The 144179-nt window shown below is 42.3% G+C and overlaps 1 protein-coding gene across 3 annotated transcripts; it reads left to right on the forward strand.

Annotated features, from left to right (window-relative positions):
• The first annotated feature begins 13096 nt into the window (after nucleotides 1-13096).
• Nucleotides 13097-81997, forward strand: LOC120064993 (protein TMEPAI-like). 3 transcript variants are annotated; one of them, XM_039015616.1, is made up of 4 exons: nucleotides 13097-13452; nucleotides 77878-78032; nucleotides 79519-79572; nucleotides 80326-81997. In XM_039015616.1, the coding sequence occupies exons 1-4, from the start codon at nucleotides 13347-13349 to the stop codon at nucleotides 80926-80928; spliced, it is 918 nt and encodes a 305-aa protein (XP_038871544.1). In that variant the 5' UTR covers nucleotides 13097-13346; the 3' UTR covers nucleotides 80929-81997. The 3 variants fall into 3 exon arrangements, with proteins under 3 accessions (XP_038871544.1, XP_038871546.1, XP_038871547.1); XM_039015618.1 differs by having other exon boundaries at nucleotides 80329-81997; XM_039015619.1 differs by lacking the exon at nucleotides 13097-13452 and adding an exon at nucleotides 69327-69477.
• Nucleotides 81998-144179: the final 62182 nt, after the last annotated feature.

A 144179-nucleotide genomic window follows, 5' to 3' on the forward strand; every position in this document is an offset into this window, starting at 1 on the left:
CAAAGGTTGGCTATTCGAAACATATCAAATATAAAATAAATGTTGATTTGTTTAAAACTTTTTTGGTTACATGATTCCATATGTGTTATTTCATAGTTTTGATGTCGACACTATCATTCTACAGTGTCAAAAATAGTCAAAATAAAGTAGGTGTGTCCAAACTTTTGACTGGTACTGCATGTCACGGCAGCATCCCTTCCTCTGCATATACAGTGCCTTCAGAAAGGATTCATACCCCTTGACTTATTCTACATTTTGTTGTTTTACAACCTGAATTTAAAATGGATGAAATAGATATTTTTTCCCCCTCACCAATCTACACACAATACCCCATAATGACGAAGTGAAAACATGTTTTAAGAAATGTTTGCAAATGTATTGAAAATTAAATACAGATATACCTCATGTATTCACACCCCTGAGTCAATACATGTTACGATCACCTTTGGCAGCGATTACAGCTGTGATTCTTTCTGGGTAAGTCTATAATAAGTGCTCTGCACACCTGGATTGTACAATATTTGCACATATTTAAAAAAAAAAAAAATTCTTTAAGCCTTGTCAAATGGGTTGTTGATCAATGCTAGACAACCATTTTTAAGTCTTGTCATACATTTTCATGCAAATTTAAGTTAAAACTCAGGAACATTCACTGTCTTCTTGGTAAGCAACTCCAGTGTAGATTGGCCTTGTGTTTTAGGTTATTGTCCTGCTGAAAGGTGAATTCATCTCCCGGTGTCTGGTGAACAGCAGACTGAACCATGTTTTCCTCCAGGATTTCTCCTATGCTTAGCTCCATTCCGGAAATTATTTTTATTCTGAAAAGCTCCCCAGTCCTTAACGAATACAAACGTTCTCATAACATGATGCAGCCACCATTATGCTTGAAAATATGAAGAGTGGTATTCAGTGATGTGTTGTATTGGATTCATTTTCACTCTGTCAGTTTGGTTGGTATTGTGGAGTAGCTACAATATTGTTGATCCATCCTCAGTTTTCTCTTATCACAGCCATTAAACTCGAACTGTTTTAAAGTCACCATTGGCATCATAGTGAAAACCCTGAGCGGTGTCATTCCAGAATGTATTTAGGCTTGCCATAACAGAGGGGTTGAGTACTTATTGACTCAAGACATTTTAGCTTTTCATGTTTTATGAATTTGTTAAAATATTGAAAAACCTAATTCTACTTTATCATTATGGGGTATTGTGTGTAGGCCAGTGTCATTATGGGGTATTGTGTGTAGGCCAGTGTCATTATGGGGTATTGTGTGTAGGCCAGTGTCAATATGGGGTATTGTGTGTAGGCCAGTGTCATTATGGGGTATTGTGTGTAGGCCAGTGTCACTATGGGGTATTGTGTGTAGGCCAGTGTCATTATGGGGTATTGTGTGTAGGCCAGTGTCATTATAGGGTATTGTGTGTATGCCAGTGTCATTATGGGGTATTGTGTGTAGGCCAGTGACCCAAAAAATCTCAATTTAATCCAAGGCATGTGAATACTTTCTGAAGGCACAGTAAAGTCACTGGCCACTAGGAGTGCCGCCTCTTGATGTGCATTTTCCTGTTTGCTGATGGCCTTATACAGCTCATTGAGTGGGACCTTACATGCTGACCAGACTGCTCGCGCATGTGAGTCCTCCATTGCGCGCATGTTGATTTTGTCCACCCATACCAGGACACGCAGGTTGAAATATCAAAACGAACTCTGAACCAACAATATTCATTTGGGGACAGGTCGAAAAGCATTAAACATTTATGGCAATTTAGCTAGCTAGCTTGCTGTTGCTAGCTAATTTGTCCTGGGATATAAACATTGGGTTGTTATTTTACCTGAAATGGACAAGGTCCTCTACTCTAACAATTAATCCACAGATAAAAGGGTAAACTGAGTTCGTTTCTAGTAATCTCTCCTCCTTCAGGCTTCTTCTTCTTTGGACTTTATATGGCGGTTGGCAACCAACTTTAACGTCCATTACCACCACCAACTGGACTGGAGTGTGGATCTCAGTTCATCTTTCAATCACGCATGTGGGTATATGCTCCTAAAAACCAATGAGGAGACTTGCAGCGAGCCAAGCGTCACAAATAGAACCAAGTTATATTTTAGCGCCTGGCTATACAGACGCTAGTTGACGCGCGCGAGCAGTGTGGGTGCAATGATTGAATAACATGCATGTGTACATGTATTTTGCAACGCCCGCGCATGTGACACGAGCGGTGAGGTCAGCATGTTAGCGCCATCATCGGTTTGTGGTGGTAAATAGAAAAATATAGATAAACTCTCTTGGTAAATAGTATGGTCTGCAGGTTATCATGATGTATTCTAACTCAGGCGAACAAAACCTTGAGACTTCCTTAACATTAGAGATAGCATACCAGCTGTTGTTAACAAAGAGACACACACCTCACCCAAAGCTGCCGTCCGGTCTTGGCGATTTTTTATTTTATTTATATTTAACTAGGCAAGTCAGTTCAGAACAAATTCTTATTTACAATGACGGCCTACCCCGGGCCAATTGTCAGCAGCCCTATGGGACTCCCAATCACAGCCAGATGTGAACCAGCCTGGATTCGAACCAGGGACTGTAGTGACGCCTCTTGTGCTGAGATGCAGTGCCTGCGCCACTCGGGAGCCCGATGCCTAGATAAAACAGCCAGATGTTTATTATCCATGTCCTTGTTCAGCCACGACTCCAAGAAACATAGGATATAAAAAAACTCCTTGATTTACTGTGTACAAAGGCAAGAAAATGATCAGACATTCTGGAATGTATTTAAGCATTTTACCATTGTTGTTCTGCTATAGGTACATTTATCCACAGTTCCCAAAAAATGCTTGTACTTACTTGATTGAGAAAACTGTAACAATTATATATGTATGCATATCTTGAATCTCTGGCATGCATAGTGGATTTTAAATGAAGAAGACAACAGTTTGCCTTTAGGGGAACACTGGGGTGTGTTTGACCATTTCAGCCAAACCTACAAATTAAACATTGTACTTAATACCAGGGTTTGGAGGAAGCATTTAAATTGTCTAGACATGGTGTGTCATATGCCATATATAAACAAAGGCTGCGTCCCAAATGGCGCCCTAAATAGCTATTTTAATGCATTATGCAATGCTTTATTTGATGTTGGTTGAAGCAAGCTTTCCTTGCCTCAAAATATGAAGCAATGTTGACATGACTTGTGGCATTACTGGCCTAATATAAGAGGTAATGTCACGTTCTGACCTTAGTTCTTTTGTATTTTCTTTGTTTTAGTGTGGTCAGGGCGTGAGTTGGGTGGGTAATCTATGTTTTGTGTTTCTGTGTTGTATTTCTGTGCTTGGCCTGATATGGTTCTCAATCAGAGGCAGCTGTCAATCGTTGTCCCTGATTGGGAACCATATTTAGGTAGCCTGTTTTCTGTTGGGTTTTGTGGGTGTTTGTCTTCCGTGTCAGTGTTTGTCGCCACACGGTACTGTTTCGTTTGTTCACATCGTTTATTGTTTTGTTTAGTGTTCTGAGTTTAATTAAAAACATCATCATGAACACTTACCACGCTGCGCTTTGGTCCTCCTCTCTTTCTCCCGAAGACGATCGTTACAGGTAATGGTTGTTTATACTGCATGTGCAAATACTGTGTGCCTCTGTGTGAAAATAGGGCATGACAGAGATGGTTTGACATCCATTGCATTGCAATGCCGATACAGTACATCAATTAGAAAATACTAAACAACCAAGAGATGGCCATGCTACGTTCTGGATTAGTTTCATTGTGTCAGACCCTGTAGTGTATTCATTAGTGCAAACCATTGCAAACCGTAGCAAGACATTTTGAAACTGAAAACATTTTGCATCAAAAAGTTCAGATTAGTCCCTCCCTATTTCGGTCTGTTTGCTTCCATTCGGTTCCTACTGAATACACCCCAGGAGATACTCTGAGCCTACAGGTAAGAAACATTCATACTTTTTGTCAGCAGTCAAAATGTTACACATTTCACTTAAATCCACATAAAGGATCAAAATGCATCATATTACATTTCCCCCTTAGAAAATGGTGTATGTAAATACCTTGTATTTCCATATTCTCCATTGGAGGGCAGTTGTTCCTCTAGTCTGAAGTAACTCATGAGATTTAAGTTGAGCAAGTTTAAGGCCTACAACCTAACATGATCTGCAATGATAGTCTGTCTGTACATTACATACAGTGCCTTCGGAAAGTCCCCTTGACTTTTTCCACATTTTGTAAGGTTACAGCCTTATTCTAAAATGGACTAAATTGTTTTTTTTTACCCTTCATCAACCAACAGACAATACCCCATAATGACAAAGAAAAAACGTTTTTTAGAAATGTTTGCTCATTTATAAAAAATAAAAAATGGAGAACCTCTCCTAGTACACTGGAGGTCGAGGCTAGGCCCCCCTGTCCTTATACAGTGGCAAGAAAATGTATGTGAACCCTTTGGAATTACCTGGATTTTTGCATAAATTGGTCATCAAATTTGATCTGATCTTCATCTAAGTCACAACAATATACAAACATAGTGTACTTAAACTAATAACACAACACTTTTTGTATTTTTATTGTCTATATTGAATACATAATTTAAACATTCACAGTGTAGGTTGGAAAAAGTATGTGAACCCCTTGGCTAATGACTTCTCCAGAAGCTAATTGGAGTCAGGAGTCAGCTAACCTGAAGTCCAATCAATGAGAAGAGATTGGAGATGTTGGTTAGAGCTGCCTTTCCCTATAAAAAACACTGACAAAATTTGAGTTTGCTATTCACAAGAAGCATTGCCTGATGTGAACCATGCCTTGAACAAAAGAGATCTCAGAAGACATAAGACCTTGATGTTCATCAGTCTATGGTAAGACAAATTGTCTATAAATGGAGAAAGTTCAGCACTGTAGCTACTCTCCCTAGGAGTGGCCGTCCTGCAAAGATGACTACAAGAGCACAGCACAGAATGCTCAATGAAGTTAAGAAGAATCCTAGAGTGTCAGCTAAAGACTTACAGAAATCTCTGGAACATGCTAACATCTGTTGACGAGTCTACAATACGTAAAACACTAAACCAAAATGGTGTTCATGGGAGGACACCACGGAAGACTGCTGTCCAAAAAAAACATTGCTGCAAGTCTGAAATTTGCAAAAGTGCACCTGGATGTTCCACAGCGCTACTGGCAAAAATATTCTGTGGACAGATGAAACTACAGTTGAGTTGTTTGGAAGGAACACACGACACTATGTGTGGAGAAAAAAGCACAGCACAAAATGAATTCCCAAGTTTATCAAGACATTTTGCAGGATGATGTTAGGCTATCTGTCCGCCAATTGAAGCTCAACAGAAGTTGGGTGATGAAACAGGACAACGACCCAAAACACAGAAGTAAATCAACAACCGAATGGCTTCAACAGAAGAAAATATTCCTTCTGGAGTGGCCCAGTCAGAGTCCTGATCTCAAGCTGATTGAGATGCTGTGGCATGACCTCAAGAGAGCAGTTCACACCAGACATCCCAAGAATATTTCTGAACTGAAACCGTTTTGTAAAGAGGAATGGTCCAAAATTCCTCCGCACCGTTGTGCAGGTCTGATCTGCAACTACAGAAAACGTTTGGTTGAGGTTATTCCTGCCAAACGAGTCAACCAGTTATTAAATCCAAGGGTTCACATACTTTTTCTTACCACAGTAAGAATTCAGACCCTTTACTCAGTACTTTGTTGAAGCACCTTTTGCAGTGATTACAGCCTCGAGTCTTACGAGTACGACGCTACAAGCTAGGCACACCTGTATTTGGGGAGTTACTGTCACGTCTGCTCGAGCCCCCCCCCGGTGCTTGAGGGCGCCAGGCTGCCCTGCATCATGCACTCCTATCATCCATTACGCACACCTGCCTTCCCTCGTCAGCGATATTGGACTCATTGGACTCACCCGGACTCACTCATCACCTGTTATTACCTCCCCTATATTTGTCAGTTCCCCAGCTTTGTTCCCCACTTCGGCATTGATTGTCTTTTGTTAGTGTTACTTGTTTGTTGACGCTGTTCCTGTCTCGTTCCATGTCCGTTCTTTATTAAATGTTTAACTCCCCGTACCTGCTTCGTCTCTCCAGTGTCATTCCATGTGACAGAATGCAGAAGCCACCACACGAAGCATCGGGGAGTACTGGCATTCCGGTTGGTATGGTGGCATCGGCTCTGGGTCGACACCGATGGAACCAGGGGTGCCTAGCTAGCTTGTTGGGCTTCCACACCCTAGCTTGCTCGAGAGGTTTCCTTGTCCTGGTTGGTTCGGATGGCGCCCATCCCATGTCGGGCCTCAGCCGGCTCGTCAGTTCTTGTTCGCCCAACCAGTCCAGGAGTTTTTTTGGTTTTGTTGGTGACGTCGGGGTGGATTCCGCCACCGATGGAACCGGGGGTGCCTAAGCCAGCCCGTCGGGCTTTCACGCCCTGGCTGGCTCGAGAGGTTTCCTTGCCTTGGTTGGCTCGGCAGCTTCCCATCCCACGTCACACTCCACCGGATCTTCGGGCCCCCTCTCTGCAGCGGGATCGACAGGCATCTTGCCTCAGCCAGATCGTTGGGCTTCCATGCCTAAGCCGGCTCGCCAGGCTGTCACGCTCCTGCCAGTTCGCTGGGCACCCATGCCCCAACCGGCTTGCCCAGCGCCCATGTCTCTGCCGGTTCGCCCAGGTGGGATGCCAGGTGGCGCCCAAAGAGGGGGGGGGGGGTCCTGTCACGTCTGCTCCCGCCCCCCCCTCGGCGCTTGAGGGCACCAGGCTGCCCTGCATCATGCCCTCCTATCATCCATTACGCACACCTGCCTTCCCTCGTCACGCGTATCAGCGATATTGGACTCACCTAGATTCACTCATCACCTGTTATTACCTCCCCTATATTTGTCAGTTCCCCAGCTCTGTTCCCCGATTCTGCATTGATTGTCTTTTGTTTGTGTTACTTGTTTGCTGACGCTGTTCCTGTCTTGTTCCATGTCCGTTCTTTATTAAATGTTTTACTCCCCGTACCTGCTTCGTCTCTCCAGCGTCATTCCATGTTTCTACCATTCTTCTCTGCAGATCCTCTCAAGCTTTGTCAGGTTGGATGGGGAGTGTTGCTGCATAGCTATTTTCAGGTCTCTCCAGAGATGTTTGATCGGTTTTAAGTCCAGCCTCTGGATGGACCACTCAAGGACATTCAGAGACTTGTCCCAAAGCCACTCCCGCGTTTTCTTGGCTGTGTGCTTAGGGTTGTTGTCCTGTTGGAAGGTGAACATTCTCCCCAGTCTGAGGTCCTGAGCACTGGAGCAGGTTTTCATCAAGGATCTCTCTGTACTTTTCTCCATTCAACTTTGCCTCGATCCTGACTAGTCTCACATTCCCTGCCTCTGAAAACATCCCCACAGCATGATGCTGCCAGGTTTCCTCCAGATGTGATGTTTGGCATTCAGGCCAACGAGTTAAATCTTGGTTTCATCAAACCAGAGAATCTTGTTTCTCATGGTCTGAGAGTCTTTAGGTGCCTTTTGGCAAACTCCAAGCGGGCGGTCATGTGCATTTTACTGTTGAGTGGCTTCCATCTGGCCACTCTACCATAAAGGCCTAATTGGTGGGGTGCTGCAGAGATGGTTGTCCTTCTGGAAGGTTCTCCCATTTCCACAGAGGAACTCTAGAGAGCTGTCAGAGTGACCATCTGGTTCTTGGTCACCTCCCTGACCAAGACCCTTCTCCCCCGATTGCTCAGTTTGACTGGGCAACCAGCTCTAGGAAGAGTGTCGGTGGTTCCAAGCTTCTTCCATTTAATAATAATAATAATAATTAATACTGCAGACCTTTTTTTGGTACCATTCCCAAGATCTGTGCCTCTACACAATCCTGTCTCGGAGCTCTACGGACAATTCCTTCGACCTCATGGCTTGGTTTTTGCTCTGACATGCATTGTCAACGGTGGGCCTTATATAGACCGTTGTGTCCCTTTCCATATCATGTCCAATCAATTGAATTTACCACAGGTGGACTCCAATCAAGTTGTTGAAACATCTCAAGGATGATCACTGGCAAACAGGATGCACCTGAGCTCAATTAGAGTCTCATTGCAAAGGTTCTGAATACTTGTAAATAAGGTATTTCTGTTTTAGTTTTTTATAAATTAGAAAAATATTCTAAAAACCTGTTTTTGTTTTGTCATTATTGGGTATTGTGTGTAGATTGCTGAGGATTGTTTTTCTTTCATCCATTTTAGAATAAGGCTAACTTAACAAAATTTAGGAAAATGCAAGGGGTCTGAATACTTTCCGAAGGCACCGTATAGCAACTAAAATAAGCTAATATCTTCAGAAATAAATTAAGCTATTATTTCTCTGGGTCACTGAACTGTTATGCAGCTTTTGATATGTTGCCAAGTCATTGTTAAAACCACAGAACGGTGACAATCTATTGGCTTTAGAGTAGACAAGAAGCAAATGAGGCTGTGGGAAAGTTAGATTTAAAAAAAGATACTTATAGCCTACCCATATGCGGTATACACTGAGTGTAAAAACATTAGAAACACCTACTCTTTCCATGACATAGACAGACCAGGGGAATTCAGGTGAAAGATATCTCTTATGTAGATGAAGGGGAGGAGACAGGTTAAAGAAGGATTTTTAAGCCTTGAGACATTTGAGACATAGATTATGTATGTGTGCCATTCAGAGGGTGAATTGGCAAGACAACATATTTAAGTGCCTTTGAACAGGGTATGGTAGTAGGTGCCAGGTGCACCGGTTTGAGTGTATCAAGAACTGCAACGCTGCTGGGTTTTTCACACTTCACAGTTTCCCGTGTGTATCAAGAATGGTCCACCACACAAATGACATCCAGCCAACTTGACACAACTGTGGGAAGCATTGGAGTCAACATGGTCCGGCATCTCTGTGGAACACTTTCGACACCTTGTAGAGTCCATGCTCCGACAAATTGAGGCTGTTCTGAGGGCAAAAGAGGGCGCGACTCAATATTAGGAAGATGTTCCTACACTCATGTTTTGTACACTCAGTGTATATTCTTGATTAAATAGCAGTGACGTGCAGACAGGGTAGGCCGTTCCTGAGTCCAGTCACTATTAATGGACAGGGTCAGCATGGACATCGCTGCTTTGTCTAGCCTTCTTTAGTTGCATTGAGCCAATTTTAATATTTTGCACATGTATTGGGAAAGGGGATACCTAGTCAGTTGCACAACTGAATGTATTCAACCTAAATGTGTCTTCTGCATTTAACCCAACCCCTCTGAATCAGAGAGGTGCGGGGGCTGCCTTAATCAACATCTATATACAGAATACTTTTTCAAATGTCACTGGACAGCTGCAGATTCCCCCAAATCTGGAAAAGAGCAACTATTGTGAATAATACCAAATACCTGAATGACTATCGTCCCCTATGCTTGACCTCGGAATAATCAAATGCTTGGAGCGCATTGTCCTTGGACACCTTCTCTGACACACGGAGAGCCTACTGGACCCGTTCCAGTTTGCATATAAACCAAGCCGTGGAGTTTAAGATGCACTGCTCTTCCTTCTTCATAAAATCTACATGGACCTGGATAAACCACATTCATATGCCAGAAAACGTTTTGATGATTTTTCATCTGTCTTCAACAAATTATATCCTGATATTCTGGTGAACAAACTTGCAACCATGGGCGTCAATGAGCATCTCATCAATTGGATCCGGTGTTTTCTCACCAGTCGGGTCAGAAGAGTGGTTCAATGTGAATACATCGGACCCACTAACCAACAATATAGGGGTACCCCAGGGCAGTGTTTTTTTCGACAGTTCTGTTCACCCTTTGCACTAACGGTGGCACCCAAATAACATCAGAATGTGCAACAGTAAAGTATGCAGATGATACAGCAATTGTTGGTCTAATAGAGGGGTCAGAGGATGACTACAGGACAGAAATAACACACTTCACTGAATGGTACAAGGAAAATAGACTCATTCTTAATGTAAAAAAACAAAACAAGGAAATGACAATAAACTTCAGAACTATAAAAGACGACACCAGGCCCATCCACATTGACTCATTGAACTATAATTGACTCAAAACTCTCCTGGACTGCAAACACAACAGATATACAAAAAGGGACAACAACGACTGTGTTTCATGAGATGAAATAAATATCAGGTCAATAAAAGAATAACAACCATAGTCTACACGTCCTTTTTTCAGTGTTCTCACTTTCTGTTTCCAAGCCTGGTACAATCAGCTATCCATCGCAAATAAATATCAACTACACAAATAGTAAAGCTGTCAAGCAAAATCAGTGGCGTTAATCTCAAGAACATGGAAGCGCTGTTCTTGGAGAGAGTGGTGAGGGCAGAAGCGAGAATTGCCACCGACCTGACAGTGCCAACTCCTACCATCAGGCCGTCGAAATAGAGTCCATCTTTACAAAACCGCCAGAGACCCATAAATCATTCATTCTCACCAGTATAAGTCAATTGAATAAATAACTGCTCAACCCCCCCCCCCCCCTCCCTCCCTCCCAGAATTTACGAACTGAATTACAAACTGTATCCACATGTGTATTTTTCTGTAGTTATTGCTTGTGATTGATGTATTTATGCACCTATTGGGGATGCTGTCCAGTTGTTTGTTGAGATGCAAGACAAATTTCCCAAAAGGAACACACAATAAAGAAATGGAGCAGTTGTTGGGGGTTAACTGCCTTGCTCAAGGACAGAACGGCAGATTTTTCCACCTTGCAACATTTCAGTTACTGGCCCAACACTTTTAATAGCTAGGCTACCTGCCACCCTTATTGCCTAAAGATGTTGTGTGGGTAGAGTAAGCTGTGCACATTTGGGTGTCTCTACTTAACTTGTCGCTCGCATCCTTTTAACTGAACAAAGCTAGCTATCTGCAAAAAGACCAACCTGACAAATGGACACTATTGGACCACAAAAAATATCCAAGAATAATTTAGTGCGCCGTTTTGAAGGTTTGAAGAGTGGAATGTCAACTATAATGAAAGTTTAGACCCGACAGAGGCAGAGGCAGCAAAAAATATGTTTTATTGTCACATAGACCGGATAGGTGCAGTGAAATGTGTTGTTTTACCAGCTATAGTAATATTAGGGTTAAGTGCCTTGCCCAAGGGCATATCGACAGATTTTTCACCTTGTCAGCTCGGGCTATGGCTTTAACCGTTAGGTTACCTGCCGCCCATACAGAGGCTCTACATACAACACGTGACATGACAGGAAACCACCATCTCCCTAGCTGTCAGGCAGGCGAACAGTGAGTACTGGACCATTTGTCTGAAACGTCATTACTAATTAATACTTTTCAACTGGACTTTTACACATCTTGGACATTTATTTTTGCTTTGTGGATGGAATGGGAATTACTTTTTGTGTCCGAGTGAAAATGGGACCAAAAGTGGCCTTGTGAATGTGTCTCCCTGCTGTGTGCATGCACAATAAATAATGGACATGGGGTTCTGCTGTGACTTCTACAATGCTCTCACCGAGAGATTCACCAGACGAATGGACTTAAGTAAAGGCCTAAATGCATTTTCCTGAGCAATTTGAGGGTTATTCTACGGTTGAATAATGAGAATAGACAGCATCCCTTCGAATGCATTTGATTCATCAAGCTAGAATTTAGTTTTGATGAGACACTTTAATGTTTTGAACTGTGTTTTTCAATTATTTAGATTGTTGATATGGACATTTCGTTAGAACCTTAGTTATTAAATATGTGTTTAATAATATTTCACATAACAATATTATGTGCGTGTTTGTGTATTTGCAGGTGCTGCACGTTGGAAGAATTGTAAATCCATTGTGAAAGGGTATGGAGTTTGCAATGCGAATTATTCGCATTATTATTAAATGTGTCCATAAATTGGTATTTTAGTGCCGCCTTGTAACTCTGGATGCTACATCGGTCTATGGTTGACCTGAGCTCAGTTGAGTAGTGTCATTTTTTCAGATTATGTGAAATATGCCAAAATCGAAAGCTAGTGTATCTTGGCTACATTGGTATTTACATTTGTGTTTTTTTTCTTCCATTTCGTATATTAGCCCATGTCACTGGTTGTTGGAGCTATCTGTTGTATGGTGAATTTGGGCTTCATCAAGGTTTATTTGTGAGTAAATCTGGCTTTGATAATAGCCAGTGCTTACCCAGCCACCGACCTCACCGCACGTCATTGTTAAATAGAGCAAGTCACTACTGTATTTGAGCACTGAAAATATATTAAATAAATCAGTGTATGACTGACTGACTGGTGCAGTTTCCCGTTCAGATTGAGGGGATTCGATTAATGCCCCGGGCGGACCGGGCTAGCGTTGGTCGCATTCGCTTTGGAACAGAGCTGCCTCCCGGGCGTGAGCCAGGTGCCCCGTTTTGGCTAACAGCGAACTCAGCTCAAAGGAAAAGTGACGTAGAGTAATGAGTAAGATTCTGTGTTTTCACAGGCAAAGGTAATTGCTTTTGATTTAAAAAAAAGGCTTTACGTGCCATCCCAATGAAAACTAGTTTGAAAATTCTAAAAAATATTTTATGGAAAACGATGCAACGTGCAGCTTTGTTGACGCCATGACCGAGCGGGCAGATTACCGTTCGATTTGAGGAGGTCGCTCCTCCCTCACCACTTTTGCTAGTACGTCACAGGCCATAGCCCGGTGCACTTAATCGAAATCCCTCAATTGCTACGATAATAAACTGCGTCAACTTCAGATTTTGCGATCCGATTGGCCAGACATCCTGTCACTGTTGCCTGTTCAAGTCTGATGTTGACGTAATCCTGTCTGCATTCAAGCCCCGCCCCAATAGACAAAATGCTATTTGGATCCTCGGGACGTCCCTACCCTAAATCCTAACCCTAACTCCTACCCTTACCTGACCCCAACCTTAACCATAACCATATCAATATCCATAACCCTTACCTAACCCTAACCTTAATCCTTGCATTAACCTATTTAAATGTAAACTTCAATGGGGGGGTAGGGACGTCCCAAGGATCCCAGATAGCATGGACCCCCCCCCAATAGGAGCTCAGCCGACTTGGACTTGAATGAGGTGGTGAGCTCAGAAGCCCAGCAGACAGACTGATACAAAGTAGCACAAGCTGTCTGTTCACTAACATCAGGGATACTGGAGTACCGACGGCAGGCTGCGGTCCGGGTAGGGGGAGGGGGAGGACGAAGGCAACTGAGACCCTAGACCACTGACTTCCACCCGCAGAAGACTTTACCGAGAAATAAAATATCGTATGTTTTTTTGGTGATTCCTGCCCCGCCGCGCGCATGAAAAGTGAACTGGATAGATACTCGAGCCGTTTTTCGTTTAGATTTCCAGATGTAAATGTTCAACTTCATGGGTCTAATAAACGGTACAGCGGCCATACAGACCAATGTATCCTGTACATGTAACTGCAAACGCTCGACTTCATTCCAAAGCATGGAGATCAGTAAGTACTTTTTTTGTAATGTTCAAGCGAACTATTGCTACTTTTCTGCACGTTTCTTTCCCACTTGGACTGACCAAGCTTGATTGGGTCTATTAGCTCGCACAGGCTTCCATTGCGTGGCAGGTAGGCAAACTATTAGATATCCCACCTCTTTATACTTTCAATTCAGCACAATTTCTGGCTGACTGCCCAGTTTTTTGTGTGTGCAACGTTTGTCAGCCATATCATGAGTTAACTCCCAGCAAGCAACTTTTAGTTCTTATTAACATTGGGATTTTCTGAACTGAACGTCTAAACTGTCTGCCATTGTTTGACATGATGAAACGAACGCTTGTCTGGTCGTCACAACAAAGTTTATTTTTGTGCAAGCCAGACGTCTGGCTATCTCTGATATACACTAATTGCCCCTAAATAAGGTCAATTACACTTCCATAAAAGGTGTCTCAGTGAATATGTTTTATACTACGAACCTTGTAAATTAATTGTGTATGTCTATAGGCAATAAAAGCAAATTCAGGTTATTGAAGTGAGCTCTATTCACAAGTGAAATCTTGTTCATACCATGTGATCCAAAATCTTCAATGGTGGAGTGACAGCGAACAGTAGTATTTTGGATATTTAAATCAATAGATTGATTTTTCAGACAGGGACGAATAATTTAATTAATAAACCCAATAAAATTGGGTAACAAATATAAATATTTTTTTATTAAATAGTGTAATTAGAGTTGAGGGGACATTTATTAAACATTAACAATAAAAGTACAATTATTTTCCCATCTAAATCCACTTGGACATGTCTACCTACGTATGATGTGTGGTCTATTGATTGACACATATTTTGGCAGGGGCAAGTGGAATTAATGTATCATCTTTGATGAATATTACTCTGACAGACCCTCTAGTCCCAAAAAGTAATTTAGGAGAAAAGAGGAATTTCCTCTAAAGACAGTTAAACTAAGCTCTGCCTGCAAGAGCTGTGTGATGTTTTGTCTAGAGATGGAGGGGATAAAAACGAGAGATTGAGATGCTCTTTCGTTTGATAAGAGTTTCCCAAAGGAGACAACCGGTCTATATATCTTAGAGAAAAATCTGGACATTTTGAATACCTCTAAGGAATGGACTGTGAGCTCCTGTCTCCTGCGTACAGTCTCCTCTTTTCCAGAGAAATATTTTCTGCAAGGAACGAGCCAAAATGTCTGTATTTTTAGTGCTTGTGCAGCGATTATGGAATTTCGAATGTGATCTGCTCTTGGCTTCCCCATAATTAGGGTGCCCTCTTGTATCCTGTCTGAAGTGCTTTGTTTTTCTGTGGTAGGGCAATTCTCAATTGAAGATGAAGTGTAAAGTGCACGTCTAAATACACTGTGAAGTCACTTCCTTTCGTCTAGACAGCCTGCCAAAACAACGAGATGTGGTGGATGCCCAAGCGAGCTTCAAAATCAGAAAATCTAAATACCACTGCCAGAATGAGGATATTACCTCTGTTTGCCTCTGTTAACCAACAACTCAGTCTATTTGGGAATGCTCTCTGTCTCTCTCTCTCTCTCTCTCTGCGCATTTAAAATAATATGTTAACATATATTTCAACGCTTATTATCTGACTGTGTGGGTGGGGTTGGCGGGGAGCTCATCTCAAGCTTTGATTTGGCGCTGTCTGGCGTTCTAAAGAGCACACATTTGGCAAGCCAGTCGAATGTACAGTTCTACATGGGATGACAGAAGTGAAAGCTATTGCGAAACCCACACTTTTCTCAGGATGGTATTTGGTCACATTAGGCCTATACAATGCACTTATTCAGTACACAATCTTCTCTTTCCCCCCTAACTTATTCAGTAACGCTTTAGCCTATACACTGAGAATAGCCCCCCACCCATTTTCCCCTCAGAACAGCCTCAATTTGTCGGAGGATGGACTCTACAAGGTGTTTTTAGTGTTCCACAGAGATGCTGGCCCATGTTGACTCCCAATGCTTCCCAGAGTTGTCTTTTGGCTGGATGTACTTTGGTTGGTGGACCATTCTCGATACACACGGGAAACTGTGGAGCGTGAAAAACTCAGCAGCGTTGCAGTTCTTGACACAGACCGTTGCGCTTGGAAGCTACTACCATACCCCTTTCAAAGGCACTTCAATATTTTGTCTTGCCCATTCACCCTCTGAATGGCCCACATACGTAATCCACGTCTCAACTGTCTCAAGGCTTAAAAATCATTTTTTAAACCTGTCCCCTTCCCTTCATCTACACTGATTGAAGTGGATTTAACAAATGACATCAATAAGGGATCATAGCTTTCAGAGCAGGGGTTCTTAATGTGTTGTACACTCAGTGTATGTCTATGCTTCCAATACTGCTCAACACTTAGCCTATTCATTAGATGCAATGATGATAAACACTGGTGGAAAATAGCTTTTGATGCACTATACCAAATTGTCTATGTCTATCATAAATAAAAAGCTATTACCTTTTATGGCTATTTTGCTACATCTTGTGTTTCTTGATGTGACAAATTCCTGTTGATGATCATTTGATTCTGTCGAGGCTCTGATTCCTTCCCAGCAAGACAGACTCGGAGAGGAATCAAAAAGAACTTCCCTCAGTTCGAGATATCGACATCGTGATACTGTAATTAATCGTAATACGATACTTTATCGTATTATACAAACATGAAGGGCAGAGGTTCAGGTTTTCTTTTAATCTGTTTCTCTCTCTCTCCCCCCAAAAATATAAATATGAGTTTGCCTTTAATAGGCATGGCAATGCTATCAGGGGTATAAACTAGGGGTCGACAGATTATGATTTTTCAACGCCGATACCGATTGTTGGAGGACCAAAAAAATCCGATACCGATTAATCGGACGATTTTTTTTATTATATATATCTTTTTTTAATGACAATTACAACAATACTGAATGAACACTTATTTTAACTTAATATAATACATCAATACAATCAATTTAGTCTCAAATAAATAATGAAACATGTTCAATTTGGTTTAAATAATGCAAAAACAAAGTGTTGGAGAAGAAAGTAAAAGTGCAATATGTGCCATGTAAGATAGCTAACGTTTAAGTTCCTTGCTCAGAACAAATGAAAGCTGGTGGTTCCTTTTAACATGAGTCTTCAATATTCCCAGATAAGAAGTTTTAGGTTGTAGTTATTATAGGACTATTTCTCTCTATATCATTTGTCTTTCATATACCTTTGACTATTGGATGTTCTAATAGGTACTTTAGTATTGCCAGCATAATCTTGGGAGTTGATAGGCTTGAAGTCATAAGCAGCGCAATGCTTGAAGCATTGCGAAGAGCTGCGGGCAAATGCAGGAAAGTGCTGTTTGAATGAATGCTTACGAGCCTGCTGCTGCCTACCGCCGCTCAGTCAGACTGCTCTATCAAATCATAGACTTAATTATAATATAATAACACACAGAAATACGAGCCTTTGGTCATTAATATGGTCGAATCCGGAAACTATAATTTCGGAAACTAAACGTTTATTCTTTCAGTGAAATACGGAACCGTTCCGTATTTTATCTAACGGGTGGCATCCCTAAGTCTAAATATTGCAGTTACATTGCACAACCTTCAATGTTATGTCATAATTATGTACAATTCTGGCAAATTAATTACCGTCTTTGTTAGGAAGAAATGGTCTTCACACAGTTCGCAACGAGGCAGGCAGCCCAAACTGCTGCATAGACCCTGACTGCTTGCACGGAACGCAAGAGAAGTGACAATTTTCCTAGTTAAAATAAATTCATGTTAGCAGGCAATTAACTAAATATGCAGGTTTAAAAATATATACTTGTGTATTGATTTTAAGAAAGGCGCTGATGTTTATGGTTAGGTACACATTGGTGCAACGACAGTGCTTTTTTCGCGAATGCGCTTGTTAGGCTGTGATTCAATGATAAATTAACAGGCACCGCATCGGTTATATGCAATGCAGGACAAGCTAGATAAACTAGTAATATCATCAACCATGTGTAGTTAACTAGTGATAATGTTAAGATTGATTGTTTTTTATAAGATACGTTTAATGCTAGCTAGCACCATACCTTGGCTCCTTGCTGCACTCGCAGCATTGTAACTAGAGATGCACCGATATTACATTTTTGGCCGATACCGATAACTGATATTTTCCTTGCCAAAAAAAACCCGGATACCGATATTTAACATTTTAGCAGCCTTTTAAGCATTCCAGTACAGTTAAATAGTTGAAACAAAGTGCCATATGTTCATTTGTTCAGTTAGGAACAGATTGTTTAATAACTGGTAAATTAGAAAAATTACACATCCATGAATGTATTTTATTGCACAACAGACACATATTTCAGCTGCCCCGCATTACAAAGATGGTTAAGTGGTTGGTGGCTCGTCTTACTATCCAATCTTGACCGTATGGAGAAACTTAAAAGCTTTGAAATAAATATTGGTTTAAACTAAAATGCAGTTAATCATTTTAGCTTTAACTGCTTGAAAAAATGACTGTCTCTCGGCTGTCATAAACTGCTATAAATGGCACAACTTCAACTTTTCAAATGTGCTCAACTGATTTGACTAGTAAAATGAGAGCAAATGTACAACACATCTCATCTTTCATTTAGGAACAAAACAAAAACAAACACAACTGCTTTGTTTTAAATGAAATGAAAATCGTGACCTATACCAGCCATGAATGAACAACAGAAAAGCCATTGTGCTCAGTAAACATTTTTTCCAGTGACTCTAGATGGCTGGGTTACAATATGACTTTTACAATTTACAATTTTAACATTTGGGGGAGGTTTTTCTCCACAAAGAGGACCTGCTCGGCTTTGTCACAAGAGAGTCTGTTTTTTTCCCCGTCTACAATGTGTGAAGCTGCACTGAAAAGGAGCTCACTGTCCACACTAGTACAGGGAGAACCAAGATACTTGCGCGCAGCTTTAGCTAGGATGGGGAAATGGTGCTTGTTACTTCTTCAGTATCCAAGTGCATCTTCATTCCTAGGAATAGTAGGTTCTGTCAGGTATCCTAGTATCTGCAAATAATGGGAAAGGGGGGGGGGGTTAGTACATTTAATACAACATATTGCATTATTCTTGCATTCCAAAGGATCATTAGGCATAGATCAACATTGGAAATGTTGGCCGATGTAGTAACAGAAAATGAAAATACAATGAGTCTTTCTCTCACAGAGACACACACACATGGACTAAAAAGTTATTTTGTTGGCATTTACGTATGTCCCCATTACCAGTAAAACATCATCAAAACCAATTTCTTTCAATTTCTCCTCTCCTCGGGAAATAATAGCGTCACAAACATTGCAAATGGCCTTTTTGTTATCTTCCTTGGAAACTTCAAAATAGATCCACACCGCAGACGTTGTGGGCTAGGTTAGGAATGCTGTGTTGCACGTGTAAGCGCTGTATTTTTTGTGACGTCATTACGTCACCTATCTACGTTATATAGGTATGCACTTCAGCTTTGACACCGGTTTTGCACATCGGCTGATGGCGATGTTGGCATTTTTGGCTAATATTGGCCGATTCCGATATTCTCACCGATATATCCCGAGACCAACGCGTGGCCGTGGTTATGGGAGAAGGAAAAAATGTCAAATAATTCAGAATAGCCTACTACACCATGATAAGGCCCATAATGTAGCCACAGAGGATCAATAGTTTCTTTTAAAAAATAGCCTAGCTGTGGATTGTGTGTAGCCCAATAACAAGGCATAGCCTAGTGTCGGGAATGTGTGGCAAGTCTGTCAGTGAACAAACAACATGCAGTCAAAACAGGCCTTTGGCAATATTTCACATACAATTGCGGGAAAACACAAACTCCCGCAGAAAAGAGAAGACTAATCTTTCTGCCGTAGACTACCAAAATATTTGATCAACTTCCAAATATTGTTTTGCAAAGTGAAACGCGTCAGTGAAACTGGAAAGTATTTTTAGGACAAATATGTCCTCCTCATATATGTAGCCGACAACATGTCTCCACACACCTAGGCCTAGGCTATCGATGGATTCAAGACAAGGTATTTTTTTATTGATATCAGATTCTCAGTTTGTCAGTGTCAAAGTAGCCTGTCATTTCGATCATTACTGCTGAATTAAAAAAGGTTCTGCCAAAGTAGCCAGTCATGAAAAACGACATAGTATTGCATGAAATGCATTTATAAAAGGTCACATTCTTCTCGGACCCTAGGCTACTAAAAATGTTCCCCATGTGTGCAACTTCTGTAAGTGCCTCTGCTCTATGCCACTATGCAAATGCAATGCTTTATAATAAAAGGGATTTTTTTCTATTTTTTCTCATGTGTTCTGGTACCTCAGAGCTCCCCAGGTCACCTCCCTCTCACGCTCACTCTTTGTTCCGGCACCTCCCGATTTACAAATTTAAGCACTGGGCAAGAAGCCGGTCTGTCTGACTAGCTCTCATAGGTCTGAACTTCAGGTGACTGTCTGCGCAGAACTGAGAACAGCAAAGTACAGAGAACAGCTGCAGGTTGGCAGGAGAAATAATAACCCATTCCCCCGTCTATGGAATCAAAGTGTGGCCGCTGAGAGGTTCAGATGATTTAGATTCAAATCTGTTCTGCTCTTTCTCATTGTGAACTAGTGTCTTGATTGTGATCAAATTAGACTTGGGAGAGGAACAAAGACTGTTATTTCTCTCTGTTTTTGGCGACCACTAGGCCTATTTTAGTGTGTTTCTTGCCATGTTGTAAATCTCTTAAATTATGTGGAAATACTTTTCAGTGTATCCTGGGAACGTCACCACAATGGCTGGGAATTCTCATAAGAATATTTACCCTGTACTACATATAGCCTACTATTTAGAACATACTGTTAGTAAAAATGTATGCAGTAAGCTACTGCATGCTACTGTTATGTACTAGGTCTACATGCTACATGTTGTCAAGCACCATTTTTCTCACTTTTCTTTTTACAGCCTGTCCCCTTTTCTGGTTGCATTCAATTGTGGGTCTAAAAAGGGTCATTCCCTTCACAGAGAATTCCTGTGCAGTGAATTCCTACTTTATGAAAATACTAAATTAACTAGGACATCCTGGCATTCAACGCATATTCCATGTTGACAGAAAAACCGACTAAATAGGACATAGTATGACACATTGGATACACCCATTGTGTGTGAGGCATAATACTGAAGCTGTGGTCATCCTAAGCGTTGCCTCAGAACTATCAGGCGCTTTCTTTTCAGTGAGGCTAACTAACACGCCATCTTGTGTTTGTTTATTGGAGTGGCACTTCCTATTTACTTTTGGAGAATCAAACGATTATGAAGTGTACCCGTCTGGACGGCATAGAACTGGCCCAGGCAGTGACAAAAAAAAACGAATCTGCTCCTAATTAAAAGGAAACGACATGGGGAATATTCCTCCGGACAGGATACAGGTTTTGTCCAGTAACCCTTCCCTCCTGAAATGAAACGAAAATAAAGTGGTTGGATTGAAATGTTTTGAAGTGGCCAATCACAAGTGAATGGTTAAATTAGGCTACCATTAGATATTATGACTTCTCCTACACTTGTTCTTTTTAAAAATGGAAGAATATATTTTTTCCTTCAGAAGCCAGTCAAAAGTAACATATAGTTACAAAAGGCATCAAACAGGGTTTAATGATCATCAGGGTCATGTTCAGTGGGCATGAAACGTACGGAAACGCTCTGAAACGGAGAGGTACTATCTGAACATGTAGGACAGGGAGAAAGTAAGGGTGTTGCACGATCTCATTTTTAGAGCGTTTGTGACTGCTTATTGGAAACCATTTTTAATCAAACCCTAATTTCCATATCAGATTCCAGGAGGCTAGATCGTTGACTCAAGTTGAAGGACTGTAACTTTGTGGAGTTTACTATTTGCTTATACCTTCAAATGTACTCCCTCCCCGGATCTTGTATGTACAGTAATTGCAGGGTAAGATTATTTTAGTCACTCTCCATAACCCAGAGTGCACACCCTTCCCAGCCACCTACCCACATATCCGTGGGTTAGCAAGCTAGTGGTATTGATGATCTCATCAATACCGTTCACTCCCCAGTCATAGAGAAAACACAGGCCTCTGCCCTTTGAAGTCTTCACTCATCTGCTCTGACACACTAGCTAGCCAAGCAGCTTCCATTTGCATTGGAAATGAGGTGAAGTCACAAGACCTGGCAAAACCTCGCAGCAACACAAGGGGGGGGGGGGGACTTCACAAAGGGAGTCCTGACCGCGTACCTTGCTCATTCACTTACTCCCTCGCCCTACTTATCAAGCCAATCCGGCTTCTTCTTCAACTCCCTTCAGCTCTCCCCTTACGGCTCTCTCCTTGGGTCCCATCGGGTACATGTGAGGACTTGCCTGTGAGGGATAAGGGTGCATTTTAAGGCTTTGCGAGCAAGCAGTTTGAGCTCCGAGATGTATGATGCTTTATATACCCCCCCCCCCCCCCCCCCCTCCATCTCGTCTGTTGTTATCAGTCTAGTCCCGGTAGGGCTCCAGAATGCGACCATTTAGTCGCATTTTGTGACCCTTTAACTTGGCTGTGCGAGTATCGCATGGTGCGAGCTGCACATTCTACCTGGTCACCTCGATCAAAATGTCTATTTTTAGGGGGGATAAAACCGTGAACTTATTAAACAGTAAAGTGCATTATCCTCATGATTCCTGTAATAAAAGTGTCTGGCCTGCCTGTTTCGCTGGGGCCCGCGGCTGTAATGTGCGAGCCTCTCACATGCTCTTTCCACCCTCATGTGCCCCTCGTGATTTTATAACATTTCAAAAAATGCAATTGCGGGAAAAAACACAACTTTGGAACCAACTAGTTGTCCATATTAAAGCGTCTCAGCTTTATGGATAATAGTTATTTCTCTAGGGGATAGGCACTAACATGCATGCCCTTTGTTGTCTGATGCTGGCCAGAGTGCCAGACTGGAGACTCTTTTGGGGGGAGTTAGCATTTATTTGGGTTATTCAGTTCTGGGAAAAGAGGGACAGGTAGAAGAGAGAGAGGGTATCCGTGTGTGTATAATGTTTGCGTGTGCATGTGTTCGTGTCACTTTACGTGTTTGTTTGTTTTGATTGTGTGTTTGTGAGAGTGCACGCACACACGTCATGTATACGGTACACATGCTAGTAAGTGAGTGTGTGTGTGTGAGTGTGAACAAGTGTTTGTGTGTGTGTGCGACAGTAAGTGCGCATCAAGCCCGCACAGTCAAACCCTTCTAGCTCACACACATCACCTCTCTCCCTATGACGTACTGTGGAATACCTCGTGTATTTTGAGAATCATGCCACTGTGTACCCCTTATCAACTCTCCCAACGGTCAATATCCACAGTGTGAAACTTTGTGCTAAAGCTCTTCACTGGAGATCTGCCTGGCAGCTTGCATGTCCAGTGTATAGCGGAGGTGTTGAGTGAGTGGGCACATGCCTAGATTCATATCTGTTCCATCTTGTTTAAGGAGCTTTATTAAATGGCCCGTAAGTGGTTGCATGAAGCCAAGGCTAACGCAATTTGTGCAGTTGAGATGTATTTGTATTTATTAAGGATCCCCATTAGCTGATGCCAAGGCAGTCTTCCTGGGGTCCAGCAACATTAAGACAGTTATATACAATCACAAATATTCCATGACGTTACATTTCATAAAACTTTTCACAACACATTAAGTGTGTTCCCTCAGACCTCTACTACCACATATCTACAATACATTAAGTGTGTTCCCTCAGACCACTACTCTACTACCACATATCTACAATACATTACGTTTGTTACCTCAGACCACTACTACCACATATCTACAATACATTAAGTGTGTTACCTCAGACCACTACTCTACTACCACATATCTACAATACATTACGTTTGTTACCTCAGACCACTACTACCACATATCTACAATACATTAAGTGTGTTCCCTCAGACCACTACTCTACTACCACATATCTACAATACATTAAGTGTGTTCCCTCAGACCACTACTACCACATATCTACAATACATTAAGTGTGTTCCCTCAGACCACTACTACCACATATCTACAATACATTAAGTGTGTTCCCTCAGACCACTACTCTACTACCACATATCTACAATACATTAAGTGTGTTACCTCAGACCACTACTACCACATATCTACAATACATTAAGTGTGTTCCCTCAGACCACTACTCTACTACCACATATCTACAATACATTAAGTGTGTTACCTCAGACCACTACTACCACATATCTACAATACATTAAGTGTGTTACCTCAGACCACTACTACCACATATCTACAATACATTAAGTGTGTTCCCTCAGACCACTACTCTACTACCACATATCTACAATACATTACGTTTGTTACCTCAGACCACTACTACCACATATCTACAATACATTAAGTGTGTTCCCTCAGACCACTACTCTACTACCACATATCTACAATACATTACGTTTGTTACCTCAGACCACTACTACCACATATCTACAATACATTAAGTGTGTTACCTCAGACCACTACTACCACATATCTACAATACATTAAGTGTGTTACCTCAGACCTCTACTCTACTAACACATATCTACAATACATTAAGTGTGTTACCTCAGACCACTACTCTACTACCACATATCTACAATACATTAAGTGTGTTACCTCAGACCACTACTACCACATATCTACAATACATTAAGTGTGTTCCCTCAGACCACTACTCTACTACCACATATCTACAATACATTAAGTGTGTTACCTCAGACCACTACTACCACATATCTACAATACATTACGTTTGTTACCTCAGACCACTACTCTACTACCACATATCTACAATACATTAAGTGTGTTACCTCAGACCACTACTACCACATATCTACAATACATTACGTTTGTTACCTCAGACCACTACTCTACTACCACATATCTACAATACATTAAGTGTGTTACCTCAGACCACTACTCTACTACCACATATCTACAATACATTAAGTGTGTTCCCTCAGACCACTACTACCACATATCTACAATACATTAAGTGTGTTCCCTCAGACCACTACTCTACTACCACATATCTACAATACATTAAGTGTGTTCCCTCAGACCACTACTACCACATATCTACAATACATTAAGTGTGTTCCCTCAGACCACTACTACCACATATCTACAATACATTAAGTGTGTTCCCTCAGACCACTACTCTACTACCACATATCTACAATACATTAAGTGAGTTACCTCAGACCACTACTACCACATATCTACAATACATTAAGTGTGTTACCTCAGACCACTACTCTACTACCACATATCTACAATACATTACGTTTGTTACCTCAGACCACTACTACCACATATCTACAATACATTAAGTGTGTTACCTCAGACCACTACTCTACTACCACATATCTACAATACATTAAGTGTGTTACCTCAGACCACTACTACCACATATCTACAATACATTAAGTGTGTTACCTCAGACCACTACTCTACTACCACATATCTACAATACATTAAGTGTGTTACCTCAGACCACTACTCTACTACCACATATCTACAATACATTAAGTGTGTTACCTCAGACCACTACTACCACATATCTACAATACATTACGTGTGTTACCTCAGACCACTACTACCACATATCTACAATACATTAAGTGTGTTACCTCAGACCACTACTACCACATATCTACAATACATTAAGTGTGTTCCCTCAGACCACTACTCTACTACCACATATCTACAATACATTAAGTGTGTTACCTCAGACCACTACTACCACATATCTACAATACATTAAGTGTGTTCCCTCAGACCACTACTCTACTACCACATATCTACAATACATTAAGTGTGTTACCTCAGACCACTACTACCTCATATCTACAATACATTAAGTGTGTTCCCTCAGACCACTACTACCACATATCTACAATACATTAAGTGTGTTCCCTCAGACCACTACTACCACATATCTACAATACATTAAGTGTGTTCCCTCAGACCACTACTACCACATATCTACAATACATTAAGTGTGTTCCCTCAGACCACTACTACCACATATCTACAATACATTAAGTGTGTTCCCTCAGACCACTACTACCACATATCTACAATACATTAAGTGTGTTCCCTCAGACCACTACTACCACATATCTACAATACATTAAGTGTGTTACCTCAGACCACTACTACCACATATCTACAATACATTAAGTGAGTTCCCTCAGACCACTACTCTACTACCACATATCTACAATACATTAAGTGTGTTCCCTCAGACCACTACTACCACATATCTACAATACATTAAGTGTGTTCCCTCAGACCACTACTACCACATATCTACAATACATTAAGTGTGTTCCCTCAGACCACTACTACCACATATCTACAATACATTAAGTGTGTTCCCTCAGACCACTACTACCACATATCTACAATACATTAAGTGTGTTCCCTCAGACCACTACTACCACATATCTACAATACATTAAGTGTGTTCCCTCAGACCACTACTACCACATATCTACAATACATTAAGTGTGTTCCCTCAGACCACTACTCTACTACCACATATCTACAATACATTAAGTGTGTTCCCTCAGACCACTACTCTACTACCACATATCTACAATACATTAAGTGTGTTCCCTCAGACCACTACTACCACATATCTACAATACATTAAGTGTGTTCCCTCAGACCACTACTCTACTACCACATATCTACAATACATTACGTTTGTTACCTCAGACCACTACTACCACATATCTACAATACATTAAGTGTGTTCCCTCAGACCACTACTACCACATATCTACAATACATTAAGTGTGTTCCCTCAGACCACTACTCTACTACCACATATCTACAATACATTACGTTTGTTACCTCAGACCACTACTACCACATATCTACAATACATTAAGTGTGTTCCCTCAGACCACTACTACCACATATCTACAATACATTAAGTGTGTTACCTCAGACCACTACTCTACTACCACATATCTACAATACATTAAGTGTGTTACCTCAGACCACTACTACCACATATCTACAATACATTAAGTGTGTTCCCTCAGACCACTACTCTACTACCACATATCTACAATTCAAAATCCATGTGTACGTGTGTGTTTTATCGTGTGTGTTTAGGCGTGTGTGTGTGTGTCTCTTCACAGTCCCCGCTGTTCCATAAGGTGTATTTATTTATTAGATTTTTAAAATGTGATTCTACTGCTTGCATCAGTTACCTGATGTGGAATACAGTTACATGTAGCCATTGCTCTATGTAGTAATGTGCGCCTCCCATAGTCTGTTCTTAACTTTGGGATTGTGAAGAGACCTCTGGTGGCATGTGTTGTGGAGTATGCATGGGTGTCCGAGCTGTATGCTAGTAGTTTAAACGGACAACTCGGTGCATTCCGCATGTCAACACTTCTTACAAAAACAAGTAGTGATGAAGTCAATCTCTCCTCGATTTTGAGCCATGAGAGATTTACTTGCATATTATTAACGTAAACTCTCCGTGTTCATTTCAGGGCCAGCCGTGCTGCCCTGTTCTGGGCCAGTTGTAATTCTCTGAGGTGCCTCTTTGTGGCACCTGACCACCTACGACTGAACAGCAGTCCAGGTGCGACAAAACTAGGGCCTGTAGGACCTGCGTTGTTGATAGTGTTGTTAAAAAGGCAGAGCAGAGCATTATTATGGACAGCCTTGGCTGGAATTGGGTCAGAGACCTTGTTTAATTGTGTGTGCGTGTGTGGGTGCGTGCGCGAGGATTGAGCTCAGCTGAGGGCAGCTGCAGCAAGCCCAGACGCTTGCTGCAGGGGTTGTCTGTCTGTCGAGCCCGCAGGATTTGTGTGTGCCTGTGCGTGCGTTTGTGCGCGCTGGAACTGGGTGTGTTGGAACAGGGGGGGGGGGGGGGGGGGGGCTGTTTGACCACATCATGTAGGGTTATTGTGTCTGGTTCTAAAAACACACTTTTGCACACACACACACACACACACACACACACACACACACACACACACACCTTTCAAGCTCATCTTACTCTCATCTGGGAATTTTTATGACAAAAGCATTTTGGTACAGCACTGTATCAACCACGAAACACAGGTATTTCACCGTCCTGCAAAAGACCCTAAACAAAAACACAATTTCTTCTTTCCCCTCCAGTCTCTCACTCACCATCCTCCGTTTTGTTTCTCTCTTTCCTTGCCACTCTGAACATTTTGTGCCTCTTTATGTGGCTGCGGGATCCAGAACTGTTCCATCAACACTGTAACCACAACACCGAGAAGCAGTGATCTGTGTGCTTCACCAGTTGCCTTTCTCTCTCCATTTTACACAGCCCACTCCACACCATAACAGCCCTACTTTCTCTATGAAATAGTTCTCTCTCTCTTCAAAACAACCAAACGGAAGAAGAGTGAGAAAGCGAGGACGAAAGAGAAAGAAAGATCTCAGCCTGCCCGGAGCAGAGGCGGCACATTATTGTTCTGCGAGGGCCTCCATTTTACCATCTTCTTTTTTGGATTACTATATTTATATAGCAATACGCAAACCACATCACAGGCTTTTGAAATCTCACCCCGGCCAAGGAATCTAGGCTCTCTGCTTGCTGCACACAGCTGTTTTACAGGCCGCTCTGCTCTGTAATTCTGGCTTTATTTAGCCTGCCTGCACACACACAAACACTACGGAGAAGCTCCCCAACCTGTTTGGAAGAGATCCATAATATTAACAGAATGTTGCTCCTCTCTCTATATCCCCTGACCCCAGTGAGAGATAATGTAGCAGGCGTAAAATAAGTAGAGAAGGGGCAAGTAGAGATGCCGCTGACAGTGGGCTTGTGAGATGCCGGACATAAGGCACTTTTTTGGAACGTCCCTCGACTCCTGCCCTGTCAACAGACATCCCCCCCAAACAAAAAAACCTGACTCTCAGAGAATGAGTGTACAACTGGTAAATAGTCGCTGATATTCAGTCAGGTGTTTATAGATAACGTTAAACAGAGCCTGACCTCAACAGGAGCATTGTCTGAAATTAAGCTAGCTGTAGTCTTAACAAAAGAGGGTCATATACACTACCGTTCAAAAGTTTGGGGTCACTTAGAAATTCCCTTGTTTTTTTAAAGAAAAGCACCCTTTTTTTGCCCATTAAAACATCAAATTATTAAATTAACTAATTAAAAATGGATCAGAAATACAATGTAGACATTGTTAATGTTGTAAATGACTATTGTAGCTGGAAACGGCTGACTTTTTAATGGAATATCCACATAGGCGTACAGAGGCCCATTATCAGCAACCATCGCTCCTGTGTTCCAATGGCACGCCGTGTTAGCTAATCCAAGTTTATCATGTTAAAAGGCTAATTGATCATTAGAAAACCCTTTTGCAATTATGTTAGAACTGGCCTTCTTTAGAACCAGAATAGAACCCGCAAAACACCAGGCTCAACGTCAACTCCGGGATGCTGGCCATGGCAGAGTTACAAAGAAAAAGCCCATATCACAGACTGGCCAATAAAAAGAAAATTTTAAGATCGGTTAAAGAACACAGACTCTGGACAGAGCAACTCTGCCTAGAAGGCCAGCATCCCGGAGTCGCCTCTTCACTGTTGACGTTGAGACTGGTGTTTTGTGGGTACTATTTAATGAAGCTGCTAGTTGAGGACTTGTGAGGCGTCTGTTTCTCAGTCTAGACACTAATGTACATGTCCTCTTGCTCAGTTGTGCGCCGGGGCCTCCCACTCCTCTTTCTATTCTGGTTAGAGCCAGTTTGGCCTGTTCTGTGAATGAGCATTGTACCAGATCTTCAGTTTCTTGGCAATTTCTCGCATGGAATCGCCTTAATTTCTCAGAACAAGAATAGACTGACGAGTTTCAGAAGAAAGTGCTTTGTTTCTGGCCATTTTGAGACTGTAATCGAACCCACAAATGCTGATGCTCCAGATACTCAACTAGTCTAAAGAAGGCCCATTTTATTGCTTCTTTAATGAGAACAACAGTTTTCAGCTGTGCTAACATAATTGCAAAATGGTTTTGTATTGATCAATTAGCCTTTTAAAATAATAAACTTGGATTAGCTAACACAACGTGCCATTGGAACACAGGAGTGATGTAGATATTCCATAAAAATAATTTCCAGCTACAATAGTCATTTACAACATTAACAATGTCTACACTGTTTTTCTCACCAATTTGATGTTATTTTAATGTACAAAAAAAGTGATTTTCTTTCAAAAACAAGGACATTTCTAAGTCACCCCAAACTTTTGAACGGTAGTGTAAGTTCTCAACAAAATAACTTTGCTTTACAGAAAGTATTGAGACAGACAGTGGTGTGGCAGACTGCAATGCAGGAGGCAAAGGATACACATAGAGAGGAATCAAGCAGAGAGAGAGGTTAGTAATGCAGTGGTTCCCAATCTTGGGATCAGGGACCCATGTGGGGTCCCCTGCAATTGAATGGGGTCACCTGAGAGAATCTGTTATCTTAGCAAAAATATGAATAAGTAGTTTCTCTTTTAAATTGGTATGGAATATAACATTTTCCAGTCAACTAAGGGCCTTTGCACTGTAAGAATGAATGTCTTTATGTGTTGGAACAGCCTGCTGGACCTAATCTCATGTATATACAGCTCTCATGTATTAAACTGCTTAAAAGAGAGTAGTGACACAGTGGTGAGGCAAGCTGCAATGCAGGAGGAGGCAGATGAGACAGAGAGAGGAAGCAGGGTAATATTGAAAGTTCGAAAGTGCTAGACCACCCAGGGGGTGAGATCTCGAGAAGTACTTACATTTCTATGTACTCACTCTGAAGGGCACATGACAAAAATTTGTTTGCACGGCTGAAGGATTAATAGACATCAATTAACTTTTTTGTATTCCCTTTATACCGGGATATTTTACCACATTTCTTTAGTAGATCCTGGATCTCTGGAAGACGAGATAAGGGGTCAAGTATCATGTCATCCGCATAAAGTGACACTTTATGCTCTAAGACCCTTATTGCTATAGCTAACGGCTCAATTGGGAAATAGCAGAGGGGACAGAAGACAACCCTGTCTTGTCTCACGTTAAAGTTGGAAATGTCTTCATATGAGAACTGCGCATTTTAAAGGGTTGTAGAAAAATATATAAAGTAAAAAAGTTCTACCTGATGACATCATCATATTTTTACCACAGATGATAGAAACGCGCCGTCTTCACATGCAGACACTGGTATTGTGCTGGAGATAATGAATATGAGATTGAAAAGTGGCGGAATTGCCCTTTAAACTTTCGCAGGTTATGTGCCATTTTACACATCAAAACACAAATGGCTATAGTGGCTAACGCCCCTGCCCCGAAGCCAGCATCAGTTAGCCAGGCGCATCTCCCGGCGAGCAAACAAAATTACTACAACTACAATTACCTCTTTCGCAATCTGGTATGGACCCTTTGTCGACACGGCCCCCCGCCGTACTACCACGACTGGTCCGGCGACTTAACTCCATCCGCTGCGCCCTCAACCGGCCTTCGCCGCACGTCGGAGCAGACGCTTCTACATACCCCAGCCTGCTAACTTTAAATGGCGTGTCTCCCGCATGCTAGCGTATTAACGACTACCCCGCAGCTTCCCTGTTCCATCTATTGCTGTTCACTGGACCCTATGATCACTTGGCTACATAGCTGATGCCTGCTGGACTGTTCATTAATCACGGTACTCCATTTTGTTTATTTTTTGTTTATCTGTCGGCCCCAACTCAGGCCCTGTGTGTACTGTAGTTAACCGACCCTCTCTGCCCATTCATTGACATTTTACCTGTTGTTGTTGTCTTAGCTGATTAGCTGTTGTTGTCTTACCCGTTGTTGCCTTAGCTAGCTCTCCCAATCAACACCTGGGATTGCTTTATGCCTCGCTTTATGTCTCTCTCAAATGTCAATATGCCTTGCACACTGTTGTTTAGGATAGTTGTCATTGTCTTAGTTTACTGCGGAGCCCCGAGTCCCACTCAACATGCCTCAGATACCTCCTTTGTCCCACCTCCCACACATGTGATGACCTCACCCAGCATAACTAGCCCGTCCAGAGATGCAACCTCTTCTCATCACCCGGTGCCTGGGCTTACCTCCACTGTACCCGCACCCCACCATACCCCTGTCTGCACATTATGCCCTGAATCTATTCTACCACGCCCAGAAATCTGCTTCTTTTATTCTTTGTCTCCAACGCTCTAGGCAACCAGTTTTGATAGCCTTTAGCCGCACCCTCATCCTACTCCTCCTCTGTTCCTCGGGTGATGTGGAGGTAAACCCAGGCCCTGCATGTTCCCAGGCACCCTCATTTGTTGACTTCTGTGATCGAAAAAGCCTTGGTTTCATGCATGTCAACATCAGAAGCCTCCTCCCTAAGTTTGTTTTACTCACTGCTTTAGCACACTCTGCCAACCCTGATGTCCTTGTCGTGTCAGAATCCTGGCTTAGGAAGGCCACCAAAAATTCTGAGATTTCCATACCCAACTATAACATTTTCCGTCAAGATAGAACTGCCAAAGGGGGAGGAGTTGCAATCTACTGCAGAGATAGCCTGCAAAGTAATGTCATACTTTCCAGGTCCATACCCAAACAGTTCGAACTTCTAATTAAAAAAATTAATCTCTCCAGAAATAAGTCTCTCACTGTTGCCGCCTGCTACCGACCCTCCTCAGCTCCCAGCTGTGCCCTGGACACCATTTGTGAACTGATCGCCCCCCATCTAGGTTCAGAGTTTGTTCTGTTAGGTGACCTAAACTGGGATATGCTTAACACCCCGGCAGTCCTACAATCTAAGCTAGATGCCCTCAATCTCACACAAATCATCAAGGAACCCACCAGGTACAACCCTAAATCCGTAAACTTGGGCACCCTCTTAGACATTATCCTGACCAACTTGCCCTCCAAATACACCTCTGCTGTCTTCAATCAGGATCTCAGCGATCACTGCCTCATTACCTGTATCCGCTACGGGTCCGCGGTCAAACGACCACCCCTCATCACTGTCAAACGCTCCCTAAAACACTTCTGCGAGCAGGCCTTTCTAATTGACCTGGCCCGGGTATCCTGGAAGGATATTGACCTCATCCCGTCAGTTGAGGATGCCTGGTCATTCTTTAAAAGTAACTTCCTCACTATCTTAGATAAGCATGCCCCGTTCAAAAAATGCAGAACTAAGAACAGATATAGCCCTTGGTTCACTCCAGACCTGACTGCCTTCGACCAGCACAAAAACATCCTGTGGCGGACTGCAATAGCATCGAATAGTCCCCGTGATATGCAACTGTTCAGGGAAGTCAGGAACCAATACACGCAGTCAGTCAGGAAAGCAAAAGCTAGCTTTTTCAAGCAGAAATTTGCATCCTGTAGCTCTAACTCCAAAAAGTTATGGGACACTGTAAAGTCCATGGAGAACAAGAGCACCTCCTCCCAGCTGCCCACTACACTGAGGCTAGGTAACACGGTCATCACGATAAATCCATGATAATCGAAAACTTCAACAAGCATTTCTCAACGGCTGGCCATGCCTTCCTCCTGGCTACTCCAACCTCGGGCCAACAGCTCCGGCAGCTACTCGCCCAAGCGTCCCCAGCTTCTCCTTTACCCAAATCCAGATAGCAGATGTTCTGAAAGAGCTGCAAAACCTGGACCCATACAAATCAGCTGGGCTTGACAATCTGGATCCTCTATTTCTGAAACTATCCGCCGCCATTGTCGCAACCCCTATTACCAGCCTGTTCAACCTCTCTTTCATATCGTCTGAGATCCCCAAGGATTGGAAAGCTGCCGCGGTCCTCCCCCTCTTCAAAGGGGGAGACACCCTGGACCCAAACTGTTACAGACCTATATCCATCCTGCCCTGCCTATCTATGGTCTTCGAAAGCCAAGTTAATAAACAGATCACTAACCATCTCGAATCCCACCGTACCTTCTCCGCTGTGCAATCCGGTTTCCGAGCCGGTCACGGGTGCACCTCAGCCACGCTCAAGGTACTAAACGATATCATAACCGCCATCGATAAAAGACAGTACTGTGCAGCCGTCTTCATCGACCTGGCCAAGGCTTTCGACTCTGTCAATCACCGTATCCTTATCGGCAGACTCACAACAGCCTTCGTTTCTCAAATGACTGCCTCGCCTGGTTCACCAACTACTTCTCAGACAGAGTTCAGTGTGTCAAATCGGAGGGCCTGTTGTCCGGACCTCTAGCAGTCTCTATGGGGGTTCCACAGGGCTCAATTCTCGGGCCGACTCTTTTCTCTCTATATTTCAACGATGTCGCTCTTGCTGCTGGTGATTCCCTGATCCACCTCTACGCAGATGACACCATTCTGTATACATCTGGCCCTTCCTTGGACACTGTGCTATCTAACCTCCAAACGAGCTTCAATGCCATACAACACTCCTTCCGTGGCCTCCAACTGCTCTTAAACGCTATTAAAACCAAATGCATGCTTTTCAACCGTTCGCTGCCCCGCTCTGTACGCTTGTTTATTCCATGTGTAACTCTGTGTTGTTGTTTGTGTCGCACTGCTTTGCTTTATCTTGGCCGGGTCGCAGTTGTAAATGAGAACTTGTTCTCAACTAGCCTACCTGGTTAAATAAAGGTGAAATAAAAAATAAAATAATAATAATAATAAAGTTGTGCAAAGTAAAGCACGCCCTTCTTTTGGGGTAAAGGTGCAAAGAAATTATTAAATAAATGCAATTTCAGCAGGAGCTCGCTAGCACCCCCAAAATGTCATATTTTGGGTCATATCGGTGGTTTTTCGTCTTATCTCGATCGCCCACTGGAGTTTATAGTTTACCCACTTTTTGGCCACTACATCACTGCTGGCACTAATAACAGTGGTGAGTGCTTGTGTGAGTGTGTGCGAGCGATCTGGGTGAGTAGAGTCAAAATTCCTGCTCGCATTAGCGAATGCCACCAGCACATCTTGCCAACTTGGAAAAGATCAACGTTAACTGACGGGCTTTTCTTTCCTTTAACGAACAAACTTTCACAGAGATACGTCTTTCTTTGATCTCCCATCACTCGGTTGCAATTATTCCCAAACAATACCTTCAAAGATGCCAGATGGTCACAGACACTGTTGTTGCAACACATTTTGTAATCAAAACGTAATCACCCGGGGCCTCATTTTTAACCGATGTGTACATTTCAAACTAAATATCGGCGCATGCCATGCATACACGTTTCCCATTATCAATCACACACGTTTCCCATTATAAATCAGACCTGTCATAAAAATGTACGCCTATGAACAAGCATTAAAAAAAAGCCCTCCCGTTCACCTTTTATGGTGACAATAATGCCCTTTATAATTTGGTGCTATTGGATTTAGGCCACGCCAGTTTGTAAAATAAAGAACAATGGCATATTTGATCACATTCCTGTAGAGGTGTGAGCACAATGTTTTTATATTTTGCAGTGACTTTTTCAAACTAAACATGCATGCTGCCTATAGTAAGTGCCTGTCCGGGCATTCTGCAAGATTGATTGTATATTGGAAACTTTTTAAAAGTAGGCTACTATATCCCCCTACGCGAAGGATAGACTTTATTGTTGTTCAATATTTTGTTCGTCAATAGATTATTTTATTTCTATGTCTTCCCTTGGTATAGGCTGTGAGATTAAATAGGTTTATGGTGTTGTGCACCTATCGCACAGCAATACTTTAACCTACCCATACTACATAAGCTACCGGTCTATTTACTGTGTTGGCAGAATCTTGTATTTTTGTTGTTGTCAGCAGCACGTTTGAATTCAACAACGTTTTGCATCGACTTTTCCCTGAACCTAAATATGTTGGACTGCCCGTGAATTCTGAAACATTGTCTAAGCTACTCAAAACAAAAATTGAAATTACAGTAGGCTACATACAGTAGTAGCATAAATACTTCACAGTAAAAGATCACCTCTCGTGTTCACCAGTCAAATTCGTCTGTAGCCTATAAATGGTGCTGCCTATGGGATCACATACAGCAAAACTTTAAACACGTAGCCTATATGTTTACATACAGTGGTTATTCCTTTAAAAGTTGCGTCATACCATTGCACGCTTGATGAGTGCTGCGGAATGGTATGGCATGTTGGAGTGCATGACGTCATAGTATTTTACTGTCAACCATTGTTGCCATTAATACTAGTTGGACGACCAGAGGGCATCTTTGAGAAGCTAAGTTATTGAAATGACATGGAGCTGTAGGCCTAAGAGTCTTGTTTTCTGTAGCTGTTTTAGTGTAACTTACTTATTGGCATAAAGGCCGACTACAATGTACAGTACATCAATCAATCATTCATTCATTTGTGTATGTCATCACACAGCATACGAGTCATCCATGTCTTTTAAATACAGTCAAGCATTATAGTTATACAACAAATAACAAAGGGAGCCTTGAATAATGAAACAATGAATAAACCGCAACGTGTCGGCTTAAGGGATTGAATTCACGAATGCCTTTGACTGTTTTTAATATTGGCTGTACTAGAGACTTTCAAACCTTTTTTTGTTAGAACAGACTATATGCGATTGATTATTGTATTTGTTGTGCTGTTTATACTGTTATAAATGTAGCTGAATTACATGTATTAATATTATGGTGTTTCTATTCCAAGAAAAGTGAAAATGCATTTTACAGTAGCCTAGGCTTAAAATATGGCTCTGTACAACGTGACAGGTCGGGAGTAGGCCTAGGCTACTAATCGATTGCGAGTGAAGAGCAAAATAATAACAACGCTAATTGTAGTCTAACCAATACCCAAACGGAGATTCCGTGAAAAGAAAAATCTGTTTATCAAGACCATTCCCCATGCTGGTCTCAGAGCAGCGCAAAACGGTGCTGAAATAGTTGACCACACTATTGCTATTGCTTCAAATCCTATTATAACAAATGGATGACTTTGGGTGTTCCAGTAAGCAACAATTTGTTACCTTCACTAGCCTACTTTGTTCCATATTTCTGTCATTCAGTCATATTTATTCCCGTAGTAATTTGTTATGGATCCATCGATATGTGGTTAGAAAACAATGCATGTGGTGGGCTGTGCAAAGAGATGGATGAAGTTACATGCCTCGCAAACATCCATTAATACACTTAAAGTCCCTAAACTCAGCAAGTCCATGGTCCCGCTGATAGCGCATCAAGGGTGGATGGCTTATTTTGTATTCCAATTTATTGGAAAGGCTGCTAAACCATTTACACCTGGCCCATCCGCCTGACTCTCTACCAATGCCATCAGATTATTACTTTTATTGTTATCTATTCGGTAACATTCCACAAGTAAATGCAATAAATAAAACACCTACAATAAATAGCTCAAGTCTTGAAAATCTGGGAAACCTTTTAGATTTTTTTTGTATCTGTTTAGTTGCGGAGGCTGTATGGCTTCGCCATCAACTTGTTCATTTAGCAGATATCACTTGCCTATATTCAGTCAACACATATATTTGAAGAATATAATGGACTATAACAGACAATTTTCGTTTCTCTTAAGAAAAAACCTTACAGTGTAACAACAGTTTTAGTAAGTAATAAGCAATGGTCCAGTTACAGCTTCTAATGACAAAGTACAAACAAAAACTTTTTTTTCTTGTTGAGTGGACAGAGGAAGAGCAATTGTTACACTCTTGTTCTAAATTCAATTACTCTCTTCTTCTACATCCTCGCCATTCAGTACATTCAAATTCAATTGTAATACATTTTGTCCCGTTCAACAACTCCAAATCGCTTTTGCATGTGCTCCAAAGGGATAACTTGAAATTACATGATTTAGGTAAATTAAATAATTGAAAGGAACATTTTGATTATTTATTAGCCTCATGTAAAAATCATTGTCAAAAGTGCAAGAGATATTTTTGCATGACAAACTGGTGCTGTTAGATTACAACATAATTTATCTGCCAGTTTGGAACAATGTAAACAATACTAAATCAAGTATTAGTAAAACCAGAGGGTCTGGTCTAATGAAACAAAATGGTAAAGCCTTGTACAGCACAGCAACGTTTGAAAACAGGCGGATTTGTGAAATTGCTTTATCTGACATTTTGCGGTTGCATGAGGCTCGGTGATCACAGAATCAGTAGGATATTAAACTAACTCTCAAACAGGCAACAGAAGCAGGAACAGCATAGAGCTGAGTGACTCACTCATTCCTGGCTTTCGTTCAAAATAAGTTGTATTATAATGCAGGGTTAAAGACACATTCTTTCTGATTGTCCGTAGCATGCAGTATCTCATCTCGCTACAGCTCATTTTGTTTGAATTATTATGTGGATTATAATAAATGTATATATTTGTAGGGGTTGATGCATTTTCTGTTAGGGTAAATCTGGTCTGTGATACTGAATTAGAAGTAAAACTTTAGAGTACTTAAGCATTGAATACATTGCAAGTTTGCCCTTTTTTGGCCATGAGGCTACACTTTACAATAGGACTCAACTCTGACTGAGCACATCATCTATTGGTAGTCTAAACTGTGTCACAAATTGGGGGATTTTTCACACTTAGCCGAGCTATTAGACTACCTTTTGTAAATTAATGGAGGTGTGAATGTTTCAGTCACTCTCTCCTATCGCACTAGAGTCCTGCGTCCCGGAGTTGAGAGAGAACTTGGGTAAATACAATGGCGCAATTACACTTGACATGTGGACAGACGATTTTCGAAAAATAGGATACTTCTGCCTTACAGACCATTACATAAACGAAGAGTGGATTTTATCCACCACGAAGTGGGACAGTGCAGCTCCAAACTATAGATAACATAAGGCCGGCTATTGTGAAATAATACGTGTGGATCTTGTTGTTTTCCTCGATCGTTTCAAGAGGCCTACTGTCCACCTGGTAATTGTGTGGTCCCAAAGGATATAGTGTCACCTTCAGATGGATGTGTGGTTTCAGAAAGAAGCTAGCTGCACATTCTTTTCTTGTGAGCCTTCTTCTGCGAGCCTATGACCAGGCACAGTGGATGACATCCTTTTACTGCACAGCAATTTGAAGAGATCCAGTCATGAATGGACTGTTTTTGAAGTTATTGTTTTAGTATATTTATTTGCTGTCTAATATTAGAAGGCTCTTTAAAGCGATTTGAGTTGTCAATGTGCCGCATTGCATTGTGAAAAAATAATATTCATCTGTTCTTAATTCATGGCATGGTTTCTTTTTAGCCAAATGTTGAATAGACATGCAGGAAAATAGGAATAATATCCTGCTGTCTGTAGTCATAAAAACAATTAGGCAAAATAAATTGATATTATTTTGTTGGGTAACGAATCGGCTCTCTGAACTTTTATCTTCAATATAATCATTAATTCGGAAGGTTAAACCGATAGGTCTTAGCCCTGCAGTAAATTGAAATTAGATCACCAGGTTCATTTTTCATTGGGTTATAATAATCCTTGCCCTCTGGGAATGTTATAAACGTTATGGGTGGAGTTCGAAATGTTGCTGTCAGAAGTATTACAATGGAAATGAACTTTTAATCCAGCTGTCTGCGTTTTTCAAGACATGACATAATAGGGTACAGCGAGATGGGTTGGTCGATACTTTCCTCGTCAATCACCTTGAAAAAAAAAAAAAATTAAAAACTGAAAATCAACCAATGTCAGCCTTTAAATGCTTTATTATCCAAATGTTGAAAGTGCGTGTGGGCGACAGAAAGCAACAAAATGGTGCAGTTTGAGACCATGTGGTGGAGAGTGATGCTGGACGTGGGTCTGGGCAGGTGTGATGTAGTTGTTATTTGTATGTGTATGTTTTGTATTGTCTGAAAAGATCAAATAAAATCTTACCAAAAAAATGTAATAAGGAAAAATTACAAGCTTGCAACACGCATCTGATTATTCTTTTTTAATAGAATTTATTCAATTTATTTAGGTGACATTTTTCATTGTAACCACAATGTCACAAATAATTGAACGCACACAACTTGTGCAGATTAACTTGGTCAAAACATTTATTTTTTAAAGACCATCAGAAAAAATGTTGGTACTTATTTATTTTTGATCCAAAGCCACGAATTAGTTTGTCACTCAGCTTTTATGCTGACAAATATAGCTTTATGCTGCGAAATAGCATACTAAATTGACCAAGCCTAAGCAAATATATTAAATTGCCTAAATAAACTAGTACACTTCATAAATAAATGAAGTAGCTCAGGTCTTGAAAATATGTGCAACCCTTTTCCCCTCCCTATCCTCTCTGGACTCTCTTTCATTCAGTTTCAGAAACTCACTTTATATAGAGGGCCTGTCATTCTTTCACACTGTGGTAAATAAAGCCAGTTTGTTATTTAGAATTTATTTTCGGTCTGGTTTTAGAGGGATAGAAACTGAAAGTCCACAGTGCCTATATTTTGAAAATCGTCAGTCCACATTTGTATTTACAAGTTCTCTCTCAACTCCGGGACCACCCGGCAGCTGATTTTTTTTGTTACTGCTTGATGCAGGACTCTAGTGCCAGAGAAGAGAGACTCTTGGACTGAAATATTCACTCACATTTGCGAAAAGATATTTCAGACTACCCATTCCAAAAATCATCTAATGGCAAATGCCTGAATTTTGTTATTATGTTTCTATTAATAAGCGTGTCATCATATCCCCCATTTGCACAAAATACTTAGGTCTACTTGCCTGCTTTCAAGACAGTTCTTCAACCACCAGAAGACGTGTGAATGCATGGCTTGCTTGGAGGAAATTATATTATCACGTCAAGCTCAGTTTTTATATATTTTTTTATACATGAGGCCCCTGAAGAATTTAACTATCGTCAGGATCATTTTTTTGTGTCTGTCTGTTGGCAGTGCTTCGGCTCAGTCGAGTCCTTTCAGTACACTATCCGCAGGATTAGCTTAGAAGCTAGTCTGCAAACCCAGAGTCCTTTGGCCTTGTTATATTCTGTGTAGCTAGGGCTCTTGGTTTAAAGGATTCTAGGTCGGTAGGACACACAAAAAGCACCCCCATGCGGAAAGAGTGGCAGCTGAACCAATGAGGACACAGGGGCACCTATATTCAATACGGTGCCCCTTTTTAAAGCGACAAGGCCCACCCCTTTCTCTGTACATTTAAAACCCAAAGGATCCTTCACTGCCCATCTGGCACGAGTTCTCACACTCGTTAAGCAGAGGTTCTCCCTCTCTATAAATACAAACCCCCCCCTGTCACTCCAACCCCCCTCCCTACCACCCCTCCCTCCTCTACAGTGTACACTCATAGTCACACTAACCTTCTCTTGCCGCCCAGTGTAAAAGTCACGGAGATCACATGGGGGCCCTCACTATTTTTATACCCATTTACAGGTGGTGTCTCTTTTTGTCATTTAGTTATTATCCACAGTGGCTGGCTGGCAGCCCCGTAGTCCTGTCTGAAACTGGCCAGAATGAATCAGACAAATGTCTACTAATTTAGGGTGGTGGTAAGGGTTAGGATTGAATATAGGTAAACTGAGTGTAGGCTACTGCAGATCTCTATTTAGGGATTCTTTCTACTTTATGTGCACAATGTAGGACCTTGTAGTATAGTAGATTAGGGCAGAAGATGGCTGCCGTTTTACGGGCTCCAAACCAAAGGTACTATGTTGTGTTTTTTTGCCTTGTTTTGTACATAATGTTTCTGCTACTATTTCTTATGACCGAAAAGAGCTTCTGGGTTTCAGAACAGCGATTACTGACCTCGAACTGGACAAATATTTTTTCTTGAACGAGTCGGACGCGAATGATTTACACCAGATACCCGACAAGGCCTAGATCCCTGTCATTCGCGTGAAGAGAATACGCAGATAGAGGGGACGCAAGTCCGGGTGCCTTGTGAGAATTTGTCGGCGATTGGGTAACCCGCCTCTACCATCCGTCCTATTGGCCAACGTGCAATCATTGGATAATAAACTGGATGAGCTCTGTTAAAGACTATCCCACCAATGAGACATTAAAAACTGTAATATCTTATGTTTCACCGAGTTGTGGCTGAACGACGACATGGATAATATACAGTTGGCTGTTTTTTGCAAGACAGAACAGCTGCCTCCAGTAAGACGAGGGGTGGTGGTCTGTGTCTATTTGTCAATAACAGCTGGTGCGCGAAATCAAATATTAAGGAATTCTCCAGGTTTTGCTCACCTGAGGTAGAGTATCATGATAAGTCCCAAGAGCGTTTTCATCTATATTTTTCGTACCTGTCTATTTACCACCACAAACCGATGCTGGCACTAACACCACTCCCAATGAGCTGTACAAAGCCATAAGCAAACAAGAAAATGTTCATCTAGAAGCGGCGCTCCTAGTGGCCGGGGACTTTATTGCAGGGAAACTTATATCCGTTTTACCTAATTTCTGCATGCATTGTACATGTGCAACAAGAGGGGAAAAAAACTCTAGACCACTATTTTCTATACTCCCGATTCCTGCTTACAAGCAAAAACTAAAGCAAGAAGTACCAGTGACTTGCTCAATACGGAATTGGTCAGATGATGCAGATACGAAGCTAGAGGACTGTTTTGCTAACACAGGCTAGAATATGTTCCGGGACTCATCCGATGGTATTGTTGAGTACACCACATCAGTCACTGGCTTTATCAATAAGTGCATCGATGACATTGTCCCCACGTTGACCGTACGTGCATACCCGAACCAGAAGCCATGGATTACAGACAACATCTGCACTGAGCTAAAGGGTGGAGCTGCCACTTTCAAGGAACCCGGACACATAAGAAATCCCAATATGCCCTCAGACGAACCATCAAACAAGCAAAGCGTAAATACAGGACTAAGATGGAATTCTATTCGACTGGCTCCAACGCTCGTCGGATGTGGCAGGACTTGCAAACTATTATAGACTACAAAGGGAAGCCCAGCCGCGAGCTGCCCAGTGACACAAGCCTACCAGACGAGCTAAATTACTTCTATGCGCGCGTCGAGGAAAGCAACACTGAAGCATGCATGAGGGCACACGCTGTTACGGACAACTATGTGATCACACTCTCCGTAGCATTCTATAACATTCACAAGGCTGCAGGGCCAGACGGATTACCAGGATGTGTACTCCGAGCATGTGCTGACCAACTGGCAAGTGTCTTCACTGACATTTTCAACCTGTCCCTGGACGAGTCTGTAATACCTACATATTTCAAGCAGACCACCATAGTTCCTGTGCCCAAGAACACCAAGGTAACTTGCCTAAATGACTTCCGACCCATAGCACTCACGTCTGAAAGGCTGGTCATGGCTCACATCAACACCATCATCCCAGAAACCCTAGACCCACTCCAATTTGCATACTGCCCCAACAGATCCACAGATGACGCAATCTATATTGCACTCAACACTGCCCTTTCCCACCTGGACAAAAGGAGCACCTATGTGAGCTAAGCATTCAACACCATAGTGCCCTCAAAGCTCATCACTAAGCTAAGGACCCTGGGACTAAACACCTCCCTCTGCAACTGGATCCTGGACTTCCTGACGGGCCGCCCCCCAGGTGGTAAGGGTAGGCAACAACCCATCTCCCTGTTCCCCCATGACTGCGTGGCAAAGCACGACTCCAACACCATCATTCAGTTTGCCGACGACACAACGGTGGTAGGCCTGATCACCGACAACGATGAGACAGCCTATAGTGAGGAAGTCAGACACCTGGAAGTGTGGTGTCAGGACAACAACCTCTTCCTCAACGTGATCAAGACAAAGGAGATGATTGTGGACTACAGGAAAAGGAGGGCCGAGCACGCCCCCATTCTCATCGACGGCGCTGTAGTGGAGCAGGTTCAGAGCTGTCCACAACACCAACAAACTATCATGGTCCAAACACACCAAGACAGTCGTGAAGAGGGCATGACAAAACCTTTTCCCCACTCAGGAGACTGAAAAGATTTGGCATGGGTCTTCAGATCCTCTAAAAGTTATACAGCTGCACCATTGAGAGCATCCTGACTGGTTGCATCACCGCCTGGTATGGCAACTGCTCGGTTTCCGACCGCAAGGCGCTACAGAGGGTAGTGCATACGGCCCAGTACATCACTTGGGCAAAGCTTCCTGTCATCCAGGACCTCTATACCAGGCGGTGTCAGAGGAAGGCCTTAAAAACTGCCAAAGACTCCAGCCACCCTAGTCATAGACTGTTCTCTCTGCTACCGCATGGCAAGTGGTACCGGAGTGCCAAGTCTAGGTCCAAAAGGCTTTTGAACAGCTTCTACCCCCAAGCCGTAAACCTGCTCAACAGCTAATCAATGGCTACCCGGACTATTTACATTGACCCCCCCCCCCCCCCCCCCCCCCTTTTTGTTATGCTGCTGCTACTCTCTGTTTATTATCTATGCATAGTCACTTTACCCCTACCTACATGTACGTATTACCTCAATTACCTCGACTAACCGTAACCCCCGCACATTGACTCGGTGCCGGTACCCCCTGTATATAGCCTCTTTATTGTTATTTTGTTGTTGCTCTTTTATTTTTTACTTTAGTTTATTTAGTCAAATAAAAGTTTTTCCTAACTCTTATTTTTCTTAAAACGGCATTGTTGGTTAAGGGCTTGTAAGTAAGCATGTCACGGTAAGGTCTACACACGTTGTTTTCGGCGCACGTGGCAAGTAACACATAGTTAGAATGGCTAGGCTAAGTGTCGCTACACTCTCCAGCTCCCCTCTTTGAATGTTAGCCGGCCACAAAGACTTTGGCCTCTTAATCAGTGGTTTGCAGGTCCCCTGAGTCAAGCCAGCCCCACTATAAACAGAACACCATGTGTTACAAATAGAGCCCAGTGGTGCTATTCATCACACCACCTCCCCTATTCTTTCTCTCTCGTTTTCTCCCTCTCTCTGTTAGTGTTCGTCCCGTCCTCTCCCTGCCCTGTTGTAGTAGATCCTCCTTGAGCCATATGTTGTTCTCCCAGTGACTTTGGTTTTTGGCAGCCCGTGTTGAAGCTCCACGGAGATCAGCTTTGTTTCTGTGCTATTCAGCACTTTGAGCTGGCTGCTGGCATTTGCCTATGGATTTACAGTCCATAAGTCAACTTGAAGGCAAACCTAGTAGGTTTTTAGTTGGGAGTTGGGGGGTATTTTTTGGCACAGGCTTTTGACAAAGAAGACGTAACATATTATTTGATATTCCCATCATCTTTGATAAGGCACGAATAACTTAAGTTGTAGTTTTGGTATGGTGTCTTTGTAAGTTGTACCCTTAAGCGAATCTAAGTTGTGTTAGCGTTAGCAAGGATTTTGGCAAAGGTGTACTGTATATTTTTCCTGAAGGGTCATAATTTATCTTGGTCAGTCACGCCATTCATTGAAAACATGATTTTAAAAGGTCTCATGTCTCACCTGTATAAATATTATCCTAAACCTTAGATGTTTCTCCTCACAAAGGGGTTATTCACTGCGGTGCCTGGACAGTGGAGTGGGTCATGGGAAGAAGTGGAGATGGGAGGGACGTATGTTGGCACAGAAGAGGGCACCTTCCCATCAGAACAAACCAACCCAACCCCCCTACCATTAGACCATTCTGGTAGTCACTCCCCATGACTGGTTGCCACCACTGTTTCAGGAGGGTCGGGGGTTGGGCTGTGGGGTCTGGGGTGGGGTAGCTGTCTGTCCCTCAGTCTCTGCCTCCCCCTCTCTCGCTCTCTGTGTCGTATTGAGCCATATTGGCCCTGGATAGTGCATATGTTCACTTCTGGGAAAGCCCGGAGAACAATGTCTAGCACTCCGGCATAAAATGTCTCTGGCATCCTGGGAGGCTCCTTCAGTTCTGAGTCATGGAATTGAAAGTATGATGTATCTTAGCAAAGTGCGGGCAATCCTCCTCGACTGTGTGTTATGTCAACTTTTGTCATCTGCATTGGGTTGTGTGTGTGTGTCATATTGCCCTGGTTTGCAGTTGAACATGTCCTGAGAAAGGATGTGGGGGACATTTTTCTCCCAATGAAAATATGTTGCACAACTTGCACTGGAGCTCGAAGTATCTGAGCTTTGTAGCAACAAAAAAAAGCGCACGTGTTATTTTTTTGGGACCGCATTGTATCTGTTGTGGGGGAAAAAATTGGACCACCCATGCGGAAAAATTATATAGTTACATTCAGTTTAACAACATGTATGTGCATGTATTTATGTACACGTAAATCACAGATACAGTGCATTCGGAAAGTATTCAGACACCTTGACCTTTTGCATATTTTGTTAAGTTATAGCCTTATTTCTAAAATGGATTTCTTATATTAAATCAATCTACACACAATACCCCATAATGACAAAGCACAAACAGGTTAAGAATGTTTTTCAAATGTATATAAAAAAAAACTTCAATATCACATTTACATAAGTATTCAGACCCTTTACTCAGTACTTTGTTGAAGCAACTTTGGCAGCGATTACAGCCTTGAATCTTCTTGGGTATAATGCTACAAGCTTGGCAGACCTGTATTTGGGGAGTTTCTCCCATTATTTTCTGCAGATCCTCTCAAGCTCTGTCAGGTTGGATGGGGAGTGTCGCTGCACAGCTATTTTCAGATCTCTCCAGAGATGTTCGATCAGGTTCAAGTCCGGGCTCTGGCTGGGCCACTCAAGGACATTCAGAGACCTGTTCCGAAGCTACTCCTGTGTTGTCTCGGCTGTGTACTTGGTGTCGTTGTCCTGATGGAAGGTGAACCTTCGCCTTAGTTTGAGGTCCTGAGCGCTCTGGAGCAGGCTTTCATCAAGGATCTTTCTGTACTTTGCTCCGTTCATCTTTCCCTTGATCCTGACTTGCCTCCCAGTCCCAACTGCTGAAAAACATCCCCACAGCATGATTCTGCACCACCATGCTTTACCGTAGGGATGGTGCCAGGTTTCTTTCAGACATGACGCTAGGCATTCAGGCCAAAGAGTTCAATCTTAGCTTCATCAGACCAGAGAATCTTGTTTCTCATGTTCTGAGAGTCCTTTAGGTGCCTTTTGGCAAACTCCAAGCGGGCTGTCACGTGACTTTTACTGAGGAGTGGCTTCCGTCTGGCCACTCTACCATAAAGGCCTGATTGGTGGAGTGCTCCAGAGATAGTTGTCCTTCTGGAAGGTTCTCCCATCTCCACAGAGGAACTCTGGAGCTCTGTCAGAGTGACCATCGGGTTCTTGGTCACCTCCCTGACCAAGGCCCTTCTCGGCCTGGGTAGCCAGCTCTAGGAAGAGTCTTGGTGGTTCCAAACGTCTTCCATTTAAGAGTGACGGAGGCCACTGTGTTCTTGGGGACCTTCAATGCTACCCTTCCCCAGACCTGGACACAATCCTGTCACGAAGCTCTACGGACAATTCCTTCCACCTCATGGCTTGTTTTTTGCTCTGACGTGCACTGTCAACTGTGGGACCTTATATAGACCGTTGTGTGCCTTTCGAAATCATGTCCAATCAATTGAATTTACCACAGGTGGGCTCCAATCAAGTTGTAGAACCATCTCAAGGATGATCAATGGAAACAAGATGCATCTGAGCTTAATTTTGTGTGTCATAGCAAAGACTCTGAAAAAGGTATTTCAGTTTTTCTTTATTTTATATACATTGACAAACATTTCTAAATAACTGTTTCTGCTTTGTCATCATTGGGTATTGTGTGTAGATTGAGGATTTAATTAAAATATATATTTTAGAATAAGGCTATAATGTAACAAAATGTGGAAAAAGTCAAGGGGTGTGAATACTTTCCTAATACAATGTACAAAACATTAGGACAGACTGACCAGGTGAATCCGGGTGAAAGCTATGATCCCTTATTGATGTCATCTGTTAAATCCACTTCAATCAGTGTAGCTCTGTAATGAACATGATGGGAGACAGAGAGCTGCTTTCAAGCGCAGGGCGCAGCAGGTGTGTATTTGTGAAGGACCACAGGAGGAAGCAGGTAGCTGGGTCCAGGGGCAGGCAGAAGGTCATACACAGGGGGTCCAAAAAGGCAACAGTACATGCAGGGAAAAGCCTAGTAACGTCGTCCGGGAGATCAGGCAATAGGTTAATAACAGGAAATCCGATAGGCTAAAGTACAGGTAGGGAATAGACAAAAGGCATCGTTAGTGAGGCAGGCAAAAACTATCAGACACAGGAGGATTAAATTACGGGAAACACAGCGCTCCGAATAGAAGTGTGTCACAAAACAAACAATACCTCACAATGATGGGGTGCAAAGAACTGAACTAAATAGTGTGTGATGATGACATACAGGTGTGTGAACAGGTGATCAGAATTCAGGTGATTGGGATCTGGAGAGTGAGCTGCGTTCAGGGGATCTATGTGTTTGAGAGTGTGAGCTGGAAAGTGGGCTGGAAAGTGAGCTGCGTTCAGGGGAACTACGTGTTTGAGAGTATGAGTCGGAAGCAGGCGTTACAAGATGAAGAGAGGGAAACAGGTTAAATAAGGATTTTTAAGCCTTGAGACAATTGAGACATGGATTGTGTGTGTGTGCCATTCATAGGGTTAATGGGCAAGACAAAAGATTTAAGTGACTTTGAACAGGGTATGATAGTAGGTGCCCAACGCTGCTGGGTTTTTTCACGCTCAACCGTTTGCTTTGTGTCCACCACCCAAATTACATCCAGCCAACTTGACACAACATGGGCCAGCACATCTTGTAGAGTTCATGCCCACACAAATTGAGGCTGTTCTGAGGGCAAAAAGGGGTGCAACTCAATAAAGCCTTATGTACATATATTTAAATATATGTACAAACATACATGAGCATAGTTGAAATTGGCCTTTTCATGTATCTCTGGGAAATATTTTAAATATTTAAATACAGTGAGGTCGAACAGTATTTGGACAGTGACCATTTTTGTTCTTGCTTTGGCACTGTACTCTAGGACTTTGGATTTGAAATGATACATAACCTGAAAACTACTTATTGTTGGCAGAGAGGTTTGAAACCCTCTTTAATGTTCTATTAATTTCAGCGCCTGATGTCGCTAGGCAGGCCAAAATTCCACCCACGCAAAACAAGCAGAAATTTCAGTAGTAGCAGTGCGTGCGTGGGTAAAATCACTGGGGAAGCCAAGTCAGGGGGGAAAAAAACATATTACAACCCATGTGTGGTGATAATTGCGTTGTTTGCTCTAAAACCGGTTAGTTCATATGCCTTGCTACCGTGATACAGTATATAGGCCTAAGGCCGAGACAATAAGAAGACACTGGAGAATAAATTCAACCACACCTTTGTTTCATCACAAAACCGGAGAACAACCTCTGTCAGGTGAAGTCCACAAAGCATGTTGCATGTAACAAACAGTTTCATGACCAAGCAAGTTAATGTTTCTGACATTTTCAGACTACTAAACAACTATTGATTTAGAACTTCATCGAGTTACCGCAAGTCTCAATTCCAGCACCATTTCAAGATCATCAAATCACCTCTGCTTAGTCTAATACAGTGACAACTAAAAGATACCAAAAACGATTTAGTCAATGTAAGCTAAATATGATGTGACTGTCCATGTTTCTGATGTGTGTGTGTGTGTGTGTGCATGCAAGTAGAAAAACATGTTGACTCACCCTACTTGTCGATAAACGCCAATGCCATCCTTCTCTCTTTCATGTTGACCACACTTGTATTTTTTGTTGGCTGTATCATGTTATGGGTATATTTGTTATTGGCATGGACTAGGGAGTGTTTTGGGATTAAAAGAAATGGAATAGAGCTAAGCACAGGCAAAATCCTAGAGAAAAACCTGGTTCAGTCTGCTTTCCAACAGACACTGGGAGACAAATTGACCTTTCAGTAGGACAATAACCTAACACACAAGGCCAAATATACACTGGAGTTGCTTAACAAGACGAAATGGAATGTTCCTGAGTGGCCTAGTGACAGTTTTGACTTAAATCGGCTTGAATATCTATGGCAAGACTTGAAAATTGCTGTCTAGCAATGATCAACCACCAACTTGACCGATCTTAAAGAATTTTAAAAAGAATGTTGCAAATATTTTGTTGCAAAGCTCTTAGAGACTTTCCCAGAAAGATTCACAGCTGGTATCGCTGCCAAAGGTGATTTCTAAAATGTGTGAATACTTGTGTAAACGAGATATTTCTGTATTTAATTTTCAATACATTTGCAAACATTTAAAAACAAATCTGAGTGCAACACAACAAAATGTGGAATAAGCAGTGACGTGTAGTCATGGATGTCAAGGGAAACCAGGCTTTCCCAAATCATTAACTAAGTAAAACAACATACAAAATAATTTATTTTTCATCTCTCTGTGTTTCATACATTCAGCCTCTTGCAAATTGAAGGAAATGTATCTCACCGGGGAAAGCATCTGAATGAAACTGCGCCCCTCTGTCTCAGTATGTGTAGCCCAACTATCTGATGCTGTCTGGTCAAAAAGAGTATGACATTGTTGCCGCCCGTAGCATTGAATGCAAAGGAAGCCAGCGAGCATTTGGCCTCCCTTGATCATTTTTTCAATAAAATTATAGCCACTCAGTGTTGAGCTAAACTGAGTGAGCTCAGCTGTGATTGTTCCCGGCTCACCCCAAAAGAGTGTCAAGTGAAGCCAGTTTGGCTTTAGCTTTCACATCTATCATATCACCAGAATCCAAACATCATTGACACAAAAAAAAAAATCGTTAAATTTCGTAAAATCGTCACATTCCTAAATTAGCCATGGATGGAGATAGGTATTTGGGCTTGTGGTTTTACTTAATTTGGCCAGTGATTATAACGCCGATTCTGATGCAACCATAAATGTATACATTGTGCCCCTGGCCTGAGAGGATAGTTAAACATGTAGCTAGATGTAGTAGGCCTGGCGTGTCGTTGCCCATGAAAGGAAGTTAGGCTAGCATTTTAGCCAGGTAGCCCAGGACAACAAAAATGAATAGCGTGTACTGTATGACAGAGTCATAGACCGTTTAGGCAACCGGATAGAGGAGAAAAGCATTGCTGGCATTTCTCTACAAATAGGGTGAGTCAACATGTTTCTTTCTACTTGCAGGCATGCACGCACACACAGACAGAAATCCATAGCATGCACAACCACATCATATTTAGCTTACGTTGATTGGACAAAAAAAAAATTGGTATCTTTTGTTGTAACTGTATTAGCTGAGTTAGTGGAGGCAGCGCCTGTTTTCTTTGCGACTTGCTGTAACTCTCCATGGTTCTAAATCAATAGTTTAGTCGTCTGAAAATGTTGGAAACATTACCTTGCTTGACCATGCTGTAGGTCATGTTTGTTACACGAGGACATCACTGGACAGATGCTGCTCTCCGGTTTTGTGATGAAACAATAGCTTGGTTGAATTTATTCTGATACTGTGTCTTCTTATTGTCTCGGCCTTAGGCCTATATATCACGGTGTCGAGGCATATGAACAGGTTATAGGTGATTTTACCCTTGCACCGCTACTGGGAATAAGTCAAGGGGTACGAATACTTTCTGAAGGCACTGTGTGCCACCACCCCAAAAGGGCACTTGGTGAATGGGAGGGCAAAGCGGCAGCTGCTCGGGCACAGGAGGACTCCTATCTGTGCACGTGCCTGCTAAAGTGCAACCATTTTGGCTGCATATGCTCCTAGATATTTTTGTATTTTTAAAAATAAAAAATCACCCAGATAATAATTGTTGTAATGATAGGCTTCACAGTGCAGTTGTTTCAGAGTGCCCTAAAAAAAAATGTGGAGTGCAGATCTGTTTAATCCAAAGCCTACATGTAAAGAATATTAAAGATTGCATCAGTGATTTGTATTTCTTTCTGAAGACGTAACGGCATGGGAATGCCTGTGTCTACCACTTTTGCGTAGCCAGTTAGCGATGCCGAAACAGTCATTTTTAAAGGCTTTCCAAATGAAATGTTAACTGCAAAGTAGGTTTACCTGGCAGAGTGATATGATCTTATGAAGATTTGTATCAATCAGGTGGTCTTTTGTTTTGCAAACTACTGTTGAGCAGCCAAACACCAGTCTCTTGAGGTTCACAATTTAAAAAAAAGAATTGTTTTCTTCCCCTGACCTCAAAAAGTGTCTCCTGAGCTGGGTTAAGCATTGTTGTGGACTTACATAATCCAATTTAGTTGTTTTTCAATTTAAGAAAAATTGATTTTGAGAGTGAAAAGCTGTAAAAAAAGACTCGGGGAAATCCGAAACCTGGGAGAGAAAAAAATCCAGTGTTTTCTGGTGTTATTATGGCGAATAAAATGTTTGGTTGGTAGATTTTATCTGGCTGGTGGACCAAAACATTTGTTTCTAGGCCCTGTTCAGCCATGTCACAGGAAGCCTAATATTCCACAAATGACTTTGTATTTTCAGTTACAGGTTTTTGTATCAACATTTTAGCTTTTTATAATAAACTAATGTCTTTACAGGGTTACATATTTGTTTCTAGAGCACAGCATGTCCTTCAAAAGTGACTACAGTTCAATATGCTATATCTCAATCAATACAATTTTTTTTTTTGTCCTGGTGCTCCTAGATTTGATGTTGTGCTCCTGAACATGTTCATTTAGATCCCTGATTAGAGCAACTAATGAGGTCGAAAACATGTCATGACTCTCATTTTAACTGGCTACACACACAGAACTACTGTAATTCTGTTTTTCTTTTGTGTTATAACTTTGTATGAATGTATGTATATAAGATGTACACAGTCCATAGGACATATCCATTTTACAATGGTGTGCCCGTACATGCCACATTATTCTGTACTTGTAACTCAAAATGGTAGCAATAACACATATAGATGAGCGTTATAAGGCCTATCCAGTTTTACAGCCCTCTGATATAGTGTACTAGGCTGTGAACATTCTTCTCCTATGTGTGGCTTTGGGCTGTCACCTAATAAAACCCAGCTGGACACAAAGACCAGCTTGGAGACCCCCAGGTTACACCTCCCAGTCCCATCCACCATCCCCACTATAATGATTGGAATTCAGATTTATGTAAATGCGGTTTTGCATATGAAACCAGGCTTGGCGTGCATCTGCAGGGAGATGGGAAGGGCCGGTGGGAGTCTCCCGGCAACCTGGCGATGTCTGAGTGGTGAAGGTCAGAGGGGAAAGGTCATTGGTTATTAAGGGGTGGCACCCCTGCACACAAAGCAAAGGGTTCATTGTCACAAAGACTGGGGGTGGGGGCAAGCAGTGCTGGTGTGGTGGGGGTAGTTATTGTTGCCCCAAGACAACAGAGCTAGCCTGAAATCAACCCTACCACCCCCACACACCATCCGTTTTTTTACCCCTGTTATTAATATTGCACTCACAATTGCGGCTGTCATTTCAGACACACTCTAATTTTAAAGGCATTCTGCCCCCCCCCCACACACACACACACTAAATGTCCCTTTCGGTTTGGTCCTCCCAATGGCTGCCAGTTATACATGACATGGGACCAAGTGTTCCTCGATACTAGTCTGCGAGAGATATGAGGATTATGGTAGTCAGTCGCTCAAGTTTTGCCCCAACTTCCCCCCCCATCCAAACTAAAGTCATCTGAACCTGAGTCTCAGGCGCTGACAGAGTTGAAAGTAAAGCCCACTTTTCTCCTCCGCTCAAACGACGCTATAAAAGTAGAAACCCAGGAAGCAGTCCTCTGGGTCTGATGTGCTCTTCCTGAAAACTGCTTGATGTGCCTCCGTCTGGAGCAGAGCAGCAGAGCTGGGCTGCTGGCTGAGGTGTGTGTGTGAGTGTGTGTGGGGGTGTGTGTCTGTGTGTCTGTGTGTGTGGGAGTGTGTATGTCCCAGCTCCCTAACCTCCCAACTGGGACATTGTGCAGAGTGCAACTGAACAGACTCACCCAGCCCATCCTGTCATTGTACTGTACAGCATGTTTAGCTGGCTGTGTCCAGTGTGACAGATCAATCTCATGAGCAATAGTCATACGCATCCGCTTCCTGTGTTCTCTGCCCTATGGGATTCACTTGGGTAGTTGACTTGGACCATTTGTGAAGGTTTGCTCTCTTTCCAGTGATGCAACAAAACCATGATCCTTTATATATTTTTTTATTATAGCTTGAAACTATCGGAGGAAGCGACTGTGTGAACCTTTAACCCGGGCACTATTTATTAAGTGCAACATGGTTGTTGAAACGTAATGAAGTTTAGTTCAGCCGACCAAGGATAACGTCCTCTGAAATCTTAAATGGCAAATGAAATAATTTTTGCACGGCACCAGCTCCCCGATGTCCTAGCTTGACAACTGTACATTTATTATCAATGTTTTTTTTAGCACCGCCGGCTTTGCCACTGTCTAAATGAATTTCCTTGTCAATTACCATTTAGGCTGTCTGCAGTTAGCATCAGCAGCTAATGTGCCACCTAAATAGGTTGGCGTACGTAAGGTAAAGTTCCCCATCCTGATTTTTCCTCTCAAACGTATTAAAATGCTTACAACGTTATACAGTATGTTTATTTAGGAAGCAATCTCTCTAAATGTATTTTTCCTGGTTTTATTATGTCTTTTGACTTTCATGTCTAAAGAACTGTGCAGACGGAGGCCTGACGCTTGTTGTATCGAGTACTTATTCCCCCCCCCACTTTTAAGCCGCTTAGTCTGTGTTGTGGCCAACTATAATAGACTTTCCAGACAGTCACAAAGGGAGGGAACTTTAGATCTGGGTTTTTGTTGCTTTCTGGGTGATTGTTATTGAGTAGGATTTTGAATTTTAAGTCGATTGAATCAAGTCAATGCATGTATCACTCCTGCTCCCTCTGTGGAGTGAAACACGTAACTTCATACTTTGATCAAACGTTGTTGAATTCTGCATTGTTTTTTAAGAGTTTGGCTGCTGTCGTCTAGCTGGTAAGCACAGTAGCACATACACACGTCTTAAAGCCTGTTAATAGTTGGCTGTGAGGGGGAGGGAAGATGTTGAATGTTTATGTCGGTGATGGTGTGTGCTGGGGCTACCCTCCGGTCTGAAGTGGTCATTGTTAGCGGCCTTGTCTAGACTGGCTGCCGGCTGGGTGTTCTTGCTGATGCATGCAGTAAACAATGCAGCATACTGGTGCTGAATGTTAATGTGTGTGTGTGTGTGTGTGTGTGTGTGTGTGTGTGTGTGTGTGTGCGCGTGTGTGTGTGTGGCCCCATAAAGAGGGGTGTGTCTCCTTTACCTAACCTCGAAATAGGAAACAGCTGGGTCTGTTCCGATTTAACAGTGCATTCGGGAAGTATTCAGACCCCTTCCCTTTATACACATTTTGTTATGTTACAGCCTTATTCTAAAATGGATTGAATACACATTTTTCCTTATCAATCTACACACAATACCCCGTAATGACAAAGCAAAAACAGGTTTTTAGATATTTTTGCAAAGGTATAAAAACAAAAAAACAGAAATACTTGATTTACATAAGTATTCAGACCCTTTGCTATGAGACTCTAAATTGAGCTCAGGTGCATCCTGTTTCCATTGATCATCTTTTAGATGTTTCTATAAATTGATTTGAGTCCACCTGTGGTAAATTCAATTGATTAGACATGATTTCGAAAGACACAGACCTGTCTATATAAGGTCCCGCAGTTGACAGTGCATGTCAGAGCAAAAACCAAGCCATGAGGTCGAAGGAATTGGAAAAAAATTATCCTACATCTGAAGAACTTACAATGTGCAATATATTTTTTTACAAGAGACACACCTGCCAGATAGTGGGCACCTCAAGCTCAATAAAACCTGGGCTAATCATGTGTTTTTTTCATCACATAGTTCTGAGAGGAGACGGGAGTAGCTATTCTGATACACAGATCTACCCCATTTTGTTTTGCATGATGAAGTAAAAGCTAAGGAAGGGAGATGCATATTATGGAACTGGTCCATTGCATGAGTGAATGTCTCAATGTGTAATGTAGATGCACCTAATGAGGATAAACCTGAGTTAATAAGGCTGTTTGATTTATGATCATGTAAAGGGGTTGTTTTTGATGGGAGGAGACTAACTGCATTCTATCCGGTCCTGAAGATAAGGCTCCCCCCTCGAGAGCACCCATATACAGAATGAGCCACGCTTTAAGAAATGTCTCGATGGAGCTGGGCCTAGTGGATGTGTTGAGACATTTGAACCCCAATAGAAGAGATTTGACATTTTACTCCCACCTCCATACATGTTATTTTCATATTGATTACTTCTTTACACCAAAAATAAAGCATAAGGGCATGGATAAAAGTAAAGCATGGAAGATGACATTGAGAGATTGGAAACCGTGTATAAACATCCACAATCCCCCACAATCCCCCTCAATCCTCATCCAATTAAAAGAGGCTCGTAATGCACTTGATTCTCTGCTTACCGAAAAGATTGAGGGACATTTGTGATTTATAAAGCAGCTGTAATTCAGAAGGTTAAAACAAATTATGTTAATGCACTCCCTGCAACAAGACCCCAGGATATATCTGAAACCTTTTGCAGAGTTTAAAAAAATAATGTATATTCGGATTTAGATGTCCTGAGCCTGATAAACTACAAGGATTCCTCCGAGGCATTGAAGTCCCTCAGTTGATGAGCTCACCATGGACGGAACTGGATATACCAATATCAGAATGGCTATAAAAAAGATATATATAAAAATTATAATAAGTCCAAGTTCTGATGGGTACATTAATGAATTCTATAAAACCTTCCCATGCCATGTCACTCCAATAATAGTGGAAGTGTTTTCAAATGTACTAGAAACTGGAGAGCTGCCTTACACTCAGTGTTATACATAAAGAAGGCAAAGATGCTACTGACTGTAATTCATATAGACCTATCGCTTTGCTCCAAAACTATTACAAACTGCTTACTTCCATCTTGGCAAAGCGACTAGGAAAGTTCATAACAGATATTATACATCCTGATCAAACAGGGTTCATTGCTGGTCGTCAACTCTCGGATAATATAAGAAGATGCCTAAATGTTATATCATCTGCCCAGACTCAGGGTGGGGAAAATATGGCACTGGCCCTGGATGCACAGAAGGCCTTTTGATTGGGTTTCAAGTGCTGCATGAATTTAGATTTGGCCCCAAGTTCATTAGATGGGTCCAAATCCTTTATTCGACCCCTCACGCTAGAGTCAGAGTAAATTGACATTTATCTGCACTTTTTATCAGTAAAATAGGGGTCTGGCAAGGTTGCCCACCGAGCACGCTCCTTTTTGACTTTAGTACTGAACTTCTTGAATGGGGTCACCCCCCATCAGGTACCCTGCCTGTCAGTTTTCAGGTGGCCTGACAAGGAAATAAAATACCTAGGTGTTGCTATCACTACCTCTCGAGGACCAGTCTAAAACAAACTATACCTAATTCATGAATGTGATAACCATAGATCTTAGATGATGGAAGATTTTACCTCTTTATTTACAGGAAAGGTGGAAACAATTAAGATGAATATTCTCCCCAGGCTGCTATTCCCATTTCAGACTCTTCCTGTTCTGGTCCCAGAATCCATTTTTTAACAATTAGACTGTCTAAGGTTCCTATGGCTAGGTAAAAAACCAAGGGTGGGGTACAAAACACTCCAACTGCCAAAGGAATCAGGTGTCCTAGGATTACCAAACTTTATGTGGTACTACTGGGACACCCAATTGCATCCAATGATCACTTAATCCAGATGGCGTAGTTGGCTAAATTGAACAACTCACTCAGAAAAACGGAGCATGACTCTCGAGTTAGTATAAAGTTGTAAAAAAAAAAAAATTGAATTGTTTGTGAACCGCACATCACTAGTTTAAATGCCAAATTATTGAATACAATAAACAATGTTAAACATTGTGTTTTTACTAAATATTTGTGTTACATCAACATATTTAATCATATTATCAGTAAATCCAACATGGCTATTATTATTTCTCTGGACTTTATGTTTTTAAATATATATATATTTTTTTAAATACAAAAAAACATAGGAAATGAAATATACTCAGTAATATTAAATGTTATTGTGTTACCCACATTTTTGTAGATTCATTTTTACAGTGTACTTTCATGTAGTGGAGTTTGTTTAGCTGGGGTTTGTTTGGTTCTTGTTTAGGTTTGTTTTGTCTAGTTCCCGCCCCAGACGAAAACTAACCGGATTCCTGCCAGAGCTCTTGTAGTTAGACGGGTTTGGCTGTGGTGGTGGAGGTGGTGTTCTCACTCTAGACACAGTGTTATGTCTGGACGAGTGTTGAGTCTGTCTGCAGCTGTGGCTGACAGGCATGGCACGTTTTCAGTGCTGGAGAAACTTGGCAGCCAACTGTTTATAGATGAGGCTGCCATGCTAGCGAACGTCTGTGTTCCCTCCAAGAGACCGTTTACACAGCGCAGACCTGGAACATTAAACCTAGCACCTGTAGCAGCACCTGGAAATGGCCTCTCTCTATCAGCATTTTAGGCCCATGCAGTCATTAGTTGTTCTGTTCCCACAAGCTTTTAAAGTCAACAGTAGAGCAGACTGTTGGGTTTTTATTATCAGAGTGAAAGTGAAACATTTTCACTTGAAGTCTTGAACTTTCTATTCCCATAAGAATCCCTTCCTTTATATGGCCCGGTTATATAAATAGTAGTATTATGTTTTCCCTGCAATTGGCCTGTCATGTCTTATGTCTGGACACCCGTTGGAAAGATTTATTGTAGGGAGGCACTCACAGTGGACAGGTTTTAGGTTTGGATGTCTATGTTTATGGATGTTGTTAGGGGAGACAAAGCAGATCCACCCTATTCAGACTGTAGCCTATATAATAATTATATCTAGCACCACCCCAGCCCAAAACGGGAGTGACTGTCAGACAGAGCGAGGGGTGCTGGAGCTAGCCAAGCGCTGGATGACTTGCTCTTTGCTCCCCAGTCTGGCTCCTCTTTTATCTTATTCAAATGAAGGGGGGTGTGGATGAGTGCCCTTGGTGACAACAGATAAATTAGGTGGTGAGCCTGGGACCGGGGAAGGCGAACCGAGGGCTAGCTCCCTTTGGCTAGAATAACAATGAGCGTCCCCCCCGCTCGGCCCGCAGACAGGCCAGCTGATAACAAGGTTAGATTTTCATACGCTTCAGACATCCAGGTCTGTGCGTACCTGCCGGAAGGTGAGGCAGACTCGTGCCTGTGGTGGGCAGAGGTGCCTGTGCACTAGTCGTCCGCTGAGCTGTGAAGGATGGCACAGAGGAGGAAGCTCCACTTGCGATTCCGCCATGATGCTTTGAAAACATAGGGCGCAGACGTGGCAGATGGCTCTTAAGCTTCCCTTTTCAATCTTTAGGAAGAGATGGTTATTTTTGTCTGTTTAGTACCACTATTGTCAGCTCCATATTGTGACGTTGCTGTCTATTCGTCCATGTTTCAAGGGTGGTGAATCACAGGGAGGGTATGTACTGTACCTTAGGACACAAACATACAGTACACACACAACCCCAGACTATAAAGGCGCTAACCGGCAACCTCCCCTCCAACCCACGGTCTGTCTCGCCAGAACTGGACCTTTTGAAACTCCCCTTTCTGTCCTGTAGCTACAGACTCAAGCAGCCCTATTCTTCCCATTTCCAGGGCTCCTTCACCCATCCAACTCCTATTTGCTTTAGGACACTCTTGTAGCAATGTGGAAGTAGTCAAGTTAATCCAGTGGCCCGGCTCATCCTTTGTTCTTCCCCTCACTTGTTTGTTTCAGTAATTTGCAAGCCAGGCCTCCACTGTGTCTTATGATAGATGGGGTGGGGAGTTAGGGGCGAAATTAGGTGGGGCGGTAGATGGGGGATGTAGTCTAGGATTCCCTGAAGCTGCCAGCTCTGTCTAGTCTGAGAGAGGATAGGGAGGGGGTGACATCTCCCTTGGGACGCATCCGAGATGAGAGAGAAAATGTGCGTTTATTTTGTTTATCCTGCCAGCGAGTGGTGAGTACCAGACATTCAACATATTTCACGAGTTTAAAGTGGCACAGACACGTGAATATGGTAAAGATTGTTTTGCCCCTGGCACCTTGACCTGGTTATGACGAGACTCGAGCCCCCCCCCCCAAAAAATTAAATTCACTCTTCAAAGCCTGACCGATTCAGACAAGCGTCGGCCTCAGTCACAGACCGAAAGTGGGTTAGCACAAGCTGTGCGCTGGAACAAACATTGGCCGTGCTTCTTCGGGTTTGCTTTTCTTCCTTATGGGTCATTCCACCTCGAAAAGCAGAAGAGGGTCTCAGATTGTGCTTTTACCATTGAAGAGGCCAACATTGAAACTATTAGAACTGCCTAATGGTTTGCTTGTTCACCAGGAAGGTTTAACTAATCCAAACCTTTTTTGAAGGAAATAAACCACACACACAGGGGCCGTTTCCTGGACACAGGTTAAGCCTAAGAGAACGACAAACTGAATTGCTTTCATGGAGAAATGCCTTGATTTGTGAGGATGCCCATATAATTGAATTTCATTACGTGCAAAAGCTGTTGGTTTACTACCCAAAGTTGCAAAGAAAACGTTGTGTTCCGTCTAATATACACAAGAGACTAACAATATTGATAAAAAAGGTGTGGCAGACATCTACAGTCGTGGCCCAAAGTTTTGTGAATGACACAAATATTAATTTTCACAAAGTCTGCTGCCTCAGTTTGATGGCAATTTGCATATACTCTAGAATGTTATGGAGAGTGATCAGATGAATTGCAATTAATTGCAAAGTCCCCCTTTGCCATGCAAATGAACTGAATCCCCAAAAAACATTTCCACTGCATTTCAGCCCTGCCACAAAAGGACCAGCTGACATCATGTTAGGGATTCTCTCGTTAACACAGGTGTGAGTGTTGACGAAGACAAAGCTGGAGATCACTCTGTCATGCTGATTAAGTTCGAATAACAGACTGGAAGCTTCAAAACGAGAGTGGTGCTTGGAATCATTGTTCTTCCTCTGTCAATCATGGTTACCTGCAAGGAAACACGTGCCGTCATCATTGCTTTGCACAAAAAGGGCGTCACAGGCAAGGATATTGCTGCCAGTAAGATTGCACCTAAATCAACCATTTATCGGATATCAAGAACTTCAAGGAGAGCGGTTCAATTGTTGTGAAGAAGGCTTCAGGGCGCCCAAGAAAGTCCAGCAAGCGCCAGGACCATCTTCTAAAGTTGATTCAGCTTCTGGATCGAAAGAGCTTGCTCAGGAATGGCCGCAGGCAGGTGTGAGTGCATCTGCACGCAGAGTGAGGCGAAGACTTTTGGAGGATGGCCTGGTGTCAAGAAGGGCAGCAAAGAAGCCACTTCTCTCCAGGAAAAACATCAGGGACAGACTGATATTCTGCAAAAGGTACTGGGATTGGACTGCTGAGGACTGGGGTAAAGTCATTTTCTCTGATGAATCCCCTTTCCGATTGTTTGGGGCATCCGAAAAAAAGCTTGTCCGGAGAAGACAAGGTGAGCGCTACCATCAGTCCTGTGTCATGCCAACAGTTAAGCATCCTGAGACCATTCATGTGTGGGGTTGCTTCTCAGCCAAGGGAGTGGGCTCACTCACAATTTTGCCTAAGAACACAGCGATGAATAAAGAATGGTACCAACACATCCACCGAGAGCAACTTCTCCCAACCATCCAGGAACAGTTTGGTGACGAACAATGCCTTTTCCAGCATGATGGAGCACCTTGCCATAAGGCAAAAGTGATAACTAAGTGGCTCGGGGAACAAAACATCAATATTTTGGGTCCATGGCCAGGAAACTCCCCAGACCTTAATCCCATTGAAAACTTGTGGTCAATCCTTAAGAGGCGGGTGGACAAACAGAAACCCACAAATTCTGATGACAAACTCCAAGCATTGATTATGCAAGAATGGGCTGCCATCAGTCAGGATGTGGCCCAGAAGTTAATTGACAGCATGCCAGGGCGGATTGCAGAGGTCTTGAAAAAGAAGGGTCAACACTGCAAATATTGACTCTTTGCATCAACTTCATGTAATTGTCAATAAAAGCCTTTGACACTTATGAAATGCTTGTAATTATACTTCAGTATTCCATAGTAACATCTGACAAAAATATCTAAAGACACTGAAGCAGCAAACTTTGTGAAAATTAATATTTGTGTCATTCTCAAAACTTTGGGCCAAGACTGTAGTGGGCAAAACCTACTTTCACAATAATTTGTATTAAATATTGCAAGCGACTACAATGGTTAATTTCTCTGAACAGGGTGGTAAAAACCACCAGATCCACAGGGAATACCTTACATAGGATGACGACACAATACTCCAAGCGGCAACTCGATACTACTTGTCAGACATGTAGAACTAATACTGTAGTAATACTCGTTCTAAGTATCTCCCTTATGGTTTTGACAATTTAACGTCTTATCCAATGGTAAGAAGAATTTTGGTCCAAATCGCAGGTTCAGTAGTATATCCAATTCAGTTGTTCAGTATTATATCCAAATTGGATATTCAGTACTACATTTAGTGAATAGTAAATGGATCCTATAAATCAAAAGAGCCAATTTGAGTGCAATCAATTTCTCAGAGATCAAATAAAATATAAAGTAAATAATGTTGCAGGAATGCTAGTCTTATCTGTTTCTAACTACAGAATGGATTTCAGAACAATCTGTGATGGTGGGTGTCATGGCTTGCTGAAAGGACATGGAAAGACTCTAATACAAGTCTGTGTGGGTTTTTTCTAAGCTGTACCTTGAAATCAAGAATCTATATTTATCTAGTTGCAAAGTCTGTAGGCATTCAGATTATACATTTCCTTCATTCCTGGTTTAGGACCAGTTCTTAATTAAGCCACAGCGTTGTGTTCCTTCGGTGGACAGACTACGTTGCACTTTGGAGAGTTCTTGAGGTAGTTTGTTGCCCTTCGTTGGACTGGGATTGTGTGCTGCCTGGCGTAACTTGGCATAGTGCATGAGGGTTCGTGTAGACTAATGGATGGGCCCACAACCCCTGCATCTCGATGGCTCAGTGTCTTCCACACATACGAATGGAGTGATGGTTCGAGTCCCTTCCCGGTGCTTCGTTGCAGTGGCTTTAGTTTCTCTCTCTCTGTTTTGCAATTCCGCTCTTGTGAAAATATATTGGCACCAAAATACATTATAAATCCATTCATGGGACAAGCGTGGTGAAATAAAGGTCAACTGAAAAAAGCACTGCACTGTGTGCTCTCCATATCATTGTGTCAAGTCTGCCTGCTTATCTCCCTTATAGTGTTTGTGTGCGTTATGTCCACTTAGTGTGTGTGTATATTCCCATGCTGTGTGTCCCGTTCGCCTCAGTTGGTAGAGCATGGCACTTGCAATGCCGGGGTTGTGTGTTCGATTCCCATGAGGGACCAGTATGAAAAATGTATACACTCACCTACTACTGTACGTGGCTCTGAATAAGAGCGTCTGCTAAATGACAAAAACATTTGTGTAAACATGTGTTTGTGAATGTCTCTTAACTAGGCCTATGAGTCTCATATTCAGCATCTCAGTAAAACTGGGTTTGAACGGGGTGTGGGTTGCTTCTGAGTCCGGAAATGCTTAACAGACACGCCGGGCAGCAATTGAAAGTCGCTCTGAGGCGTTAAGCTAAGTCTGAAAACATAAAATACAGAGGCAGAAATTTTAAAGAGCAACAATTCTGGTTTTGTTTGTCTTAATGGCCCCCTTTCCTCCTGACTAGTTGACAACCATAGTTCCACGAGACCTGTTTTCCGACAGCTCTTGTCTGGACTCACCGCTCGTTCTATCAAATCCATTTAGACTCCTTCATGCATGCCCCTGTTGTTTGGGTTGAAATAATTACTATAACTTGAGTTTGATTAAAGCACAGTCAGCTTTGTTTATTGAACATTTCCCCCCCCCCCCAAGACTTGTCCAAACAAAGACTCCAGGAAGGTTTCCCATTACTTTGGGCCTTTTCACCCTCTCTCTCTCCCTCTCCCCCACCACCTAACCCACTAGACATGTGTGAACATACACTTAAACGCTCACAAACACCTATGAAGTTCACCAAAGCTCCAGCCATAAGCTGGGTGTTGGGTGGTGCCTGCTTTGCTTGCAGTTCAATTGGCTCTTCTAAGAAAGCGTAATCTCAGAATTTCACTGAAAGCTCCACACACTGGTATTGATTTTTACAATATAGCCTTTAACAATGTTTAGATACAATGCCAGCCAAAATGTAAAGTTGTAGAAGTCAGACGACTTCACTGTATGTTTTCTCCTAGTTTGGTTGAGTATAAATCGACAAAAATATTGTTATATTATATTTGGGACATATCGCCCAGCCCTACTGACTAACCTCTATCTAAGTTCGCAACTTTTTGACTGAGCAGATCGGTGTTAGCATCTACGCTATAATTTCCCTATTTAAGGCAAAAGGTGATTCCTCACAAAACTAAAACAAAACAAAAAATACCATGCTTTTATTGACTTTCACAAAACGTAATCCATAGAAGGGTCCTTTTGGAGGAAGGACAGTTGATTTACTTGACATTTGTAATTTAAGAGAAATTGAGAAATAATGAATTGAAGTTGCAATATTTGTGACATTTTGGCCTTACCCAGGCCTCCTTTAAAACTCCAAAATGTTTGAAGGTGCTAGAAAGATTGGTGTTTACTGCTTTCTCTGTAACATGAGTATTTTTATTTCAATAACAATTTTCTTACATTTAATATTTGAATATTGAAAAATATATTTTCAATATTAATGTTTTTATTTTCCGTTATTCATAAATAAATGCAATTAAATAAAATTGTTATTGAAATCAAAATACTACTCCTATTACAGTGCAGGCGGCAAAGGTTCATATGACACAAATGTTTGCTTTGTAGCACCTACAGAAGAAGCATTATGTAGTCTTAAAGGAGGCCTGGGTAAGGCCAAAATGTCACAAATATGTCAACAATCCTTCCTCCAAAGGACTGTTCTGTGGATAACATTTTGTGAAAATCCCTTACATCATGACTTTTTTTCCCTTTTAGTTTTGTGAGAAATCACCCGAAAGCTAAATAATTCACTCAGCCCAACTTCCCCCTTGCCACTCCTTTTTTCCTCACCCGTATCAATAGTGTGAGTATCCCAGTCTAAAGTTCCCACACTTGTTGGTTGTGTGACTGTGGCTCCAAAGTCAATGAAAAGTGATGTGCTTTGTCCCCCCTCGTGTCTCTCTATCACTCATCTCTGTCTAGGTCTCTCGCTGCTCTGCCCTTCTCAGTGACTCTGCACAGTGCAAACCTGCCCTGTCTGCTCTGAGCACTGCAGCCCCTTTCAACGCAGTCTTTTCTCATCTACAACCCCCTCTGTCACAGACACACACAGGCATGCGCACACACACACACCCCTCCTTCCTGCCCATGTGAACAGACAGTTTTACAGACTGATAACCCCCACCCTTCCTTGTACACACACACACACAAACTGCTATCTGGCCACTCCCAACTTCCCACGACTAAAGGCCTCCACATGCTTCTGTTTGGCAGGCACCTAACACCGAAACGAGTGCGCTCGCTTACTCCCTTAAAATACCTTTGTTTGAAAAATGAGAAAAGGTACTGTTTGTCCATCTGTTTCTTACTGAGGAGATCTTAGTCGTACAATTTTTCATCAAACTAAAATGTAAAACGAGTCATCTATCGTTGAATGACAACAAACACTTAAAGACTGTTGACCAATGACCAACAAAGGGGCGTAGACTTTTTGCACGAACAGCTGAAAAAAAACTTGCCAAAGACCAAAACGGAACTAAACTTCACAAGATGTCTCAATAATATATGTACGAACTGTTCCAAACGGTTTTGGATGGGAAGTGCACAGACCTTTTGGGGGGTCGTGTGCTCCAAAACAACAAAAATCACGCGACTGCGGTCAGAGACTCGTTGAGCAATTGTTACAAGAGGGGAACGCAGCACAATCTGATGGACGTGTTTTGCCAAACTATTTTGACCTGGAATAAATGCTGCCCTTAACAATGACCAACACAATTTCAGTCAAAATAGAAGATTGCAAGAAATAATGGGCTACCATGACTATATCCAACCCAACTCCATTTTTTTGCCACTTTCATGTATCCCGGTGGTTTTCTAACTTTTTGACCCGTGGCCCCCAAAAAGGAATGGTTAAGAACGTGGGAACATGCACGCACAATCACTGTACAAATGTAGCCTGTTATTACAGCCATAAACAGGGATGCATTTTCAAAACGCAAGATAGGCTACAGAAATAAACTGCATTTTACACCTGCATTTGGAGCTGAAAGTCATTCATGTTAGCGGCCAATATGAACTAGGGATATAGGCCTATTACGTCACTTCTCTGGAGTCCAGAAGAGAAAAATCAAGAAAAATCAAATGCGGTTGGAGGATCGGATGGAAAAGCATGTTCTCTCTGCACTGTGCCATCACTTTGGAGGGCAGCCTGCCTGCAGTGTGCTCGTTGCCAGCCGGGTAGCCCTGTTCTTCCTCACAAATATCGTGATAAATTTGCCAGAATGTTAAATCTTCATCCCGTAAGATTGAAGGCAGTGTGATGTTACAGCTGCTTATTTTATAGCCAGTATCTACCCAAACTTGGCCTATCAGTGGCATAACGCAGAGAGAAAAGTGTGCAGTTTTATAGCTAATTTTAACAAAGTACACCAGTTAATTGAAATGCATTCCAAGTGACTACCTCATGAAGCTGGTTGAGAGAATGCCAACAGTGTGCAAAGCTGTCATCAATGCAAAGGGCGGCTACTTTGAAGAATCTCAAATATAACATATATTTATATTTGTTTAACACTTTTGTGGTTACTACATGATTCCATATGTGTTATTTCATAGTTTTGATGTCTTCACTATTTTTCTACAATGTAGAAAATAGTAAAAGCAAAGAAAAACCCTTGAATGAGTGTCCAAACTTTTGACTGGTACTGTATGTAAATAAAGTATTTCTGTTTTTTATTTTTAATAAATTTGCTTTTCTAATTTTTTTTTTGCAAAATGTGGAAATAGTCAAGGTGTTTGAATACTTTCCAAAGGCACTGTATATGTAATATTATTTATTTATTTTTCTTTAAAACAACAATAAAATACTATACAATACACAGACAATAAAAATGTCCGCTCCCATCCGTAGGTGCTCTGGTCAGTGTGTGCGCTCGCTCCCACCTTCCCAGAGACGCCGGCAAGGCAAGGCCCTGCTCCCGGCCCAAAGGGATTTTCTAAGGTAGGGGAAAAACCAAGCTCCACCCGTCGCCCGGGCCGGCATGGAAGCGAGCGCACCCATAACTGCCATGACCAGAACACACACCGCTCACAGCATGAAACCAAACCATAAAACATAAATAGCAAAATGCAAAACCTACAATAATCACATCCCCACCCTCACTCCTGATTTTAGAGGAACTCAAACATTTAGATTGTACATTCATGTATATAATTATTCCAACACTCTTCAATTACACCCTTCAGACAGCCACAGATCAAACAATCTTTCCCAATAAATCGTCATTCTACCATTTCCTCTCGCAATACATCCCTCCATTCTCCCATGGTGTCTTAATAGAGACTTGCACCTCCCCAGCTGCAACATTTCTTCCGAAAAAATAAACCCTAAAAATATTTTTTTTACCCAAGAGCACAATGATATTTCCCATTGACTGACTGTGGTCCTTCAAATCCCCCAGCAATACAGTTTGCAGGTCCAACCGCACGCACCCTGATATCATGGGATAACAACCATTCCTGGACCAGACTCCAAAAACATTACCATTTGCATTCCTCAAGGTAAGCCAATCAGGAGCATGAAGGGGAGCGCGGCTGAATCAACGATAAGATGAATCACTTCCATTTCGCTTGCCTTTCTCATAACAATATTACTTCTCTCATGCAATGGTTCGTCTGTTAAAATGACCCAGAAACGATAGATAGAAAATGGACTACTGGAATAAAGTGCATTATTGTACGTCAATTGTAAAGTCTTTTGTCTGTAATGTCTTTTTCATTATGTGTTGGACCCCACTAAGACAGACTAGCTGTCTCCATTGGCATCGACTAATGGGGTTCGTAATAAATCAAATCAAAATATCAATTAATACCAACACAAAAAGACTTCTCACAAGACACAATGTTGGTTGTAGACGATGTAGCTGGCTTCATTGTTGCTTTGATATATAGCCTCTGATATGATGTAAGCCTAGCCTATGACATAGGGTACCCAATAACACCATGTCCCTGGATTCTACATGATATAATATCCCAAATAGACATGTCAGTGGAACCAGACATTTGGCTCTGTCTATGGAACCCCCAAGGGGGGGAGAGTGAGTGTTTGGGCTGGAGAGCTGAAGCCCAGCTGGATAGGGAGAGAGGGGGCCTAGGGAGGGGGGTGAAGAAAGGGAGAAAGCAAGCCAGTGGGCACTGCGATGCGGTCCTATAACTAGGCCACTCCGGAACATTCAATATCGTCTTGGTAAGCATCTCCAGTATATATTTGGCCTTGTGTTGTATGTTATTGTCCTGCTGAAAGGTGAATTTCTCTCGCAGTGTCTGGTGGAAAGCAGACCGAGCCATTCCGTTTATTTTTATCCTAAAAAACTCCCTAGTCCTTACCAATGACAAGCATACCCATAACATGATGCAGCCACCACCATGCTTGAAAATATGAAGAGTGGTACTCAGTGTTGTGTTGGATTTGCCCCAAACATAAAGCTTTGTACTGAGGACATAAAGTTCATTTCTTTGCCATTTTTTCCCACGCAGTTTTACTGTAGTGTCTTATTGCAAACATGATGCATGTTTTGTAATATTTGTATTCTGGACAGGCTTCCTTCTTTTCACTCTGTCATTTAGGTTAGTATTGTGGAGTAACTACAATCTTGTTGATCCAGCCTCAGTGTTTCTCCTATCCCTGTTTTAAAGTCACCATTGGCCTCATGGTTTCCTTCCTCTCTGGCAACTGAGTTAGGAAGGACGCCTGTTTCTTTGAAGTGACTGGGTGTATTGATACACCATCCAAAGTGTAATTGATATTGCTAAATTGATTTTCACCATGCTAAAAGGGATATTCAATGTCTGCTTTTTTCATTTTTTCCCCCCATCTACCAATTGGTGCCTTTTATTGGAAAACCTCCCTGGTCTTTGTGGTTGAATCTGTGTTTGAAATTCACTGCTCGACTGAGGGACCTTTACAATTATCTGTATGTGTGGGGTACAGAGATGAGGTAGTCATTCAGAAATGTTAAACACTATTATTGCACACAGAGTGAGTCCATGCAACTTATTATGTGACTTGTTAAGCAAATGTTCAGGCTTTGCCATAAAAGTGTTGAATACTTATTGACTCGAGACATTTCAGCGTTTCATCTTTTATTTAATTGTAAAAAACATAATTCCACTTTGACCTTATGGGGTATTGTGTGTAGGCCAGTGACACAACATTTCAATTGAATCCATTTTAAATTCAGGCTGTAACACAACAGAATGTGGAAAAAGTCAACATAAAAAAAGAATACTTCATGAAGGCACTGTATTTGTGTTTCTTTACCATAACAGTTGACTTTAATGACTTGAGGAATTCTAGTAACATCTGTATTATCTGCAGTTTTGTGTATTTAAGGTTGTAAATAAATGTGTTATGAAGAAGTGTAATTTACAGGAAATTAATAAATATATAGGAATGTGCTTTGCAGTGGTAATGCTGGTAATTTCCTTTCTCTAATTTCAAGTCAAATTAACTCGATCAAAAAAATCAGTCTAGACTCAATGGCTTGGGCCACATCTGATCTCTCTTTTTTTTCACCCTCCTCATCCCTCTCCCTCTTTCTGTCTTTCTCATATCATTATTCCCTTCATCTTTGACCCATCTGTCTTTCTGTGGTCTGTCCTACCACTCCCCCTATCCCGCTCTCTCCCTCTGGAAAACGAGGTCTGTTTGTTCTCTTTCGTTGACTCCTCCCTCTACTTGCCCCCCATATTTCTGAGCGAGGGGGGAGGGGGGTTGCAGGAAGTCAGCTGTTGTGTCTGTCGAGGAATGTGTGTGAGAAAAAGTGGGGACAAGGCTGCAGACCTTTTGTGAGTCGCAGTGTGTGTGTCGTCTCGCTCTCGCTCACCAAAGTTCAGGTTCAGGGGGTAACACGATGCAGCCGGTTTCAGGAGGTCCCCACCACCACTATAACTGCGTTCAAACTCCATGTAGAGGTGAGTTGTGCATTCTTGGATTTGGGATTTGAATATTTGTGTATCTTGTATTTTAATGATTGTGTAAAGTTCATAATGCATTTGGAGTTTTTATTCCCAAGTCAAAAGTGTAACGCGATGAGTCATTGTGCTCTTTTTCTAGACTTTCTCGAATTTCAGTACCTTTTCCAATTGTGTGGTTGTCTGTGTTTAACTACTGCGATAAAAGCCTTTGTTGATGTGTGAGGATGGCAAACTCTCCTTGAATGCAGCTGCAACTCAGACAACGTTGTGTAATAGTTGCTGGTAAGAGTTTTATGGAATTTTGGAACAAACTATTATCAAGTCTGTCCAGCCTGCGAGAGCATTTCAGTATCTGGGTTATGTGCACACTCTTTGCATAGCTTGGTCTCTTTGTCATCTTGAATAGAATAGGTTAGACTGTTTCATAGAGGAAGCTACTGTGTTATCTTATGCTTTGCTTATCTGTTTAGTTAGGCTGTCTGTGTTTGATGGAAGTAGTTGCTTGGGGCAAAAGTCCCTGCTGGTTTTTTGTATGTAGGGCTGTCCATGAACTTTCTCTCTCTTTCTCTCTGACTGCTGAAGTGTCACCAAGTGTGTCTGAGTTAGAAAGAGTGGATGTTTGTGTGTGTGTGTGTGTGTGTGTGTGTGTGTGTGTGTGTGTGTGTGTGTGTGTGTGTGTGTGTGTGTGTGTGTGTGTGTGTGTGTGTGTGTGTGTGTGTGTGTGCATGCTCTGTCTGTCTGGGGTCACATGGGGGAGGGGAAGGTCAGGCTGTCCTGCCCTGTCTCCAAACAAAGATTGCTCTGTCTGTCTGCATCGACACTGTTGTGAACTCTGCTGGGGAAAAGAGCTCCCATGGCCTCAGGATCAATAGAGCCTCTAAGCTGACCAATAACTTCACTCTTTTCACTTCACATGCACAGACAGACAGACAAACAGAGACGCACAGGCACAAACATACTGTACACACACACCTTTTGGAGTGTATCACTATGGTGATAATCACTGGTGATATTCAAACATAAGAATGTCTTAAGAATGTCATAAGCATTTCACACCTGTTGTATTCGGCGCATGTGACAAATACATTTGATTTGATTTATTTTTTTATTTTTTATATAAATTTTCTCCCCTTTTCTCCCCAATTTTCGTGGTATCCAATCGCTAGTAATTACTATCTTGTCTCATTGCTACAACTCCCGTACGGGCTCGGGAGAGACGAAGGTCGAAAGCCATGCGTCCTCCGAAGCACAACCCAACCAAGCCGCACTGCTTCTTAACACAGCGCGCCTCCAACCCGGAAGCCAGCCGCACCAATGTGTCGGAGGAAACACCGTGCACCCGCCCCCCTCGGTTAGCGCGCACTGCGCCCGGCCTGCCACAGGAGTCGCTGGAGCGCGATGAGACAAGGATATCCCTACCGGCCAAACCCTCCCTAACCCGGACGATGCTAAGCCAATTGTGCGTCGCCCCACGGACCTCCCGGTCGCGGCCGGCTGCGACAGAGCCTGGGCGCGAACCCAGAGACTCTGGTGGCGCAGACCACTGCGCCACCTGGGAGGCCCTACTTTTGATTTGATTTTAAAGGATTCTGTTGGTATTGGGCAAGATGTCACCCAAGTTGGGATTTTCCAGGAAGTAAATAACACACTTTTCACTGGAAGCAGCCAATCAATTTAAATAACATTTTATTTGTCACGTGTGCCGAATACAACAGGTGTAGTAGACCTTACCGTGAAATGCTTATGACATTCTTAAGACATTATTTTGTTTGAATATCACCTTACCATGTAATGCTTACTCACAAGCCCTTAACCAACAATGCAGTTGAAGAAATAGAGTAAAGAAAACATTTACAAAATAAACAACATTTAAAAAAAAATGTAATAAAATCAAAAAGTAACACAAGATTTACATAACAGTAACAAGGCTATATACAGGGGGTAGTCCGGGTGGCCATTTGATTAATTGTTCAGCAGTCTTATGGCTATGCGGTAGAAGCTGTTAAGGAGCCTTTTGGTCCTAGACTTAGCCCTCCGGTACCGCTTGCCATGCGGTAGCAAAGAGAAAAGTCTATGACTTGGGTGACTGGAGTCTTTGACAATTCTGTGGGCCTTCCTCTGACACCGCCAAGTATATAGGTCCTGGATGTCAGGAAGCTTGGCCCCAGTGATGTACTGGCCCATACGCACTACCCTCTGTAGCGCCTTATGGTCTGTAGCGACTTAAGCCCTCTTCACGACTGTCTTGGTGTGTTTGGACCATGATAGATCATTGGTGATGTGGACACCAAGGAACTTGAAACTCTCGACCCGCTCCACTACAGCCCCGTTGATGTTAATAGGGGGCCTGTTTGGCCCGCCTTTTCCTGTCGTCCACGATCAGCTCCTTGGTCTTGCTCACATTGAGGGAGAGGTTGTTGTCTTGGCACCACACTGCCAGTTCTCTGACCTCCTCCCTATAGGCTGTCTCATCGTTGTCAGTGATCAGGCCTACCACTGTTGTGTCGTCAGCAAACTTAATGATGGTGTTGGAGTCATGCTTGGCCACGCAGTCGTGGGTGAGCAGGGAGTACAGGAGGGGACTAATGTTTTTATATATTTTTTTATTTCAACTTTATTTAACCAGGTAGGCCATTTGAGAACAAGTTCTCATTTACAACTGCGACCTGGCCAAGATAGAGCAAAGCAGTGCGACATAAACAACACAGAGTTACACATGGAATAAACAAACGTACGGTCAATAACACAATAGAAAAGTCTATATACAGTGAGTGCAAATGAAGTAAGATTAGGGAGGTAAGGCAATAAATAGGCCATAGTGGCGAAATAATGACAATTTAGCAGTTAAACACTGGAGTGATAGATGTGCAGACGATGAATGTGCAAGTAGAGATACTGGGGTGCAAAGGAGCAAAAAAATAAATAACAACATGGGGATGAGGTAGTTGGGTGGGCTATTTACAGATGGGCTATGTACAGGTGCAATGATCTGTAAGCTGCTCTGACAGCTGATGCTTAAAGTTAGTTAGGGAAATATGAGTCTCCAGCTTCAGTGATTTTTGCAATTCGTTACAATTCGTTACAGTCATTGGCAGCAGAGAACTGGAAGGAAAGGCGGCCAAAGGATGAATTGGCTTTGGGGGTGACCAGTGAAATATACCTGCTGGAGCGTGTGCTACGGGTTGGTGCTGCTGTGGTGACCAGTGAGCTGAGATAAGGCGGGGCTTTACCTAGCAAAGACTTATAGATGACCTGGAGCCAGTGGGTTTGGCGACGAGTATGAAGCGAGGGCCTACCAACGAGAGCATACAGGTCGCAGTGGTGGGTAGTATATGGGGCTTTGGTGACAAAACGGATGGCAATGTGATAGACTGCATCCAATTTGTTGAGTAGAGTGTTGGAGGCTATTTTATAGATGACATCGCCAAAGTCGAGGATCGGTAGGATGGTCTGTTTTACGAGGGTAGCATGAGTGAAGGATGCTTTGTTGCGATATAGGAAGCCGATTCTAGATTTAATTTAGGATTGGAGATGCTTAATGTGAGTCTGGAAGGAGAGTTTACAGTCTAACCAGACACCTAGGTATTTGTAGTTGCCCACGTATTCTAAGTCAGAGCCGTCCAGAGTAGGGATGCTGGACGGGCGGGCGGGCAGGTGCGAGCAGTGATCGATTGAATAGCATGCATTTAGTTTTACTTGCATTTAAGAGCAGTTGGAGGCCACGTAAGGAGAGTTGTATTGCATTGAAGCTCGTCTGGAGGTTTGTTAACAGCGTCCAAAGAAGGGCCAGAAGTATACAGACTAAGCACAGGAGGGGCCCCAGTGTTGAGGATCAGCGTGGCACACGTGTTGTTGCCTACCCTTACCACCAGGGGACGGCCCGACAGGAAGTCCAGGATCCAGCTGCAGAGGGAGGTGTTTAGTCCCAGGTCCTTAGCTTAGTGATGAGCTTTGTGGGTACTATGGTGTTGAACGCTGAGCTGTAGTCAATGAACAGCATTCTCACATAGGTGTTCCTTTTGTCCAGGTGGGAAAGGGCAGAATGGAGTGCGATTTGAGATTGCGTCATCCGTGGATCTGTTGGGGCGGTATGCGAATTGGAGTGGGTCTAGGGTTTCCGGGATGATGGTGTTGATGTGAGCCATGACCAGCCTTTCAAAGCACTTCATGGCTACTGACGTGAGTACTATGGGGCGGTAATCATTTAGGCAGGTTTCCTTCGCTTTCTTGGGCACAAGAACTATGGTGGTCTGTTTGAAACATGTAGTTATTACAGACTTGGTCAGGGAGAGGTTGAACATGTCAGTGAAGACACTTGCCAGTTGTTCCGCGCATGCTTTGAGTCCACGTTCTTGTAATCTGTCTGGCCCCGCAGATTTGTGAATGTTGACCTGTTTTAAAGGTCTAGCTCACATCGGCTATGGCGGGCATGATCACAGTCGTCCAGAACAACTGGTGCTCTTATGCAGTGTTGCTTGCCTTGAAGCGAGTTTAAAAGGCATTTAGCTCATCTGGTAGGCTCGCGTCACTGGGCAGCTCACAGCTGAGTTTCCCTTTGTAGTCCGTAATAGTTTTCAAGCCCTGCCACATCCGACGAGCGTCAAGAGCCGGTGTAGTAGGATTCAATCTTAGCCCTGTATTGATGCTTTGCCTGTTTGTTGGTTCGCCTGACGGCATAGCGGGATTTCTTATCAGCGTCCGGATTAGTGTCCCACTCCTTGAAAGCGGCAGCTCTGGCCTTTAGCTCGGTGCGGGTTTTGCATGTAATCCATGGCTTCTGGTTGGGAAATGTACATATGGTCACTGTGGGCACGACGCCGTCGATGCACTTATTGATGAAGCCGGTGACTGAGGTGGTATACTCCTCAATGCCATTGGATGAATCCCGGAACATATTCTAGTCTGTGCTAGCAAAACAGTCCTGTAGCGTAGCATCCATGTCATCTGACCACTTTCGTATTGCGCAAGTCACAGGTACTTCCTGCTTTAGTTTTAGCTTTTAAGCAGAATCAGGATGATAGAATTATGGTCAGATTTGCCAAATGGAGGGCGAGGGAGAGCTTTGTATGCGTCTCTGTGTGTGGAGTAAGGGTGGTCTAGAGTTTTTTTCCTCTGGTTGCACATATGACATGCTGGTAGAAATTAGGTAAAGCGGTTTTAAGTTTGCCTGCATTAATGTCCCCGGGCCACTAGGAGTGCCGCTTCTGGATGAGCAATTTCTTGTTTGCTTATGGTCTTATACAGCTCGTTGAGTGCAGTCTTAGTGCCGGCATCGGTTTGTGGTGGTTAATAGAGGGCTACGAATAATATAGATGAGAACTCTCTTTGTAGATAGTGTGGTCTACAGCTTATCATGAGGTATTCTACCTCAGGCGAGTAATACCTCGAGACTTCTTTAATATTAAACATTGCACACCAGCAGTTGTTGACAAATAGACACACACCCCCGCCCCTCGTCTTAACAGACGTAACTGCTCTGTCCTGCCGATGCACGGAGAAGCCAGCCAGCTCTATATTATCCATGTCGTCTTTCAGCCACATCTCGGTGAAACATAAGAAATTACAGTTTTTAATGTCCTGTTGGTAGGATAGTCTTAATCGTAGATTCTCCAGTTTGTTTTCCAATGATTTCACATTGGCCAATAATACGGAGGGTAGTGGTGGTTTACCTACTGGTCTGTGAATTCTTACAATACACCCCGCCATTCTCCCCTTTTTTCTCCGTATTTTCTTGACACTGACGACGGGGATTTCGGCCTTGTCTTGACAAAGCAGTATATCCTTCGTGTCGGACTCATTAAAGAAGAAATCTTTGTCCAGTTTGAGGTGAGTAATTGCTGTTCTAAAGTCCAGAAGTTATTTTTGGTCATAAGAGACGGTACCAGCAACATTATGTAAAAAATGCGTTACAAGCAATGCAAAATAAACAAACAGAATAGTACAGTTGGTTAGGAGCCTGTAAAACGGCAGCCATCCCCTCCGGCGCCATTACTATTGATAATCATGATGACAGTATAGGTTGTCAGATCAATAACATCATACCTGTCATAAATTATACTTGAAATGTGTTTCATGTCATTGTGATGATGTTGTACCCCCTAGAGCAGGGGTGGGCAACTTTGATAGGGGTCTGAACTCTGAACTTTGATAGGGGTCTGAATAGGGGTCTGAAAAATCTGAACTCAAATCATGGGGGGGCTGCAGTGGCTCACGGGTCTGCGTATCCACATCCATACCCACACGTAGTCAGAGCCGGTCCTAAGCAAAAAATAATACTTTTTTCACGTTTCATTTTGCCATGGGGTATAGAGAAAATGTTGCAGTTTTAAAGCAAATTTGCAGCAAATCTAAACATTTTGCCTGTAGGTATGGATAAATGTTTGCAGTTTTTAATATGATATCTGTGTGAGAGTGACTAACAAAATCAATGGGGGCCCCCGGTCAGTAATTCAACCATGATTACTACAAGTTTAGATAGCTGGCCGCTAGACTAACTTATCAGTCAGTCTTTTTTGTTGTTGCTGACATAGGCTCATTGAGTGACTGTCAGTGACTGACATAAGAAAACAACTGCTGATGCACTACTATTCTAATGTTCCACATTAAGTTGAGACCCTGACTGAGTCCCCCCCCCCCCCCCCCTTTGGAAATTGATCTGCGGGCCAGTTGCCCATCCCTGCCCTAGAGTCTGCAAAGCTAACTTAAGGAATTGTTTTAAGATGGTCATACCAAGTGTACAAAACATTAAGGACACCTGCTCTTTCCATGACATAGACTTACCAGGTAAATGCAGGTGAAAGCTATGATCCCTTATTGATGTCACCTGTTAAATCCACTTCAATCAGTGTAGATGGAGGGAAGGAGACAGGTTTAAAGAAGGATTTTTAAGATTTGAGACAATTGAGACATAGATTGTGTATATGTGCCATTCAGAGGGTGAACGGGGTATGGTTTGTGTCAAGAACTGCAACTCTGCTGGGTTATTCACGCTCAACAGTTTCCTGTGTGTATCAAGAATGGTCCACCATCCACAGGACATCCAGCCAACCTGACAAACTTGTGGGAAGCATTGAAATCAACACGAGCCAGCATCACTGCGAAACGTTTGCGACACCTCGTAACCTTGTAGAGTCCATGCCCCCGACGAATTGAGGATGTTCTGAGGGCAAAGGGGCGGGAGGGGGTGCGCAACTCAATATTAGGAAGGTGTTCTTAATGTTTTGTACACTCAGTGTATGTACAGTATATATATTTAATGAAACATTGAATTTGGCCTTACTGCTATTATTAGCCCATATAAATGCATTGAATAACATATTCATATATGGCATAACAGATAGTCAGTCCAATTTTTTTTCAAAAGGAAGTATATTTTGAAGTATCTGATAAATAAATATAAGAAAGCTCAGGAAATAGTTTTTATAAATGATTTACCCATATGCCTTACTTCCATACATTTTTGAAACCGATACTGGGTTGTCTTCAGACGAGTCTTCTGAAGCTTTTTGGGGGTCATAGAGCAAAACAACCGACATGTACGTGCTTGTGAGTCTCAGCTTTCCATGGTGGGGTCATTCTAGTCTGTAGCCCAAACCGTGCGGATTCTACAGACAGAAGTTGGCACATCGGCTGTACCAACTTCTGACGAGTCCCGTGACACTTGTAGGGGTCGTAGATCACGGAAAACAGCACCGTGTTTGTGAGAGTCTCAACTTTCCATAGTGGGGTGATATTAGTTTGTAGCCTAAACCGTTCGACTGATTTTCGGGATGTCTCATGGTCTGAAAAACACCACTCTAGCTCTGCCACCTTCCAACACAGATGCGGAAGGCTGACATAGGTGGATGTGGTGGATTGAGAAGCAGCCCATGCAAAAAAATCTGCTTAAAACAGAGAGATTTGGATGGGACATGTTTCATTTTGCAAATTTTTTCCCCACCTGGTTGCGGACATTGACTCTAGTTCATGTTTTATGCTTTATTACATAGTTATAACCTCATAAGTAGCGTAATTGATGTAGCTAAACTTACAGCAAGTTATAACATACAATGAACTGAGACAGATTAGGAATGAGTTGGCCATGCGTGCTTACATTTCAGTTGAGTTGTGAAAACTCATGGCCGCAACAAAATCATTTCTACAATATTGGTTTCTAGGCCATCAGTAAAAACGAGCTAGTTGCTTTTCGTAACACCGGATTAAGTCGTCATGACCTTCAATTACCATGGTCCCAAACACCCTTTCCCAATAAACTGTGCAATGTGCATATCCTTATATCTGTCCACTTGGGTTCTCTGCTCCAAAATGTGATATTTTGATGAAGCTTAGGTGATGCAATCAGAACGTCTTCCACTAGTTCTAACCTGTCCCCCCTCTCTCTCTCTCGTCTCTCTCCAGCCCAGTTGGAGTTTGTGCAGATCCTGGTGATCGTTGTGGTGATGATGGTGATGGTGGTAGTGATCACCTGCCTGCTCAACCACTACCGCCTGTCGGAACGCTCCTTCATGTCCAGGGACAGCCAGGCCCGCAGGCGCCACCTACCACTGCCCTCTGTAAGTACTCTACCCTGACCAGGGCTGTGAACTAACTTTGCAGTCTTCATACAGACTAAGGGGTAGACTTACAGCCTCCACACAGACCAGGACATAGACTTTACTTTACAGCATTTACTCCACACAGACCAGGGTGTAGACTACTTTACAGCCTCCACACAAACCAGGGCATAGACTTAATATGAAACTAAAACCACCATGTTTCTACTTGGAAATAGGCAAGCCATAGTACAGGGTCCTATTTGGACATCATGGCAGGCCCGAACTAGCCATGTCAGAAAAGCAGATCATTTTTTACTAATGCAAACACACGTGATAAACAGACAATGGAATTCAGTTGGACCTGTATACTATATACAGTATATGTGTTGATGTCGGTGTTTCTTTCTTTGTGTCTCTTTGTGAGACAGAGGCTCACTGGAGACGGGTTGTCTGCCACATGTCTGCCACATCGCTCAGTGCAGTGATCTGGAGATTCCAGGACCATATGACTGCACTGCTGCTTTCTGAGTCACACACAAACACATACTGTTGCTTTCTGAATCACCTAGCCCGGGATTCATCTGTTAGGAAATATGGGGCAGGATGCTGTGTGTGTGTTATCAGGTTTGTGTTTGATTCAGAATTGTGGAATTGACTCCCATTCAACTCAGGAGTTGGAATTAGAATTGCATTGGCCACACCCCACAGGACATAGAATTTGAGTTTAAGTGACAGGACATAGAATTGAATTCAGTGCAATTCAATGAAATTCCACTCAGTTATCCAACATGAGAGTTTCATTGAATCTGACAGGTTACACTTCAAGATACCAAATAATATATCACTTTACTCCAGAAACAATGTTCAAATATTATTTTAACCTCAGTGCTTAGAATAGCTAATTCTATTTCCACCATTCATTTCATTGGTTTGGCTTCTTTTTGAAGGCTTTAGGGTCAACTTGAGGGCTGACCTAATGCATTCTGGGAAATGTAGTCTTTCCCCCATATTGAACAAAATTTAAGTGATTCATGAAATATAATAACTTAGAATATTCACATATTTCAATACAATAGGCTTACACCTAATGTAGAATAGACGAAGGCATTTGAATTTCACTGAGTTCAATTATATTTCCTTTAATTCAAATTGCAATTTTGTATCCTGTTTACGGCTTCGATTCAAATTCAAGAATGTAATTGGAATTTATGAGGCATTCTCAATCCAATTCTGAATTGAGCACAACCCTTTGAGCTATGCAGACTTCTGCGTACTCTGCAGGAGGGGGTATGAGTCATAGATGACAGAGCGTCTCCCCCCCCTCTCTCTCTCTCTCTCTGTGTGTGTTGGGATTGCTTCTGTGAAGACAACAGGGATTAATCTCATCCACCCACCCTATGCTCTGTGGTTGGCTCTTTGGCTGGAAAGGGAAGACCTCCACCTAGTGGCACAACATGGTATCCATTGACATGATACATGCTCTCTGTCTCTTTCTTTCTCACAGGATGGGAGTCTGTGGTCCTCAGATGGCCCAGGGCACGCCAGTGGAATGAGCGAGGTAAAGTGGATTATGGGTGGGAGTGGGCAAACTACTGCCCGTTCAATTTGTCCCACAGGAGTTTTACTTTTGGGGGGGCAATGATTATAATGGGCAATAAAAACATTCCAAGCCACTCCTGAACGTCTAAAACTAGATAGTAAGAATGTAGAAATGGTAATGGGCCTATATATTTATAAATAACTGCACATTTTCTGACAGCAAATTGATTTTGACTAACAAATCGTGACCAAAGAAATCTTTGCCACCCTCCGTTCAACTACAAAATCCCGATGTGGCCCTCGAGCCAAAACATTTGCCCACCCCTGCTTTAGGTCTATAGGGGTCATCCCTAAACACAGGGACCTTGTCTGGGCCTTATTCCCTTTAAAGTGCACTACTTTTGACCAGGGCCCCAAAAGTAGTGCACTGTATAGGGAATAGGGTGCCATTTGGCCCGTAACCCTAGACTTGAAGAACCTACCCAGGAACCTGGGAACACTACTTGTGTTTGTCCGGAAATTAATTATGGATTTGTCCTTGGATATTAGAGCAGATGGGCTATGAGAGTTTATTGATGTTCATAGCATAGCAATGACAACAATGGTGCTGTATCAATATACCCTCACACTAAGTCACTGTGGATAAAAGAGGGTTCTGAACAAGGAGATGACATTGGAAATACCTTGTTAAACTTTTTTTGTGTTGTCCTCACGAAGATGAATGACCAAATATAAATGTGTGTGCTACTTTTCCTGTCCTCCTCCCTTACAGCAGCAGGTGTACACCACGCGTCCCCCGGACCGCGTCCCCTCCTATCTGCAGAGGGAGCGTCTGGCCCGCTTCCAGCCCACCTACCCCTACCTGCCCCACCCCATCATTGACCTGCCGCCCACCATCTCGCTGTCGGACGGCGAAGAGCCTCCGCCCTACCAGGGCCCCTGCACTCTGCAGCTCCGCGACCCTGAGCAGCAGATGGAGCTTAACAGGGAGTCGGTGCGCGCGCCCCCCAACCGCACAGTCTATGACAGCCACCTCCTCGACACCTCCCTGTGCCCACCGCCCAGCCTCAACCCCGGGGTCAGCACTACCACGGTAGCCACGGCTGCCCAGGCCTACTCCAGCCGAGTGGAAGGGGCACCACCAACTTATAGCGAGGTGATAGGGCACTACTACCACCCCTCTTCACTACCCAGGCACCACCACCAGACTTCCAGTGGCGGCAGGGGCACGGGGCGTGGAGTCGGGTTAGGAGGCCCGGGTACCTCGTCGCCGTCCTTGCTACTCCACGGGATTCTCAAGCAGGCCCACCTGGGCAGCCTGGAGAGCAGGAATGTGAGCAACAAAAAGGAGAAGCAGACGCCTGAACAGGTGTGACGACAGTGTTGGTCTCGGGCGTTGTTTCCGAGGCTGCTTTCTCCTTCTCGGCGCACTTTAGCTGAACTGTTGGTGGCAAGCAGGGTTGGAGAGGGCGACATGCAGTGGCAGGGGGGGGCAGGCGCACAAAGACAAAGGACTGCACTCCCCTCTTAACTTTACCCACGGTCACCGTCTTACTGAAACCCGTCACCCCTAAACTTACGTTGTATAAATATTTACTTGTTTTTTTCCCCTTGCTTTCAGCTTTTTTTCTGTACTGGCAAATGCAAAAACAACAAAACAAAACAATATTCTCTCCAAGTATTTAGGTTTATTTTGTTTTTGTGTCCCTTTGCATTGGGCTTCACAACAAACTGCATCATTTTCTAGTTACTTATCTCCTCGTAGTTTATCCTTAGTTCCTCCGGGAGTCTTTCAGAATGACCAGGACTTCCTTTTTTTGAGATGCAGATGGTTATTTTAGTGAGCCTCCCCCTAACCCCTTTCTGGCTTTGAATACTGTCTGTGTACCTGGCTTGTACAGGGAGGGCCTTGATAGCACTCTTGTAACAGGTTGACAGGTTCAGGCTCTCACGGGTTCCAAGATTTAGATTCATACGTTAGCCCGAGTTAGCCTCTCAGCTCATGACCCAGTTAGCCTCACTGCCAGACAGATCCCCGTCGCTCCTCATCAATCCGCATCAGAGGGTGCGGTGGTCAACGTTGGCATCTATGGAAACACATGATTGACAGCTGACTGGGTTTGTGATGTCAGGCCATGTGTGTCAACATGAGTACTGGATTAGAGTCCTGAGTCTGGGTCAATTGAGTTCAGCACTGTGCCCACTGAAGTGATATATATCCATCGTACTATCTGGACCCATCTGAGGTTAGTTCTGTACTTTAGTTCTTTGTCTATTTGAGTTTAGTACTGTCTGTGTGTCTTTGGCCAGAGAAGTTCAGGAGTTCCTCTGTGCAAATACTCTTCTTGTTTTTTTATTATGATCTTTTTTAAAGAGATGTTTGCACAAGATTCAAGACTGTTTATCTGGAGAAAAATAAAATCAATCTGCAATATGTATCATAAGAGAGGAGAGCGGCGGTATTTTTGTAAACAAATGGATTCTAAAGATAAAAATACGTTTTTTTTAAAAATGTTTTGTCTCCTCTAGAAGAAAAGGTAAAAACGGTAATCTGTTGGTGTGCCAACTCAAACGTGTTTAACATTGTGCTATCTATACATATACAAATTATTGGCACCCTGATAAAGATAAGCAAAAAAAGACTGTATAAAATAAATAATACAATAATTATTTATTGTATGCAACAACAAAAAAAGATTATTAAGTTATTTTATACTAATACAATTGCTCAGAGAAAGAGATTTTGTTTAACAAGTACTTTTTGGCACCCTACAGATTCTTAGAAGTAAAAACAAACAACATTTTATCTGTAATATCATTCTACTTTTTAAAATTAATCTCAGTTTAAGGAACTTTATTATGGCCTTCCAAGAATTCCTGATTCACCGGGGTATAAAAATGAGGTAACATGCATGTAAAATCCCTTTGTCATCTATCACCATGGGGAAAGGCAAAGAACTCACAAATGAAAAGAGACAAATGGTTGTTGACCTTCATAAATCAGGCAATGGGTACAAAAGAATAAGCACACAAAAAACAAATATACCACTTACCACTATTAGGGAAACAATTAAGGAGTTTAAAACCACTGGAGCAATGGTCAACTTGCCTGGTATTGGATGCATGTGTATCTTGTCCCCATGCACAGTGAGGAAGATGGCTTAGGAGGCAGTGAACAATCTAAAGGCCAAAATTGGAGAATTACAAAACTTGGTCGCATCTACGATTATACGCCACTTCCATGCCAATATGTCTTTGGGAAGGGTTGCTAGAAAAAAAGCCTTTATTGAAAGCAATCGACAAATGTAAACGCCTGGAATTTTCTAAATGGCATTGGCACAGATTGGTACCTGTGCTATGGTCAGATGACATGAAAATAGAACTCTTTGGCCATGCACACCAGTGGTGGTTTGGCGTTGAGAGAAGGATGCATATACAGGAAATAACCTCATTCCTACTGTAATATATGGTGGCGGGCCTTTGACGTTAACTTGGCCGCAAGTGGACATTCAAGCAAGACAATAACCCCAAGCACACATCAAAATCCACAGAGAAGTAGTTAATTGACCAGAAAATCAACATTTTACAATGGAAATTAAAAGTCTCCGGACTTGAACCCCATTGAAAACCTATGGTTTGAATAAGAGGGCAGTCCATAAGCGCAGGCAAGATATATCAAGGATCTGTAAAGATTCTGTATGGAGGAATGGTCTAAGATCCCTCCCAATGTGTTCTCCAATCTCATAAAACAGGGTGCCGGAGTATTGAAAACAGGGGTGAAAATAATTTTGCCACCTATCTTGCATCTCTGAGCTATTGTATTAGTATAAAATAATGTAATTTCCCAACTTTTTGGTAGCATACAATATAGCGCAGTATTTGCAGTATTTATTTTAGTAAGGTTTTTGCTCATCTTTATCAAATGTGCCAATTATTTTAGACATGACTATATATGTATCAATGTATGTGTGTGTGTGTGTGTTCTATAAACAGTACCAGTCAAAAGTTTGGACACACCTACTCATTCAAAGGTTTTTCTTTATTTTTTACATCGTAGAATAATAGTGAAGACATCAAAACTATGAAATAACAGATATGGAATCATGTAGTAACCCAAAAAGTGTTAAAAAAAACGACATATGTTTTATATTTGAGATTCTTCAAAGTAGCCGACCTTTGCCTTGATGACAGCTTTGCACACTCTTGGCATTCTCTCAACCAGCTTCATGAGGTAGTCTCCTGGAATGCATTTTAATTAACAGGTGTGCCTTGTTAAAAGTTAATTTGTGGAATTTCTTTCCTTAATGCGTTTGAGCCTATCAGTTGTGTTGTGCCAAGGTAGGGGTGGTGTGCAGTCGCAGAAACCATCAAGCGCTATGATGAAACTGCCTCTCATTAGGACCGCCACAGGAAAGAAGACCCAGAGTTAGCTCTGCTGCAGAGGATAAGTTCATTAGAGTTACCAGCCTCAGAAATTGCAGCCCAAATAAATGCTTCACAGAGTTCAAGTAACAGACACATCTCAACATCAACTGTTCAGAGGAGACTGTGTGAATCAGGCCTTCATGGTCGATTGCTGCAATTAAACCACTACTAAAAGACACCAATAATAAGAAGAGACTTGCTTGGACCAAGAAACACGAGCAATGGGCATTAGGTGGAAATCTGTCCTTTGGTCTGATGAGTCGAAATTTGAGATTTTTGGTTCCAACAGCCGTGTCTTTGTAAGACGCAGAGTAGGTGAACAGATGATCTCCGTGTGTGTGGTTCCCACTGTGAAGCATGGAGGAGGAGGTGTGATGGTGTAGGGGTTCTTTGCTGGTGACACTGTCAGTAGTGTATTTAGAATTCAAGGCACACTTAACCAGCATGGCTACCACAGCATTCTGCAGTGATACGCCACCCCATCTGGTTTGCACTTAGTGGGACTATCATTTGTTTTTCAACAGGACAATGACCCACCACACCTCCAGGCTGTGTAAGGGCTATTTGACCAAGAAGGAGAGTGATGGAGTGCTGTATCAGATGACCACAATCACCCACCATCAACCCAATTGAGATGGTTTGGGATGAGTTGGACCGCAGAGTGAAGGAAAAGCAGCCAACTAGTGCTCACCATATGTGGGAACTCCTTCAAGACTGTTGGAAAAGCATTCCAGGTGAAGCTGATTGACAGAATGCAAAGCGTGTGCAAAGCTGTCATCAAGGTGTAACTACTTTGAAGAATCTAAAATATATTTAGATTTCTTGTAACACTTTTTTGCTTTCTAAATGACTCCATATGTGTTATTTCATAGTTTTGAAGTCTTCACTAGTATTCCACAATGTAGAAAATATTAAAAATAAAGAAAAACCCTTGAATGAGTAGGTGTGTCCAAACTTTTGACTGGTACTGTGTGTATACAGTTGAAGTCGGAAGTTTACATACACTTAGGTTGGAGTCATTAAAACTTGTTTTTCAACCACTCCACAAGTTTCTTGTTAAAATGTTAACAAACTATAGTTTTGGCAAGTTGGTTAGGACATCTACTTTGTGCATGACACAAGTAATTTGACCAACAATTGTTTACAGACAGATTATTTCACTTATAATTCAAGTCTGGTTCATCCTTGGGAGCAATTTCCAAATGCCTGAAGGTACCACGTTCATCTGTACAAACAATAGTACGCAAGTATAAACACCATGGGAACACGCAGCCGTCATACTGCTCAGAAAGGAGACGCGTTCTGTCTCTTAGAGATGAACGTACTTTGGTGTGAAAAGTGCAAATCAATCCCAGAACAACAGCAAAGGACCTTGTGAAGATGCTGGAGGAAACAGGTACAAAAGTATCTATATCCACAGTAAAACGAGCACTATATCGACATAACCTGAAAGGCCGCTCAGCAAGGAAGAAGCCACTGCTCCAAAACCGTCATAAACAAGCCAGACTACGGTTTGCAACTGCACATGGGGACAAAGATCGTACTTTTTGGAGAAATGTCCTCTGGTCTGATGAAACAAAAATAGAACTGTTTGGCCATAATGACCATTGTTATGTTCGGAGGAAAAAGGGGGAGACTTGCAAGCCGAAGAACACCAAGCTGTTTAAAGGCACAGTCAATTTAGTGAATGTAAGCTTCTGACCCACTGGAATTGTGATACAGTGAATTTTAAGTGAAATAATCTGTCTGTAAACAATTGTTGGAAAAATGACTTGTGTCATGCATGAAGTAGATGTCCTAACCGACTTGCCAAAACTATAGTTTGTTAACAAGAAATTTGTGGAGTGGTTGAAAAACAAGTTTTAATGACTCCAACCAAAGTGTATGCAAACTTCCGACTTCAACTATATATATATATATGTATTTGTATGTGTATATATATATATATATCTATGTGTGTATATATATGCGTGTATATATGTGTGTGTATATATATATATATATATATATGTGTATATATATATTTACACATATGGAAACAAATAAACTAACTTAAAAATGGCGATTTTAGAGTTATTTATATCGCCTAATTGTTCAAAGGAATTGCACTATTTTTTATTATAATGAAATGGAACGAGAAATAAAAATTCACCTCTATTGTCAAGGAAACGTGGGGCCTCATTTATAACCGTTGCGTATATTTTACTCTCAATAGCTGCGTGCTCTATTTCTGAAAAAAGAAATGAAAATGATACACTTGGAGCACGCCATACATGTGCATGTTTCCCATTAAAAATCTGACCTGTCGAAAAAAACTGTGCACATGTGAATTGAGCATTATAACTGCGCCTGAATAACACTCATCATTCACCTTTTATCGTGACAATAATAGCCTTATTTGCTGTATAATTTGGTAGTATTGAAATTAGGCCAATACATTATATCTAAAGGAAATATACATTTGTGAACTTGATCAAATGTCTTTGGAGGTGTTGTCAAAATGTCTTTTTTTTTCAGTGACATTTGCTGTTTGACCATTTCTGAACCACAAAAACAATTGCAAATTGTTGTGGACTTGTAAACAGATCGTTTTTATTCAATAATGTTTTGCATTTACTTTCGCACGAACCTACATGTGATGCACTGTCCACGAATTCGGAAAAACATTTAAATTACAGTAGGTCTACTTACAGTGGTAGCCTACACACTTCAATGCAAAAGATCAACTGTCTGTTCACCTGTTAAATTCTACTGTATGTTATAAACTGCGCTCCATTTCGGCTGCATTGAGCAAAAACGTATACAAAAATGAAATTATAATAGCCTTTCTAATAGGCCCAATTAAATGAGAGATGTGCATGGTCATTTGTTGTATTGCTACTTCGGGAATATGAACTATCATGGCCAGAAAAGGTGCAGTCGTTATGATATTATGCATCATTTTTACAAATAAAATATTGTTTAGGCTGGTCGAGAAATTTGACATTACAGTATTCAGATGTAGTATTCAAACGTCAATGGAAATGGTGAGCCTTCTTCTACTGTTAAACTGCACATCCGATCGAATAGAGCAAAATACTTCAAATACCGGTAGCTTATCTTTTTACTATTATGAAGTGGTCCAATTAAATGAGAGATGGGACGAATGGTAGCCCATCCTATCTTGTTGTAGACTTATAGGCTATTTCGCTAGTATGAAACCATCACAGTCAGAAAAGGTGAGGAATTTATTCTGCGATTATCATGGAAACTAAATGAATAATCGGAAATAGATTTCAAATTATTTTAGAATGCAAAGATGAAGAAAAATTGAATTTTGCTCTTCTCACTAACAGCAAATGATTGCATCTTATTATTATATTTAGCTACCTGTTTTTTTGTTATGAATAAGTCATTATATATTCCCAATTTGCACAAGGCTACTAGGGTACATTTGCCTTCTTGCAATGCAATACTTCAACCACTAAAAACTGTGCTTACCCATGGTCTAGAGTTTGTGGGAGAATAAGCACATTCAATTGTTAAGGTCAGTTTTTATGAATGCCAACTTTTGCGTGAAAACTGGCGCATGCACATTTTGTACACGCACAATGTTTATAAATGAGGTTCCTGGAGGTTTGTGTACATGTGTGATCATGAATGACAGAGCCATCATACCTTTAAACTCCAGTTCGAGTCCTTTATCTGCAGAGAGCCCAGATGGTCTGACCAGAAGTAGGGTGAAATTGCCCCAAGACGCCGAGGGAGAGAGGTAGTGAGGATAGGAAAAGAAAGGGAGAGGGAGAGAGATTAGCAGGCAACTGTACGCTGGACACATCCGCCTACTGTCTGGGCTTCTCTCCAACAGGCATCTCTTAGCACTTTAATTAAGAAGGAGAGAGACACAATCTCCCTCTGTCAGCACTTCTCTATTGACATGATTCAACTTCTTCGTCCGAGGCAAGACTCAAACTGCAAGGTGTCCCAACTGAAGCTGGTATCACAGCACAGAAGAGAGAGGGAGGGAAGAGAGGACAGAGGTCGACGGGAAAAAAACACCAGACAAGGCTGTCCGCTCGCCCCTCTCGCTTTCTTCCCATCTGCCCTGCTTAATTTATTTTGTACTGTATCTTTACATTCAATTTGAGGACAAATACCTAAATCAAAAGAAAAATGTCTGACCCCTCATAAGCAAGCAGCTAAAGGATTGATCTAAGAGGCGTGGCTCTTTGACTTCTCACCCCTGGTGACATCTCATGATGCAGTTTGATGACCTCAGAGGGGAGCTTGTGTAGGTTTCCTGGTTGGATTCCAGTCTTTTCTTCAGGGAAACCAGTGCTGACTGATAACTATGCAGGCAGGGTGGGAATTGACCCATTAGAAACGAAGAAGGAGGACCCACTATTGGCATACCAAACCATACTGCTTTGTAATCTTGACATAACACTTGGCATTATGCCCGTCGTAACATTGCATGACTGTTCATTACAACAACCTTTTTTCGGCACTTGAAATGAAATGTCATGGATAATGACGACAGACGTTAAGGGATGTTAATGAAAACAACATAATGTGGGTATCATGTCAAGTTGCATCAAGTAAAGAGCAACTTTTTCCTCAGAACTTAACTTTTCAACATATCTGCTAATACAATGTACTTCATAGAGAAATTTAAGTCATTGCGAGATCCAATGTTTTTCATTCTCCCATAACATGTTTGTTTGTGTTGGTAATGTACGCTGCCTTGCCCCGCTAATGAACTGTACCCTCTAGACCGGGTGCTCAGATGAAAGCAAACCAGAACCACTCAGACAAAACAGATAATCCCAAAGATTTCAAATGGTGTGCCTTTAGGGTTGACTCGATCACCCCCGTTCCCTGTCTGTAATGAGCTCTTCCTGTTCCATAGAGATGCCTGTGTTCAATGAGGGAGTCCCACACAGACCCGCTTGTGCTGCCATAGGCTGGCTGTCGGTCCCATTGAAAATGTTCGGTGTTTGTGTGCCTGCCTGTGCTGACAGATTGGGCTCCATCTGTACTATCAATCTGCCTAGACTGGCCCTAGACTGACTCACATATTGACAGAGACTTATAGTTGATGATAACAATCATGATAATGTTGATAGAGGTGTCAAGGAGAGCGTTGCAATATACCTAATCTTTGCCTTTTGATAATGTAGTCGTTGTTTAACTTGGAGAAATGTAATGATTGTTTTCTATGTTGTTGTAAAAAAAAAAATATGTTTATACATTTTGCTCCAATTCATTGTACATGTGTATGAGGGTTTTGCTGTATAACTCACAAATGAATAACAGAACATGTATTCCATGGTGTGACCACCAGGTGTCTTCACAAGCAATACTGTCTACCATAGTGAGTCAGGCTTTGGAGACAATTGCCCAAACTAGGTTGGGCATCACTTTGTTTCAATGTATCCAGGACCACAAGTTTCTGCACTTAAGTCAAACTGGTAGAGTTGATGGGAAGTACTATTAGGTGATCGATCAGGTGCCAGAATGATGCCTTTGCTACTATTCACCCTTAAGTTGTCGTCAACATGCTCTGTAGTTTTTAATGTGGAAAATGTTCCTCTAGCTTTTGGGGGTGCCATTTTGAAAATGAGTACGAGGAGAAACCAGATGGGGTCAGGTGTAGAGGCATCACCCTGGGTAAGAACTTTATTTACCTTCCTCCACCCTTCCAACTACAGTCTCCTTGGCCAGTGTGAGTAGTACGGTGTCCATATTAGGACAGCAGCGATTGAGGCTGTCCTAATATTGACACTGTAGAGTGGACCTGACTGGGTTCAAATCTGCCATATTACCCAATGGTCTACATACCCAAATCACGATAGATTCCCTTCTCCACCACATGCTCAGTTCTAGATGTGTGCCTTCTGTGGTTGAGACATTTTATGTCATGCGTTATAGTGCCATTTTTTTGGCTCTGGATTCTTTTGCTTTTTCACATGAAACAAATCGCCCTTCTTATTTGCAATACCAAAAAAAATACAATAAAGAATTGACTCCCTGTTCTATCATAAGATGATAATTTCCAACTCCACTGCATACATACCGATAAGAGTAAATGTCAAACTTGAAGCACTAAAGTAAACCAAAAGGGAGAAGCGTGGGATGGACAGGTTCCTAAGGACACAGCTCTATGAATATACAGTAGAACATAGCAAACAGAACTTGTACTAGTATACAATACATGTCCCTCTACTGCATTATTAAAAAAAAAAAATGTACTTAATCATCTGTTTTAGATTGTTATTTGCATTATTTCTTTCAATAAGTTACTGTTGAGGGTTTCAGTGTGAAAAAAAAGGCATTTTCAAAGAAGGAATAAACCTAACCAGAATCTTTTGGACTGGGCTCTTTTCCTTTGTTTTGACAGTTAACTGTTCTGTTGCTTTGTTTGTTTCGCCCTTCAAATCAGTGTTGCTTTGCGACTTTTAAAAATATAAATACATTTTTTTTTTACACGAGTGATGATTGTTTTGTTTTTTTAAACATAAGGTTGCAGTTTAAGCATATTTATAAAACTCTTAAGCAACTTATTAACTGTACAGAAAAATGGACGATCCTGGTGCTTGTTTTGTTATGACGCTTTGTGTACTGATGAAGAGGTAATACTGTCAATATAAAATCAGTTCTATTCTATAACAAGCTCCATGCCGAGATGTATTGCAGTAAATATATAGGTCCTACAATTGTCGACAATAATTGCTTACGTGTATCAACATTGTTTATTTTAATATACAGTACCAGTCAAAAGTTTGAACACACCTTCTTATTCCAGGGTTTTCCTTTATTTTTTACTATTTTCTACATTGTAGAATAATAGTGAAGACATCAAAACTATGAAATAACACATATGGAATCATGTAGGAACCAAAAAAGTGTTAAACAAATCAAAATATATTTTATATTTGAGATTCTTCAAAGTAGCCACCCTTTGCCTTGATGAGAACTTTGCACACTCTTGGCATTCTCTCAACCAGCTTCATAAGGTTGTCATTTCAATTAACAGGTGTGCGTTAAGTGAATTTGTGGAATTTATTTCCTTCGTTGAGCTAATCAATTGCGTTGTGACAAGGGAGGGGTGGTATCCAGAAGATAGGCCTATTTGGTAAAAGACTAAGTCCATCATTACTTTAAGACATGAAGGTCAGTCAATCTGGAAAATTTCAATAACTTTTTGCTGCTAAGAAACCACTACTAAAGGACACCAATAATAAGAAGAGACTTGCTTGGGCCAAGAAACATGAGCAATGAACATTAGACCGGTCTTTGGTCTGATGAGTCCAAATTTGAGATTTTTGGTTCCAACCGCTGTGTCTTTGTGAGATGCACAGTAGGTGAACGGATGATCTCTGCATGTGTGATTCCCAGGTGAAGCATGGAGGAGGAGGTGTGATGGTGTAGGGGTTCTTTGCTGGTGACACTGTAAATGATTTATTTAGAATTCAAGGCACACGTAACCAGCATGGCTACCACAGCATTATGCAGCGATATGCCATCCCATCTGGGTTGTGCTTAGTGGGACTATCATTTGTTTTTCAACAGGACAATGAACCACCACACCTCCAGGCTGTGTAAGGGCTATTTGACCAAGAAGGAGAGTGATGGAGTGCTGTATCAGATGACCACAATCACCCACCCTAAACCCAATTGAGATGGTTTGGGATGAGTTGGACCAAGGAGAGTGATGGAGTGCTGTATCAGATGACCTGGCCTTCCCAATCACCCAACCTCAATCCAATTGAGATGGTTTGGGATGAGTTGGACTGCAGAGTGAAGGAAAAGCAGCCAACTAGTGCTCAGTATATGTGGGAACTCCTTCAAGACTGTTGGAAAAGCATCCCAGGTGAAGCTGGTTGAGAGAATGCCAAGAGTGTGCAAAGCTGTCATCAAGGCAAAGGCTGGCTACTTTGAAGACGCTAAAATATATTGGTTACTACATGATTCCATATGTGTTATTTCATAGTTCTGATGTCTTCACTATTATTCCACAATGTAGAAAATAGTTTTAAAAAATTAAGAAAAACCCTTGAATGAGTAGGTGTGTCCAAACTTTTGATTGGTACTGTATATTGGATCCTTAAAGTGTTGGTGGGTTTGTATCTATATTTGATAAGAACAAGAGACAATGTATATTACAGAACATGCTATGAATCTGACACATTTCAATTATACCCCAATTAAACTAATAAAAACATTTTATAAAAACTGTCTGCTTGTCTTTTTACTCTCTCACTTTCACATCACTGACCATGAAGAGTAAAATACAGACATTAGTCCACAACTACACAATTTCTTATGAGGCATAATGTCAATGTACCACCTCCCTTATGGAAAGAATTTACATACATTTTTATAAAGTAAATCTTATGAGTATGGCTTTCTATAAGAAAACACAACATATATGATTATTACGCAATTCCTATGTTTGTCAAATACAGTGAGCTCAAAAAGTATTAGGAGAGTGACACATTTAACCTCATAGTCATTGTATCATTTCAAATCCAAAGTGCTGGAGTAGAGAGACAAAACAACAACAAAATTGTCACTGTCCCAATACTTTTGGAGCTCACTGTACATGTGACAACATCATAAGGAAAACATTTGGTTCTTATATTATGGCTGTGTATGAATGTGCCCTACTTAATTTAAGACATATAGCAGTTATGGTTCTTGCTACATGTTGCAGGAGTACCCATATAAGAATTCTTAAATTATTCTTATGGGATGACAATTTCTCAGGTTGCATTTCACTGTTTAGAGGCTATAGAATATGAGTAAAGTCCTTTACTCAACCTGTTTAATTAAAGTCTTGCTCATTTAATAGTGATAGTAAATACTACAAAAAAATACTTGCACACTTGTCTTTTCTGTGGTATGTGGTTGTCTCACCTACTGTAGCTATCTTCACAGGTGACTCTAACTCTGGATAAGAGTGTCTGCTAAATGACTAAAATGAGAACATTTACTACCACAAGATGGCAGTCATACACATTTGTTGGAGCATTACTCCACTGCAGCTTTCCCACCATGCTTGTGTAGATACAGATGGTCCATTATGTGGACCAGATACACCATTGGCCGCTCCAACAATGAAAAGCCAGTCGGGAGGAAGCAAGATCAGGTGGGACCATTCTAGCCAATGAGAGGGTAGATACGTGTGATAAGTTTCCGGGATGTCACGTGTCCTACTTATATCAGTACACTCGTAACAATTTAAGCATAACGAAACATATATTTGATTAAATAAGCCACACTTGGCAAATAAGCAATTACATTTATTGTTTACAAAATTTGACTCTCATTGACCATACAAAAACTGGTTGATTGGTGAGCGAAACATTTGTTTTAATCGCCACCTGCTGGAGAAGACAGATTTTGGGCACAGTTATCCCTCTCGTTGTGCCTCTTCCTCTCTGGTGTAGGCATTGACACTCAGTATCCAACAGGAGGTAGGTAGGCTTTTATAATGTATTATTATAAATAGACCACACACAGTAGCCTACACAGAGACTGAGGACTAGTTGGATACTAATTCTATATTCCAAATTGACCTGTAGCCCCTACTCCCCAGCCAACCAAACAAAGAGAGCATAGGTAACTAAACTAAATGACAATTGTCCCATAGCACTCTCTTCTGTCATGAAGTGCTTTGAGAGACTAGTCAAGGATCATTTCATCTCTACCTTACCTGACACCCTAGACCCATTTCAATTTGCTTACCGCCCCAACAGATCCACAGACAATGCAATCACCATCGCACTGCACACTGCTCTATCCCATCTAGACAAGAGGGATACCTATGTAAGAATGCTGTTCATTGACCATAGCTTAGCATTCAACACCATAGTACCCTCCAAACTCATCATTAAGCTTGAGGCCCTGGGTCTGAACCTTTCTGACGGGCCGTCCCACGTGGTGAAGGTAGGAAACAACACCTCCACTTCGCTGATCCTCAATACTGGGGCCCCACAAGGATGTGTGCTCAGCCCCCGCCTGTACTCCCTGTTCACTCATGACTCCGTGGCCACGCACACCTCCAATTCAATCTTCAAGTTTGCTGACTACACAACAGTAGTAGGCCTGATTAACAACAATGACGAGACAGCTACAGGGAGGAAGTGAGGGCCCTGGGAGTGTAGTGCCAGGAAAATAACCTCTCACCCAACGTCAACAAAACAAAGGAGCCGATGGTGGACTTCAGGAAACACCAGAGGGAGCACCCCCCTAAGCATCCCCCCATCGACAGGACCGCAGTGGAGAAGGTGGAAAGCTTCAAGTTCCTCGCCGTACACATCACTGACAAAGTGAAATGGTCCACCCTCATAGTGTGGTGAAGAAGGCGCAACAGCACCTCTTCAACCTCAGGAGACTGAAGAAATTTGGCTTGGCACCTAAAACCCTCACAAACTTTTACAGATGCACAATTGAGACCATCCTGTCGGGCTGTATCACCGCCTGGTATGGCAACTGCAACGCACGCAACCGCGGGCTCTCCAGAGGGTGGTGCAGTCTGCCCAACGGATCACCGGGGTCAAACTACCTGCCCCCCAGGACATCTACAGCACCCAATGTCACAGGAAGGCAAAAAATATAATCAAGGACAACAACCACCCGAGCCACTGCCTTTTCACCCCGTTATCATCCAGAAGGCGAGATAGTACAGGTGCATCAAAGCTGGGACCGAGAGACTGAAAAACAGCTATCTCAAGGCCATCAGACTGTTAAATAGCCATCACTAGCATATTAGAGGCTTCTGCCCTATATATATAGACTTGAAATCACTGCCCACTTTAATAATTGGAACACTAGTCACTTTAATAATGTTTACATATTTTGCATTACTCATTTCATATACTGTATCCTATTGTCCTATTCAACTGTATCTTAGTCTATGCCGCTCTGACATTGCTCATTCAAATATTTATATATTCGCAATTCCACTATTTTACTTTAGATTGTGTGTATTGTTAGATATTACTTGTTAGATATTACTGCACTGTTGGAGCTAGAAACACACGCATTTTGCTACACCTGCAATAACATCTGCTAAACACGTGTATGAGACAAATACATTTTGATTTGATGTCTAAATATTTAATTTTGTTGCTGAAATGTAACTTTAACCTGACAAACTCTAGCAGTTACAGCTACACTGAAGCATATAAACCTCCAGCATATTCAAATTCACAATCCTGTTTCTGGCTATTTCAATTGACAATATACCGTGGATTCTTAAAGGCTATAACTTACACATCGTAACCCTAAATCAAAAGTTGTATACTTCCATTGTTGATTTTTTTGTTGTCATTTGAGTCTTTGTAAATAAAATGTATAGCTTCAAAATCTGTTTAAAACTATCATTTTGATATCATGGACTGTCAGTCATTGCATTCATAGCTCTTTGGATTTTAGTTTCCCGGTGGTACTGTTAAGATCGATAAGAGACAGTACCGTGCAGCTGTATTCACAGACCTGGCCAAGGCTTTCGACTCTGTCAATTCTTATTGGCAGACTCAACAGCCTTGGTTTCTCAAATGACTGCCTCATCTGGTACACCAACACCTTCTCAGACAAAATTCAGTGTGTCAAATCGGAGGGCATGTTGTCCTCTGGCAGTCTCTATGGGGGTGCCACAGGGTTCAATTCTCGGGCAGACTCTTTTCTCTGTATACATCAATGATGTCGCTCTTGCTGCTAGTGATTCTCTGATCCACCTCTACGCCGACGACACATTCTGTATACTTCTGGCCCTTCTTTAGACACTGTGTTAACTAACCTCCAGACAAGCTTCAATGCCATTCAACTCTCCTTCCGTGGCCTCCAACTGCTCTTAAATGCAAGTAAAACTAAATGCATCCTCTTCAGCAGATCGATGCCCGCACCTGCCCGCCCGTCCAGCATCACTACTCTGGATGGTTCTGACTTAGAATATGTGGACAACTACAAATACCTAGGTGTCTGGTTAAACTGGTAACTCTCCTTCCAGACTCACATTAAGCATCTCCAATCCAAAATTAAATCTAGAATCGTCTTCCTATTTCGCAACAAAGCATCCTTCACTCTTGCTGCCAAACATACCCTCGTAAAACTGACTATCCTACCGATCCTCGACTTCGGCGATGTCATTTACAAAATAGCCTCCAACACTCTACTCAGAAAGTTGGATGCAGTCTATCACAGTGCCATCCGTTTTGTCACCAAAGCCCCATATACTACCCACCACAGCAACCTGTATGCTCTCGTTGGCTGGCCCTCGCTTCATATTCGTCGCCAAACCCACTGGCTCCAGGTCATCTATAAGTCTTTGCTTGGTAAAGCCCCGCCTTATCTCAGCTCACTGGTAACCATAGCAGCACCCACCCGTAGCACACACTCCAGCAGGTATATTTCACTGATCACCCCCAAAGCCAATTCCTCCTTTGGCCGCCTTTCCTTCCAGTTCTCTGCTGCCAATGACTGGAACGAATTGCAAAAATCACTGAAGCTGGAGACTCATATCTCACTCATTAACTTTAAGCACTAGCTGTCAGAGCAGCTCACAGATCACTGCACCTGTACATAGCCCATCTGTAAATAGCCCACCCAACTACCTCATCCCCATACTGTTATTATTATTATTTTTTGCTCCTTCTCACCCCAGTATCTCTACTTGCACATTCATCTCCTGCACATCTATCACTCCAGTGTTTAATTGCTAAATTGTAATTATTTCGCCACAATGGCCTATTTATTGCCTTACCTCCCTAATCTTACTACATTTGCACACACTGTATATAGACTTTTTCTATTGTGTTATTGACTGTATGTTTGTTTATTCCATGTGTAACTCTGTGTTGTTGTATGTGTCGAACTGCTTTGCTCTATCTTGGCGAGGTCGCAGTTGCAAATGAGAACTTGTTCTCAACTAGCTTACCTGTTTAAATGAAGGTGAAAAAAACCACCCCTCTGACTTTAGAGCTATTGTTTGCTGGTGGGACTAAGCTTCGTGCACCTTGGCGTTTTAATACGCGCTTGCTGTCTGATGAAGGTTTTGTCAACTTTGTGACTGCTCAGATTTATGTTTTTATAGCTACTAACGACATCCCTACGTTTCAGTTTAAGGCCTACATTAGAGATCAAGTCATGTCATATGAGTGGCAGAGCGATCTAAGGCACTGCATCTCAGTGCTAGAGGCCTCACTACAGACCCTATTTCGATTCCAGACTGTATCACAACTGGCCGTGATTGGGTGGCGCACAATTGGCCCAGCATCGTCTGGGTTAGGGCTTGGCCGGGGTAGGCCGTCATTGTAAATAAGAATTTGTTCTTAACTGACTTGCCTAGTTAAATAACTGTTAAATAAAATGAATAAAATATAAAAATATACTAGTTTTGAAAGCAAAACAATTGAAAAAAGAGACTCTGAACTGACAATTAGTATTTTGCATTTAGACAATACTTACGCTACCTCACCATCCCCGAATGTGTACAGGGATCGTCTCTCTTTACAAGCTGAATTCGATACCTTGTCAACAGGCCAAATTGAGGAACAGCTGCTTAAGTCGCAACATACTCACTATGAGTAAGGTGACAAGGCAAGTAAATTGCTTTCTCATCCACTTCACCAGTCTTCCTCTGCTCAACACATCATTCAAACGCCTACAGGTGCAACAATAGATCCCCACCTAATGAGTAACAAGTTTAAGGACTCTTTATACACTTCGGAAACAGTCGGCTGACCCCTCGGCTTTTGATACATTTTTTAAATACTCTGTCGTGACTTGACTTTAACATTAATCTGAAGACTATTGTTTATCTAATTAACTATGTTTAATTGTTACCCGATTAAATTAATCATGTAACAATTAACTCATTAGGATCTGGAGCACCACGAGAGTGGATCTTTAAAGAGTTACCATCTCCTGAATTAAACTCTAAAAGGTCTTACCTACCTATCACATCTATAAACAGTCAACTTATTAATCATAACCTCAAATCAAATCATCATTCTGAACAGTCGTAACCTCCTTCCATCTGCAAAAACCCGAGCCTTACTTATGATTCAGTACTACCCAAATTGGTTTAATTATTTATTTACTAGCTAATTAAATGGGAACACAGGATAAACATACACACTTTGCATCGGTTATTGACTGGAGACGTAATACGCTGAAAACAGGTCTCTAGCGGAATGACAACAACATGGCTGCATGTTAAAGAAGAGATGGAGAGGGAGAGAGAGGGACATTGACACTTAACATTGGTACATTCAGAAAATACTCACCTACAGTAACCATATACTTTGCACATAAACCACCTCCTGCTTTGAGTAAGAAATCATGATTGTATTTACGTAAAATGCCTGGGTTTGCCGGGGAACTCTCTCGGTGAACAGGACAGCCTTGGAAAGGGAGTTGGCATTTTCACGGCAATCTTGTAAGGCTTTAATTGTCCAAAATGGTTCCAACCTTCTCTGTAGTTGTCCGGTATCCGGTGACTTGTCATGTAGTCCTGAACAGAACTACAGAGTTGACTTTCCTTTCATTCACTCTTGAAGAGGTTTCTTTGAAGATAGGCTAGCCAGCCGTATCGATGGTTTGACAGAGTAACAGGATGGTCCTACTTAAAAAAGGGGTGGTTTTGGCAGGCTGATACGCTCTCTGACCTCACTCAGGGATGGTGACTACTTACTGTGCAAAGTTATAAAAACAATTATCTCTTATAGCTTCTCAAATCACATCCCTCTCAACAAAAACACGTTCATCATTTTTATTTTACATGCACAACGCATAGTATGGAAACTTCATACATGCAGTGGGTATACTTTCCAAGTTACAGTATTTACTTTATAACAAAATAACAAACAAAATTACATTAGTGTTCTATAGATTGCCTCTGACCATTCCCCATGTTCTATGTTAGAACTATTGTTCCGGTATTCGCTTTTGAACGTGTTAGAGTTTCAGCTGGAAAAAGTCTGTTGAAACAAAGCTCATTCCTTTGGTGAATCTTGAGTGCAGACCGGAATCTTCTGCCTTGATTTACAACAGGGTGTGAGTTGTTAACCCCTCCTAGTTATTTACTTTCCCCTCTAGGGTAAAAGGAGGTCTGATTGAAGTTTTTCATTGCAAACCTGATCTGACCTATTTGGATTCTTGCAGACTGTCATGACAACTCTAACTGTCCCAACAATTGATTCAGTCTCCAAACTTCAATTGGAGGAACCTATCCCCATGGAAGAGATTTTGGAGGTGGCACATGCAATGCAAGGTGGTAAATGTCCTGGACCAGATGGATACCCAATATAATTTTATAAGAAGTTTCTGTATAAATTAGACCCGCTCTTGAATAGTATGTTTATTGAATCCTCTGAATCAGTCTCTCTCCTTCAAACCTTAACACAAGCCTCCAGTTCATTTATATTGAAAAATAATAAAGACCCTCTCTCCTGCAGGTCCTATTGCCCAATCTCACTGTTCGATGTAGATGTTAAGCTCTGAGCTAAACTACTAGCTATGCGTTTGGAGTCTTGTTTTACCATCTGTTATTTCCTCTGACCAAACAGGATATATAAAAAATAGACATTCTTTCTTAAATATCAGACAATATATGTAGAATCCTTCAATCTCAAAGTAGCCAAAGATTCTAATCTCTCTAGATGCTGAGAAGGCTTTTGAGAGAGTGGAGTGGGGCTACCTTTTTCATACTTTAGAAAAATGTGGCTTCGGTAAAAAATGGATTGCTTGGATCAAGTTACTATACACTTCTCCACTTGCATCTGTCAGAATGAATAACACCAACTCACACTATTTCCCTCTCTTCATACGCTCTAGACAGGGGTGTCTAAGGTCCCTCCCTTTTTTCCATTGCCATCGAGCCCCACGCTATTGCATTTAGAATCAACCCACATATAAAAGGAGTGTTCAGAGGTGACATCGAACAAAGAGGCTAATGTTATGCTGATGACTTGCTTCTCTATAACTCAAACCCCTATGTATCCTTACCCATTGTGCTATCTGTTCTTAATGCATTTGGCCTAGTCTCTGAGTACAAGGTAAAGATAGAATCTTCCTCATGTATGCCATCCTCAGCTTTGGCACATTCCCCTATTCAGTCTGCTACTTCAGGTTAACATTTTGGTAAAAACCACTCTCAAGATCTGTAACCAGTTTAGACGTCACTTTCGTTTGCAAACCTATTCTTTAAAAAATAAATGTATTTAACCTTTATTTAACTAGGCAGGTCAGTTAATAAGAACAAATTCTTATTTTACAATGATGGCCTACCCCGGCCTTACCCTCCCCTAACCCAGACGACGCTGGGCCAATTGTCCACTGCCCTATGGGACTCCCGATCACAGCTGGTTGTGATACACCCCAAGATTAAACCAGGGTCTGTAGTGACGCTTCTAGCACTGAGATGCTGTGCCACTCGGGAGCCCCCTATTAAGGGCCCTTCTACTCAGAAATCAAGTTTTTCATCACTTCCCTATTAGATGGAGCCGCCCAGCCAAGCTGAGCAATCGGGGGAGAAGGGCCTTGGTCAGGGAGGTGACCAAGAACCCGATGGTCACTCTGTCAGAGCGCTAGAGTTCCTCTGTGGAGATGGTTGTCCTTCTGGAAGGTTCTCCCATCTCTGCAGCACTCCACCAATCAGGCATCTCCGGAGAGACCTGAAAACAGCTGTGCAGAAACGCTCCCCATTCAATCTGACAGAGCTTGAGAGGATCTGCAGAGAAGATTGGGAGAAACTCCCCAAATACAGGTGTGCCTAGCTTGTTTGTTTTTTAAAAATATAAATTAGTAAACATTTCTAAAAACCTGTTTTTGCTTTGTCATTATGGGGTATTGTGTGTCGATTGATGGGGGGGGGGGACAATTTAATCAATTCTAGAATAAGGCTGTAACCTAACAAAATGTGGAAAAAGTCAAGGGGTCTGAATACTTTCTAAAGGCACTGTACATGTAGCCTGTTAATATTTGTCATGGTTTCACAGTCCAACCATTGTTATGCTACTTTGTAGATAAATCAACACACACAGCATTTAAATACTTTGATGGCTCATAACTTCCTACAGCTAAATTAAGACAAGACCGAGGTACTTATTATTGGAACCAAAGCACAGAGAGAATCTGGCTGTCACGTTCTGACCATAGTTCTTGTGTGTTTTGCTTGTTTTAGTGTTGGTCAGGACGTGAGCTGGGTGGGCATTCTATGTTGTGTGTCTGTTTCTATGTTTGGCCTAATATGGTTCTCAATCAGAGGCAGATGTTTTGTGTTGTCTCTGATTGGGAATCATATATAGGTGGCTTGTTTTGTGTTGTGATTTTGTGGGTGGTTGTTTCCTGTCTTTGTGTTTTCTCTGCACCAGATAGGGCTGTATCGGTTTGCCACATTTTGTTATTTTGTATCGTTGTAAGTGTTCACTGTTTAGTTTTATTAAACATGTTGAGCACTGGCTACGCTGCGTGTTGGTCCGATCCCTGTTACACCCTCTCTTCTCGTGAAGAGGAGGAAGGCTGCCGTTACAGAACCACTCACCAATCTCGGACCAAGCAGCGTAGCAACGGGCAGCAGCGGTACCAGGAGGAATGGACTTGGGAAGAGGTGTTGGACGGAAAGGGTTGCTACACATGGCAGGAGATCCTGGCTGGTAAGGATCGCCTTCCATGGGAACAGGTGGAGGCAGCTAGGAGAGCGGAAGCAGCCGCGAAGGGGAACCGGTGTTATGAGGGAACACGGCTGGCCAGGAAGCCCGAGAAGAAACCCCAAAAATTTCTTGGGGGGGGGGGGGGGGGGGGGGGGGGCTAAAGGGGAGTGTGGCGAAGTCAAGTAGGAGACCTGCGCCAACTTCCCGGGCTTGCCGTGGAGAGCGAGAGTACGGGCAGACACCGTGTTGTGCGGAAAGGCGCACGGTGTCTCCTGTACGTGTGTATAGCCCGGTGCGGTACATCCCAGCTCCACGTATCGGCCGGGCTAGAGTGGGCATCGAGCCAGGTGCCATGAAGCCGGCTCAACATATCTGGGCTCCAGTACGCCGGTGTACATGGCACCAGCCTTACGCATGGTGTCCCCGGTTCGCCAGCACAGCCCAGTGCGGGCTATTCCACCTCGCCGCACTGGCCTGGCTACGGGGAGCATTAAACCAGGTAAGGTTGGGCAGGCTCGGTGCTTAAGAGCTCCTGTACGCCTTCACGGTCCGGTATATCCGGTGCCACCTCCTCGCCCCAGCCCAGTAACACCAGTGCCTACACCACGCACCAGGCTTCCTGTGCGTCTCCAGAACTCTGTTCCTCCTCCACGCACTCTCCCTGAGCCTCTCTTCTTGTGAAGAGGAGGAAGGCTGCCGTTACACTGGCTGCACATTTTAATTCACGGCCAATAAAGATAAAACACCAGGGGGAAAAAATTGTATAATTTTAGATTCTGAAGAATGTGATAAATTGCTTTTTACCACCTGAGGAACATTGCCAAGGTACATCCGTTTCCATCTCAGGCTGATACAGAGAGACCCATCCATGCTTTTATCACAAGCAGGCTTGACTACTGTAATGCTCTCCTATCTGGTCTACCGAAGAAAGCCATTGGTCAACTGAAAAACATACAGAATGCTGCAGCATGGGTACTGACCAAGACCAGACAGAGAGCACACATTATATCGGTTTTGAGGTCTCTGCACTGGCTGACTGTAAGTTTAGGACTTAATGTTAAGATTCTTCTACTGGTTTTCAAATCAATCCACAATTGTGCACCCCGATACATATCACAAGCATTTCGCTACACTCCCATTAACATCTGCTAACCATGTGTATGTGACAAATAAAATTTGATTTGATATCAGATATGCTTTGAAGTTATGTATCCAGTAGGGCCCTCAGGTCCTCTGGCACTGGCCTTTTAACTAGCCCAAAGCCTAGGACCAAGAGGCATGGAGAGGCAGCTTTTAGTTACTATGCCCCCTGCCTCTGGAATAGCCTCCCAGAGAACCCGAGGGGGGCTAAAATTGTGGACACATTTTAAGAGATCTTAAAACACACCTTTTTAGCTTTTCCTTAGGGTTATTTTTTTGTCTTAGTTTTACATTACATTTTTATCCTCTTGTGTAGTAAATATGTGTTTTTATTTCATCGTTTTTTCCTGTGAAGTGCATTGTGTTGCATTCATGTCTGAAATGTGCTATATAAATAAAGCTTGATTTTATGTATTACTCTGTTCCAGAATAAATGGTCTTTGGAATAACTCTGGTTCTTCCTCCACTGCAGTCTCCTCAACAGTTTATTAATTCCTTTGTAGAAACAGACTTTGTGGCTTGGAAAGGGTAGTGACTATTAATACATTCCTCTTATAATCAAACAGATTGGGTTTTGGAAAAGTAGGTACTTTAGTAAACACAACCCCATCTAGTGGTTGTATAGTGTCACTAGAACGAGGAGGAAATCACTATTCAAGACACAGGCTGGAGGAACTTATTTCTATAAAAGAATGAATAAACGATGGAGGGGATTTGTTTTCACATGGATTTATAGCTTGTTACTTCAGAGGTGAGTTGTTGATATCCAGACAATAGAAATGTAAAAAGGTCAACTGTAATCATCGCATTGAGCTCTAGAATTGCATTTGTTTGTCATCACAAGGAGTCTGTGTAGTGCAGTGAGTCAGTTTGATCCTCAGCTACAATCTGTAGGACACTTTTCTGATGTCAATGACAACAGAATTTGGTTTTATTGCTCACAGTTTAAAAAAAATGAAATGCATTCTGAATTTACAATGGAAATTGCATATAAATACACACTAAGAGCCAAATATGGACTACACAATGATTGACACAGTATGCATCCCAAATTAGTCCATGGGCCAGAGGGCCAAATTTCCCCACTTTGCTGTGGCAAAGTCTAATGATGATTTTCATTAAAAAAATGGGATGCATGCCAGCAAAGCCACTACACAACACTAAACAATACATTAATTGCACTATAATGGTGACACACGGTGCCCACAAACTGTTAGGGCCTACATAAAGAGAGAGTCCCAAAAGCAGTCCCAACACCTTACCACTGCTACACCTGGCTATCAGCGGAGCCTTGTCTGGCAGTGAAACAGTTAATTTAGCCTCATTTACTGCCCTTTAAAAAAACAGCTGATGTGGCTGACTTGGTTAAACAAATGTGATTTCTAGAGACAATAGAGATGTACAAACTATGTCATAAGTGGATAGGAGGCAATCCATCATTTCGATGTAGACGTCAATGAGCAAGCGACGATGGCCGCTTGCTGAACAATAACTTTGTTCAGCACTTTTGAAATGCGCAGCAACAGAATTCAGAACATGGTCCGTTCTTACATTGTACTACTGTCAGTAAGCACTGTCAAAGCTATACAAAAAAAGTTTGCAAACAAGTACACACCTGCCACGAACGATGTGTTTACAATACCGCGTTGGTGAAAATAGACCAACTTATTAGGGTGAGGCATATGGGCTACTAACAGCTTACTACACAGCAAACACTTAGTATTACTTTCTTAGCTACAGTGTACATAAACTCAACAAAAAAAGAAACGTCCTCTCACTGTCATCTGCGTTGATTTTCAGCAAACTTAACATGTGTAAATATTTGTATGAACATAAGATTCATTCAACAACTGGGACATAAACTGAACCAGTTCCACAGAAATGTGACTAACAGAAATGGAATAATGTGTCACTGAACAAAGGGGGTTCAAAATCAAAAGTAACAGTCAGTATCTGGTGTGGCCACCAACTGCATTAAGTACTGCAGTGCATCACCTCCTCATGGACTGCACCAGATTTGCCAGTTCTTGCTGTGAGATATTACCCCACTCTTCCACCTAGGTACCTGCAAGTTCCCAGACATTTCTGGGGGGGAATGGCCCTAGCTCTCACCCTACGATCCAACAGGTCCCAGACGTGCTCAATGGGATTGAGATCCGGGCTCTTCGCTGACCATGGCAGAACACTGATATTCCTGTCTTGCAGGAAATCATGCACAGAACGAGCAGTATCGCTGGTGGCATTGTCATGCTGGAGGGTCATGTCAGGATGAGTCTGCAGGAAGTGTACCACATGAGGGAGGACGATGTCTTCCCTGTAATACACAGCGTTGAGAATGCCTGCAATGACAACAAGCTCAGTCCAGTGATGCTGTGACACACCGCCCCAGACCATAACCGACCCCCAGCCAAAAACGATCCCGCGCCAGAGTACAGGCCTCGGTGTAACGCTCATTCCTTCGACGATAAACGTGAATCCGACCATCACCCCTGGTGAGACAAAACCGCGACTCGTCAGTGAAGTGCATTTTTTGGCAGTCCTGTCTGGTCCAGCGATGGTGGGTGTTACGCTGTTGCCGGTGATGTCTGGTGAGGACCTGCCTTACAACAGGCCTACAAGCCCTCAGTCCAGCCTCTCTCAGCCTATTGCGGACAGTCTGAGCACTGATGGAGGGATTGTGCGTTCCTGGTGTAACTCGCCATCCTGTACCTGTCCCGCAGGTGTGATGTTTGGATGTACCGATCCTGTGCAGGTGTTGTTACACGTGGTCTGACACTGCGAGGATGATCAGCTGTCCGTCCTGTCTTCCTGTTGCTCTGTCTTAGGCGTCTCACAGTACGGACATTGCAATTTATTGCCCTGGCCACATCTGCAGTCCTCATGCCTCCTTGCAGCATGCCTAAGGCACGTTCACGCAGATGAGCAGGGACCCTGGGCATCTTTCTTTTGGTGTTTTTCAGAGTCAGTAGAAATGCCTGTTTAGTGTCCTAAGTTTTCATAACTGTGACCTTAATTGCCTACCGTCTGTAAGCTGTTAGTGTCTTAATGACCGTTCCACAGGTGCATGTTCATTAATTGTTTATGGTTCATTGAACAAGCATTGGAAACAGTGTTTAAACCCTTTACTTGGATTTAAGTTACTTGGATTTTTACGAATTATCTTTGAAAGACAGGGTCTTATAAAAGGGACGTTTCTTTTTTTGCGGAGTTTATATATGTATATATATATATATAGAATTTACAAAATCACCACATTTATGATTTTGTATGGGAATCAAAAAGCTTTCATGAATGTTCACCATGTGCTAATGTGCTCAGCACTGTCAACAGACCCCATTATGACATCACAATGTAATGGAAGCCTTGCCATGATGTCATTGCTGGTTCCATCTGACAAGCAACATTTTATTTCCACTCATTTCATGATAGATCTCTCACAGAGATAGGTTAAGTTCTTATTTTGAGAGTGTTCATATTTATCATCAATGGCTTATCGAGGAAGAAAATCAAGTGAGTTTGACAAACTCCAGAAGGAGAACTCTCAGATGAAAATTGTCATCGAAAACTTGAGGAAGCAAAACATGGCTTTAAACCAACAGGATGACCAGGACAAGTTTTCAAGTTATGTAAGGCTCATCAGTTTTTCAAAAGTTTTTTCAAAAATATCACTGTGTTTATTTTGTGGTTTCATAGACATACAGTAGGCCTACATCCATAAAATCTTTAGCTACAAGCTTTTTGACACACTGTAGAAACTATTTTGACTACTTCACTTCTGCTATTCATTACTGTACCACTGTGATCCAGGGCTATCAGGAGAGCTACCCAACCCCAGAGGGCCATCGTGGCTTCATCAGTGATGCCAGACTTCTGCAGATGCAGAGAGCTGAGAGAGAGGCCATGGAAGTAAAGCAAAGAAAGATAAGTGCTATCCATGAGAATTATGTCCGGACTGCTCTCATCGGGGTTGGCAGCACCTTCGCTCACCACTTCGTCCCCTCTATTCAGTGCATTCCGCGGCCGAAAGCTCCACCGAGACCTTTGCCACGAAGGCTTGAACACATAGCTCTGGCCCCACTGAAGAACGTGGTAGGGGTGGACGGAGCCCAAGTTCGACCCGGATCTCACTCTCTGGAGTCCATCCAGGTAAATGAGTCATTCAGCAGCAGTAGCGTGTGGCCTGTTCCCGTCCCTCCCACTGGAGCTCCCTCCAAGAGGGGCAAGAAGAAGAAGGGCAGGCGGGGAGTCAAAGCCCTGAAAGTCCAGTCGGATCAGGGCTGTGCTGACAACAACGGACCCATTGACCTGACAGAGGAGGTGAGGGACATCGAGACTCACCTGAAGGAGGAGGCCTGGAAGGTAGGATGGACTTCGAATTTATTGTAAATGTGAAAATGTGTAGTTCAGAATAATACTTGGACTGATAAATTGCCAAAACAGATAGTGGTTCCATGTCTTAAAATCAAATCAAACTGTATTTGTCACATGCGCCGAGCACAACAAGTGTAGACCTTACCGTGAAACCAACAGTGCAGTTCAAGAAGAGTTAAGAAAATATTTACCAAGTAAACTAAAGTAAAACATAATAATAATAAAAGTAACACAATGACATAACAATAACGAGGCTATATACAGGGGGTATCGGTACCAAGTCAGTGTGTGGGGGTACAGGTTAGAAAGGATACTCTCTTTGACAGCATGATAGAATAGATCCTAGAATACAGGATCTCTCTGTGTATTAGTTTATGTATATACTAGTTCTATATGTATTTCTATGATGGGAGCATTCTTTTCTGGTCTACGCCAAAGGTGGTACATGAGGTGAAGGCCATGGGCAGGAGAAGTTTGGGCTCGGCCATGTCCATGGGGGAAATAGCCACCAGCTCTCTGGAAAGCCTGAGCTCAGTGGATATGAACACCCCTGCGGAGCTCCGTGACTACTTGGATGTCGGGACCCCGGTCCAGTCGCGTGACAGCCCACCCAGGCCTGCTCCCCCTCTTACCAAGCCCAGGAGCAAACTGCCTCGGCCTATAAGGTTCCTTAGCCTGCCAAAGGCTGCCACCGACTCAGGTCAGTCCCTCTCATGTACTCACACTAATGTAAATTAGACAGGGAGATGAAGCTAGGTAGATTGATAGAAAGACAGTAGGAAGGGAAGGGACACAAATGGCTTTAGCCCAGGGCTAAGACATTTTCCCACACTTGCTTTGCCTGTTTCTCAGTGAGATAACCTTTACTCAAGGCTAATTGGACCCTGCTTCTGAGCAGGGTGAGCACCAAGATGTTCTAGTGTGAACTAAGATGTTCTAGTGTGAACTAAGATGTTCTAGTGTTAAAAGCTAAACAGATATGGAAATTAGTAAATACATAAATAAATACATACAGTTCACAGAGAGATAGATGTCTGCTGTCAACCCATAGACAAGAAGGCAGTCAGTGAGCCAAAGGGCCAAATAAAGAAGAGTCAGGACCAGGCCAGATTGCAGCCCCTGTCCAACCCAGAGCAGGCCCTGACTAAGACCTTCAAGCTGCTCCACTCTGCCTCTGATGACTGGTGAGCATTCACTGTAGACAAGACCAATGGAGCTAGGCTAAAGGAAGCACAGTGTAGTGTCCTTGGAAATGTAGATTTGACCTACAGAGCGTAGAAACTTCTGGAATTAAGAGACCAGAGTCCTAATTGATGAACATCATTATAATGTTTTTGGAAAATGTTGTAGAAATTGTGTACGTTTCTTTCACTGAATTGCAGGGAGAAGAAGATCGAGGGCTTGACCTCTCTTCGTGTGATGGCTCAGAACCACATGGACATACTGATGCCTAAACTCCATGATATCTGCCATGCCATTATAAATGAGGTAGCTGTATTCATTCACTGCCCTATTCATTCATCTGCACAAATCTGCTACATTTGGAGAACAAGTCAAATGATTGTGTCATGTTTCTGATGTTCGTAGGTTGTACTGCTCAACATTAATAGCTGGCCCTGTGCGTGTTATTATGATTCAGGTGAAGAACCTGCGCTCTGCAGTGTCCTGTGCTGCCATGGCCACACTGGGTGACATGTACGTCCACCTCCAGAGGGCCATGGACAGTGAGGTGGAGGGGACGGCACGCGTGCTGCTGCACAAAGCCAGCGAGGCCAACACATTCATCCGGCAGGGCGCCAACTTTGCCCTGGGTCACATGGTGCAGAGCTGCACCCCTACCCGTGTCATGAATGCCCTGCTGGTCGGTGGGCTGAGGTAAAGAGGGAGAGGGGTCAATTAACACTCACTAAGGGGTAGATCCGGACTTCCACAAATGTTCACTTTGTCTCACATTGAAAGTTTGACTCGAGTGGAAGTTAGGATTCACGCCAAACAGCCCTGATGTGACAATGCAATAGATAATTGATATGTAGTGAACTTTCTGGTGCAAAATGGTTAGGTATGACACACATTAGATTAGATTCAACTTTATTGTCATTGAACAAGCACAAGTACAGTACAACGAAACGCAGTTAGCATCTGACCAGAAGTGCAAATAAGACTGCAAAAAATGTACAAGTAAAACAATTAAGTACAATGTATGTTATTAAGTGGGATGTATAAATGTGCCATGAAGGCAAATGGCAAGTACAAATGGCAAGTCTAAACGTGCAATGAAGGCAAATTGAAAGTGCAATGAGGCATGCAAATGAAATGCAGGGATAGCAGCAATGGAGCTGGGCACCAGTGATGTGCTGGGTGGTTTTCACCACCCGCTGCAGGGCTTCCGGTCGGCCACGGAGCACCCGCCAAACCACACTGTGGCGCAGTTAGTCAGATTACTCTCGACCGTGCAGTGGTAAAAGTTCACCAGGATCTTGGGAGACAGGCAGGCCTTCTTCAGCCTCCTCAAAAAGTACCTGTGCTGCTGCACCTTTTTGACCAGGGTTGAGATGTTGAGGGTCCAGGAGAGGTCATCGGAGATGGAGACACACAGGAATTTGAAGCTGGGCACACGCTCCACTTCAGTGCCATCAATGAGAACTGGGGCGTGGCTGCAGCTTTTAGACTTCCTGTAATCCAAAATGCATTTGCATTGAGGGCCAGATTGTTGTCAGTTCACCATGCAGCCAGGTGCTTGACCTCCTCCCTGTAGGCTGTCTCGCCATTGTCACTGATCAGACCTACCACCATGGTGTCGTCTGCGAACTTGACGATGGTGTTGATACCGTGCACAGGAACTCAGTCGTAGGTGAAGAGGGAGTACAGGAAAGGGCTCAGCATGCAACCCTGTGGCACACCAGTGTTCAGGTTCAGGGTTGAGGTGGTGAAGTTGTCTAACCTGACAGACTGGTTGGTCAGAAAGTCCAAAGTCCAGTTACAGAGAGAGGGGCTGATCCCTAGGTCATGGAGTTTGGTGACCAGCCTAGAGGGAATGACCGTATTGAATGCTGAGCTACAGTCTATGAACAGCATTCTCACATAGGTGTTGGTTTTGTCAGGGAAGAGTGTAAAGCTGTGGAGATGGCGTCCTCTGCAGACCTGTTAGGTCGGTAGGCAAACTGGTGGGGATCCAGTGTTGGAGGGAGACCGGACTTAAAGTAGGCCAAAACCAGTCTTTCGAAGCACTTCATGATCATGGGGGTGAGTGCAACAGGTCGGAGGTCATTCATGCTTGATGCGGTCGACTGGCACAATGGTTGCGGTCTTGAAGCACGTGGGGACAACCGCCTGGGCCAGTGACAGATTGAAAATTAGTATTAGGGCCGGGACAATACCAGTATCGCAATATATTTTCAATGGCAAAAATTAAAAATTAAAACACAAAGCACATCTCACTCTTTGGTCCTTTAAAAACCTGCTGTATGTAAAATATTGTGTGATATAGCTTGGAAAATAAATTAATATTACTCAGGATGACAACATAATGATATTTGTTTCCAACATTACGTCTGTTTTCCTAAAGAAGTTAAATCCGCTTCGTGTTTTGGATACTGGTATCGTCCCGGACCTAATTAGCAGGGGATGTGTGTCATCTCTACACAAGAACATTTGTTAACACTTCATATGAAAGTGATGCTCCAGAGCAGGGCCGGCTCTAGCCTCTTTAGCCTCTTGGGGAGATTTGGTTTGGAGGCCCCCCCACCAAGAGGGCCCCCAAAAATTATGGCACCCCTCTTGACGGTGGAAAGAAACATGTGCATATTAAAGTAAATTTTCTGTAATTCGACACTACAGTGAATGGTGACCCCGATGTGATATATCTTACAGATACTTTGGACTAAATTTGAGTTTATTCTATTATATTATTCAATTGGGGCAGCAGGTAGCCTAGTGGTTAGCGCGTTGGACTTGTAACTGAAAGGTTGCAAGATCGAATCCCCGAGCTGACGAGGTAAAAATCTGTCCTTCTGCCCCTGAACAAGGCAGTTAACCCACTGTTCCTAGGCCATCATTGAAAATAAGAATTTGTTCTTAACTGACTTGCCTAGTTAAATAAAGATAAAATGAACATGTGGCCTATGTGAAGGCGAATATGCAAGCAATCTATATTTTTGAATTATGGAAATTGACTCGTATTAATGATTTGATCAAGAAAGGCAAGAATGATCTCACATTTGATTCGAATAGGGATGAAATTCTTTAGTACTGGCAATATACACTGAGTATACCAAACATAGGGGGGCGGGGGGGTCTGGTGAACACGACAGGGTTCTATGGCCGCAGGCAGAACAGCAGAAACAGGGTCAGCAGCACGACCAGGTGGACTAGTGACGGGGACAGCCAGGAGTCGTCAGGCCAGATAGTCCTGAGGCATGGTCCTAGGGCTCAGGTCCTCCGAGAGGGGGGAGAGAGAGAGAGAGATGGGAGAATTAGAGGGAGCATATATAAGATCACACAGGACACCAGATAAGACAGGAGAATTACACCGGATATAACAGAATGACACTAGCCCCCCGTTCAAAGGCACTTAAATATTGTCTTGCCCATTCACCCTCTGAATGGCACACATACACAATCCATGTCCACATTGTCTCAAAACTTAAAAATCCTTATTTAACCTGTCACCTCCCATTAATTAAATACTGATTGAAGTGGATTTAACAAGTGACATCAATAATTGGATTCACCTGGTCAGCCTGTCATGGAAAGAGAAGGTGTTCTTATTGTTTTGTATACTCAGTGTATTGACATGCATAAGAAAAATACAAGAGAATGTTAATTCTAAAGCTTGCTGTGTTTTTACTCGGGAAAAACAAATAGCAACACAGCAAACTACTGATGAACTTCCCAGAGGACATCAGAGCGCAACATAGAGCAATTGCAAGCAGAACTTCAAGCATACGAAAAAGAGCATGATCTGACTAGGTCATTTCTACATGACGCGCAGCGAGATTTGTTAGAACAGAGCACAAATAGGCACCAAAGCGACATGTCTGACAGATACAGATAGCTGCACAGTCAGTCCCACCTAGGGTGTGGTGTGAGCGGCCATGCCAGAGTATGTGAGCGGAGTGAGGAGTGGAGCTTGCCCTATTTGACTGGAGCGTGGAGTGAGTTTCCCAGAGGCTGGAGTTTCGGCTTTCTCGCCCCCTCCAATTTGTCTCCAGGAGTGCTCCAGTAGCACTCATTTTACAAGCTCAGGGCATGCCCGGCCCAGCATGCATTTGTAGTCTACTTGTGTGCTGCTATAGCACCTTGCTTTAGCTACTGTCATCTAATATTCTAAATATCTTCATAAAGAAGCTGATAAAACACACAGGTGATAAATCAAGGTGACTTAAAAAGATGGAGGACCAAGAGCAAGAGAGGGAGTGTGGTTATGTAGTGTCCAGAACTAAAGAATGAAAAGACAGGTATCCCGAAAGCATGTACTTACTACGTGGACATGCTAACAGAAAGGAACAAGGTGGGTAGCTAGCAAAGTGTGTCATTTTAGCACATTATTTATGAACAAAAAATGATCTCTAAAAAGTTCCGTTAATTTTCCTTCTATTATCTATACAATATGCCATCATTGATGACATGTTAACTAACTCTATTACCTCTTTCAAGGAGCGTTCTGTTTTGATAGGGATATTTGACCTAAAATTCTTTAGGCCTACCTACAGAAAAAAATACAAATGACTATACATCCCTGCCCAGCCTTGCATTAGTGGCCCAAGCGGTGTTTAGCATCCCAAGTGGCTCTGCAATGGCTGAGAGGGTATTCTCTGCGGCTGGCCTGCTCTCCAGGCACAATCACATGATCCTGAAGCTACAGACTCTGGCCAAACTCATATTTCTAAAAATGAATTCAAAGGCACTGTAGACTGAGCCTAATGAGGCATTTTTCATTTAATTTGTATTTAATTCTAAGTAAGTCAAACAGCATGTATGTGCAATTTATAGACTATAATGAATTATTAAAACAAAATGTTGTTTAAATGCTTAGTGCCTAATGTTCCTGCCAGCCTACACGGAACCCAAACTAGCTGCACACGCCATCGTGCATCAATTTATTTTGTCCCCTTAGACCAAACACGATCACGACACGCAGGTTAAAATATGAAAACAAACTCTGAAACAATTACATTAATTTGGGGACAGGTCGAAAAGCATTAAACATTTATGGCAATTTAGCTAGCTTTAGCTAACTTTCTAGCGAATTTGTCCTATTTAGCTAACTTGCTGTTGCTAGCTCATTTGTCCTGGGATATAAACATTGAGTTGTTATTTTACCTGAAATGCACAAGGTCCTCTACTCCGACAATTCATCCACACATAAAACGGTCAACCGAATCGTTTCTAGTCATCTCTCCTCCTTCCAGGCTTTTTCTTCTTTGAACTTATATGGTGATTGGCATCTAAACTTTCATAGTATTACCACGATAACCGAAAACACAGTTCGTCTTTCAGTCACCCACGTGGGTATAACCAATGAGGAGATGGCACGTGGGTATCTGCTTCTATAAACCAATGAGGAGATGGGCGAGGCAGGACTTCACAAATAGAACTGACTTCTATTTTAGCCCTTGGCAATGCAGATGCTTGTGCACACGACGCAAGCTGTGTAGTCAGGGTATCAGTGTGTCGCACTCGCAAATGCTTCACAACTGATTTATTTGTAGGCTATCGACTTGAAATAATTGAAACAATATAGCCTAAATAATACATTTCGTATTAGGCTACATGTCTGACTCCTGACCTATTTAGAGTGTTTATATGCTGTTTAACCTCTAACGAGCCTCAACCCCGGATCCGGGATCACCCCCCACCCCCCCCCACACTGATTAGCATCGCTAGCATAGCGTCACAATTAAATAGTAGCATCTAAATATCATTAAATCACAAGTCCAAGACACCTAATGAAAGATACAGATCTTGTGAATAAAGCCACCATTTCAGATTTTTAAAATGTTTTACAGGGAAGACACAATATGTAAATCTATTAGCTAAACACGTTAGCAAAAGACACCATTTTTCTTTGTCCACCATTTTTTCTCTCCACCAGTAGCTATCACCAATTCGGCTAAACTAAGATATTGATAGCCACTAACCAAGAAAAAACCTCATCAGATGACAGTCTGATAACATATTTATGGTATAGGATAGGTTTTGTTAGAAAAATGTGCATATTTCAGGTATAAATCATAGTTTGCCATTGCAGCCACCATCACAAATCTCACCAAAGCGACTAGAATTACTACAGAGAGCAACTTGTATTACCAATTTACTCATCATAAAACATTTCTTAAAAATACACAGCACATAGCAATGGAAAGACACAGATCTTGTGAATTCAGACAACATTTCAGATTTTCTAAGTGTTTTACGGCGAAAACACAATAAATCGTTATATTAGCATACCACATATGCAAACGTTACCCGAGCACTGATTCTAGCCAAAGAGAGCGATATCGTATCATCGCCAAAATATATTAATTTTTTCACTAACCTTCTCAGAATTCTTCAGATGACACTCCTGTAACATCATATTACAACATACATATAGAGTTTGTTCGAAAATGTGCATATTTAGCCATAAAAAACCGTGGTTATACAATGAAAATAGTAGCAAAACAAGCCTGGAAATGTCGGTCGCCATCTTTGAGTGATCTAGTTTAATCAATAGCTAATCATATACTTGACTAAAAAATACAGGGTTGACAGGAATCGAAAGACAAATTAGTTCTTAATGCAATCGCTGATTTACATTTTTTAAATTATCCTTACTTTTCAATACAGGTTGCGCCAAGCGAAGCTATACAAAACAAAATGGCGGCGTAAGCGTTTAACATTTTTCGACAGAAACACGATTTATCATCATAAATTGTTCTTACTGTGAGCTGTTCTTCCATCAGAATCTTGGGCAAAGAATCCTTTCTTGGGTCTAATCTTCTTTTGGTCGAAAGATGTCCACTTGTCCGTCGAAATGCCCACTAACGTACGACCGGGACCCCGAAACGTGCCCAGCGCTTCAAAGTGCACAACAAAGCAATGCCTCAAAATCGCACTAAAAGGATATAAATTGCTATACAACGGTTCAAATTAACTACCTTATGATGCTGTTAACACCTATAACGGGTAAAAACATGACCGGAGAAATATTACTGGCTAAACTAACGCTTGGAAGGAGGCGAGTCCGATGTCCTTCGCGCGCAAGGCGCAGGCAGCAAAGGGAAGCTACTTCCGGTATTTGCTGTTTTATACAGCCCCTGATTGCGCAATCGACTCCATTCAAAGCGTCATCACGCACTGACATCCAGGGGAAGACGTAAGAAGTGTCTGTTTCTTCATAGCATTTACACGGACCTTTAAACTGACTCCAGATCAGTGGCCAAAATGTTTGAAATCTGACTCGCTATCATGAAAAGTGCTGTAGATTGAGTTCTGTTTCACTCAGAGACAAAATTCCAACGGCTATAGAAACTAGAGAGTGTTTTCTATCCAATAATAATAATAATATGCATATTGTACGAGCAAGAATTGAGTAGGAAGCCGTTTAATCTGTAGTGCAAATTATGCTAATGCGAAACAGCACCCCCTATATTCGCAAGAAGTTAATACGACATGTAGCCTATTTGAAATTATGAGTGCTTCTTACAGTCACTTTTTCCTGTTGTTTACTTAAATACTTAATTCAAATCATATGGTTTGGTTTCAATATTTCTAGCCAAATGGTTGGTTATATACCACGGCTTTCAGCCAATCAGCATTCAGGGCTCGAACCACCCGGTTTATAATTTCAATTATCTCACCAACCCCCTCGTCATCACTCTGGGTAGCAGAGTTTCAGTTGTGTTGACATCTGCAGGTCTGATATCTGATTGGAAGTTCACTTTTATAGTAGCATATTGGTCAACAACTCACATGTTTTTATTCTAACAACTCAGAGGCTTTTATACGAGTCTTAGATTCATTGTCTCTCTCTTTTTCTTTGTTCCTGACCTGCATGGCCTTTCAGGCTATGACTTCTTTCTCTCCCTCTTTGGTCATGCATAAGGTATTGCATTGTAATGTTTGTTAATGCCTTGTATATGATTTCATAATGTTAAATACCTTTCCACTCTCAGTCCAATTCTTGCTAGTCAATGTCAACTCATTGCCTAATGCTTGCTTGCATATTTTAAGTATCTTTATAGCGTAAAAGATAAACATTTTAATGTATATATAGTTATATATCAAAAACTACCACACTACAAAGTCAATCAATTTAATATACCATCACAAATGTTTTCATTTAGGCAGGTCTTAAGAAACATGATGATATTAAAACCTCTACGGGATCAGTGTCCACCCCGCGGGACGGTTGAGCTAACGTAATGTGATTAGCATGAGGTTGTAAGTAACAAAAACATTTCCCAGGACATAGAAATATCTGATGGGCAGAAAGCTTAAATTCTTGTTAATCTAACTGCACTGTCCAATTTACAGTAGGTATTACAGTGAAAGAATATCAATCTATTTGTTTGAGAAGAGTGCACAATTTATTGATGAACCAATTAGGCACATTTGGGCAGTCTTGATACAACATTTTGAACAGATATGCAATGGTTCATTGGATCAGTCTAAAACGTTGCACTGACACTGCTGCCATCTAGTGGCCAAAATCGAAATTGCTCCTGGGCTGGAATAATACGTTATGGCCTTTCTCTTGCATTTCAAAGATGATCGTACAAAAAACAAGTTATTTTCTATGTATTATCGTTTACCAGATCTAATGTGTTATATTCTCCTACATTAATTTAACATTTCCACAAACTTCAGTGTTTCCTTTCACATGGTATCAAGAATATGCATATCCTTGCTTCAGGTCCTGAGCTACAGGCAGTTAGATTTGGGTATGTCATTAAAATTGAAGGGTCCGATCCTTAAGAGTTTCTTTCAAAATAACAGAATAGCATATTGTGAGTTTAATTATGTTACTGTGCTTAGTTAGCCAAAGCTCGACTTCAAGTTCCGTCTGCCATCAAGTCGAAACGGTCCTATGGCAATATGTTTTCACCGTGGTGACGGAAAAGGGATATGGTTTGAAAACGTATCTCAATCCAGGGATGGAAGATATCGCTGTACTCCTAATTGTTCCATTATCCAAGCCTCGAAATCGAGAAGATTGAAATACTGCTAGTTTTTAATTAGCTGCCTTTTTCATCAGCATGCTAGGTTATTCCACAACACTTCCGGCAACAACTCACCCCAACGCTAGACCTCACATTTGAATGGAGTCACATTTTTTTGTTATGTCTTATACTTCCTTGTGTTGTGTACTTCTTAATTTACCATTGTGTTATTTAGATTATTTTTAGCCATTGGTGGAGAGGTACTGTCTACTGATGTGTGCTACCCTTTGGGGAGTAACAAGTCATTTATAAACATTTATAAAGTATATATAGTGAACACTTTAGATCAGGGGCTATTAGTGAGGCACTGAGGTATTAGTAAGTGCATGTACTCACATTCATAAATGCACTCATTAATAAATACACCATTCGTGACATTTATAGATGCATTTAAAAATATGTATATAAATGGTGAGTCAAATTATTAATCAACCATTGACAAATGCCTTGACAATAACTCCTTTATAACTGGTTTATAGTACATTAGTAGTACATTATTAATCATTTACAAATTGTGAACATACTATGATCAAACACCTCATTAATTATCTGATAAATCATGAACAAATCATTTAAAATAGCATTTATAAATGTGTAAATAACTATTTATAGATTTCTTATTGACATTTACAAAAGTAGGAATAATGATTAATAAATGGTAGGTAAACTCTTTACAAACAGTTTATAAATGGTATATTAAGGGACCTTAATATAAAGCCTTACCGAACATTTTGATCCATCGATGAGACTTCATCAATACAATCCATTATCATTTGTCTCCTAACTCATGTATCTCTATGACATGTAACTGATGTGCTCTGTTTTTCCTTCCTCAGCCACCGTAACGCTGCGGTGAGGAGCTGCACTGCTCAGCACCTGGAGAGACTGGCTGAGGTCATGGGGATGGCTCGTCTCCTGTCGGGGAAGAAAGACCTCACTGACCGTTTCTTGATTGCCGTCAGTAAACTGGCTGTGGACCCTGCACAGGAAGCCAGGTGGGAAGTTCCTCCTGTAAAGTAGCTTGCTTCAACATAACAGTTAAGGCCGGGATTCAATCCATTGGCTCGCTATAGCACTAGATCGCCGACAATGCAGCTTTTAAAGGTAATTTACTCGAGTCAACATCTGCAGCGTTTACCTCGAATATAAATTGAAATTGCATTTAAAAGCCACATTGTCGGCTGTATACAGCATCTATGCTAAAGGGTGTCATGGATTGAATTGCGGATTTCAGGTATTCCAAAACAACCACAGGTAGTAACACAAATAAGTGCTATGTGGCACAGGAAAATCCAAGTCCAGGCACTCATGTGGGTTTGGAAGTTAAAAAGCCAAAAGCTTAGCCGGGATGTTTGGCCGGCAGGGATGTTCTTCTCCCATCGCCAACTAGCGACCTCCTGTGGGGGGGCGGGGTGCAATGCACGCTGACACGGTCGCCAGGTGTATGGTGTTTCCTCCGACACATTGGTGCAGCTGGCTTCCAGGTTAAGCGGTCATTGTGTCAGAAGCAGTGCGGCTTGGCTCGGTTGTGTTTCGGAGGACGCACGGCTCTCGACCTTCGCCTCTCCAAAGTCCTTACGAGAGGTGCAGCGATGGGACAAGATTGTAACTACCAATTGGATACCACAAAATTGGGGTAAAAATTACAAATGTAAATGAGTCCAAATAGTCAGTACCTGATTCAGTTTCCTTCCTTCTGTTTGGTGCCTAATGAAGACAACCCTACTTGATCACAATGGTCGGCCTGAGCAAAGCACTGTGCAGATTCGCTAAGATTTTCATATTAACGAACGGTTAATACCCAGTTGTTAGATAGTTGAGATGATTTGTAGATCAGGTAATGCGGTGCATTACTCAAACCGACCCTCTTGCAAATTCTACCTAATGTATGTCTTATTTTGATGGGATATTTTTTCTCAGGTTGCCATCAATTGAGTACTGTTTTTAATCACTGACAGTAGAAATTATTTGATATGTTGCACGTTTAAGATGATATTAATATATTTTTCCACAGGCATCATGGTCGCAATATCTTGAGAAACCTGGCCACCAATGGCGACTTTGCTAAAATGTGGGACAAATTCGCTCCGAGAAAAGAGCGAGAATCCTTGAGGGAGGTCATCTCAAAGGTTAACCTCAAAGAAAGGTACATTCTCTCTGGATGATTAGAAGAAGTGTGACAAATGAGCTGATATGATTACAGAAATCCAATCCCACTGGGCACAGATATCAGTTCAATGTCTAGTTTTGATTTACATTTGGGAACTCAACCAAAATGTGAAATCAACCAAAAATGCTGGTTAAAAGTTGGGTGAAAAAAATCCAATTGTTTTCCACGTTGATTCACCGTCATCACTGTAAGATTATATCTTTGTCTTTTCTCTTTCTCAACAGGAATATCTGAATAATCCCCAACTTGACTATATATTTGTATCTAAATATTTGCACATTTCCCAACTTGACTATTATCCCCTCCGGTCCCCAAACTCCAATATTTTCGCTCATTCTAAGAAATGTGACACTATCATCCAAACCCCCATGTAAATGCATCTTTAAACTGCATTGACTCCTTGTCCAAGTCCTGAATCCACTATAAGGCAATATGAACCACATTCAAAGCACTATATTACCTTTCCTCGAAGCTCCTATCTGATCTACCAGCTCAATAGTGGTCTACTGAAACCATACTCACCATCTCAGGGGGTGCTCAGATCATCAACCACTGACCTCCACACCATCCTCAAAACCAGCAGTCCTCTTTTGGAGGCAGATTGTTCAGTGCTCCTGTATGGCCCCAACATTGTGGATTTTCATCCAATACTTCTGGACTATGAGAACATTCTTTGGACAATAAAATTTGGTAAAATGGAAGCTGGCTACAGTCTCAGTTTTATCCTCCAAGACAGTGTGAGGATGTGTAACAACAATACCTGTGGTTTAACTTGATGATCAGGGCCAGATTACCGAATGGGCACGCAGGGCACCTGCCTTGTGGGCCCTGACCTCCAGGGAATATCATCAAAATATCCAAAACTAAAAGTATAGTGGATGTATATTACAGTACTTGGACGTTTTACAATTCGTGAGCTCGTTTCATAGTTTGTATCCATGTTTTATATACATTCGTGCATATTTTGTAGAAATTCGTGAGCATTTAATTTTTTTTTTGTGGGGATGTTTCATATCAATTTTCTTACTGGTGCTCTTCAATGCCGTCCCTAGGAGGGGTGCGTCACTTGGGTGGGTTGAGTCACTGACGTGATCTTCCTGTCTGGGTTGGCGCCCCCCCCTTGGGTTGTGCCGTGGCGGAGATCTTTGTGGGCTATACTCGGCCTTGTCTCAGGATGGTAAGTTGGTGGTTGAAGATATCCCTCTAGTGGTGTGGAGGCTGTGCTTTGGCAAAGTGGGTAGTGTTATATCCTGCCTGTTTGGCCCTGTCCGGGGGTATTGTCGGATGGGGCCACAGTTTCTCCCGACCTCTCCTGTCTCAGCCTCCAGTATTTATACTGCAGTAGTTTGTGTTGGGGGGCTAGGGTAGTCTTTTATATCTGGAGTATTTCTCCTGTCTTATCCGGTGTCCTGTGTGAATTTAAGTATGCTCTCTCTAATTCTCGCTTTCTCTCGTTTTCTTTCTTTCTCTCTCTCGGAGGACCTGAGCCCTAGGACCATGCCTCAGGTCTACCTGGTCTGATGATTCCTTGCTGTCCCCAGTCCACCTGGCTGTGCTGCAGCCCAAGTTTCAACTGTTCTGCATGCGGCTATGGAACCCTGACCTGTTCACCGGACGTGCTCCCTGTCCCAGACCTGCTGTTTTCAACTCTGTAGAGACAGCAGGAGCGGTAGAGATACTCTGAATGATCGGCTATGAAAAGCCAGCTGACATTTACTCCTGAGGTGCTGACCTGTTGCACCCTCGACAACCACTGTGATTATTATTATTTGACCCTGCTGGTCATCTACGAACATCTTGGCCATGTTCTATTATAATCTCCACCCGGCACAGCCAGAAGAGGACTGGCCACCCTTCATAGCCTGGTTCCTCTCTAGGTTTCTTCCTAGCCACCGCGCTTCTACACCTGCATTGTTTGCTGTTTGGGGTTTAAGGCTGGGTTTCTGTACTGCACTTTGCGATATCAGCTGATGTAAGAAGGGCTTTATAAATAAATTTGATTTGAAATATGCTCCTTAAAACCAATGAGGAGATGGAAGATGCAGGACTTGCAGTGCATCCAGTGTCAAAAACAGAACCAAGTTCTATATTAGCACCTGGCTATGCAGATGCTCAGTGTGGGTGCAATGATTGAATAACATGTATGTGTATATTTATTTTGCAACGCTCGCACACGCGACCCGTCTGGTCTGGTCAGCATGTTACAGAGACAGGACTCCAGTCATGTCTAACTGCAAAACACCACTAGATGCCGGACATACCATTTGCATAGATGGGACTAACCAAGAATTAATGTGAAATCCATTCATGAGAAAATGTAAAGAAAGGGAAAGGGTGATAGCTAGTTAGAGCACAAGTGGAAAAGTGTTGTCACTGGTGGGGACAAAAATAATGATTGCTTCTTTCCGCCTCACATTACAACAGTGGTTGTATTTTCTGTTCTGTTTGATTAGCACTTGATTTGGGCTTTGTTGCCCTTGTTTAGTGACCTAGATGAAGCTCAAGTAAAAGATGGTGCCTCACAAAAACAACCACCCAGAGTTTATACCATTGGTTTCTACATCCAGCTTCTAATGGTGCATTTACATACAGGATTTTACCCATGGATCTGGTAGACCTGCTCTCACTTGGGGCCAAGGCAATGCTCTGTGCTCTTTTCAGCTGTCTTTTACATAACAATGGCTAACTGTGAACTTTAACACATTCTCACAAAGCAACAGACTTGAATGATGTGGAGATTGTTGATGCCCTCGCCATAAGTCTTTAGAGCTGGCATTAACAAAACCCTGGTGTGGGTAAGTCTATATGGAAAAGCACCACTAGAGGGAGCCACATTCCAACATGTGATCCTGGATCCACAAATCTATCACCAAGAGTCAAAATTCCTGCAAGGTCTGTCTCACATCAGAATTAGACGTTTGTCCATGTGTCTCAAATTTCAAAGTTTTTCCAAACATAAATCTCAAAGTGTTTAAGATTAAATTTAGGCATTAACTCCAAATGGTTAAGGTAAGGGGTAAGGTTTGGGATAGGCTTAAAACAAAACTATCAAAAATGACTTTCTATCGCTGGATTCAACCATGAAACCTTTGGAATTAGAGGCAGATGCTTATCCACATCCACAATGTCCTAGAAATACCAGAACTTACGTAAAGGTAACAGCGCTCACTGTTGGCACCTAGTGGCCGGTTTCCACGTCATATCCTGACATCCTCAGCCATGGATGGATGTCGAATACTGACTTGTATCACGGGTGATCTGCCTGCAAAACTCTGATTCCATTCCAGTCTGGCTCAGCTCAGCAAATTTAGTAATTGGACATTTGAAAATGTCAAAAATCCAATTCAATGATATTGTTTCCTGAACTCATGAACTGCATTTGACTTCATTTTCAGAGTTAATTGAGTTTAAATGGAATGAAGGCCAACCCTGCTAACCATGGTCCTTCCCTGTAAAGTCTAGACCTTTCCCATCAAAACCCCAAGCCCCCATCCTTGTCTACAGTGCCTTCAGAAAGTATTCATACACCTTGACTTATTCCACATTTCGTTGTGTTACAGCCTGAATTCAAAATGGATTAAATATATGTTTCTCTCACCCAGCTACACAATAATGAAAAAGTGAAAACATATAAAGAAATGTTTGCAAATGTATTGAACATTTAATACAGAAATATCTCATTTACATAAGTATTCACACCCTTGAGCCAATACTTTGTACAAGCACCTTTGGCAGCGATTACAGCTGCGAGTCTTTCTGGGTAAGTCTCTAAGAGCTTTCCACACCTGGATTGTGCAACATTTGCCCATTATTCTTTTCAATATTATTCAAGCTCTAACCCAGGCAGTGTCAGAGGAAGGCCTTAATTGTCGAAGGCTCCAGCCATCCAAGTCATAGACTGTTCTCTCTGCTACTGCACAGCAAGCGGTCCTGGAGAGCCAAAAGGCTCCTTAACAGCTTCCACCCCTAAGCCATAGCAATGCTGAACAGTTATTCAAATGGTTACCCGGACTATTTGCATTGACCCCCTTATTTTATTCATATTTGTTATTATTTTCTGCACTGACTCTCTTGCACAGGCTCGATATACACTCACTGGACTCTAACCATACACTTACACATACTACACTGACACTCCAAAACACACACACAAAATGGCTTAAGGACAACAAAGTCAAGGTGTTGGAGTGGCCATCACAAAGCTCTGACCTCAATCCCATAGAACATTTGTGGGCAGAACTGAAAAAGCGTGTGCGAGCAACGAGGCCTACAAACCTGACTCAGTTACACCAGCTCTGTCAGGAGAAATGGGCCAAAATTCACCCAACTTATTGTGGGAAGCTTGTGGAAGGCTACCCGAAACGTTTGACCCAAGTTAAACAATTTAAAGGCAATGCTACCAAATACTAATTGAGTGTATGTAAACTTCTGACTCACTGGGAATGTGATGAAAGAAATACAAGCTGAAATAAATCAATCTCTCTACTATTATTCTGACATTTCACATTTTTAAAATAAAGTGGTGACCCTAACTGACCTAAGACAGGGAGTTTTTACTTGGATTAAATGTCAGGAATTGTGAAAAACTGAGTTGAAATATATTTGGCTAAGGTGTATGTAATCTTCCGACTTCAACTGTATATTTCCCCTATAGGAAACAATGGGACGACCTCAGAGTTCCATGAGCAATTTTTTGTTGTTGTTTACGTTACAACGTGGGCAGGTCTCATTGCCAACAATAGCGAAGCAGGCATTGTGACGTAGAACAATGGGCTGGGAATAGTACATTCGGAAAGCGTGTTGGTGCCACGGTGCTCAATAGAACTAATAGGAGCTGGCAGGGTGAAAAATGCCCTAAAATAAGGCCTGTTTTTTGTGTGATTATTTCAAAACTACGGCAAGCAGCTGGGATATGGTAATATTATGAAACTGGGCTCCACGGCGGATGCAATGAACTAGTTTTTTTATCAGAAAAAAGCATTGTTAAAAATGTCATGAGTCCAGCCTAACTGGAGCATCTAGGCTAGTCACTTCTCAGGGAAAGGATGCTCTTCAGTCGGCCTCTTGTCCACGAAGTGATAGGAACACACATAGGGTCGGTTTGGTGGTTTCTTCAAGTTCAATGCTTTGAGCCAAAGCCAAAAAGACTCCTCATCCATAGGAGGTGGGTGCAAATCAAAAGGTGCACAGCTGCACAACTGCACTCCAATCTCAAAAAAGTTTGGTGGTCAAAATCGTCCTGCTCCATGAACAGCTTCAGTTTCTGCCAGTTATTGTGGCATCCCCTTACCGAACATTAAATGCCCGTTTTGCATGAATCCATGTTTGGGAAGTTATTTGAGTTAGTTAGCTGCGAACTACTGGCCGGAAGTGCTTAACCGGAAGTCCCCCACAAAACAAATATAAACAGACCCCGACCATATTTCCGTTGAAAACGGGACAGAACCAAACCAATCAGTTATAAGTATATAGTGGGTGAAGGCATTCACAGCCGACCGCTCAGTCGGGTGAGGGCATTCCAGCCAACCATTTTTTACTTGGTCATTCTAGACAGATTTAGGTACCACCAGTTTTTTACATGGTCCGTCATTTCTCCTTATTTAGCTACCAATAGATTTGACAGATAACCAAGATACATGTAATACAATTGTTTGAACCAAGTATTGAGTTTATTCTTGTTAAAAACAAGTATTGCATTTATTTGTTATAATTAATTGGTATTATATTTAAAAGGTGATTGAATTGCTCCTAAATTGTAATGTTGTTAATGCATTTCTTTTTGAATAAATATTTATTTAATGTATCAGTGAATAGTTGGGTTTACTTTGACGTTTAAGTTTTGACCAATAAGGTCGCTTGTTAAGCTGTGGCCAATGGGAGAGTGAACCTGGTTAATGGGAGGCTTGGGAAAAAAGAGAGGGAGAAAAGGATGGACGTTTTACATTAGAACCGTTGGTGAAGAAAATTATAAAAGACGACAAAACCCATACCAGACATGAAGGGAAATACCGATTTTATAAGAGTTGTTATAATTTTGTTTAGACTTAGTAAAGACTGAAGCTACCGTCTCGTCGTGGAGGTATTTGACAGCCTTGAGGTTAGCCTAGCATCGTTTAACACCGAGAGATAATTGCTTGGGAAAGCTTAACCGTGTTCCCATGGGATATCGGTTACGGCTAAGGAGTACTGTCTGCATTGATAGCGGTGCTTGCTGTGGATTTTGTGAGGAAACCTGCAAGGAACTGACATACTTCGCTGAAGGAATATCTACAAGTAGTGAGTAATCACAACGTGAGATGCTTCTGGACTTTGTCATCGTTTTTTTTACGGGTTATTGTAGCGACCCGCACAGACAGCGGTGTGTTATGTGGTAGGCTATTAGTGGGTTGTGTTGTACTTACCAGTGTTCGCGGGGTCCGACATGCCAATCAACCTGCTATCTGCCAATCACGGGGATGCCTGGAATGTTCTGATGCCGGGCATCCTGGTGTTTGGCGGAGTGGCGTGGAGGGGGGTTGGGCAGGGGGATGGAGCATTGGAAGTTAAGACCAGGTTTAGCCATTGTTCTCTCTCTTACGTCTGGGTTTCACAAGAGAAGGTCACGGTTGGCTTGTGGGGTATCTTTCGTTTATTTGGCGTGGGCTACGGCCAAACAGTAGCCAGTGTAAAGTTGCGTTAATAAACCGTCAATTCGTAAACTCAAACCTCTGTCTGGACAATTGGGGTGGGTATAATTTGTGGAACGTTCCAACAGGAATCCGTTCCAAAAACTCCGTAAATATCAAGGTTGCCAACAAAAAACGCATACAGTCGTATAACAGTAGAATGACATACCGGGTAGGGAGTGAGCTATGTAATTACGTTTTTCACTCACCACGTTTATTCGGAAAAATGTCTCTTCGTTCTGGTAGCCTCCATCATTTCTCGTTCGTTGGTTTAGTTATTATTTCCGGTGTTCCTGCATTTGCCGGTGAACTCTGTTGCGCCTCAATTAGGGAATCGCTGTGGTTGAAATGTAACTAATGACCGCTAGTCCCAGTATTTTTTTAGCTAGGTGTCTTGTACACAATTGTTACCGATGATACTGTATATACCTACTCTTACTACAGAAACATGCATTTTGCCAAGTTCTCTCTGTGTTAATCCTGTTTCCCAAATATAGCAGGTAACTTGTGTCTGTCGATGTTGTTGAGTTCATCTTGCCTAGTTAAATAAAGATTAAATAAATTAGAACATTTAAAATATATACTTTGACCTATTTCAGGTAACCCCAAGATGCTTGATTCACTACAGCTGCTTTTGAATAACTTTCCAGTCGTTTTTGCTTTACATTCCGACTTTTGAACGTCTGTTTATTGGACATATATATTAGTGTGTAATAAAAAAGAGCAACTTATGTAAAGCATCCTATCTGTTTTAAGGTTATAGTGTGTGTGTATATGTGTGTGTAGTGTAGGTCCTCTTGATGTCCACTAGGTGTCAGCACAGCTTCAATAATGTCACACCAGGTTCACAACATGTTTTCATGTGTCACAAATCAAATTGTATTTGTCACATGCGCCGAATACTACATGTGTAGACCTTGCAGTGAAATGCTGAAATTAAGCCCTTAACCAACAATTTAGTTGTAAGAAAAATAAGAAATAAAAGTAACAAATAATTAAAGATCAGCAGTAAAATAAAAACAGCGAGCCTATATACATGGGGTACCGGTACAGAGTCAATGTGTCGGGCACATGTTAGTCGAGGTAATTGAGGTGTTCCTTTCAAGTCCAGTGGTGTAAATTACTTAACAAAAATGTATTTAAACTACTCCACTACATTCCGTTTATATCTGTTTTTTTTTGTATCTGTACTTTTACTCTTTCTGTTTCTTTACAACATTATATTTTACTTCACCACATTTCTAAAGAAAATAATATTTTTTTTACTCCATACAGTTTCCCTGGCACCCAAAAGTACTTTTTGCATTTTGAATGCTAAGCCGGACAGGAAAATGGTCCAATTCACACACTTATCAAGAGAACATCCCTACTGCCTCTGATCTAGCAGACTCACTAAACACATGCTTCGTTTGTAAATTATGTCTGAGTGTTCCCATGGCTATTTCTTAAATAAAAATACAAGAGAATTGTGCTGTCTGGTTGGCTTAATATATGGAAGGTCAAATCATTTATACTTTTACCACTGATACTTAAGTATCTTTTAGCAATGACATTTACTTAGTATTTTACTGGGTGACTTTTACTTGAGACATTTTCTATTAACATATCTTTACTTTTACTCAAGTATGACAATTGGGTACTTTTTCAACCACTGTTCAAGATGTTTAGCACCCAATATCCAACATTCACTTGGTGGCTTGAAGTAGGAGTGCTGAACTAGGATCTGTTTAGCATTTGTGAGTAGAATGAATAACATTACTTTGACGGGGGGTGGGGGGTAGTGATTCCAGTTCAGCACTCTTAGCCTGAGACATTTCATAAATGCGTACAGAGGAGCACTTTTTTACAATCAGCTTTGCCTAGATCATTCTGACTCAGTTGTCTCTGGAATAAGATTATATGGACAGGGGTGGGTTTGATCATAGATCAGCACTCCTACTCAACACCAGTTGCTGTACCCTAACATTTTATAATCCAATTTCCCTTGCTGTCTATGTCCTTCCGGAACCCCACCTCAACATTGTTCTGTCAAGGCAACAAAAGCAAGTTGGCATGCTCTTGAAAGGAATTTAACTCACAACCTCTCCTTTGGGAATTCACCACCATAACTACTACTACAACTATTTTTAAACTATCTTAACATGTGGCTTTCTTCAGGGGGACCAAAACTAGGAACACCTTTGAATGGTCTACAAAGAATGGCCCCAGGTAAAAGTTGGCTTTTGCAGAGTATGGTTGTATTGTTACTCCACAGCATAGTATGTAATCACAACTCTATTGAAATTACACTTGAAACAAGGTGTCACTTCATTCTTGCTATTTGATGGGAACTAGCCCCTTTTCCCCTACATACCTCTTGTTTGCTCTTTCAGGCCCACAAAGGCAACACGAAAGAAGTTGCTACATTAACTGTTTCTCTGGGATTTGAACTCTCAAACTCTGGCTTGGGGAGCATCCACCATGGTTCGGGAAGCAGACGTCATAACCACTACTCTAGCAGACAGACATAGACTAAATATTAAGGGGTACATGAAAATGCACACATCAAAGACAACATTTCAGAGGTTGGAGAATGGCGTGGGGGCTTGTACTTCTTGGGTCCACCAACCGTTCCTCAATCTTCTTCTGATGATTACAAGCATAGATTACGAATCTTCAAAACCTACACTATAGGATGGATGTGTTTAGGAACGGGGGACGAAATTCAAAAGGGACGTGTTTCCAATTACCAGCAAATAAACCCTAGAAATGTTATTTAAAAATCTTAATATTGGAACTTTGTCACTTCATTTGCCTACTACTGTCTATAAGCTATCATGACATGTGGGTTTTTTCTTGGGGACAAGGTATCGGAACGCTTTTGAATGGTCTACAAAGCATGCCCCCAGGTCAAAGTTGGCTTTTTGCAGACAAGGTTTGTATCAAATGCAAATGAAGGTTTATTGTTACTCCATGACATAATCTGATACCACAACACTATTGAAATGACATTCTTTACAATGTGACTTGAGTCTTTCACTATTTTTTAGCCCTTCCTCTGACACCGCCTAGTATATACAGTAGGTCCTGGATGGCAGGAAGCTTCTACCCAGTGATGTACTCGGACATAAGCAATCAAATTTTATTCATAAATCCCTTACAACATCAGCCTATGTCACAAAGTGATATACAGAAACCCAGCCTAAAACCCCAAAACAGCAAGCAATGCAGATGCACGGTGGCTAGGTAAAACTCCCTAGAAAGGCAGGAACCTAGGAAGTAACCTTGAGAGGAACCAGACTCTGAGGGGTGGCCAGTCCTCTTCTGGCTGTGCCGGGTGGAGATTATAACAGAACATGGCCAGTCCTCTTCTGGCTGTGCCGGGTGGAGATTATAACAGAACATGGCCAAACGTTAATAGATTACCAGCAGGCTCAAATGATAATATTCACAGTGGTTCTAGAGGGTGAAACAGGTCAGCACCTCAAGAGTAAATGTCAGGTCCAGGATAAGGTAGCACGTCCGGTGAACACGTCAGGGTTCCATAGCCGCAGGCAGAACAGTTTAAACTGGAGCAGCAGCACGACCAGGTGGACTGGGGACAGTGTGATCAGGCCAGGTAGTCCTGAGGCATGGTCCCAGGGCTCAGGTCCTCCGGGATAGAAGGGAGAGGGAGAGAGTGAATTAGAGGGAGCATACTTAAATTCACACAGGACACCAGATAAGACAGGATAAATACTCCAGGTATAACTGACTGACCCTAACCCCCCTACACAATCTATTGCAACGTAAATACTGGGGCCTGAGACAGAAGTGATCGGGAGACACTGTGGCCCCGTCCGACGATACACCCTCAGTAGCGCCTTACGGTCCGATGCCGGGCAGTTTCCATACCAGGCGGTGATGCAACCGGTCAGGATGCTCTTGATGGTGCAGGGGTATATTTGAGGATCTGGGGACCCATGTTTTCAGTTTCCTGAGGGGGGAAAGGTGTTTTCATGCCCTCTTCACAACTGTGTTGGTTTGTTTTGACTATGATAGTTCGTTGGGGATGTGGACACCAAGGAACCTGAAATTCTCAACTTCAGGCCTGTCCATGTTAATGGGGTCATATTCTGCCCTCCTTTTCCTATAGTCCACTATCAGCTCCTTTTGTCTTGCTCACGTTGAGGGAGAGGTTGTTGTCCTTGCACCACACTGCCAGGTCTCTTACCTCCTCCCTATAGGCTGTCTCATCGTTTTCGGTGATCATGCCTAACACTGTTGTCATCTGCAAACGTAATAGTGTTGGAGTTGTGCTTTGCCATGCAGTCATGGGTGAACAGGGAGTACAGGAAGGGACTAAGCACTCACCCCTGAGTGGCCCTAGTGTTGACGATCAGCGTGCCAGATGTGTTGTTGCCTACCCTTACCAACTGGGGGCTGCCCGTCAGGAAGTCCAGGATCCAGTTGCAGAGAGAGGTGTTGAGTACCAGGGTCCTTTGCTTAGTGATCAGCATTGTTGGCACTATGGTGTTGAATGTTGAGCTGTAGTCAATCAACAGCATTCTCAGAGGTTATCCTTTTGTCCAGATGTGAAAGGGTAGTGTGGAGTACAATAGAGATTGCATCATCTGTGGATCTGTTGGGGTAGTATGGCAATTGGAGTGGGTCTAGGGTTTCCGGCATGATTGCTTTATGTTAGCCATTACTAGCCTTTCAAAGGACTTCATGGCTACCAATGTGAGTGCTACGATGCGGTAGTTATTTAGGCAAGTTACCTTTGCTTTCTTCGGCACAGGGACTATGGTGGTCTGTTTGAAACATGCAGGTATTACAGACTCGGTCAGGGAGAGGTGGAAAATGTCAGTGAAGACACTTGCCTGGTAATCAGTCTGGCCCCGCCTCTTTGGGAATGTTTACTTGTTTTAAGGTCTTGCTCACATCGCCTATGGAGAGCGTGATCAGACATTCTTCCGGAGCAGCTGGTGCTCACATGCATGCTTCAGTGTTGCTTTGCTCGAAGCGAGCATAAAAGGCTTTTAGCTCATCTGGTAGGCTCTCATCACTGAGCAGCTTGTGGCTGGATTTCCCTTTGTAGTCATGAATATTTTTCAAGCCCTTCCACATCCAACAAGCATCACAGCCGGTGTAGTAGGATTCAATCTTAGTCCTGTATTTACGCTTCAGGAGGTGTCTCTGACTTTTCTTGAATGGGCCAGCCAAAACCCTGACTTGAACCCAATCTAACATCTCTGGAGAGACCTGAAAATAGCTGTGCAGCAACGTTCTCCATCGAAATTGACAGAGCTTGAGGATCTACAGAGAAGAATGGGAGAAATTCCCCAAATACAGGTGTGGCAAGCTTGTAGCATCAGACACAAGGCTGTAATCACTGCCAAAGCTGTTTCAACAAAGTATTGAGTAAAGGGTCTGAATACCTATGTAAATTTAATCACATTTTGATTTAATAAATTTGAAATAATTTCTTAATGTCACACCCTGATCTGTTTCACCTTTCTTGTGATTGTCTCCATCCCCTCCAGGTGTCACTTATTATCCCTAGTGTATATATATATTGTCTTGTATGCATTTCAAGGCAACCAGCATTTTCCCTTACTCCTGCTTCTATTCTCTTTTGCTAGTCCTCACGTTTTCTGGACTCCGTACCCGCCTGCCTGCCCTTACCTCAAGCCTGCCTGCCACTCTGTACCTCCTGGACTCTGAACTGGTTGACATTTTGCCTTTCCACGACCATTCTCTTGCCTAGCGCTTTTGGATTGTTTAATAAATATCAAGACTCAAACCATCTCTCTCCCATGTCTGCATCTAGGTCTCGCCTTGCTCTTATACTAAACCTGCTTTTGCTTTTACATTGTTTGCTATTGTGTGTATATTGGTGAGAAAACCAATGTCATCAATTGTAGAAGGCTGTAACGTAAATAAATGTCAAACAAGTCAAGGGGTCTGAATACTTCCCGAAGCACAGTAAAAATATATAAGTCACCTTGTACCAAATATTTTTTTTACCATATAGTTAAATTCAGAAATGGTAGGTTGAGACTAATACAGTCAGGATAGTATAACTTATCCCATCATCCAACACAGTCTCACATTCAATTCGTGCATATATGTACAAAATGTATTTCAGCAGATTTCGTGCGTTTTTAGTGCGTTTTCGTCTGGCTTAATTCGTGAGAAAAGACACGAATTGATGTGCTTCTTAATTCGTGCGAAAAGACACAAATTTAACCAGTAGGCTACACAAGCCTTTGCAACAACCATATAGACGCGATAATTAGTATTTCATTTTTGTTCTTCTTAATGGCTGATTCAACGTCATGAATATACAGAAATGTTGTCTTTGTTTAACCATGTTTTAAAATGTGTCGTTGTATGCCTATATGTACTGTTTTAGACTTGCTGAACAGAATTTGAGAAAAGACGCACATTTACGTGCGACTTAATTCGTGGGAAATATTGTTTTATTAATGCCAATGCTGTTTTCTGTGCTTGAATTCGCTTAATACTTTGGATATGGGTGCACTTGTAATCAGAACGCCTTTTCGTCATGTAGGCAACCATACACGATTTTCTTCATAACCCATTTAATATTTCGTGGAGCCTAAATTACACCATTTTCTTCATAATGCATGTATTACATGTTAATGTAAAATAATGAATTATGTTGACTTACACTTATGGCCTTTCCATACCTTAAGGGAACATTTTAGCACTCGCCATATGGTTAGTGAGAAACGCCACATTGCAAATGTACGGTCCCTTACTAGACGACCTGCAAGGTTTCTAAAATTCGCGGACGGCGTCGGGCCGTGCGCGGGGGAGAGATCTTTCAGGAAGTCATCAAACGAAATCTCTCGGACGTTCGGTTTCCGTTTTATAAAAATAACAAATTTTGGTCATTTTTCCGCAGTCTCGGAAATTCCCACCAGAGGGAAAATAAATAATATTGCAAATGCACAAGCACATTGCAAATGCATGTGGCCTTTTCTCCGAAACTGAAAATATTTCGAAGACGTAATGGACAGTTGGCCCCGAACAAGATGGCGTCGAGGCCTCAACACTTTTTGAGTTATGGCCATTTTTCTGGGATTAAAGGTCAAAAACGCAGTAGGGTGCTAATTTGACCGCTTCACGTCAAAGTACATAAGCATACGGTGTCAGGAAAAAAAGAACCAGACATTTATCTATCGTAATTTAAGAGAAATCGTACATCGACAAATTGGTAATGTTCACAAAAAGGAGTAAAAAAAAAAAAGTTACAGATCCAGTTGCAGTGTGTTCAGACGAACATTTTTTAAGTGGGTCTCGAAGCTCTGCCAGAATTCTGTGATTTTATGTGATTTTATGAAATAACACACACTCATTTAACCCTCTGTAAATAAGTCAGTTCTTAACATAAAGACTTAAAACTCAATATTATATAAGAGCCTACCCCAAGGAGGATATGTGTTAACTTTCAGCTTCCTATGTCAACCGGAAGTACCTTCAAATGGTGCCATAGGGTCAGTTTCGAAGGGTTAAAAAGGTCAGATCTGCCTCCCGGGTGGCGCAGTGGTCTAGGGCACTGCATTGCAGTACTAGCTGCGCCACCAGAGTCTCTGGGTTCGCGCCCGGGCTCTGCCGCAGCCGGCCGCGACTGGGAGGTCCGTGGGGCGACGCACAATTGGCCTAGTGTCGTCCGGGTTAGGGAGGGTTTGGCCGGTAGGGATACCCTTGTCTCATCGCGCTCCGGCGACTCCTGTGGCGGGCCGGGCGCAGTGCGCGCTAGCCAAGGGGGCCAGGTGCACAGTGTTTCCTCCGACACATTGGTGAGGCTGGCTTCTGGTTTGGAGGCGCGCTGTGTTAAGAAGCAGTGCGGCTTGGTTGGGTTGTGCTTCGGAGGACGCGTGGCTTTCAACCTTCGTCTCTCCTGAGCCCATACGGGAGTTGTAGCGATGAGACAAGATAGTAATTACTAGCGATTGGATACCATGAAGAAAAGGGGATAAAAGGATGGAGTGAAAAAGTATGGTGCTTAAAGACACATGCCGTGCCGAGTTCAACGAGATGCCCCGCTTGACCGTAGCTCGCTCGGTCTGAGTGCAGCGACAGGGACAAGAAGAAGGACCCAAATGACCCTTTGACCTCAATTTCATATTGTTTTGCTTTGGGGAGACAGAGAGAGAACCGTTAAGGTTAGAAGCACAATTTGACCTCAGGAACGTTCCTAAGGTCCTCCCGATCTGTGCAAGCCCAACATTGACCGTGTGGCATTAACCCTTAACAGTTAAAAGAAGGTGTTTACATCAAACAGTTTACAATGACATGTCTCCCCATAGGAATACATTGCCTGCTCCCCTAAATTCAACCTGAAACCTATGTGGGTTAATAATGCCTTATGAACCTGTCTTCGATGACAATTCATCAGGCCACTATGAGGTCTACCTGTGTCGATTCTAAGCTTCCTGGAGCAACCGGAAGTGGTTAAATCACCCTAAAAGTGTTTGGCATACCCAACCTGCAGTTTGTGATATATAGTGCATTCAACCCTGTGTAAATCAGTCAGTTCTTAACGTATAGACTTAAAACTCAGGATTCTGTAAAAGCATACCCCGATCAGGATATGTATTTACTTATAGCTTCCTGTGCCAACCGGAAGTGCCTTAAAATGTGGTCATAGGTGCTGTTCCGAAGGTTTAAAAAAGTCAGATCTTTCCAAAACTTTAAATATGTGAATCGGTCAACCCTCATGAATTGTAAATCAGTAATTTCTCTAAACAGATGTCAAAGAAAAGCTCTCTCTCACACACACACACACACATGATGGAGTGAAAAAGTATGGTGCTTAAAGACACACAGAGCCTTAAATGCTTTTAGGGGGGATCCAGACTTCCATACCCGCTCTGGGAGCGCTATACTACCGCCCCAAATCAATGGGTGCTGGCCTGAGTGATTTATGGAGGTTTTCAAAAAATATTCTATGTTTTTTCTTCTGGAAAATATTTTATGTTTTTTCTTCTCGAGTCAATGGCCTGAGTGATTTATGGAGGTTTTCAAAAAATATTCTAAGTCCCAAACTTTTCGTGCACCTGGTATTTTTTTTGGGTTACCAGGCGTCATTTTTCAAAACGGTTGAAATTGCTTTTAGGGGGCATCCAGAGTGTCACATGACCGGATAAGGTAACTATTCTTGTTCTTCTTGTAACTTTCCGATAGGCTAGAAGCTTTCCGGTGTTTTGCTGCTCGACACAGGTCGACGCAGGTATTGCACTTGATTTATCGTTATCGTAACCGTAGGTGCAGCAAGTGGAAATATGAAAGCTTTCTAGCTATTTCGCAATGACGGTAATTTGAACACAAGAACGTTTCTAGTGAAAAGGTGCTTACACTCAGAGCCATGTATTTACACTCAGCCACCCTAGCCTTATTAGGTTAACGTTTTGGGAATTTTGGTTGGCCAACAAAATGTAAGACTACAATGACGCATACGTTTCCCCAAATGTTATACAGCAAGGCTGCCATTGTATTTTCAGTTACATTCTGTCAATAAAAATGGTACACGTTTATTTTTTTTAAAACATGGAACTACAACAGAATAAAACACCATTAACCATCATGCATTGCTTACATTCATTCTATACTGAAAAGTTCGTTCAGAAAAATCGAAAACAGTACATATAGGCATAAAACCACAATGTTTTAATAGGGATTAAAAAAAGACTATATATATATATATATATATATATAACCCTTATGGTATATGGTTAAAAAAAAAAAAAAAATCTATATATTCATAACGTAAAATAAATAAATACAGGGCGATCGTGTCTATGGTTGTTGCAACGGCGGTGTCGCCTACTGGTTAAATTAGTGTCTTTTCGCACGAAATAAGTAGCACAGAATAATAGTGTATTTCAAACGAATTGAACCACCCAAAAATGCAAAAAACGCACGAAATCTGCTGAAATACATTATGTACCATATATGCGCGAATTGAATGTGAGGCTGGGCTGCATCATCATCAAGACATTTAGTACAGTCTTCCAATACATTAATCATGAGTCAATTACTTTATACACATTATGGTAATTAAGGCTTTTTAATGCCACTGATGGTAAAACAACTTTGTGTCCAAATTCCTTTTCATCAATATAATGGTTAACGTTCTCTGTAGAAGTTGCAGAAAGGAAAATACCTACTGTAGCTATGTAGGCTTCCTGCTGGCTACCAATTGTCACAACAACAAAAAAAACATAGCTTGTTTTTTTAATCGAAATTAAACTAGCATGTGCAAAATTATCAGGTGTGAAGGTAAGACCCAGATGCAGACCATGTCGAAGAAACAATAGTTTAATACTCAAACAGGGGCAAGCAATAGTAACTTAAGTTAACTCTACCTACATGAACCTACTACCTCAACTAACCGGTGCCCCCGCACATTGACTCTGTACCGGCACCCCCCTGTATATATGTTATTTTTAATGCTGCTCTTTAATTACTTGTTACTTTATCTATTATTCTTATGTATTTTTTTTTAACTGCACAGTTGGTTAGGGGCCGTAAGTAAGCATTTCACTGTAAGGTCTATCTTATCCTGTTGTATTCAGCGCATGTGACTAATACAATTTGATTTGACAGTACAAGGAGGCAGCGGTCAGTAACCAGAGGTGTGGCAACGGTACCGGACGGCAGGCAGGCTCAGGTTTGGGTCCAGGTTTTGGGTAGGCAGAGGTCAGAAACAGGAGACAAAGAACTTGGTACTATGAGTTTAACTTGGAAACATTAATGGTGGGTATATACGAAGAGTACGGAGCAACAGAAGATGAACAGCAGAGGACCTAATAATCTGGAGATGGGAAATGGGCCAATAACCTGGGGGGAGAGTTTGGGAGATCCACCCGGAGTGGCAGATCCCGGTTGGACAACCATACCTTCTGCCCTAGCCGATACTGGGGAGCTGGGGTCCGATAGCGTCCTCTTGTCTTCGATACCTTGAGGGGGTATTGAGGGCCAATGGGCTTCCTCAGGTAAAACTACAGCTGCGGACAACACTCTCGGCAGAAGGTATGCGAACTTCTTCATCCTGCTCGGGGAAGAGCGGAGGCTGAACCCCAGGACACACTTGAACGGAGATAGGCCCGTGGCAGAGCAGGGTAGGGTGTTGAGGGCGTACTCGACCCACAACAGCTGCTGGCTCCAGGTGGTGGGGTTGCCGAGACCAGGCAGTGCAGAGTAGTCTCTAGATCCTGGTTTGCTCGCTCCGAATTGCCATTGGACTGGGGTGGAACACAGAGGAAGGCTGGCCAACGACACAATGAGGGCACAGAATGCCTTCCAGACCGGGATGAGAACTGAGGCCTCCGGTCAAAGACCAGGTCCACCGGCAGCCATGGATCCGGAAGACGTGCTACACCATGGCTGGCCCGTCTCCTTGGCAAGGGAGTTGGGAGAGAATGAAGTGTGGGCTTTAGAAAACCGGTCGACCAGTCAGGATGGCAGTGTTGCCCTCAGACGGGAGGGTGGGGGGGGGGGGGACCGTGACAAAATCCAGGGATATGTGGACCAGGGGTTGTGGGGGTGACAGGCTAGCCTGGAGGAATTGGCCCACTCAAGACCGCGGAGCGGAAAAGCGTTAGACACGAACATCTGGTTCTTGACCCCCCCCAGGTTTTGGCTAGGACCTGTTCCCCTATACCCAGCTGAGTGTCGTCGCCAGGCGAGGTAGGAAGGGTTGTCTGTGGCTCCGGGGTGGTAGCAGGGGTTATAGCGGTGAGAAAAAACATTCGGTGACGTCTTAGGCGGTAGAAGGGGGAAAAGTTGAACTGGGTAAACAGCCCCCATTTCGCTTGCCTGGAGTTGAGGCGATTGCGGAGTGGAGATACTATAGATTTTTGTGGTCTGTACCACACAATGAACAGATGCTCCGCCCCTTGCAAGCCAGTGCCTCCATTGCCATAATTCCTCTGTGGCGTTGAGGCGGTGGAGAATGCGGTGCAGGATGCAACTTCCAATCCAGGCAGAACGTTGCGACAGAACAGTCCCCACTCCGAAGCATTAGCATCACCACCAAACTGACAGGAAGGTCCGGATCAACCAAGATCAGAGCTGTTGTGAAGCGCTATTTCAGGTCCCGGAATGCCGGTCAGCGGCCGGCAAGGTGCTGTAATCCCAGATAAAGTGGAGAAAAAGTGGTATAACACAAGGAGGTGTTGGTGGAGTGGTGGGCGATGGAAATCGCTCCAGAGGCGCTGGAGATCCTGCGGACATGGAGCATGGAGCATGCAACAGCAAAATGAATTCATCAAACAGTGTGCTAAGCATCAGACAAGCTCAGGGCATATTAGTGAGTTTCTTCAAACACATAGGGTGTGTGTCTATATATGGAAAAAAAAACATTTTAACATTTAGACCAATCGATTGGGGGAAAGAACAGGAAGACTAAGTACAACCCAGATTTTTCCCGTTGGGGACATCCCTAAAATTATACCATCTACTGAAGTTGTAAATCATTTACACTTTGGACAATATATAGATTTGACACAGTATCAACCCAATAGTAGCCTTGGTGTGCAGGTTTTCAATTGTGGCAGGGTGGGCATATCCATTGTAAGCAGGATTCTCCATGTGTCGATGGTAAATGCTGTGGATACCCCAGCACAGGAGGTGTGGTACCACTGGAGCATGTGGAGCATTCCATCTGTGAAAGTACAAGTCAATTAGGCCATTGATTCCATCATATGATGTCACAGCTGAAAGGATAGCTCAGCAATCCACGATTTGGTTTGTTTAACTAACCACTGCCATTCAATTCTAGTGAAAATCATTGACCGACATCCATTCAAGAGATGATGGAGCCATTAATGTGGCGAAGAGGGGAAATTGACAGTTAGGTGAAGAAATTACAATTAGCATTTGTTGGCAGTGACTTGTTAAAAAAAATTGAAGTCTGCTTTAAATAATAAAACGTTTAAATGAGTGAAATTACTTATCCATCCTTTAAGGTTATGAACATAATTTACTACAAAAATCAACACCCCCTTAGACCACAGTAAAAGAAAGACCACAGCAATTGCTGTGTACAATGATTCTCACCCAGTCTCCCCCCTCATCTGTTGCACAAAACTGCAGTAGAGTTTCCTTTCAAGTTCTGAAAGAAAAAAGGAAACATGTCAGCTATTACACTATTGCCTTAGGATAATATACTATATACAGTTATTGCCAAAATATGGCCACCCTTACAATTTTCTGAAATAAATTAGTTATTTCTTCTAAAAGATACAAAAATGTTTACGTGGATTGAGAAGTTTAGTTGGCCCTTTGCCTCTTCAGCAGTGGGTCTTTGTGTTACCAAAAACCAAATAATTTACAAGAAAATGACAACCTCCCTACAATCAAACATGGGAGGTTATGTTAGGTTATAGACTAATGAGGAATTATAATGTATTCGGTCAGCTACTTTGACATCCAGTAGGCTGAAACTACAACAAAATGTTGCCAAGCTCAAACATGTCAGGTAAAACAATAGTGCTATCCAACATTATTAATAGTCTATTAAAGGGGGCCAGGACAATGTAGCAACAGTAAATTAGATAATGCAGCAGTGACTTGGTCTTGGCTGCTGGCCTCAATCACCTTATTTCCATCACACGGTACTGACACAAGGAGCAGTGTATGTGTAGACTAGGCTACAGTCTTCAACTTTACATTGTCCGATTGTAAAAAAGTGATAGACAATCTCACCTTTGTCCACGGATCTCTTTGGCCACCTCCATTCTTGGCACCAACGATGTTAACATGCATTGGGACAGTGTCGGGTCACGTAGGCCTTCTCCCTCTGCATTAACTTCTGGCCATCTAGGTAGGCCATAAAGTGACAGACAATGGGATAAATATGTCTACCTTCTATAGGGCCATTGGGAATTATAAGATCGTGTGAAAGCAGGCCTCCAACTGCCTTGTCATCCTAACAATAAATCATCTGATTCATTGTGTTAATCTTACACTTTGGAAAACCTTTGTTGCTGTAATCATGAAATCAAGGCAGCACACTGGTGATGATTTGATGATATTACACCAACATTTAATTTAGTGTTTGTCACATAGCAACCAAGTTCTCTATTGACCTGGGTCATATTCATTAGTGGACACCATAGCACATTGGTTAGCAACAGAAAAAAACTGTTTCTTCTTGAACACATGCACATGGTTCCCTTCCCATTTCAGACCATTTTCTTAGGCATGCACATGACAGGTGGGAAATTTATACTAACTTGTTATGCTAATCTAATCCTTTCAATGGAATGACTTTGGCTAAACCCTCAAAGATCTGTTAATGTGAACATTGGGTGCATTTGCTTTTGAACCACTTTTGGTGGCCTACCATTAAGGGTTATGCACAGATTTCTAAGATAACAAATTTGCCTACTGATTTATCCTGGGAACTATTTAGCATATGAACTCACCAGCAGCACATAAACTCCACAATTGTAGCCGTCGCTCTGCTTGGTGTGTGGTATTGTTGTCGCCTGCCAGGGAACATTGCTGAAAACAGATTCTGTCCCAGTTCTGCGGGTTCGTTCGTCAAACCAGTATCTGTTTGGGGAGGAAAACATGAATTGTTTGTACATAGCCCATGACATTCTCTCACTGTTATACTTCCAAAAACATTCATACACCTGCATAACACATGAATGGCTGCTCATGAATGAAAATGGGATGCCTTAACTGAAATCAATAATGCTTTATAATTGTGTTCATACCATTACAACATTCATAACATGAACACATAGGCTAATTAAGTCAATATGCAAACCGGACCATAAATGTTAAAGTAGTCTCAAACATGGACAGCTCAATTTAACTTGTATGGCGGATATTGGAGAAATGGTCAAACAATAGTTTTGCCTGACCATACAATAGATGTACTCAGTGGTGGAATAGTACTGGGGTGGAGAAATCAGAATTAGCTAAGTAACATAGATAATTAAGATGCCTTATCTGCAGAACATGCTTATATAATTGAACTGTTGAACTCGTCATTAGAATATCTTCTTTCCGACTTTGGTGTTGGCAGCTGCACTGCCTCCATCATATGGGCCTCAGTCACCTTTGGCCCAGAGAGGGGAGAAGTCAGGCTTGTCTTTCACATGTCCCCATTGCAATGCAGAATATCAGCAAGGAATATGGCAAAGGAGGTAAGAAGGAAACATTGCTTCCATATATGAACATTGCATCCTTCACTCATGCTGCCAAACATACCCTTGTAACACTCACCATCCTACCGATCCTCGACTTTGGCGATGTCATTTACAAAATAGCCTCCAACACTCTACTCAACAAATAGGATATAGTCAATCACCGTGCCATCTGTTTTATCACCAACGCCCCATATACTACCCACCACTGCGACCTGTATACCCTTGTTGGCTGGCCCTCGCATCATACTCGTCGCCAGGACCCACTGGCTCCAGGTCATCTAAAAGTCTCTGCTAGGTAAAGCCCCGCCTTATCTCAGCTCACTGGTCACCATAGCAGCACCCACAGCACGCACTCCAGCAGGTAAATCTCACTGGTCACTCCCAAAGCCACTTATTCCTTTGGCCGCGTTTCCTTCCAGTTCTCTGCTGCCAATGACTGGAACGTACTGCAAAAAAAAATCACTGATGCTGGAGACTCTTATCTCCCTCACTAACTTTAAGCACCAGCTGTCAGAGCAGCTCACAGATCACTGCACCTGTACATAGCCCATCCCCATACTGTATTTATTTATCTTGCTCCTTTGCACCCCAGTATCTCTACTTGCACATCTACTATTCCAGTGTTAAATTGCTGTATTGTAATTACTTTGCCACCATGGCCTATTTATTGCCTTACCTCCCTTATCCTACCTCATTTGCACACTGTATATAGACTTTTTCTACAGTATGTTTTTTTATTCCATGTGTAACTGTTGTTTTATGTGTGGAACTGCTTTGATTTCTCTTGGCCAGGTCGCAGTTGCAAAACTTCTCAGCTAGCATACCTGGTTAAATAAAGGTAAAATAAATACAATTATTAAAATGATCTTTTTACCATCTTAATCTTTTATTTTTATTGGCCTTTCTGAGATATGGCATTTTCTTTCCAACTCTGCCTAGGCCAGCATCCCGGAGTCCCCTCTTCACTGTTGAGACTGGTGTTTTGCGGGTACTATTTAATGAAGCTGCAAGCTGAGGACTTGTGAGGCGTCTAGTGTCTAGTTTGAGAAACAATGTACTTGTCCTCTTGCTCAGTTGTGCACCGGGGCCTCCCACTCCTCTTTCTATTCTGGTTAGAGACAGTTTGCGCTGTTCTGCGAAGGGAGTAGTACACAGCGTTGGACGAGATCTTCAGTTTGTCAATTTTTCGCATGGAATAGCCTTCATTTCTCAGAACAAGTATAGACTGAGGAGTTTCTGTAGAAAGTGCTTTGTTTCTGGCCATTTTCTACCTGTAATCGAACCCACAAAGGCTAATGCTCCTGATACTCAACTAGTCTAAAGGAGGACAGTTTTATAGCTTCTTTAATCAAATAGCCTTTTAAAATTATAAACTTGTATTAGGTAACACAAAGTGCCATTGGAACACAGGAGTGATGGTTGCTGATAAAGAGCCTCTGTAGATATTTCATACAAAATCTGCTGTTTCCAAAAGTTATTTACAACATTAACAATGTATTTCTGATAAATGTTATTTTAAATGGACAATTATTTTCTTTAAAAAACAATGACATTTATGTGACCCCAAACTTTGGAACGGTAGTGTAGTTTAAGTATAACTCACACTTGTGTGATAAGTGTGTCTCTCCTCATTTGATAGTATTTAGAATTTCCACCACAGTATCCAATTGTCATATTTGAGTAAAAGTAAAGAACTTCATATAAAATGACTGAAGTAAAAGTGAAAGTCACCCAGTAAAATACCACTTGAGTAAAAGTCGAAAAGTGTTTGGTTTTAAATGTACTTAAGTATCAAAGGCAAATTTAATTGGTCAAATATACTTAAAAAACGGAAAAGTTCAAGGATAAATCATTTCGATTTCCTTATGTCAGCAAACCAGAAGGCAAGATTTTCTAGTTTGTTTGAATTTACAGAGCAAGAAGCACACGCCAACACTCAGACATAATTTACAAACACAGCATGTGTGTAGTGAGTCCGCCAGATCAGAGGCAGTAGGGATGTTTGAATGGGACAATTTATGTCCTGCTAAGCATTCAAAATGTAACGAGTAGTTTTGGTGTCAGGGAAAATGTATGGAGTAAAAACGACATATCTTTAGGAATGTAGTAAAGTAAAAGGGGTAAAAAAAATATCAATATCAATAGCAATGTAAAGTACAGATACCCCTAAAACTATTTTTACACCACTAGATTGACCATACCTGATGTGCTTCACCAGGTTCTCGCTCATATGGCTCTCTGTGTTAGGGGAACCAGTAGGGTCCAGGACAATGGCAGAGTGGGTCCTGCGATTGACATACTAAACAAACACAAGCGGTAATTCCAAGTCAGTATATCAAAATGGCCTCAAACATAACATATTCAAGAATAGTACTGTGTAATCTCTAACTAAAATGGTAAATCTTGTGGAGCTTACCAAGAGTATCCAGTGGTAGTTTCCCACGTTGCAAACTCCAATCAAGCAACTGTGCTGCTCCAGACTGGTCTACAGGAATAGGAGTGAAGATACATTTATACGATGTGGCAGGCAATATTTTGTCAGGAAGGTGGCAGTACTCCCTACATTGACCAGTCTAGCCTCTTATTTAGAAACATGACACAAAAGCAACTCTGCGGACATGCCTTTACCTTTGACAAGGTGTTCTTGCGCATCGCCACCTTATCCCCATGCAGGATTATCCCTGCCACAAAGTGATCCACAATAAAAACGTCCCCCTCCACTTGAAGGTCAACCCTCTTCAGTGGGAGGTAGAAGTCAATTACCTAAAGCAGAATGGCATATGGTTGGTCAAAGTTAACATGATGCCCAGGCAATACAGTCAGCTCAGGCAACAAATCTAATTGTACTTTATACCA

Source organism: Salvelinus namaycush, chromosome 20 (genome assembly GCF_016432855.1).
Source record: "Salvelinus namaycush isolate Seneca chromosome 20, SaNama_1.0, whole genome shotgun sequence".
NCBI classification, from domain to species: Eukaryota; Metazoa; Chordata; class Actinopteri; order Salmoniformes; family Salmonidae; genus Salvelinus; species Salvelinus namaycush.

Excerpts from the sequence above, each read along its gene's own strand:
- LOC120064993 (XM_039015616.1), top strand. The coding sequence starts at position 13,347 with ATGTTCAACTTCATGGGTCTAATAAACGGTACAGCGGCCATACAGACC. Across the intron at positions 13,453-77,877 it reads ATTCCAAAGCATGGAGATCA|CCCAGTTGGAGTTTGTGCAG; the intron begins GTAAGTACTTTT and ends GTCTCTCTCCAG. Across the intron at positions 78,033-79,518 it reads GCCACCTACCACTGCCCTCT|GATGGGAGTCTGTGGTCCTC; the intron begins GTAAGTACTCTA and ends TCTTTCTCACAG.